Source organism: Lissotriton helveticus, chromosome 2_1 (genome assembly GCF_964261635.1).
Source record: "Lissotriton helveticus chromosome 2_1, aLisHel1.1, whole genome shotgun sequence".
NCBI lineage: Eukaryota > Metazoa > Chordata > Amphibia > Caudata > Salamandridae > Lissotriton > Lissotriton helveticus.
The window spans coordinates 491,320,146-491,464,324 of record NC_136059.1 but is presented as its reverse complement, the minus strand read 5'-3'; the positions used below and the strand labels follow the sequence as shown (position 1 = coordinate 491,464,324).

General features: G+C 44.7%; 1 protein-coding gene across 1 annotated transcript; it reads left to right on the top strand.

Annotated features, from left to right (window-relative positions):
* Positions 1-40,875: 40,875 nt before the first annotated feature.
* Positions 40,876-120,098, top strand: LRRC70 (leucine rich repeat containing 70). Its single transcript, XM_078675140.1, has 4 exons — positions 40,876-41,013; positions 77,642-77,706; positions 107,751-107,837; positions 118,052-120,098. Exon 4 carries the CDS (start codon positions 118,069-118,071, stop codon positions 119,959-119,961), a length of 1,893 nt encoding a protein of 630 aa, XP_078531266.1. The 5' UTR covers positions 40,876-41,013; positions 77,642-77,706; positions 107,751-107,837; positions 118,052-118,068; the 3' UTR covers positions 119,962-120,098.
* The last annotated feature ends 24,081 nt before the right edge of the window (positions 120,099-144,179 follow it).

Sequence of the window (144,179 nt, the reverse complement as noted above, 5' to 3'; positions counted from 1 at the left end):
TTCTAAGCTGGCAAAGAAATTGTCTACTACTGTAGGTGAAAGTTGGATTACCTCGTTAAGCAGATCAATTGTACACAGATGAGAAGCAACGCCGTCAGCGTCAGTCGCACGTATCTCACCGTCAGCTGGTTGTGCCGGTGAGAACCATGAATGCCGTCATCAGGATTGGTAGCCGCTGGGGACAACACAATGCATGACCTGTTACCGAACCAAGCAAAGTATCAACATCCGTTGGCAGTGCTGATGGAAGTGTTAGACAGATGTCTAGCAAGCATTCTTCTCCACATGGCAGGCATCGTAGAACAGGTAAGATGCAATCTTGCCAGATTGGTCGGAATGATAGGAACCACGTGGTATTCAGGTCTCTTAGACGAGCCAGGCCCAGGATCTGTATCATGCGCTCCCGACACTTCATTGCCAGGCCAGTGTTCTCGATGGTAATCTGGGTGTCGTCGCTGACCGGACTTACCATATGGGAGCTGAAGGAACAAGAATAATATTCCTGCTAGGAGTCCCAAAATGAGAGGCAGGCCGCCACAGAGTGCACAAAGTTTGGAAAAATGCAGAGGACTGCTTCAAAAGGTGCTAACAGTCCTGAAAACACTGTCTTAAATACATGTTCAATACCACTGGTATCAGACATGTTTAAGATACGACCTAACATTTCTGCGAACTGTATTGGACAGTTTGTGGATAAAAGGGCATGTATCTCTGCAGAGGACCTTGCAACTTGCAGTTCATACGTCTCTTTGGACGAGGTCAGTGGCACAGTTTTTTGTAAAAGAATGGCTTTCATTCTGCTGAAAGTATCAATTTGAATAGAAGAGATGTTCAGTGAAGGCCAAAACAGCGACTCCCTGTCTGTCTTAGCTTTAGGAAACAATACTTGCATACAACAAGTGACACTGACTGACACAGTTATGAGGTAGGCTATTCCTGACATCATTCCACAACAGCTGTGATCATTCAACATTATATAGCACCCTTTGGAAAGCTGCCTAAAATTTGGATCTATCACTGCTGCCGGAGAACCTTGCAGGTGGTAGGATAAGTTGAAAAAGAACCTTCACAGGCCAGTGTAAATTAATATCCTGGCATAAGAGTGTACTGCGTTTTTACAGTGTGTACCACTAAGAAATACTGCTTTACCTCCACTCCAACATCTGTGTGTGTATGTAAATTCCCAGGTTGACTTTATGTATTCCTTACCCAACCTTTCATACACGTCCGCTGGTATATGTTTCGAACAATATGAAAAGTGGAGAATCGTGACAGGTAGAGTGATTGTCCCATGTATTATCCATTCTGTTGGAGGCTTTTCTGAAACAGTTAATGGCAATCTTTCCAGTTTTTCAATGCTCAGCACCGTATAGTCTGCTCCTCCTTTGCTGCCTTTCCTTGCTTTTGCCAAGCTCCTCACCTGCCGCCTTGCTGTTGCTGTGAAGGGGGACTCGTTGCACCGCGTCCTTGCCAAACTCGCCACTCTCGTGGACCGCAGACTGCCGGGGCACTACGTCCCCCAGGAGGCAGCGCGGTCTCGTGGAAAGAGCCGCGAGAGGATCACCTGCAGCACTTAAAAGTAGCCGGGAGTCCCCGCGGCGTAGGACGCGCGCGGGCTCGCCCGGACAAAGCCCGGGCCAAGGGCGGGCCCATCCCGCGCCCGTCAACATCCGGAAGAGGCTGGGCTGGGCCACCACCCTAATATTTTCATCTAGGACACGAAGTAAGCTGATTGACTATCTTTTGATATTGGAAATAAGGGGGGCACCTTAAGGAATAAGGCGCTCCATATTTTATCCTCCAGGACAGTTCTGAAGGAATGCCTCTTCTCGCAATTTAAAATGGTTCGCAGGATCGAATGAGTTGGCCCCTCCCCCAATTGTCAAGAGGAGATTGCGTAGTTATAACCTTTAGGGCCCCACATCTGGTACGCACCATTATAGAGAGGGGGCGGAATGGGCCAATTACCCCACACAATATAAATATTCTACCTTTAGGATATTTCTATCGACCCTTAGTACCTGCACTGAATTCAGGTTTCAAACGTGTTCCAGAGAGATACTGGGATATAAGGCAGCCTAGTCACTACTTATCCACTTATAATCTTTTTGAGGTCTTCAGTGGCCTGGAGGAAAATGACTGACTTAACCCTGTGCCACGGAATGGAATGGAAGTGGCGGTTCACAGAGTCTGGATGACAAGAAGGTCAAATTTACCCATGACCCTGGTAATGAGCTTTTATATAGTAATCATGACAGTGGTAATGACTTAGGTCAACTTGCACACGTTACCATGGTTCCAACTGAGGATGTAAACTCTCTTTTACCTCTTTCTCTTGCTGACGAGCATCAGGTCTGTCGAATCGTATCCTGGAACACTGCTAGTATTTCTTCCAAAATAAATGTACAATTATGGTGGGACTTTGTCCGACATTATGAAGTCTTCTGTTTCTAAGAGACCTGGATTAAGGAAGCTATTTATTTAAATGGGTACAGGACTTACCACATTCCTGCTGTTGAATGCCGGAGCGGCAGAGCAAAGGGTGATCTGTGCGTGTATATATTGAATATACTAAGCTTGAAATTGATTAATGAGCTTGCTAGTGATTCTTACCATCAATCGCTCGTCTTAGATTTTGATCCAACATTTTCTATAGCTCTGGTTAATTTCTATAATAATATTCCCTCAGGCTTACAGTGCACCATACTCAAGAATATGCATAAATCACTGACTCTGCTAAGCAAAAGTAAAATGAAAGATATCATGTTATTTCTGGTGGGGGGGTTTAATTGTATGCTGTGTGTTAATGCAGGATCTAATCTTTGTGGGGCTTTATGTGAAGATGGTGCATGTTCCCTACACTTTAACCACTCTGTTTTAGATATTGAGTTATACCAATTTGACAAATCGGAAAGGTCAGATTAGAGGTTTCTGGTACATTTAATATGTTTTTTCCCCCTCCTCTAGACCTAAAATTATTTTGGGGGTACCTTAGTCCAATAACAGAGATTGACTATTAGAGAATGTATCCATTGCCAGTACTAATTTTTACTCTCTATGGTGGGCAATGATAAACCAGACAGAGATGATTAAACAAATTATCGCTAAATTTTTTACAGATATAGAGACATGCCTTAACGAAGACACCACTCCTGCGGTATTATAAGTGTCTTTCCAGAAGATAACTAAGATAATTAGGGAATGTCTTAGTAGACAACATAAGAGCAAGAGGGCACAGAGGGGGTGATTTGATTCAAAGTGTACTAAATTACACTTGTTGTTAAAAAAAGAACTTCATAGGAAACCAAGGATCGCCTCAGAAGTTAAGAGAGCCATACAAGCCTATAATCAAGTGCTGAAGGAGAGGAAAAATATATTAAGGGACGAGGCCTGGGAGGCCCTTCAATTAGCCTCAGTAATCAACGACAGTGCAGGCTTCTGGAAGGTAATCAGAACACCCTTTTTATCCAATGATACTAGCCCTACTATTGAGTCAGCTATCCCGGAAAACCGGTGGATAGAGTATTTTACCCAGGTGTATGGAGGAGTAGAAGCACCAGTAGGGATTCAAGTTTTAAGTGATTCTCCCCATTCTTTGTCCTTAGCTTTTACCCTGGAGGAAGTTGAGAGGGCTCTACATGCTAGTCAGGGAAAGGCTCCTGGACCAGACGGGGTCCCCATTGATCTGTTTAAATCAATTATATCTTTATGGGGGCCTCTTCTTGTGCAGGTCCTCAATGTGAGTTGTAATTCTGGACTGCTACCGACCTGGGTGGAGTCTGTAATCGTTCCTATCTTCAAAAAAGGGTTGTTACAGACCTATTTCCTTATTGGATTTCATCACGAAGGTTGCAGGTCGGGTTGTATTAGAGCGTTTACTCGACTGAGCCAAAGATAATTCGATCCTATCTGACCTGCAATATGGATTCAGAGCGGGACGAGGGACAGTAGAACAGGGTCTGAATCTCTCCTTATTGGTGGGCACATACACGAGGGCCAAGAAAGGGAATCTCTTTTTGGCTTTCGTGAACTTCACAGCCGCGTTTGACTGTGTGGTCCACTTGAAATTATAGAAATTGTTGGGAGATCTGAGGGTTGATGTAAATATTATTTATCTTCTTAAAAGTTGTTATTCTGAAGCCAAGGCACGCGTACGTTACGGTGTAAAGGGCGAGTGTACAGCGGCATTCCCGATTAAGAGTGGAGTCAGTAAGCATGGGCGTAAAATCCGCTCCGATCGCGGATTTTTCGGATTTTCGGCAAATTCGCAATCCGCAAACTCTCGCGAATTTGTCGAAAATCCGTGAATCCGCTCGCGGCGGATTTTTTGCTTGGTTGCCGCGCGCGGCGTGGTGCACGGCGTTCACTTTCCGTCATTTAGCGTTTGCCGAGTTGTTTTTCTTTGCGAGTGACGCGCCATTTTAGATCTTGCTGCGTGTTCCCGCGGGAGTTTAGCGCCCGCGAATACGTACTCGCGGCTTGCCACCTTGCACAGCACACCTCGCGAGAGTTCGCAATTGCGAACACGTAGTTGCGGCGGAAAGGAACAATCTCGCACTTGCGAAATAGAGATTTTGCAATTTCGCACAAGAAAATCACCAGCAAACAGGATAAACCTTCAGAAAATTATGATTTTTATCAGAATCACTCCTCAGGTTGACATTTGCATGGCCTTTTTTTTGCAAGGAGTCCATTTTGGGGGGGGGGGGAGGAAGTGCCCCACAGTCTCCAACTTCCTGTTCCTGTCCAGCAGGCTCCTCCCAGTGCTTTGTCCATCTCCTGGTCACTTTCATTTGGATCTGGAGCTGGAAGGATTACTTTTTGTGGGTGCTGCTGGATATTTGGATTTGAGGCCTTTTTGACTGTCTTTGGATCACTTTTGGATTAGAAATCAACTTTCACAAGTAAGTTTGTTTGGGGCATTACAGTTGCTGCAAGTAAAATTTTGGAACTTTTTCAGAACATTAAATAAATTATATTGTGGGTAGCCACAGTATCCAGTAGGACCAGGGTTGGTTAGGGGTGCATGATACAAATGTTATGTTGAATTTAAACACCATTGAGGCCATGGATGGGCTGGGATTGTGCTGATTTTTGTCCTTTTTTTGGGCCTGCTGGTGGGGCCCTTTGCCCAGGGGTGGTGAGTGTTGCATGGGCCTAGTCTTTCTGTGGGGTGTCTTCTTGAATTTAAACATAATTGAGGCCATGGATGGGCTGGGATTGTGCTGATTTTATTGTTTTTTGTCATTTTTGGGGGGGTGCTGGTGTGGCCTTTTGCCCAGGGGTGGTGGTGCATGGACTGAGTGTGCCTGTGGTGTGGTCTCACTCTCTTTAATGTAAACATCATGGATGGCATTGGATTGTGGTGATTTCTGGCTGTTTTTCAGTTTTTTGGGGGTGTACTGTTGATGTGGACTGGCCATGTGGGTGGTGGTGGTGGACATCTTGAGTGCTGGCTGGTACAGGCAACATGTGCTTGGGGTGTAAGGGAGGGGCCATTTTGAGGAGAGGCAGTGTCTGAGGCCTGCACTTATTTTGCCTACTTTTCATCCATTATGCCCAGGGGTAGTGAGTGTTGCATGGGCCTAGTGTTTCTGAGGGGTGTCTTCTTGAATTTAAACACCATTGAGGCCATGGATGGGCTGGGATTGTGCTGATTTTATTGTTTTTTGTCGTTTTTTTGGGCCTGCTGGTGGGGCCCTTTGGCCAGGGGTGGTGAGTGTTGCATGGGCCTAGTCTTTCTGTGGGGTGTCTTCTTGAATTTAAACATAATTGAGGCCATGGATGGGCTGGGATTGTGCTGATTTTATTGTTTTTTGTCGTTTTTGGGGGGGTGCTGGTGTGGCCTTTTGCCCAGGGGTGGTGGTGCATGGACTGAGTGTGCCTGTGGTGTGGTCTCACTCTCTTTAATGTAAACATCATGGATGGCATTGGATTGTGGTGATTTCTGGCTGTTTTTCTGTTTTTTGGGGGTGTACTGTTGATGTGGACTGGCCATGTGGGTGGTGGTGGTGGCCATCTTGAGTGCTGGCTGGTACAGGCAACATGTGCTTGGGGTGTAAGGGAGGGGCCATTTTGAGGAGAGGCAGTGTCTGAGGCCTGCACTTATTTTGCCTACTTTTCATCCATTATGCCCAGGGGTAGTGAGTGTTGCATGGGCCTAGTGTTTCTGAGGGGTGTCTTCTTGAATTTAAACACCATTGAGGCCATGGATGGGCTGGGATTGTGCTGATTTTATTGTTTTTTGTCGTTTTTTTGGGCCTGCTGGTGGGGCCCTTTGCCCAGGGGTGGTGAGTGTTGCATGGGCCTAGTCTTTCTGTGGGGTGTCTTCTTGAATTTAAACATAATTGAGGCCATGGATGGGCTGGGATTGTGCTGATTTTATTGTTTTTTGTCGTTTTTGGGGGGGTGCTGGTGTGGCCTTTTGCCCAGGGGAGGTGGTGCTTGGACTGAGTGTGCCTGTGGTGTGGTCTCACTCTCTTTAATGTAAACATCATGGATGGCATTGGATTGTGGTGATTTCTGGCTGTTTTTCTGTTTTTTGGGGGTGTACTGTTGATGTGGACTGGCCATGTGGGTGGTGGTGGTGGCCATCTTGAGTGCTGGCTGGTACAGGCAACATGTGCTTGGGGTGTAAGGGAGGGGCCATTTTGAGGAGAGGCAGTGTCTGAGGCCTGCACTTATTTTGCCTACTTTTCATCCATTATGCCCAGGGGTAGTGACTGAGTGTTGCATACTTGCATGTCCCACTCCCTAGTCTTTCTGTGGGGTGTCTTCAATGTAAACATCATGGATGGCATGGGATTGTGCTCATTTTTCTGTGCTTTGTCGATTTTTTGGGGTGTATAACTGAACTGATGTTCCTCTGTCTTCCATTGCTTTTAGGTGCACAAAAAGACTCAAGAGAACCACCAGTGCCAGGAAGAAGTCCTGCAGCGGTGTGTGTGTGCAGCATAACGTCACGCGACGTCACGTCTGGACACAGAACCCTCTGCAACTCGTGCAACTGCTGCCGTGCTGACCTGCTCTGAAGAAGATGGCCCCCAAAAAAGTAACCCGTAGCTCCTCTAGCAAGAAAGGTGCCAGTAAGGAGCAGAAGAAGCAAGTTACCAAGGACACTGGTGTGCTGCCCGCCCCTTTTTTTGGGAGTAAAAAAAAAAGTATGCCTGCAGCAGCAGCAGCGGGATCTGCTGGGGACCAAGCTGGCAGCAGCACCCCCGCTCCATTGGGCTCAGTGCCACCACCACCACCACGCCAACTTAAGTCCAAGCCCTTGAGTGGTGCAGAGGCAGCCAGTATAGTTGTTCAATCACCATCGACCAGTGATGTTGGCTCATCGCAAGAAAGCAGCAGCAATGTCCCTCAATCAACACAGGTTGTTGTAGCTCATCTGACGAGTGTTGAACAACCACAGCCGCAACAACAATCACATGTGCAAGTACAAGCCCAAGTACATGTGGAAGGAGAGGCAGCGCAAGGAGATGCGCAAGCAGAGGTGCATGGAGGGTCACAACAAGTGCCCACAATAGTTGTTCCTCCCGAAGTAGGGGCACATCAGGAAATCGACAATCAAGGCGAGGTATCATTTGAGGAAGCCACTCCTCCTGATGATCCTTCATTGTCTTCCACACCCCTAGCAAGGAAGAGATCAAGGGTGGTGTCTACATCTTCTTCAAGCACACCTCCTTCTGATGATACGGATCAAACTTGGGAACCAGCACCACAGCCGTCTGAGAGTGAGGCACACCATGATCCGACAAAGGTAGTTAAGCGTAAAAGGAAGCTCGTCCAAAGTCTCAGAGTTATGGAGTGTGATGAGTCTCAACAAGAAGTGGCGGATACTGCTGCTGATGAAGACTCTGCCAACGACGCCCCAGTCATCATAAAGGTCACTGCAGCCCCAGCGGGCATGCAGCAAACAGACATTTTGACCCTAGCCCGAAGAGCTGCCGAGTGTGATGATGATGATAATGTTGTCGATGAGGAGGCAGTGGAAACACCACAATCATTGGAGTTAAGTAGTACACCAACTCGTCCCGCTTCCATATTTCTTTCTGGCAAGAAGAGACCTCCGTCAACCTCGACCTTAATTAGTGGCGGTGAAAGTGCAAAACGTACAAAAGTTGGGCAATCCAGATCCTCCACTTCATCTGGCATTAGCTTCATGACCACCACCACCAGTATCGCCGCCTCCTCCATGTCCCACAGACACTTCAAGTCCCCAGTTTGGGACTTCTTTACTGTTTGTCCAAAAAATCCAAAGTTTGCCATTTGTACCATTTGTAAGCAAGCAGTTAGTCGTGGTAAGCCAGGTACCAACTATGGTACCGGAGGCCAGAGAGGTCATCTTAGGAGACAGCACACTGTCAAATGGTTTGCGCACCTAGATGCGATCAAGAAAGGCCAAATTCAAGGAAACGTTGATGTTTCATCTGATGATGACGAGCAGGAAGAAGACGTGTCAAACACTTCCCTTACACCCAGTACCCCTGTCAGCAGCACACCCAATGTGAGGCACACTAAGAGTGTTGGAGCGAGTGAGACACCAACGCACAAAAGTTCACCAGCGAGCAAAATTGGGTCAACGAAGTCATTATCAGCCCGTAAATGCTTGGTCCAGGGCAACATTAGAACAATGCTTACTTCAGACGTGCCATATGAACGCAACCACCCACTGACGCGTCTGTATAACACTAAGCTGGCTAAAATGCTAGCTGTGGACCTTCTACCTTTTTCTTTTGTAGAAGCGGTAGGTTTTCTTGAATTAGTGGCAACGCTCTGCCCTAAATGGAAGGTTCCGAGCCGGTTCTATTTTGCCAGAGTTGCGGTTCCAGCACTACATGAAGATGTGCTGGAGGCGATTGGGGCAGCTTTGCAGAAGAGTGCTGTTCACACAATACATCTGACAACAGACATGTGGACCAGTGGCGCAGGTGCTGATTACATGTGCATCACTGCACACTGGGTCTCTTTTTCAGGTGTTATAGCAAAGCTAGACGCAGGTGTTGACCCGGACAAAGTTTTCAAAGCTGCTCGGAAACATGCAACACTAGCCATGTTTGGCTTGGAGAAAAGTCACACAGCAGAAAACCTTTTGGAAGAGTTTAACAAAAAGGTGTTGAAAATGCTATCCCCCCTAAAACTCAAGATTGGTTATGTTTCCACGGATAATGGCGCCAATGTAGTTAAGGCCATGTTGAAGGGTGACCATGTTAGAGTGCCGTGTTTGGCGCACTGTATCAACCTGGTAGTTCAAAAATTCTTGATGGATAAACAGAGTACAGCGTTCGAGGTAATGGCCACCTGCCGCAAAATGTGCAACCATTTCAGCCATTCTTTTAAGGCCCGGAAGCATCTGCGGAGACTGCTATTTATACGTGGAATGCCAGTGAAAGCACTCATCCAGGAGGTGGCAACATGTTGGAACTCAACCTTCTACATGCTTGAGCGTCTGTATGAGCAGTATACGGTACTCGATCACTATTTCTTCACAGAGGGTACATCTCAGAAGGAGGACCTGCGGATGAGTGCGGCGCAATGGGACATAGTTAAAAGCCTGACAGACATGCTTCGTCCTTTTGAGTTCTTCACGCGTGCAGTCAGCCAGGAGGACTGTAATTTGGGAAAAGCTATCCCATTGTTGTGCATGCTGGAGCACCAACTGATGGCGGTGTCTTCTGAGTTTGAAAAAGATGAAAAAAAAAAGACCATTTTATTTTGTCTGAGAAATTATTAGAGCGCCTACGTGGTGATGAACGTCTTGAAAAGATCAAGTCAGATCAGCATTACATTTGTGCTACTATTCTGGATCCACGCTACAAAAAGGCGCTGGCAGGCGAAGCATTCTTTCCTTTTGCTGATGCAGATGTTCAAAAGTACAAACATTGGTTAGCCTGGTCAGCCAAGAGGTATGAAAAAGAACGGCAGGTTATTGAAGGAGAAGCCAGTACATCAGCATCAGCATCAGCAGGCCATCCCCAGTCACAAGAATCCACTTCTGCACCTGTGGCTGGGGCACAAGTGACCTCTCAGCCGTTAAAGACACCGGCAACTGGATCATCTGCACCACACACAACAAAAACAGTGGCTGTTGTAGAGGATTGGCTAAGTTTGCTTGGGTATGGTTCTCGAAAAAATGTCACAGCCACAGCAAAAAGTAAGCAAAGTGGAGGAACCGTTGATGACCTTGAGTCGATGGTGCAGGACTATCTGAATGACTCAACAGAGGTCTTTCTTAATGATGAGCCATTGCAGTATTGGCATGGCAAAAAACAATTGTGGCCACAGCTCTTCAACCTGGCTATAAACTATTTGTCTTGCCCACTCGCAAGTGTGTCTTCTGAACGTGTTTTCAGTGCTGCTGGTGGCATTGTAACTCCCAAACGGAGCCGCCTCTCGCCCAAAAATGTGGAGCGGCTGACAATGATCAAGATGAATCAGCACCTCATACCACCAGATTACAAAGTACGAGAAAGCACGCCGCATGAAGACGAGGAGGACGGCAACGTAGATGAGGGGATTTGTTCTCTGTTCGGTGGCACTGACCTCATCCAGCCTGAATTCGCAGAGTATGATGACGAAATCTTGTTCTTATTCCCTGACACCGAGCCCTGAAAATGAGACAATCAATCAAGAACTTTCTTTTTCGTCCTTTTCACTTTTATTCCTGTGTGCTTTGTGTCTCTCTTTCTTTGTTTTGCACAGTTAATTTAATTCAAACTTTAATCACCTAATCCCAAAAACAAGACCATCATCAGAACTGTCTTCACTTGTTTGCTTATTGATTTGAAGGTGCCGCAGTCTACATTCCTCAGGTTCACAAGTTCTGAAGAACATGCTCCTCTATCCTCCTCCTCCAGACTGCGATTTCCCTCCAAGCAGAGTGCTGGATTACGCCCAATGAAGAAAGACTCAGCACTTGTGGGGGTGTTGTACTTCTTTGCGGGTGAGTTGACGGATTTGGGCCCATTGCTGTGAAGCTCTAATAATGGACAAAAGTGTTTTGTACCAAATATGAGGTGGAAATTTCTTGCCGTTTTTTCTGACTTGCTTGCCTTTGAGGTGCTCTTTGGCGGGGTTCCGGGTGTTTGTGGGTAATTTTTGGTGTCTGTCGAAGCACTGCTGCGAGCCTGCGACAGTCTAATCTTGATTGCATTTGCTTTTCAGGAAATCCGTGGTGGAAAACAGGAGTTATGATGATTGATGATGATGACCTAGCTGAACAGCGCCGCATTTGGACCGAAGGCCGAGAGATATTGTAAGTATGAGATTTAGCTTTTTCGCTGTTTGGGGGTGTTGTCGGGTGTTTTTTTGCGGGTGGGTTGGCGGGTCTTGCCTGGGGCATTCCTGGGAAGGTCTAATACCGGATAGAAGTGTTTTGGACAAAATCCATAAGGAACAGCCTTTTTTTTTGCTATTTCTTCTGACATCTTGCTCAATGTAGCGTTTTGGGGGGCTTCCTGCTGTTCGTGGGTGGGTTGCGGCCGGGGTCTCTGTCGAAGCACTGCTGCGACAGTCTAATCTTGATTGCATTTGCTTTTCAGGAAATCCGTGGTGGAAAACAGGAGTTATGATGATTGATGATGATGATGACCTAGCTGCACAGCGCCGCGTTTGGACCGAAGGCCGAGAGACATTGTAAGTATGAGATTTAGCTTTTTCGCTGTTTGGGGGTGTTGTCGGGTGTTTTTTTGCGGGTGGGTTGGCGGGTCTTGCCTGGGGCATTCCTGGGAAGGTCTAATACCGGATAGAAGTTTGTTGGACAAAATCCATAAGGAAACACCAGTTTTGGCACTTTTTGTAAGTTAGGGTTCGTTAGGGTTAGCCCTAGCAGCAGGATTGCATGTGTTTCGGGGGGTTCTATTGCAACGCAGTTCTGTTGTTGTAGAGCACTGTTGGAGCGATGCTGGCTATGGAAACTTTTGCTTGCTTGCAAGTGGTTTGAATACAATCCACGGTCTGTATTTGGGCCTACTGTTACTTTCAAAGTACGTTTTGTAACCATTTTTCTGCTAGGCATCGTTTTTGGAGATCTGATTGGGGTTCTTCTACATTTTTGCGACTGGCTTTAGTAAGGGTCTTGGTGGGAGCATTGCTGGGAAGGTCAAATTTTGTTCTAAAACACAGTTTACAGTACACCTACCTTGAGGGGAAAGATCCGCTATAATATTTTGGCCATACTTATTGATCCTTAAAAAGGTGACTCAGACAGAGCACGCAATTTCAAAAATATTGTACTGTCTATTAGGGAAATCAAAGTGTCACTTTTTGAACCACACAGCGTACATACCTTTTATTTATTTATCAGTGGTATTGTAATAGCACTTCCTGTTTTCCGTTCAATAATTACAGGCCGGGTTTCAGTCAACATCCGCCAGGCAGGCAGTGGACAGGGTGTCTTCTGTCAGTGGTCACCAGCCACATTGATGGACGAAGCGTCAGCTGGAATGGAGGAGTGCCGCCAATAAGAGGAATTGTTTGCTGCATGCAACTTACTTACCAAATTCAACAGGACAACTCCAACAACATACGCAATACAGATACAGTATCCATTGTTGTCTTTTATTCTATGAGTGTGACTGCATGTGCTTACCTTTAGTTTGTAACCAAAGATTGTCTGTATCTTCAATTATTGTTTGTCCATGCTCTGCTTTTTTTTTCTTCTCTCAACAAAACCTACCCAAAAAGAAACCCCCATTCCCATCCATTTTACAAACCCTAACCCTCTTCCCCCGGGCTGTGTTGTTTTGCTTGATGTCTGACTAAAATGACATCAATAATTCCACACACTTGCTGGGGAGGATAAGGTCATAGCAACAGGCTGGTGAAGGAATACGAGGATATCTTCTAGACTTACTCAGCTTCAGTACTATATCTTCTAGTAGTAGTAGCCAATGTCAAATAAATTCAACGCAAGTACTAGTTATACTTGCAAGCAAATACTTTACCATTTGTTAGGCTACATTATGGCACTGTTCTAGTGTACTGTCACCTGCTATTTTCTCGATCGTACCGTAACCGTTGTAATGCTACAGTAAGGAGGACAAACAAGGTTTCGTTTTTTTTTTCCATAGGCATGCAACTGCCACTGTGTCACACCACTAGTACCACCGCAATGAGGAAATGTCACCCGCCCAGGATTGACAACGTTAATCCCCATTTCACCTGGAGCCAGCCCTGGGCCTAGCACTAATTTCTAACACAAATTACAGGTAAGATAAGCGTTTGGTGGGAGGTAGTATAATGGAGTATTATTTCGGAGTAGACAAGAGATTGACGGTTGTACTACTAAAGTCCTACGACTGTTCAGGAAAACAAAGTTACTGTTACACCCCCGCCCCCCACCCACCAGACTGAAAAGCAGTAAAAAACAGGTATGGTCAGATAAAGTTTAAAAATATATTTATTTAGCCCTAACAAAATAATCTCCCTCACCCACCCTAACCCCAACGATTGTCTTTGAAACGTCCCAAAACGATCCCAACTCCCAAATCCCACCCCCCAAAAGTCTATAAAAAAAGGGCAAGGGACACTCCACTACTGGAGGGTGCTGGTGCTGGTGCATGATGCGGCATGGGCATCATACTCCTTGCGGAGGGTGGCAAGCTCGGAGCGGAGGCCCTTAACCAAGTTCTTATACTTCAGGACCTCCTGCTCCAGGTTGGACATGCGGACTCGTAGGCGGCGTTGGCGTTCCTTGCAGCTACTGTGGGGGGCAGCTGGTATTTCGGTTGCTTGGCGGTGGCGGTCGTCTTTCTTAGCCCGGCTCGGTCCCGCTGGCTTAGTCACGGAGGAGGATGCAGTGGTCACAGTCGAGGATGTCGTTGTTGCCCCGCTCGACTGCGTGTCCTCCTCCTCCTCCAGGGCCACCAGCCGCCGATATTCGGCGACAGTGGCCTCCAGCCTCCGTTGCCGGGCCAATCTAGCCTGCTCCCTCCGTGTTGTTGATTTGGAAGGAGCAACTATATGAAGAAAGAAAGACATAGTCTGTAACCAATGCTCCTTATTAATAACACAAAGTGATTGAGCCGAAAGTTGGGTCACAGAGTACAAGTAGCAAATTGAAAGCACAGTACATAACTATTGAGGACAGTATCTATGTAACCTCCCACTTCTGCATCCTTGCACTAACATTAGTGGTAGTTTAATGAACAAATTCTACGACCACTATGGACTTCCATTACAGTCGACTATGACAGTACACCAGTCTTATTCTTCTCTCTTGTTTAGGGAAATTGGTACGTTATCTTATGCAAGCCGGCAGAATGACATGGACAGCACAGTGAACTTGCACCCGAGAAAAAAAGTTGCACACCATGATGAGTGAGACAGACTTGCGTTACTGTACCGGTACAGTACATGCAGGTGGTGAAGCTATTACTTTTCTATTACGGGTGGCACTGAGAATACTCTGTTACAAGGGCTACTGCTTAATTAATTTACCTTTCACCCTACAGTGCAAATGAGTACTAGACAAGGAAAATGAAGAAGCTAACTAATTTGATTATCTATCACTTCACATGGGACGTATTTGATGACATATGAGATGACTTTAGGTGCTTTGCTTAATATTGAGTGAACAGTGATACACCCACACATGAATGACGTACTACAAGTAAACTAAAGTTATTAAGAGAGGTACGGAGTGTCCACCGTAATAACCAGATATATGCTGTGATTGCAAACGCAATACAAAGTACTGCTACTATTCATGGTAGTATTGGACACATTTACAATTTCTTTTCCTTGCCTTCCCTGCACTGGAACGGACGTGCGGGTGCGGTGGTACATGCTCTTCAAGGTAACACTTACTTCACCTGGCGACCATCTACTCTCTCTAGATACACATGTGCTATCTAAGAGTCAGAGAATACCATGCTCCAGGCATCCATTCAGTCAAAGTATACGCACACATACAGTTTCTGTTTCACCCACCCAGGCTGCTGTCCTTCCACCCATCCTTGCTTCATCATTGACCCAGCCATGCACCATACCATATTCTTTCCTTCCCAGCCACCTCGGGGGCCAAGCAAACACATATCGTTCTTCTTTGCCAGCCATCATACAAGTTCGCGTCCCACTTACTTACACCCTTCTTTCGCTTTTCGTTCATCCCATCCATCACGTTCGTCTAAGAACTTATTGGGATTCTTATCACCAAAAACTTCACAGCTAAGTCGAAGTACATTTCGAGGAGGCTACTACCTGGTTGATTTGTAATTGTAATACACCCGTGCAGAAAGCACACTATGCAGTCTTCAATCTCAATAAGTAAGGAATATATAGCTTACCTGTTTCCGCCACCACCGTTTGAACCCCCACAGGACCGTCCGCCGGCTCTTGCACCGCCTCCTCCCCAGAGTCCTCCGAGTCCTCGCCCAACACAGCCACCTCCGCGCTGGCCCCGTCACCAGATGTTACACCTACAAAGTACATTTAAGAATGTTAGAATACACCACTCACTACTATATAATATTTGGTCTAGGAGAAATGTTAAAAAAACTGAATACAATTAATAATTTGTGACTGTCTACTCCATAGTAAAAATTTCCCATTTTCCAGGGAAGGCTGTTGTCTTGCTGCACTTTTATGCACAACTGATGAATGCTTGCTTTTGATTTTTAACACGCACCACTTATTCTCCTAACAGACAGAAGCTTGACTCCTAAGAACACGACCAGGATCAAGTTCAAACCAGGTGAGAGCTCGGCTCGACCACAAGAAATGTGTCCAATTAATCGTCAGCACTAACCACTTTTCCGTTTTCAGTTAAATAGTTTTATGACAAAGTAGATTTTAATAAATGTGTTTACTTTTAATAAAGCTTTTAAACTTAAATAGACTCTGTGGTTTTTGTTCCTCCAGACTAGAGGGGATGAGCTAAAGGTTTTGGAATTTTTGCAAGCATGAGTGCCTCTGACACTTCTTGACTGTGCTGTGACTCCGTACTCTCTCTTGTCCTGCGTACGATAATCTAGAGATCATTGGGGATCTATAATCGGTGACTTCGGGAGCTGAATGACTCTGCCACACTATCTAGTCAGTAAGGAGACAGTGCATAGAGGTATTGCTGAATAGAATGGGAGTCCAATGGAATTGCCAAATGTCCAATCTTAGTTAGCTACACAGACAGACTAATAAGAATAGTCTAGTAATACCACAGGGAGTCATATTCGAGGCAGGATAAGAATTTATATCCAGTCTACAAGAAGATCAAAGACGATTTAGAAAAAATCGAATGAGGAACGCTAGGAAAAAATAGGTACTGTTTATTAAAATGTAAACTTACTGGGGCCAGCAAAGGAGCCCTCGCCTGCCCGATCCTGGCCTGCATCCTCAGCACCCTCCTCCTGTGTCCTCTTGCCCTTGGGGGGAGCTGATGTACAACATGAAAGAAAGAAAAACCAGAAAACATGGATGAGATTTTTCAACCAAATCAAACATTTCAAAAGAACAATAACAAAATATTTTGGAAAAATAGCAAATAGATAGACAACTATTCCACGGGATCTATCTCATGTGGTATACTACGTTATTCGTATTGCCTGATTTGCGGAACGTTGACTTAGAAAGTTCCTATGTAACTCAATAAACAGACTACTAAAGAGGTTTGCCTAGGCCTGGCACTGCAGGCAGCAGTGCGCAGCACGCGAAGTGACCGACAAAGTCCATCCTGCTTGCAGATCAGTGAATACTCAAACTATCAATCCACCCGCCACCACCGCCACTATTTCTTCTTATAGCCATGTGTCTAAAGGAAGGACTGGACTTCAGTCTGTTGGGGCTTATTTAGAAGTCCCTTGCGGAAGTTGCGGCTCATTTTCCTCCATTGTTGCGTGCCTTTTGTGACGCAGCGGCAGAACAAAAGACTCGCCATGGTGTTGGTGCGGCGTATATATTAAAAAAAAAACACATATGGGCATATGGGCGATGCATCTCGTTGTAAAGCCCTGCGCCATCAGGGGGCGTTCCGGCGCAAGGGAGGACGTACCTGCGCAGGAACGAATCCTAAAAGTGGCTGAGGGAAATCTACAAGATGTCAATCAGTCACTTTTAGGACAATGATGCATGACTCAAACCCTGGGCGCTTGAAGCCGACGTACGGCTTGATGCAGCATTGGGGAGATAGGGTACCCCAGAGCATTGCTGGAGCTGCGCCATCGTTGGCACGCAACTCCAGCAATGCGCTGCCTTTACGGCACAGATGCGTAAGGCTTCTGTGACGTTTTGGGCCAATGGGTGGTGGTGGCATGGCACACAATTACTGCCGCATCCCTGCTACTTTGCAGGGATGCGCCGGTAATTGAAAATATGACCCTTACTGTCTAGCATTACGCAGTTCTTATCTTTACACTACACTCATACATAATTTCTCAGGCCAATGAAATGCTTCTGAACACAACATACAAAACAAAGAAGCATAGTAGCAAGCAAGGCTACTGAGAAGGAGAGCAGTGCACCTGAAATGCATAGAAGATTTTGAAATATAATTTACCTCAATGTAATCGGCAGCATTATTGCTCTTGGTAAAGAACAAAGATTTGCAAATAACAGAGCAGGATAAAACAGAGTAGTAAATGTACTACTACTACTACTCACCAAGCCCGGGGACCTCTACGACGAGCGCGTCCAGCAAGTCCCGCTCCCGGTCCATGACATCGGTCCAGCGGTGGGTGGCCTGGTTATATGTGCGCCGGACCCCAGAGATCTTGTACATGGCCCGGCACACCTTCTCCCACCGCTTGCGACGCTCCCGGATGCCATAGCCAGTCGCGATCTTGCCGCCTCCCAGGATCGTCTTGGGGAGGCGGCGCTGGACGTGGAAGATCAGTGCCGCCACTTCCTCCGCGCTGAAGATCTCCCGCGGGACCACTTGCTCCCCCCTTAAACGCCCGCACGGGAGCCGGGCACGGGGTGCGGGACCCTTCCCCTTCTCAGGGTGCTTCCCGGCTCCCTTTACCATGGTCTGGGCAGAAATAGAGTTAAATGATAAACAAGAAATAGAATAGTGAAGAAGAAAAGAAAAGAGTTTAAAAAAGTAGTTTAAAAGTAACTAAAAGCTGCAGAAAACACAAAAATATAGAGCTAGAAAAATAGAGGGATAGATAATAAGTAAAATTAGATCAAAAAAACTTCAAACAAGCAAAGGATGGCAGAGATTGAGAGAGGATAGAGAAAGCATGCCCAGAACCATAGCAATGAATGAGAAACAAGATGGCCGCGCCCGTTCACGACCGCGTGGGTAAGTTCGCGCAAGATTTTCCTTGCGAGTACGCGCGAAATTGTACTAGCGAGCAGCACACTTTGCGAGATTACACATAGCGGCCGGAAACGGAATACGTCACGCAAACAAGATGGCCGCGCCCGTGTACGACCGATAGGGTAACTTGGCAAACATATAGCTAGAAGCGCCTCGCGAACACGCGCAAGATCACGCGAACATACACGTCGCAAAAAAAACAATTTTGTATTCGCACGTATTCGCGGCTTCCGAAATCGATCTCGCACGGATTCGCGCCCCAAAAAACGCGCGAAATTGCAGAAAAAAACGATTTTAGCTAAACTGAAAGCAATGAGCAGGTGCAAAAGTTCAAACTTAACATTAGTAACATTCAAGGTAGTGCTTCCTGATGGGCCCCTCCAGAGTTTGCAACTATTCTATGACCCTGCTATGACCCAAACAGCAGGCTCATAGAATAGCTACAAGTAGACCATAAAGGTCCTGTGAAAAAAAAATTTCTCTGCAACAAAAAGCAAAATACAGATAAGGAAGGAAGCAGGTGCCAGCCAGACTGGAACTTTCAAAATTACTGACACATTAATGAAACACAAATTAATTGATGGCAGTTGAAGAAGGGCAGGTGTGCTTGCTTTTTTCAACCACCATAATCTACAGTGATAAATAAACCTAATGGGTGGCAGTGAGGATGTACCAGAGGGTGGCATGGGTGTCCCAAAGGGTGGCAGTGGTGAAACAGAGGGTGCTGTGAACCTGTGATGATAAACCAGATGTAGAAACAACATAGTCGCGGCCGTTGCGAGCCGAAAAGTAAGTTCGCAATTGCGAACTTGTCCCAAAATCGGCGCGAACGCGCGCAAACACAAAAAACGGGAAAACCTGCAAATCCGCTAGAGTTCGCGGATCTTCGCGGATTGCGAATCCGTAAATCCGCAAGTTCGCGTACGCGAGATCCGCTAGATCCGCCCATGCGCAGGGTTGTGTCCTGGCCCCTTTTCTTTTTAATTTGTATATAAACGGGCTTGAGGAAGCCCTTAGTAAAGATAATCAGGATTTCCCTCAGATAAATGGCCGCCCAATGACAGCCCTATTATATGCCGATGACGCTGTTTTAATGTCATGTACTCAGGTGGGATTGCAACGAGTCGTGGACAGCTTTACCCTTTTTATGAAAGACTTGGGATTAAGGGTTAATTCCACCAAAACCTTTATTATGCGCTGTGGCACTGGTTTTAGGATCAATAAAGATATTTTTATTGAAGGTAAAAGGATTGAGGCTACTAATAAATTCTCCTACCTTGGTATCCTTTTTTCCCAGAACGATTCCTGGGTACAAGCAGTGGCTGCTAAAAAATTAGCCCTCTTACGTTCTACATCTGCACTCATTATCTTCACCAGGAAGCTTGGCAAGCGACCACCAGAAGAACTAATCAAAGTATATAAGGGTAAATGTGTTTCTGCGGCACTTTATGGGAGTGGAATATGGGGGTTTGCTGATCTTTCCACCCTACAGATTGTTGAACACTCCTTTCTAAAATACATTTTAGCCGTACCGAAAAGTACTTCAGGATGTATCTGCCATGCTGAACTGGGTATTCAGTTCATCTCCGACTCAATTAAGATAGAGCCTGTGCTATTATGGCACAGGCTGTGGACGAAACTCCAAACTAAACTAAATAGAGATATCCTCTTAGATATACTGAAATTGGAAGGAGCCATGAAGATTCCTTGCCTGAGATATGTCCATAACTTTTTTAAAGATTTGGGCCAGTTGCATTATTACACAAATCCTTCTCCTTTTGAAGTAGTATCCAGAAAGGACTTGAGAAGAGAGTGTTTTATGCTGATTGATACCAAGCGAAGGATGGTAGAGATTTTAAACCCCTCTGTCCTCCATCACCAATTAGTTTTAACAACTTTTAATATTCAACCCTACTTGTCTTTCGTCCCAGGAGCTGTCGATAGATTCTTATTAACCCAGAGTTATTTGTTTATCTGTAAGGTTAAATACAGAAAACAATGACGTGGTGTTGATTAGATGCCATGGCACATATCCAGAACGAAGATTTTGCAATGTTCAGCCTAAAAGCATTATAGAACGAAATTGCGACTGTCCATGCAGTAGCATGAGCAAGTCCTGTTCCATTATGTCAATGGCAGAGGATACACTGCTGTCCAAAGAATAAATTCTGGATGACAGAGTCGTTAACCCATTGTCAACTACAGATAGAGCTTTCTCTAAATTAATTCGATCAATTTCTCGTATTCGTTCTGCAGTTTCTGCTACTGTCGCTTTCCAAGCTTCATTATGAATGGCATATATACCTACGTACATGAAACGTTTATAACGTTGTTTTGCAGGACCTTGTAAGAAGTCCCTTAAATCAATGCCATCTTTAAGCAAAGATAAGTGTTGTTTAACCTCTGTCAGTGTAGATTTTTGTAGCCACTCAAGGCACAGTTTTTCTACACTGTATGTTGTTACTATCCCTGGATGTTGTCTCTGGACATATCTTGGATCTGGCCTAGTTACTGTAAACCTTTGTGTCTTGTTCAGGAATCTATTTTGACAGTTATTCGTGTCTGTGGGCCAGATTAACCATTTTTTCCAATCAGGATCAGTTCTGTTTTTTAGTTAAATTGTTTTTACGTCGACCCCTCCCTCTGAAGTGTTTTGACTATCAGTTGTAGTTGTAGGTATGGACAGCTTGTTTAAATCTTTTATCTTGGCCAGGCCAAGGCAGGATGTCTGTTGCACAGTGTCATTCAAAAACATTATTTGTTCAGGGATATTGCAGGCTCAAAATAAAGCTTCTATTCCCTGCACCTGCCAGTCTTTTGTGCCCCAGACAGTTTTTGTCTCAATGTTGTTTTTCCAACAGTCAAAGCCTAAAGTAGAAAACTGAGCATAAAAGGCTGCAGAATACATTTGCTTCGCGTTCGTCAACATACGTTCATTCCTGTCTTATTAACATTTCTAATGTAAAATGTTTTTGGATTTGTGGTATTGAAACCTGAAAAGTATGGAAATTGTTCATAAAATGTTTTTGAGCTACCCTTTGGTGGTGTTGGACAATGTTCCCATTGTTTGAAAGTATAAACATTTCTAGGGCTTGCAGATTTGTGCAAGTAATGATGACCATAATGATTATTACAATACATTTGTGCATAATCTGATGAACCTTCTAAGTATTCATGTTTTGTAAAATTTAACAGACATCTCTAAATCTGACATCAAATTATTAACAGTCTCAAAGTCCCAATCATCAGAAAACGTGCTATGTGAAACAAAGTCACTCAAGGAAACCTTAAATTAATGTGGAATCTTCAACGACTTCGAACACTGCCCCAGGACAGTATACAAGAAAAGTTTATACGCGATCAAGTACATTGCCCCTGAAGAAGGGCGCAGTCCCGAAATGCATAGGGATGTATATTTCAGAATAAGAATAATGTACATGAAGGAAATGTAATTCGTGCAAAGAAAGAAAGATATGAATACATCGGAAACATTGTGAAGCAACAATGGAATTGATACAATTAAAGATGAACATTTGAATTAGAAGAAGATAAAATGAGTTTTTGTATTATCCTTATGTTCACAAGTGGAATTAAATTTGTAAACTATTGTGAGACTACGTCTCCTAAGGAGTGCCAGTCGGGAACAGTGTTATTAAGTTAACATTGCATCTCCGCTATAATCAGTTCTGTCCCATGCTATACCACCAGGTATAAGAACGGCTGTGATGTTCACTGATGCCAAGTCTCTTTGTTCACGGTGAGATGGTTTGTGTGGCTTCAGGAGAAAGTTGATGTTCTTACTTGCTGTGTGGGTTTTACTATATCTTCCATTTATCAGCAATCCCAAACTTAATACAAGGATTAGCCAAAGTAGGAGAAAAAGCATGCCTAGTCCAATCCAGAGTTCAACCCATGGTGAAATAAGATAAGTCTTTTCAAGTTGCTGAAAAAGTTCTGTTACTTGGTCTTTAAAAGTTGTATTTGCTGGCGTTGTTTTGGGTTCACTGGGATCCTCATAAAACGTATCAAAGTTGATGAAATAGCCCGAGGCAGTTCTGTCAATTGTTGGTATTGCATCAGGATTATTTGAAATCGCTGGAGCTACTTGATCCCTTGTCATAGTAGTATAGTCAAATGCTATATCACTGTAGACAGGAGTGTCTTGACAAACTGTTATTTGGGTTTCAAGAGACACACGTTCCATGGCTTTAGTGCATAGTCCTTCTTTTCGCACTGCAGATTCCTCAAAGGTGATGAGTCTCTCAGTTTGAACCTCTTGGATAGTAGCAAGATTTGGTTGTCTGCTACATCTTTGGAGTCCACTGGGCCTACTACTTATTATCGGCCAAATGATGTGGTTTTACCAGGTAGATGGACACGAACCGGTTCTCCTTTCTTCCAGCAAAGGGCGGCAGTAACACTGTTCTTGATCCATGGATTGCTAGCACTGGTACTGGTTTTCTGTAAGAAGGCCCAAATTCCTTCATGTCTGTGATCTTTTCTCTGTCTAGATCCCCAATCTTTGGAATCCAGACAGGCCTTGCTGGGTTGTTTTTCTTCAGTGGTCATTGGCTTCTGCAATGTGTTGCTTAGACTTCTTCTTGTTTCAATTAAGTCGTGCAATACAGCCGAACGGTCTTTGATATCAAAGGGTTTTTGTTCTACCACTGAAGTGTGACGATCGAGGTCCTAGATAAGTATTCTAGTACCAAAAAGGATTTCATATGGAGTGATTCCACCCAGAGAATTTCTTGGCAGATTGTTTAAACTACGTTGTACACTTATTAGATGTTTGACCCACCCGTCACCCGGGCCTAATACCCTAGCTGTTATAGATGGCTTTATGTCCCGGTTTTTTCTTTCCACTACAGAATTTCCCTCAGGATGGAATGTACTTGAAAACCGCAATGAATTGTCCAGATTGGCCATGGCCTCTTTGTAAGCTTGAGAGCTACACACAGGACCCTGGTTAGAATCTAGCGTGCTGATTGCGTATGTGCCGATAAAGATTCGCAAATCTTTTATAAATGTTTGAGCGTCAGCCGAGCGCTGAGGCCACATCCAAATGAATTTGGAGCATGAATCCACTGTGACCATGATATATTTATAGTTGCCATCCCTTTGTAAGGGACCACAGTGGTCCAGGTAAACACATGCTAATGGTTTATCTGAAATTAGAAGGGGCGTCTGCGCCGGCAGATTTAACATTCTAAAACATATTTTCCGGTCTGTTCCCTCTTGCGCTGCCACCACTATCTTTGCTTTAATAATGACACTGTGGCGGAAACACCTGTGTATGCAGTGGCAAGCCCTTCATGTGCTTCTAAGATTAGTCCTAATCTATGTTCCATGTTTGGAATTACTCTATCCCCCACTCCAGGAATTCGAGCAAAAGGAACATTATTTGCATCAGTTATATATGAGTACTTGAGTGGAAAGCCTTTTGGCAACGTTTTACCGCTGTCTTTATTGGAAGCGACGACAGCCTGCATTATTTCGCTGTCTATTTTTGTTTTACAATGAGTGACTGCAGCTACGGAAGCCTTTTGCACAGCTGCCTTTGCGGGTTCATCAGCTAATGAATTTCCTACAACGTGAACACCATCACTCTGATGACTCAGTGTATGGATCATGTGAGTCTTTTGTAGTTCTTTCTGTAATTGAACTACTTGTTCCCATAGCAACTTATGTTTGATTGTGCCACCTTTTGCGTGTTTGAAACTGTTTTCAACCCAGTTCTGCAAGTATTCATTGTAAGATTGAACGCAGTAATATGAATCCCACACTATGAGTGCGGGGAATTCGCGATCGGTATTTTCAAGCGCCATCTTGAATGCCTGTCGTTCAGCTGGCTGAGCTGTACAGTGTCCGAGAGATTGAGTTTTTATGACCATAGGTCGGAATTTACCATCGCGCTAGTGACCTTTAACAATTGCGCACGCAGCACTGTAATCTTGTTTACCCCCAATTGCGGGATGAGCTAATCCATCTGTATAAATTATACATTCATACTGTTCTAGAGGCAGAATCTCAGTGGACATTCTTGTTCATATTGTAGAAATTCTTGTGTTTTCAAGTATGGGTCAAAAACGTATTCAACGTCTGTTGCAGCAAGAGAGTTAACCCATTGTATCCATCTTGGATATAAAGCCTTTGTATTCGGAATCCTTGCTTTTGTCACTGCTTCTAGAGCAGGTACAGGTGTACCGACCATTATGTGTTTACCCTGTGCGAGAGCTCTCTCTTTTGCTACCGCAGTTTGAACCGCTGTCAGAATTGTTTCTGTTGAAGGGAATTTCATTTCAGCTTGTGTGTACAAGTGTGACTTGTAAGCAATTGGTACTTTTTCTCCTTCATTAAAGGTTAAGTACGTGAATCCGCATCATCCTGGGATTATTCTGATTACAAGGTTTCATAGGTTTACGCGTGTCTGTAAATGTGTTGTTGCTAACATATCTGTTTGCACTGAACGCAAAATTTCTGTGTGTTTTTGAGTCCAAATATTTGTTTTGAAATCAGGTTTGATTAATTCGTAGAGTGGTTTAACCCTTTCTGCTTAGTTTAGAATGTATGTTCTTCCAAAATTCAGGAAACCTAGAATTGACTGTACGTTTTTCAGCCTTTTCAGGGTTGGCGCATCGCACACTTTTCTAAAAAGTTTGCTGCCAGGCTTTTTGCCTTCACTTGAAAGTTTGTATCCTAAGAATAGGACGTTGGGATGGGCAATGCTCGCTTTTTTTTTATTGAATTTATACCCTTCAGAGGTGAAGCCAAGTATAATGGTATTCACTCTGTTCAAGTGCCTGTCCAAGTCATCATCTGTTAGATAGATGTCATCGACATAAGATAATGCCTCATCCTCATACATTTGTAGTAACTCTGTTACTCTGGCTGAAAATAACCCTGGACTATTCTTGAATCCCTGGGGTAGATGACAGAAGTGATGCTGTGTCCCCATAATTGAGAAAGCGGTCAAGTACCTGCTTTCAGGTGCAATGTTTTGACAGAAGAAACCGTTAGAAATATCTAAAGTGGTTTTATATTTTTTATGCACGATGTTATTCATCAGTGCTGCACTGTGTGCATTTTGTACTGCAAACGTTTTGCAACAAGAGTTTAAATGTCTGTAGTCCAAAACTAGACGATATGTATTGTCTGGTTTGGAAACAGGAACCAAAGGATTGTTCATTGATGAGGTGCATGTTTCAATCACCTCTTGGTATTCAAGTTGATCTAAGATCTCCCTGACCTGTTTTTTAGCTTCTTGCTTAGCTGGATACTGCCTCTGTGCAGTTGGTTGTGATTTTAACTGGATTTTGTGGTTAGGAGAATCCTCAGCCCATCCTACATGATTTTTATATAAGGCTGGAGCCTGGGCTACAGCCCATTTTCTGGCATAGGTGTACGTTAAGTGAATTGGAATATGATTGGAGAAGGCTGGCATAATGATGTCTTCGCCATGTAGGCACTCCTTGAGAAATTTTGGTGGCCAGTCTTTTTCAGCTACAAGAATGTCATACCCCTTAGAGAGCTTCTTCCAAATGAGTGCTATTATTTTCCTAGTTATGTCTCCCTCCATCCGGAGCGTTACTTCATATAACTTATGGGGTACACTAACCCTGGTAATGGCAGTTTCAACTTGAATGTACTCATTCAAGTCCACTGTCTCCAGATGATCCTTCAGGATCTTGCGAGCTATGGTACCTTCTGCTGCGCTGTCCAGCATTGTCTGGGCCCACTCCCTGTTTTGAGTTGTGTCCTCAAGATCCTCGGCATGCCTGATTTTTTGACCTGCTGCCTGCTTTTTGGTGAATTGCTTTTTATTATTTTTTGGAAAGTGTTGATCATCTTTGGACTTCACACGTTCTTCCTTGTGTTCTGACTGTTTTTTCTGTTATTCTGGCCAGTTCATACGGTGGCTCAGTTACATCAAGTTCTTTTAATTTTTGGCGGATCACCACGGATGCTGCTTCACCTTTAATATTAGCTAATATTATAGCTGAGAAGTGTTTGAAATCTTTAAGTAATTTCATACCCAGATTGAAAGCAGGCTCTACCCCGTATTCATTTTTAATTTGTTTCAGGACGTCTGGTATTACTGCCATAGACGGAACACCATGTGTTTTTGTGTAGATTTCAGCAAAGACTGTACCCCAAGTGTCACAGTCCTCCAGGTGTGGTGTGATCCCCATTGGTAAGCAGATTGATAGAATCCTATGTTTCTCATGAGGTGTACTATCTGGAAATACTGCCTCTATTTGAGTGATTTTCTGAGCTATCCAGAATGGAATTTGTTCCCTTTTTGCGGGAAATTTACCAATGACTGATTGTATAGTCTGTGGTGTAATTTTATTTGTGTTCCCCTGGTGAGGGGTGTGTTGTGGAATCCTGATATGAGGTTGGACTGTTGGAGTCCACATGACATATTGAAGCAATTGTTGGTCTATTTTTATTAATTGTCTTTGTTGAACTAATAGTTCCGGACCCGACATTTCTTCAATGGCAGGATGTGGTGTATAGCTGGCTAGTACCGGCCATGTTGCTCCTCGTCTACCTAGTGGACAGAGCTGGTAATGTGATTTTGATGTTGTAGGGCGCCTTTAAACCAGAGTGCAAGCTCTTGGTATGTTAATTGGATTTCAATATCCTCGAAAGGAGTGTATTCCCCTGGAGGTTCCTCTACTTTGTAGAAGTGGAACACATGTGTTAATGGATTTGCTTCTGGGAAGATATTTCATGAATAGAATACCTCTGTCTGCCGATATTCGTGTGCGACTATGACAAAAATTACCCTACCTCCTCTCGATGATAGGCCATTTGTTATAAGCTTTATAGTGATGGTTTTCCTTAAATTTTCCGGGACGATAATAGCATCCGCGTCGTCTTCATTAAACCCTGTAACGTCAAAGCCTGGTCGGGCTGCAGCTGCTGCAGCTCCACCGGTTGCATTGTTGTTTCTTGTAGGTCTACCGTTCTCGGTGTCGCTATCTGACATTTTGTTGACTGAAAGTTTTGCAGAGCAAGTTTCAAGTAAACAAAGATAAGGTGCACAATATTTTGGAACACTGTATCCTTTGACGTTGAATAAACCAAAAACTAATACATAGGATTTTCATCCTACTCAGTTATGGCGGATATTTTATCCCTTAACCCACTCCAGACGTCCATTGGAGTATTTTACGGGAAAATGGGATCTCTGTGAAAAGCACGACTGAGTTACTCTAGTATCTAGCGTAAAATTAGTGCCTTACCAAACGTTGGGTGCCATGTAGTGTAGTTCCTATATTCCCAATAGGCTCTGCGCATTGGAATATTATATCCTATAGATGTGACATAGGACTGAGGTCGACTAGGTCTCTATCGAATATATTAGACTCAATTCAAGTTAATTGTGAGTGCCAGCTAGCTCAGAGGTCACTAGAAACTTTCTCGAATACCCAAGAAGGGATTAGTTTCTGACAACTGCATAAACATGACAACTTTGTTTCCCCAAGATAAAACGCATCTTCAGAGTCATGGAAACAATAGATAGATATTTTACTCAGTCAATCGTGCATGCTTCATTTTACCCAAAATGCCAAGGAAGTCAAGGCCCCTCGGAAGTGATCCAAACAGCACCAGGATGCATACAAAAGGAGTCCAGCCGGCCCACCTTAAAAAAATACCATATTGACATCTCTATCTAGGCAGGGGCGATGGAAACAAATGTAACATAGTTCAAGCCCGAATACACTTCTAAAGAAAGGCACGACATTCTGAACCGAGGCAATACACTGCGGCTATTATCTCACATAACCTCATTGGCAGACATAACGACAACAGACCTGGAGTCAATAGAATTAATTAATTGCGGGGACTTTAAGGCAGGCGAAAAAACAAGAGCAACATGGACCTCTGCGACAATAGCACATAAAATACTTAAAGAAAGTGACATTCTAAAGTTTTGGGGGATAACAATCGCCTCGTACTTTAAGCCAGGATATCCAGAACTGTTAATTCCAGAACCCCTGAGGGCCCCTGAGACAGCCGCTGGCAGACTAAGTACATCAGTGCTGAGAGGAGCCATGGGGTACTGCAAAGGCGACAAGAGGCACCAACTTGAGGAATCAAGAAGCCGCAATGACCTCTTCACACCGCAAGCTCAGGAAGAAGACACAAGATGGTTCGCGAGAACCATAAATAATACAAGAGACTGACAAGATGTACGCCCACTGAACAAAGCAAACACACTTGGGACAGTACGCATCTGTTTCTGGAATGTGAACGGGCTCGCTAACAAATTAGTAGACTTGGATTTTGTCACCTATGTCAGCGCCTTCGATATAGTGGCACTACAAGAAACGTGGGTGACTGACCCGCCTCACCTGCAAGGATTTTTGCGCTTCTTCGTAAATGCCATCAGGGGAGCAAAATATGGCCCTCTACAAGGAGGCTTGGTCACATACGTCTCCAATTTGGTCGTCCACTCTGCTTGTATCTTCGGCTCCCTTTTACAGTCAACTCTAGCAGTCACTATCTCCTTCTCATCACCATCATCAAATAAAAGGGATTGTAATATCATGTTGCTAAATGTGTACATTCAACCAAAAAATAAAATAAAATTAATTAAGGAAGTGTGCAACTTTGTGGAAACATGTATAAGTGAAGGACCCACAACTGACCTTGTCTTAACTGGAGACTTAAACCACAATTTAATGGGAACCTCTGTGGACGAAGAAGTGCTTGTGCAAAACGCAATCTGGAACATCCAGCAGTAAGGAAAACCTTACGTGTGCAAACAAACCAAAATAAGACAAATGACCGTGGAGGTTTTGGAACATCTTAATCTAAGGGCATTAAACAGCAGATGACCGAAAGACAACCCCCCCATCACGAGATACAGCTCTGCAAAAGCAAGCTCGATTCTGGACTATTCTGGACTATTCTTTTGTCTCCTTTGGTCTTTTCAAACAAATTGCATTGTTCGAGCTGGTTAACAAAGGAGACAGTGATCACCGACTCCAAGCAATAGAACTGAGAACAGTCACTCCAACATTTGAGTGCTGCCGGGAGCCCCAAGGATCAATTGTTACCATCAACTTAAGAAGAATCAAATTCAAGATAGCCGCAGGAAGCGAGATGCTGGAAACTGCAAAAAAATACTATGCTGCGAGGGTCGGTGAGGGTGAAGTGGAGAAATGGAGAAATTTCCTATTAGCAATGGAGGCTCTTGGGATGTATGACATTTTACCACGCATGCTGTTACAACACAGCTTTTGCAACGCATGCCGTTACAACGCATAGCGCTTTGGGGTGCTGGATAGTGAATAGTTTAATTTACTATTCCAACTCCAGGAGCCGTGGATAGTGGGGAAGGTGTTGGATAGTAAATTAAATCTATTCCCTATCCTAGAGCGCCCCCCAGTGCAATGCGTTGTAATGGTTTTCGTTGTAAAACCTGCGTTGTAATAGCACTGCGTTGTAAAAGTTTTGTTGTAAAGGATGTTTCCCGGCTCTTGCGACTAAGATCAAACCACCAAACCTCCAAAGATTCAGCGGGACTAAAGCGGGACTAAATCAATATCTTTTAGCGCTAAGCAAGAAATTAAGCTTGAAAAAAAAGGATTTAACAACTATTGAGACACCTGCGACACAAGCCCAGCGATGAACCACACTTACAAGAATTACGGAAACAGAGGGCAGTCCCCAAAAAATTGAAAAGGGATGCGAATAGAGCCATGGAGGAGGATTTATGGCCTAAAGTGCATGACAATGTCAAGCATAACAATAGCTCCGGATTCTGGGGTAATATAAATCAGTTCATCTACCATAATCATGATGGTGTCTTCACAAACATCACAGAAGAAGCCTGGGTAAAATATCTTGGGTCTCACTTTCAACAAGGCACTGCATGTAGCGAGAAGCCAAAGCCTGTCAAATTGAACCCAATATTCAAACGACATTCAAGGACTGGGTCAAAATCAATCAGGGTCAGATCAACCAAATAATGGCCATCGAACGATTTAAATCGACGCTATCAAAAGACAGATAGGAAAGGGGAGAAGAGAAGGTGCACCTGGTCCAAATGGAATTCCACCAGTACTTTACAAACAGGAGGCAACCTTCCAGGCAGAAGCACTGGACCCACTTTTCAGAGAAATCAGATCGCTGAACATCCTGCCCTGCCTCATGGAGAGGATCAATCATCTCCCCTATCCATAAATCTGGTGACAAGCTGGAACCTCAAAATTATCGTTTAATAGCTCTACTAGACAATGAAGCAAAATATTTTGCTGGCTTGTTATTGGAGGACCTTCAGGCTTGGGTGAAAGAAAAATCTGCAATACCTCTCCAACAAACTGGCTTCACAAAATCAGTAGGGACAACAACCAACATATTAAGCATAGCAATGCTCATGGACAAGGCAGCAGCAACATGATTGTCACTTTACCTCTGCTTTATTGATTACAAGGCCACTTTTGATCATGTTAACTGCATCAGACTTTGGTCTAGACTTCCTCAGCCCCTACTCAACCTGATCATAAACCTGCATACGGACACGTGGCTACAGGTGAAGTTGGGTAATGGAGCCTTCCTATCAAAACGCATTACCACGGATAAAGGCCTGAAACAAGGCTGTGTTTTGGCACCCACTCTCTTTAATCTGTAAACAGCCGTTTTAATACCACTGCTAAACGGCTGTAACTCACATGCCCCGAAATTAGGAGACACGGCACTTCCCTGTCTTCTCTATGCAGACGATATAGTCCTGATCAGCAAAACAAAAGTAGGGTTACAACATCTCTTAAATACAATGCGGGACTATTCACAAGCAAATGATTTAACCATCCACCCAGACAAAACAAGAACAATGGTAATCGGGAACAAAAGGCGACAAACTGCAGCCTGGTTTTGGGGACAGACTGGAATAGAAGGCACAACAGAGTACATATACCTCGGCGTGAAACTGGATTCCGATGGTAACTTCTTGGCACAGAAGAACAATATAAGGCAAAAAGGTTTAATAATAGCAACTTCCCTAAAAACCTTAAATTTTAATTATCTGGACCATCAATCCTGCCACTCACAGAGGTGGTTCGTGCAAAACTCCTACCAAGAATCACCTATGGTAACGAGGTACAGAAAGGCAAGGACACAGAAATACTTGATGCCACTGTTACAACTGCATACTGGGTCGTTTTTGGGCTGCCAAAATACACTTCACCTGCACAAATTGGACTTGAGTTTGGCGTCTTGAAACAAACAATCACCAGACAAGGGGCCTTCGTCACTGCATTGGATAAAGTGCAAAAAACTCCTCCGGGAACGTTAAACGAACAGCTGTGGAAAGAACTACAAACGCACACTTCACTGCCAGCTGCAAAATATCTTCACAGCAGCTTAGAAAAATTAGGGGTAAATCCACTTTGGTAAACACCGACAACCACTGCATTCTTTAAAAAAATAGTGTGGAAGATGGTAAAACTACTGTCATGGCTGGAGGATAAGGCCGCACTTTCACAGAGAGCCCATGGATGGATGACTTTGAATACATACACAAAACTGGGTGCTCAAGCCTATTTTAATCTGGGTTACGACAAAAATACAAAAATTGCATTCATGAAATATAGATAGAGACTGCTCCCCTGCACCTAGCATTTTCCACCTTGGCTACCGAATAAAGCAGGCTCTGTGTGCCGATTATGTGGAATCAGGAAGATCTGCTGCATTTATTATGCTCCTGTAAAGAACTCCTCAAAGAACGAAAGAAACTGTTAAAAGACTGTTTAATCAACGAAGAATATGAACAAGGAGGCAAGCCCTGTTGGCATGCTTCGCACCTAGCGATCCACAATTGAACTGCAGAGCAGTAAAGTTTCTGAGACTGTGCGGAAGCAAAATGCCAGAATTGGAAATATCAAGAAGCCAGCCAGAAAAAGCATAATACAATGCGCAAGGCAGCTTTTGAAGACATTATTAACCTATAAACCAGGAGACAAAAAGTTGCAGGTATCATGCTGCATTAGTTGCTCAAAACTAGCAAGTTTATTAACATGGTTTTAAAGACACAAGCATTATGAAAGAACAAGTTTTATGCATGTAGATGACAGACCTTTTAATGAATATATATATATATGTTTTGTATTGCTACGGTTTTAATTAACTATGCAAATAAAATTTACTTACTTACACAGTGGTCGGGGAGTGACCTTCACACTGCTCACGCAGCCGCCATCTTGCCCATCCGATTATTATTCAACTTCTACATGAGCACCAGTTACAATGCCGAGCAATGCACATGTCCCTTCTACATAATGCTACTTATGACAGAGCAATAACACCAGTGGCACTTTTCGAAGCAGCTCTTGACAAGTGGTTTGACTCACTGTTACCTTTCGAAGCCCTGAAGCGAAGATGAAAGTACCATCAATCGCCTCAGTTAAGCAGCCAATTGCTGGTCAATCAAATGCACAGACTGTTAAATATGAACACGGTCTATATCAGGGGTCTATCAATTATTGTGTAGTGACAGCTACTTGGGATTTGTGAAAATCATTGTGAGCTACTAAAGGCTAAGCAACCCGAATATTGTTACCAGAGACCCCCACTCCCAGCTTCATTGACTTAAACTTAATGTCCATAAACCCAAATACTATAGTTCGTATAAAATACGTTGATGAAGGGGAACTATGACAAGGATGTAATCCATGTCTTTTAGAGTGTGGCCTTTGGGGATGTATGAACATGTGTGCGTATGAATGGGATATATGTGTGTAGCTGACTGAGAGCCTGTGCAGTATGTACTTGTGGCACAGGACATACCTTTCACCATATATGGCACTGTTACATGTTTAACGAAAACATACAACCATTTTTTAAGTGAGAGGAATTTAAAGTGCAGGAAAATGATCTGCAAAATTGTTTAGAGTATGGAACATTTTTCTTCACTTTGAATTTCTCCCACTTAAAATAATGTTTGTATTTTTCAGTTATAGATATAGCAACATGTCTACCAGCCACTTGGAGCAAGATGCATGCTGCATGTGAAGGTGACACTTTGAAATGAACTGTAGACACTGTGTTATATTTATAACAGAGGAAATACAGCCATTTGTTTAAATGGGAAGAATGTAAAGTGAAGGAATATGCTTCATAAAACATTAAGATGTGATTGGCTTAATTGAAGGTGGAAAAACATTGATTTAATGTTTCATTGAATGATATTTTTCTTTACATTAAATGTCTCCCATTTAAAGAAGTACTGTTGTTTTCAGTTATAAATATGGCACAGTATGTACTGGCCACTGAAAGCAAGAAGCCTGCTGTTTGTAAATACAAAACTTTGAATTGGGGGGAAATTAAAGTGAAGAATTAACTTAATCATTAAGGTAATTTTTCATTTTCATTTTCTCCCTTTTAAAAGCATTCAGAAAGGTCAATTTTCAGAAACTTCATTTTTTTCTCACACTCTAATTTTGTATTGACAATGATTTTTAATTAAGAGTTAAATACCTCAGTGCTTCAGTTCATCGCCACTGTGCCCCAGCCTGTGTGTAAAATCTGGCTGAGGACTGCTCACTATCAGGCCCTACTGTCTGCAGCCGGATGGTAATAATGTAAAGTAAATACAGCCTTTCCTTCTTTAACTTTAAAAGGCAAATGTGACCCTGTGCTTATTTAAAATTTTCTGATAAGATTTAGTATAAAGGACAACCACTTGACCACTTGTCAGCAGAGGTCTTTCTTCCAGATTATTGCTGGATGAGTTCCAAAAAAGTTGTACTCCTTTGCAGGAGCAGCGCCAAAAGTTATAGAAAAACGGGTTCACATCTATGATTGATTCACTGCCAATAGATGCTAGTGCATTGACCACTACGATATGGTGATTTCTTTTCAAACAAGGTGTAATTTGGTAATATCTAATTGGACTGACTTTAGGCAATGATGTAACATGTCCAATGGTTAAGGGAATACTATTTACTCAAATTATCAACAGATTAGTGAATGTACAACAATGTAAATAAAGTATTAGCCTATGATGCTCTAACCTATCTATACAGTTCTCTTACAAGTTGAAAACATCGAATAAAGACTTCCCTCTTTCACAACTGACAATCAACAAATACACCAAGGAAAAGTAACATGCAGGACACAGACAAGTCAACTATGTACATTGTAGGTAACAGTAAATAGACGTTGTGTTACAACAAGAATCAAAAAACGATAATTGTGGAACAAGAAAAATAATTTCTTTCAACAACCGTAGCTAATATCTGTGGCAAGATTTCAGAACTTTGGACATAGTGTGGGTACCTCTTTGTGTTTTCCTTTTTCTTAATTCAGGGAAGTCTTTTCAAATTTACCCCTGATTCCAGAACAAAACAAAGCTCTTTTGCTTCTTCTGACACTTTCATCACGTGGAATACATTCTAGTAGTATTTTAGGTCTAAGAATACTTGTCTGGTTAAAAAAAAAACTGAGTTATCTTCTTTTCATTGACATCAAAGGCATTTTGTACTTCTAGTAAAAGTAAGATGGGTTGCTGCAAAATATTTTAAATACTTTCAATGGTGAAAGATGCATTGTTCCCTTTTCTTTCCCTTTAGTCTCCTCCAAGAGACCAAACGCTTCTTTTCTCCTGGAGTTCAGTTTGAACTTCCAGCTGGCCTCTGCATAAGTGAGCTACCTCTGTGTCTTGTTCCTAACCCACGTCTTGCCTCCTTTCGCTCTCATCTCTTTTCCTTCGCATCTGTGCTTCTCTCTCCTCTCTTTCTCCAGTGTCCCCTTTCTTCTTATTCTGGTCAATTCGCCCTCTGAGTTGGAGTTGCATCCTTCCTCCCCACTCCTCCCCGACTCCTTCATCCTTTTGCAGTGCTTTCCACCCACCCATTGTTTGATCTGGAACTCTTGTCCTCTGTTGGGAAACTGCTGGTCTTTCAATTTGCCTCTTTCTCTTCTGTTGAAACCTAGATGCCTGTATACAGTGTTTGGTGTGGGTGCAACACAGTCATCAGTGGGAGGATCCTATGAAGCATCACTACAGCTACCTGTAATCAGTTCATGCCATGGATAGCTTCAATGTCCTTTTTCTTCTACAACAAATATATGGACACAAGTGAAGATTATAGCACCTATCATGTCATTCTTATACTACACCAAAGTGTTTCCCAAATAGGAAACTCAGTACTTTAAAAGTCAAGTATTATATAATCATTTAGCATGCTATGAATCCACTAATGTGTGCCGTGCCTCAGTCTTCGATTTAGCATGGTGAGATCGGTGAAATGGCATGGATGCCAAGGTTAAAGTGGCACCAGGAAAGATAAGAGCAGCCTTCGGAGATCTTAAGGTGCACTGCATTTTTCAGGGGATCTTAACAACAGCACACAAACTCTGGTGATTAATGCACTTGATCGAGAGATCTGTGATTTGTCTCGTGATACGTTTGACTCCGGTTATAGTAGCATAGAGGGTTATTGTTCCTGCTGCATCATAACTGCAAGCTATAGGTTTAGAACCTTTTTGATTTTTTCTCACACTTTGGTCATTCTAAGTTTGCTAAGAAAGCATTCTCTTGTGTAGCAATACATTTTTTAGTATAAACAACCCTGGCCACTGTGTTATGTTTTATATCCTGAGTTTGTGGGGCAGATTTACTGACACTTTCAACTGGATTTGCAATACATATGGTGGTGTTTTCGGATTTACTTCCAATGAAAATCCTGGATCTGTGTTGGAAGGTAGCCCTCAGGAAAGTGAAGTAGTACTACTCTCCACGTTGTGTCCAGGGAACATATCATCGGTGGTGTAAGGATGTTCCCAGATATCCACCCATGGATTATGATGCTAATACTTATGTACTATCATTGGTAGAAAAGTATTTGCATAAAAAATTAGACCTCCTCAAAACATAACTGTTGAGCATATTTACACAGGTGTGAAACCGTGTGCTCAGATTTAAGGACTCGTGAAGTTTTGAACTTGTTCAGTTGAAATCTCAGTGAGCATAGCAACTGTGATTACTATGCTGTGTTGAAAGAAAGTCTAGTAATTCTGTCTATCCACTTCTCTAGATGCAGCTATTCTGAACATATACAGCTAGATTCATGAAGCCAAATTGCGATCGCAATAGCTGCGATTTAGCAATTGCGATCGCAATTTGATTAAAAGGAATTCATGATAGTGAAAATACCAAAAAAGCGAAATCTCTAAAGAAAAATTGCGAATTCGCAAATAAATTCGCAGAATCCTTGAAGAAGGCCATTTGCGATTCTGAAATTGCGAGAAACCATGGATTCTGCGAATTCATTTGTGAACTCGCAAAATAATCGCAATCGCTATTCATGGATATTCGCTAAATGCGAAAAACCTGAAAATCGCAATTTGCGACGCGCAATTTAAGGAGAACCCAAACCAGGTGGTACCAGTAAGGAAAAAAAAAATTCAAAAAAACGTTAACAAACTACCAACAGGTGCAGGCCTGACCAAACACACTTAAGGACATGCAGCTGGAGCATGAGGACTCTCACAATGCCAGGACTCTACATGGTGGTCAGGCGGCGAAGGCTACAGCGAGCAGCACGGAACAGAAGTAGGATCCAGGAGCGGATATTCCGCCAGCGGGTCACCCTTCTGGGACAAACCAGGAAGCAAATTTACGCCAAGTACCGCCTGAATGAGGCAATAATCATCAAGCTGATCCGTGACCTAGACCCCCTGATGCAGCACCCAACAAGGAGGACCAATGCCGTGCCCACACATGTCCAGGTATTGTGCAGCCTGCACCTTCTGGCCTCCGGAAGCTTCCAGGGGATAGTCGCTGTTGCAGGGAAGATATCCCAGCCCACCATGTCACGCTGCCTAAGGAGTTTCCTGGATGCAATGCTGACCCGGCTACACCACTACATCTCATTCCCCACCAGCCAACAGGACTTGAATGACACCAAGCTACAATTTTACAACGTAGCACAATTTCCACATATCATAGGATGCATTGACTGTACCCAAATCCACATCTGCCCACCAGCACAAACGGAATACATGTATTGCAACCGCAAGTGCTACCACTCTCTCAATATCCAGATGGTGTGCAATGCCAAGACAATCATCATGGACATAGTGGCACAGTACCCGGGGAGCACACATGACTCCTTCATATTCCGGCACAGCGGCATTCATACACGACTGGCCAGGGGAGACTTGGTGAAGGACACCTACTAGGTAAGTACACATGACCCCCAATAGTACACTGTCATAATGTAGCTGCGCAGAACAGGCACTCACCCCCTGCTCCTATCATACAGATGACAGCGGCTACGCTCTCCGTGAGTACCTCCTCACCCCATACCTTAACCCTGCAACACCACAGCAACGGCGTTACAATGCTGCACACATACGCACAAGAAATTGCATTGAGAGGACATTTGGCCTTTTGAAGAGCAGATTCCGCATACTGCACAAGACTGGTGGGGACATAAAATACGAGCCAGAGGTCTGCTGCCGCATCGTGGCCGTGTGTGCAATCCTCCACAACATTGCTACCAAGCGCAGGATACCTGTAGACATCTCTGGCAGTGAGTCTGAAGGGGACAACTGACCACCTGCACATGTGCATCACGCACGCAGGGAGAATCCTGCAGAAGGACACAGGCGCCGTAACCAAATTTGCATTAACTATTTCTAGTGCACCCACTCACCACACCCATTACTTCACTCATGCATGACAATAGTAATAATGACATGAGTCAGATTAAGTTAGACAGAATGTATGTTATTGTTACAGCACAATAAAGTGGAGATTTCCCAAACTGTTACATGATTGACATATTTTGTCATATGTACCATGTCCTTGAGGAGGGCATGCTTGTAGCAGCAGCATGGCTCCTCATGGTAATGTTCAATTGTTCAATGCCGCCTCCGGGCAGATGCTCCCAACCTCCTTTCAACATCCTCCTCCTGATTCGGCCGTGAGGCAGCAGAGGACCTGCTGCTGCGGCGGGGTGCTACCACCGGTGGCACGGACTGGCTACTATGGCTGGAAGTAGCCTCACTGCTGTCGTCGCCCCCCCCCCCCCCCCCGCCTGGCCATGGCCAGTTGCCTGCATGGCCTGTACTGCTGTTGTCACCTGCTCCAGAGCTCTTGCGATGTCCTGACAGCACTGGACCATTTGGACCTGCCAAGGAGCGTCGCGAGAGCTGGGAGGTCGCGTTGCCAATAATGTAATTGGACCGCATGTATGCTGACAGGCGGGTCAGCAGCTGCCTGTGTCTGCGCCGGTAGAGGTTCCGCTGGCTGTACATGGCCTGGGTGTTGGCCTCCATAGCAACTGTCATCCTCTCCATGCTGTCAGATATCTGACCAACATTCCTGGCGGTCTTGTTTAATTGGAGGTGTATAGCCGCAAGATGACGGGCTTGGGTTTGATGAACATGGAGCATACGGCGCTCAATAGAGAGCCCACCTGGTCGCACGTTTGCTCCCCTGCCAGCGCAGGATGTGTTATTGCGCTGCTCCCTCACCAGTCCGCTTGACTGGGTCCTCACAGCCGCAGGGCGGTGGGTTTGTCGGCGTGATGCTGCTGGTGTTGTCAGCACCACTGGTGGTTGAGTGACGCGCTGTGGTACTGCTGCGCCTGTTGGCGCAGAGGTGGCACTGTCCACAGGGGCGGGTGGTGGAATGACCGCTGGTGCGGCAGCTTGCCCTGATGGTCCTAGCTGTGGTGATAGATTTAAGTCTCCCTCAGTGTCCTCTGGGATATCCTCAATTTGCAGGGCATCGCTGTCTGAACTGGGGACTTCTGCGCCACCTGTGATGTAAAGTGGATGTTGATTAGTTACATGTTTCTTCCACATTTGATCTTCCTACATGCATGCAGGCTACCATTCCCTGACTCACTGTTGGATAGACTCTCACTAAACAGGTCTGGCTTAATGGGGCTAGATGGTAATTGTGGCCAGACTACATCTCCCACATTGCAATAGCGCTTTTGTGGTGTGCTTTGGCTGCATGACTGGGGTTTGACATGGGATGATCTGGAGTCATGGACATTGTTAGGGGACAGGGGGCCGCAGTCGCATGGCACTTACCTTGTGTATCTTGTGTGGGTCGGGAGGAGTCCAGCTGGATCACCCCCACGCATGCCTGCGGATTAATGGTGTCCTCGACTCGGTCCTCGAGTGGTGTGTTTGGTGGGACAGTGGGTTCCCCTCCACCTGTCGCAGCACACTCCCCCAGCCTCTCTGCAATCTTCTCCTTTGCCCGTCCTCTGAGATCGTACCAACGTTTCTTGATCTCATCAACAGTGCGCTGGGTCACCCTCACAGAGTTAACTTTTGCGTGGATGCGCTCCCATATCCACCTCTTATCGGCTTCAGGCACCCTTCGGGAGTCTTTACCAAAGAGCCGATTATGGTCCTTGCAGACTCCCTGGATCAAATATTCGAGCTCTCGCTCGGAAAATGTAATTTTCCGTTTTCTTCCAGTGGAAGTTTCTCCTGCAGCTTCCTGTGACATGCTGGGCACTTGGGTGTCTCCTGGTTTTAACCTGTAGGCACTCTGGAGGGGAGCTCTGGCAATGCTGATTCCACTTCAGGCTCTCACTGCTGAATGAGGGTGGAACCTGCCTACTTCCTGGTTGTGATGTCATCACTGTGCTCAGAATGCGACTTCCCGTTTTTGCGATCTCACAATTAGCGAGATCGCAATTTGCGATTTCGGTAATTGCGAAATCGCAATTTCAACACGGGTATCGGCCGATTCTGCGAATTTTTACCGATTTTTTGGAACTCGCAATCGGCGATTGCGGCCGATTGCAAATCGCTTTTTTTCTCGCATATTATCATGAATGCCATTCTGCGATTTCTAAATTGCGATTCGCTATTTCTCGCAATTTAGAAATCGCAGAATTTGACATTGACGAATCTGGCTGATAATGTCTACCAGTGTGGGAGACATGTGACCCCTAGACCTTGTGCCACTCATTGTTTTATGTAACATTTCCAACACATTGATTTACACATTCATTCATTGTCTCTGTATAATATGTGTGTGTGATGGAAAGAACTCTACCACCCTACATTGGTATGAGGGGAGCTATAAAAGAATTTTAAAGAATGGTGAGCCAAGAAGAGATGATGAGCACCATTGGAGGGAGATAGTGAAGAAATCTGGAAACAAGAATGTCACCAGGGCCTGGGGAGGTGGCAACAAAGATTATTGCACTGGAGCCACCAACGTTAAAGGCGGCCCTGCGGTGTCTCAAGGTATGACGCACACTGTTTAAATTCAAGTACACTTCGAAACAATTGACATTCTACCTCATTGCGCTATGAATTTAGCAGTATGCAAATATTTCATCACACCATAATCCCAAATTGAAGCAATTAAATACTACATGAAGGACGTTATGATTGAAGAATGCTACTGTTCCTTCTCTGGAGATGAAGTTATCTTTAGAACAATGGTGTGGCAGCAAGGATGAAATGGCTTCCTGTTCAGCAGTTTCCTGTATCCATAGTAACCTCTCCCCCCTGTTAGTTTGCTGAATCCAAAAGGAAACTGCATTTCCCGTACTTAGCTGTCATTCTTATGCTCTGATTTAAGGACTAGTGAAGTTTTGAACTTTTTCAGTTGAAATCTCATGGTCAGCGTTCATAAACAACAGAAAGGAGAATGAACCATGAAAATGCTGGGTTAGCTGCCTGTTTTGGGAGGTTAAGATCTAGTGAACATAATGCCGTGTCTGTGCCTGGAGGACGGGCATTTCTTCATTAAGGTCAGTATGGATGTTCGAGCATATATTATGGAAGGTAGATGCATATTTTAAAAAAAAAATACAAATATGTTTTAAACTCGTAACTGTTGGATATTTGTGTACTTAAATGCCTGATGCTTTTCGGTTGAAAATATGACATTTTAACCACAAAGCTTCTTTTCTTTTAGCTTGCTGTGTTTAATGACGTCTATCTTTACATGCTGCTAATAGTGGTGCTTGATTTGTGTTAGTTTAATTGAAAGTATCAATTGTACAAAGCGAAAAATGGAAAGACCAGCAATTTATTTCTCGCGGATTTACATCATCTGCTTCCATTTCTACCGAAAATGTAATTTTACTTCATGAATATCGAAAGTTCATCTCCTAAAGAAGTCTTGAATCTCTCTGAAAGTCCGAATGTTTGCATATCGAAAAAACTCGTATTATTCACAGAAGAGTTAAGAAATGGGACATTGTGTAAAGAAATCTAGCAGAAAAAGCCCAAACAAGGTTACCCTTTAAAACGCATAGCTCCTCTCTGGTTCAGACGGACTGAGAAAATATATGGTACCTAACTGAACAATATAGGCTCTTTTATGTACTGTTTAGTCCAGCTACTTGTGTTTTTATTAATATTTTGCATCATTATGGATTTGGAAAATGCATTTTTTTTAAACCTAAATATTCTCGCCACAACGTTTTATGATTGGGACTTTTACAAGGAAGGGTTCTTAATAGTCGTTTTCTACTTGTATCTGCCGGACGAGGGATTAACCTAGTAACGTGGGTTTCACGCAAAATCCAAAATTTTGGCGCTTGAGCACACATGCTCTTTGCAGTGGCTGAAAATAGAACAAACCCATTTGCGCAAATCCTAAAGCCTCTGTGATAGGAAAAGGTGCACAAATGTTTTGCTTCAGTTCCCGTTACAGGAGGTTTTTTTCCAGCAATGCATTTTCAAACCATGGCCCACAAGTACTGTTTACAAATTCTTTAAATTGAGTAATAAAGGCTTCACCCAAAGGAACCCTATACTTTGATTAACCCCTTACAGCAGATTTATTTTGAATTATTTTTCCTACCAACGTGGAAATGTATTTTCTAGTTCTTGTTATGTAAACACAGCAAACACAGTGAGTTCCATAATATTTTGGCCAGGAGATTTCAATCTGAGGTCTCTTAGTTTGTCAATCACATTTGTTTCCACTCCCCAGTCTTTCAGTGACAAAGCCGGTACTAAGTTTACCTTTTTACTACTATATACTATGTTGTATATTAACATTAAATATTAGTTATTTCATTTAACTGTAGGTCGGGGGCCAAGTGATATGGCTAATTGTTTGCTATCTCCTTTTAAAAGTTCTTGCTATGAATTGTTTATCGTGATCTCGTAACATCGTAGCTGCCCATGATTTGACTGGTATGTTGTGTGGTATTTATCCTCATCTCCTTCACAAGTAAATAACATTAACCATTGTAGCTGTACAGCAAGGTCGGACCTATCAGTTGTGTCAATGCTTGTTTTCTATACTAATGCAAACTTTGTGTGACCCCGCCCTTTTCTATTATAAGCCTTCGGATCCCAGGCTGTGCTGTGACGCACGATGCTGCCTTCAGAATATGCAGCGGTATTCTAAGGGAACGCTTTGGTTTAGTGTGCTTTGTCTGTGGTCGGAATGACTAGCGGAGAACGGTGCACGATTATTTCTCTTCACCAATACAGATCTTCCCCTTGCCTAAATGGATGCCAGGGGCTGCCTAGGTAATGGTACATTTCTGCTCTCTGATGCCTACAAGAAGGCACGGATGAGGAGGAGGGTCACGCCACTACTCTGGTGAGCCAGGTGACCTCTCGGGGCCTTTTGTGGCCATAAATGTTAAGCAATCGATGTCAAGGGGGCAGAAGTGAAACTCACAACTACGCAGCTGCCATCTTCCTGCTAGTTACGTGGGAATTCTGGCAGGGAATTATGAGCGAAATAGACTCAAAGCACTTGCAGCAGGTTCGTGGCAATTCAGGGGCAGGAAAATGGGAAAGTAGGCACTTGCAAAACCACTGCAGCCCTAGGATTATTCTCTGCCCTCTTAAGGGCCACATAATCAACCACTTTAAAATCAGGGCCAAATTATTTTTCCCCCTAACAAGTCATCCAATACACAATATAAAATCAGTAGACGAAACAGGAGATAAATTAGTATCACGTCTCAGTTTTGGCACACATGCATATGAAGTTATATATTCTGGGAAACGGGGAGGCGGGCGGTGCTATATTGCTATTCAAATTTGATGGAAATAGTCTATTTCATATTTGATTTTACATGGGACATTGTGCTCAGAGCTTTAAGTGGGATGGAAAGTTGGAGTCTGTGAAAAGGGAGCAGCCTTCGAAGCATATCTACGGATCCTTTTCTAAGGGTGTGGCCCATGTAATTAAGGGATTGCCCAAAACTTGTAAACTAATATGCTCTACCTCATACAGCATGCCACCCGACTAGTAGGTGAGATTTCTGTTATTTCATCCGGACACCAGACATGCGCCTAAAACAAACCAGATCTGTTTATTTTGCCAATGCTGGTTATCAGTATCAGATATATATGAATGATGGTGTTGTAGAAAATTAGAATTTAGAATATTTTTTTGAACATCTCAGGCAGTGATTTTAACATTACTGTAGTCTGTGAACTGCAACTTGATCTTCAGTGTCACAATCACTCCTGCTCTCCCCTTCCCACCACTTTCAACTGCAGGCTCTGTAAGACACTTAGGGCCTCATTAGAATTCTGGACCGCCCGCCATAAGGGCGGGGGTCCTGTTGGGGGAATTAGGATGTGCCCGCCAAAGTGGCGGGCACATCCTTCATTTTTAGCATTGTGGCGGGCGGTGCATTCTGCACCGCCCGCCACAATGCTAAAAATGCATTTATGTATTTGCATATACAAAGCGGCAGGCACCGTACGGTGCCTGCCGCTTTATACATGCAAATGCAGGGGAGTACCATAGGTACCCCCCTGTGCACCCGCACCTCGGCCTTCACCAGGGGGGCCCGCAGGGGCCCCCCAAAGCAAAGACCGCCTGCCTTTCCGTGGCGGCATCGCCACCGCGGAAAGGCACCTATTTGCACGCATCATAATATGGCTGGCGGTGTCCATTGGACACCGCCACCATATTATGCCCTTTCCGCCGCGGTCGCAAGGCTACCGGGGTGGAAAAGCGGCGGACGGTCTTTCCGTCCGCCACGGTCCCCCCGCCATACTAATATGGCGGGGGGATTTTGGGAAACAGTGTCGGGCGGATTGCCTCCGCCAGGCCGGCGGTGGCTACCGCCAGCCTGGCAGGGGCAATCCGCCCGACATCGTAATGACCCCCTTACACTCTTTTTCCATATTTCCTGGCATCACTTTGAGTTCACCTCACATCACAATTGTATCCCCCCACACACATCCACAGTAAGCACTTCATCTTCCTTTACTTTCGCTGTGTCAGTATTTCAACAGCTTTGTACCTCCTTCACACAATTTTGCCTATACTCACAATTACATGGCATAAATGTCACAATTGCTCTGTGCGCTCAGCGGAGGGGCCAATGATTGGATGAACCTGTATTCTGAACACCATTATTACCTACTGAAAGGTACTGGGAGAATTTCACACTGCCTTCAGCCTCAACTTCAGAGATCTCAAATATTGCCTATTATAAATACCCACCTTCAACCTGTGCTTGCACGGGCACCTACAGATGACCCTGCTCATGGGACACACGACATTCATATGCCACATGAAACAATTGCATTAAAACATCATCCTGAAAAAAAGAGATTATTCTTTGAAATGAACTAAATAAAATGAAAAGAAACAAAAACTTTTGATGCACTCATATTTATTTATTGAAAATATTGATATAGCTCAAAACTCATCCCCTAGGGGATATCATGGCGCTGTACAACTCCCTAACGTTCCTCCGAAAGAAGCTCAAGAGATATCATGTACAGTAAAGCACAAATTTGAACATAACCAGGTTTTCAGTTTTTTTCTAAACCATAAGTGGTTCTCCATAAGGCGGAGTTTCAGGGGTAACAGATTCCACTGGGCTGCAGCCTGATGCGAGAAGGAGCGACCTCCTGGTCTAGGTCTCTTTATTCAAATTGCTTTTGCTAAAGCCAGATTGCGCAATCTCAGGTTGCGGAGTGGTTGATAAAGTTCTACTCTGGCCTGTAAAATTTCAGGACTGGTGTTATATAAGACCTTATGTGCATAGCAGGGAAGTTTAAAACCAGCGCTGTTCTGCATTTGTTTCCAATGTAGAGAGGTCAAACATGTCGAAGCAGATCCAAATCTGTCCATATTTGAAATTAACCTGGCAGCAGCATTTTGAATCACCTGCAATCTCCGTAGTCCAGGAGGCAAGTAAGCAATGCCTGAATAATCGTTTTCCACGAAATTATTGGGAGCCACGTTAACATCCTTTTCAGCAATTTGAGGATTCTTAAACATTTCCTCCAGGTAACTTTGACATATTCCTTCAGGGACAGGGAGTCATCCTCAATGATTTCAAGATTCTTTGCTGATTTCGGTGAGGTGGGCATATCCTCCAGAGATTCTGGCCACCAAGAAGCATCTCAAATCCAAATCTAATCGCTGCAACAAAGAAGCATAGAACCCTATCAAGGAAAACCACCTCTAAAAGGAAAGGCAGACAGACCGAGATCTCGTCAGAAACTGGGAAAAATAAAGAGGAAAGAGCAAATAATCTATTTAATCCAAGAATACCAGCCGAGGACATAAAGAGTCAGGGTTTTGAAAGGAAATGAAGGACATGGTCCCAGTTATGTAACTTGGCATCTTGCTTTTTGAAATTTAGGAACTAAAACATTTCTGTTGGAGGCTGATCTTAAGTGAATGGTCGACATATACTAATGAACAGAAGACATGATGGCAGTGATCCTTTGCCATTAAGGGTTAGGTACACTATACTGAGTGTCTTAAAGATCACTCGCTTCCTAATTGGCAGCAGGTGAAGGTTGTGAAGGCCTTCCTTCACTGAAAGAACTTTTGGTGTCTTAAGAATAAGACATGCAGCCACATTTTGCACAAGGATGTGATCTGCGCGATTACCGCTGATTTGCAAAGTTCCTCAGGAATAAAAAGGAAAATCTTCTTGAGGCAGCAGATAATGAGAAAGCAACAGCTCATGGTGTGGTTTATATGTAAGTTGGAATTAACAGAGGTATCTAGTAAGACTCCAAGATTAACTGAATTAGTGGGTTATGGATGCGCCTATGATAACTCCGGCAACCATTAGCTCTGAGCAGACAGAATGCTGGGCTCCAAAGACCAGACCTTTAGTCTTCCCAGCATTAAGCTAAAGGAGATCATCCTTCATCCAGCAGCTCACATCAGTCATAGAGAGTTTTAATGTCTTTTCCCTTTCAGAAAGATTACCAGTGACATACAGAATAATGTGTGTCTCACAGGTGCATGACAAAACCTGGAAACCAAAAAGTCTCACCAAGGCAGCCAAAGGCGAGACATGCAGGTTCAAAAGTGTGGGACTAAGCGTGGAGCCCTACAGCATTCCACATGAGAGACTGAAGGCTTTGGCTCTAAACTGACCCCAGCAAACAATCTGATGTCTTCCGACCAGAAAACAGTGAAGCTATTTCAGTGCCTTGTCACTCACCCCTACTTGATGTAGCTGCTGCACCATGCATAAGGGTGAGAGAGTATCAAAAGTTGCAGACAGATCCAATAGGACTAGGTCGGCAGTCTCTCCCTGGTCCACCTGCATTCTAATCATGTCGGTGGCAGCGTTGAGAGCTGACTCTGAACTGTGACCAACCACTTCTGAAGCCATTTAAAGAAGGGTTCAGAAGGCCATGGTCAGTAATGAATTTAACTAATACTTTGTTCAAATCTTTCTTGAGTATTTTTAAAGGGGTGGGAAGAAGAGAAATTGGGTGTTAATTCTTCAAGTCATCTGGGTCTACATTCTGCATTTTTAGAAAGTATGATGATATGAGCTTCCTTCCAACACTCAAGAAAGATGCCTGATCTCAGCATGTACTTACAGGAACTCCGCTACATGATCAGGGACCAATCGCAGAATTTTTGGAGGGCACTGGTCATTGGTAGAACCCAATTTAATACTTATTAGGATATCTTTGACCTGAAGTGCGGAGACTGACAGAAAATACAACAGCTGTGGTGCACCTGCAGAGATATCTTGAACAAGACATTTCTCCTCATATGTCTCAAACAAATTAAATTCAGAATAAATGTTGAAAATTCTGTCCCTGAAAAACGTTGCAAAGTTGTCATAAAATGCTTGTGAAGTATCGGTCTGTTGTTTAATGGGGGGGGAGGGCTTTAATAAGCTCTTGGCCACTCTAAAAAGCTCCTTAGTAGAGTTCTTGAGTAGACTAATTTAAACATGTATAGAAGGTGGATTTGGCCTTTTAAATAGCTTCCTTGTATGTGGCAAGTAGGGATTTGTGCTTGTCTTTGGGGAATACATTGTGAAAACTTATGAAATGAAAACAGGAGCTACATCACTAAAAGGGATTACCTTAATGTTTTTAAAAAGTAATTGCTGTGATATCATTGTTGTGAAATCGCTGAGAGTTTTCCTTATAAAAGATATCAATATAATGGCTGATAGGGGTCTTTTTCAAAGTCAGTTTGTATTTACTGCCTAGTTTGATATCCAGAGGGAACCTGCCCACTTTATGCCCTAGTTCTCCTTCTCTGAAGGCCTAAGAAGAATATTTGCATTCACATCAATTTATGTTGTGTGAAGGAAAGGTTGCTCTCTTCTATTAATTCTGAGCTTCACTGGGTGCAGAGCCAGGGCTCTTTGGGGTGAAATAGATAGGTTCTGTTGAAGAACCTCAGAATGTTAGAATTCCGCACTAGGATTAAGAGTTCTGGGAACATTCTAATAGCGGGAGTTGATGTGCTGTGCTTGGTGATGGATGAGGCAAATGAAAGCACATACTAGACTGAACCAACTTGGGTCTGTGTTTGCATTTAAATGTATTCAACACCACATAGTTTGGCAACGAGGACGTGATACAAACTCCGATATTCACCTCAACATCAGTAAAGGCTACACTCACCACGTTGGAGATGTCGTATGGGTGAAGAGAGAACAGGCCTGGGAGTTGATGTGCGACACTGAGGGTCACAACTGAATGACAGCGGTGGAGTTTGTTGTTGATCTGGTGTGGTTTTGCGCTGTGAGTAAGGGCTGGCGTCTGTTGGAATGCATCTGCATTTCTGGATTGCCGTTGGAAGTCAGTGCACCCCATCGACTAAAGAAAGAGAACAGGGTGTTTAAAAACATGCCCTACCCTCTAAAGAAAAAAAGCCTGTTTGCATGCATAAAGATGTCCAGTGAACATCTTGTCTCTTCAATACAACACGTTCTTGACATTCCCCCAGACTTTGGAGACACTGGATATAGTCTTAAATGTAATTTTTTTTAAATAACTATCATTTACATGGCGCCAGAGGCACCCTTCACATCCCTCCCCTAGAATAAGTTCTTGTGGAGTGGGTATATGACGGCCATTTGGGTTTTTAGATATAAGTGTCGTGCTATATCTTAATACAATGGCCCAGTAATATACCTTAAAGTTGGGCATTGCCAATCCTCCTCTTTCTTTTGGTAGTGTAATCCATCTGAGTGCCCTACGAGGTCTCTGATACCCCCATATGAACCATGAGAACATGGAGTCTATAAACTTAAATAATTGGGGAGAAAAATCTAAACATATTGCCTGAAAAAAATATAAGAATCTCGGAAAAAAAAGCATTTTAACTATGTTGCATCTGCCACCTATAGTTAGATGTAGGTTATTTAATCGAACCAGTTCTCTCTTGGAGCAATGAATAAATGGTTCCAAGTAGTCATTTACTATATTCTCAATTCTGGCATTTATACTGACCCCCAGGTATATGGCTTTATCCGTTATTCTAATGTCCCTCGTCTTAATTTTATCATTAAGCACAACCTGTGTTTTGCTGGAATTTAACTTATACCCGGAGACAGTACCAAAGTTTGGGCTTCATTTTCAATCAATCTTATGGCACTGATGGGATCACAAGTAACAATAGCTATGTCATCAGCAAATGCTAGAGTTTTGGTGTCATGATTGCGTACTCGAATAGGGGGAATTAGTGCATTATTTTCTAGTCTTCGTATAAATGTATCGATATAGATTGAAAATAAAAGAGGCGAACAGGGGCAGCCCTGCCTTGTCCCCCTGGTGATGACAGATCCTTCGGACAAAACCCTGTTAATCAATACGCTGGCACTTGGGTTAACATACAATTTTTGATCAGCATTTATGAATCTCTCGTTGATACCACAGTTTGACATAGCGGCCCAAAGAAATCTCCAGGAGACCCTATTGAACGCTTTCTCAGCGTCTAGCAGAATAAGCGCGATAGGGTACTCTGTTGTCCCCATGTAATCAAAGAGAGAGCAAACTCTTTGTACATGATCAATTGTAGATCTTCCAGGAATAAAACCATATTGACGGTTTGAGACGATTTTATGTATCATTGGCGCCAGTCGTGCGGCTAACAGTTTTGAGTATATTTTCGAATCCCCATTAATCAACGTGATAGTTCGAAATTATCCCATTATTTTTCTTTGGGAAAACAACTATTTTGGCGGATGACCATGACAAGGGTGGATTCCCCCCCTGGAAGATATATGAGAATAGTTCTAACATGAAAGCCCTGAGTTGGGGTGCGAATTTAACATAGAACTCCGTTGGGATCCCATCCATCCTTGCTGCTTTCCCACTGGTTAGAGAATTCATAGAGAGTAGGATTTCCCCCCATTGAGGGTGACTATCTAGTGTGTCCTGATCGCCAGTTTCCAACCGATCTGTGGTAACTGGATCAAAATACATCTCAGGATCCATCTGCTCATTTTCTGCTTCATGATATAGTTTTTGATAAAATCTCTGAAATGAAGCTCTTATATCAGAAGGCTCAGATCTCAAACCTAGTTCTGGGTCCCTGATTTCTTTTACTAGATTGATTGATGTTCTTCCCGAGTCCGTACTGCTAGCTGGTGTCCCACTTGTTCACTCAATTCATAGGTTTTCTCTCTACGGATATTAGCTTTGGCAACCGCTTTTTCAATTAGTATCTCCGAAATATAATTTTTTGCAATTGCTACGCTACTCACTTCCTTATCTGTTACCCTTCCCGCCTGCACCGCTTTAATCAGATCTTCCTCAGCTCTACGCAGGTTTTGTTCTAATATTGCCATCTTTTGTTTCCCTTCTTTATTAGACCTTAAGGAAAATTGCATTGTTTCACCTCTAACACCAGCCTTCAGGGTATCCCAAACCATGCCCATTGCAGTGGAGCCTAAATTATCCGCCAAAAAGGCCGGAATACAAGTTCTCATGTGCTGGCAATATCTCTCATTCTTTAATAGTGCTCTCTCAAATGTCCATATCTTTGTAATGGATTTATCTGTATCACATGTTAAGCTTAATTCTAGTGGATTGTGGTCCGATAGAACTCTTGGTAGTTTTTCTATTAAACAGGTAGATTTTAAAGTGTTAGAAATAAGCATATAATCTAACCTCACATGTCGGGAGTGTGGGTGAGAATAATATGTAAAGCCAGGATCCCCGGGGTGTTTTAGTGTCCATCCATCAATCAGCCCATGTAACACACAAAGATCTTTTAGTGCCTGAAAAACTTTCTGTTTCCTGCCCTGAAATTTAAAATCTGGGCCTGTGGACCATTCTCCTGGTAGATGTATGTTCAAGTCCCCGCATACAATCAGAGGTAGAGGCCAATGTACTAATTTGTTAGAGACATTAGTCAATACATCTGGGTCATCACTAACACTACCATAAAAAGTACACAGCATCATCTTACTTTCCCTGTTATTATAACAGCATTCAGTGATCGCGAATCGTCCGAATTTATCTGCTACTGATTAAGTGAATTGTACCCCCCTCCTCTTGCCAATATGGCGACACCCCTAGTTCGAACCCCCTGTGTTGAGGCTGAGATGAGTCGATATCCAAGTGACTTGAGCAGATATTGTTGTGACCCCTCTATATGCGTCTCCTGGACATATATAATATTCGCCCCTGTCAGCTGGAGTCCCACAGCTACTTTCTGTCTTTTTTTATATCATATAGACCACATATATTGATTGAGAGTATTTTTAGGTTAGCCATACTGGTATTTGCTAATCAACGATTGAATTCTGTAATATCTTCTAAACCATAGTGTTGCCCAATGACTTCTCTTTCCGTATTTATACTGCTCTATACCTTTTGAATACACCCAGTAGATATCCAGGACCCTGGTCTCCCCCACCCTCGGACACACCCCACCCTCACCTTTTTTTAAGCTGCCAGGCTCAATCCTGAGCCTGTGTGATGACGTCTGACCAACCTCACCCACTCTCCACACACCCTCCTCTCCCTGCATCCATATACCAGTATCCCTGTCTGGCCCTGGAATATTACATCATCAATATCAATATCATACCTCTTGATACACAATCGACACCGAGAGGCGAGGAGGAAAAATAACAACAAGGAATAAACAAAGAAAAGTTCTGAGCTACAATTTAAATTACTGTAATAATAAACCATTTAGTCCAATTTATCAGCAAGTGACAGGAGCATCAGCATTATCCGCTTCCCCCTGCAGCCCCTGCTTTCCCAGCAGTGATTTCCTTCACAGTCTGCTCTGCTTGTATTTCTGAGGTAAAGAACATTGTTTTGCCCTGCGATATCACTTTCAGTTTAGCAGGATTTTGTAGAAAAGCAGTGGCCCCAGCTTTCTGAAAAGGTGTAATCAGCTGCCGCAGTCGCCATCGTCTTTCCACCGTGGCATTTGCAAAATCCGGTTTGGCAAAAAATGAAAAATTTCCCCAATTACGTTTTTTATTTGGCCTTGCAAGGTCATAAACTGCTTGTCTTAATAAGAAGTTGCCAAAGAAAATCAGGATGACTCTAGGAAAGGATTGGTCTACGCAAGGGTGTATAGGGAGTGAAAAAGGGAATCTTTGCACACGTTGAATTTCTTTGTCCCAATCCCAGTGTGTTCGTTCGGGAAATGCATTTCTGAAAGGTTGATGGTAAATGCCCGGATATCACTCCCCTCGCTATTCTCTGGACTACCAAGGATCCTCAGATTGTTCCGGTCTTGGCGATTTTCTGCCTCTTCCAGCTTCCACATGATGACGGTCACAACGCTTCCTTGTGTGGTCACCTGAGTTTTCAAGGTATCCACTGTATTCTCCAGTATTTCCGTATGACTTTCAACCATGCTCATTCTTTCTGCTATATCCGTGCATGTTTTCCCAATTTTGCGCACTGATCCCTGAAGTTTTTTCGCTGCTGCTCGAGCAAGCCAATTCTCTGATTTGACTTCACTCTGAAATGAGTTTAGGGATTGTAAAATCATCGCCAGCGTGGGTTCGGTCTGTCCTGGATTTTTATGACCATCACTCTTTTCCTGGGATCTTTTATCACCCGGTAAGTGCATCCTGCCCCCCTGTCAGGGCAAGTGGTTGAGTGTCTGAGTAATCCCATCTGAGTTCATGTTCATCCTCATCCTCAGTATCCACTTTCTGTTTAGTCTTTCGCCCCTCTGAACTCCTACTCGATTTTCTGGGCTTTCTTTGGCTACCTTGTTGGCTACCATTACTCGTTCAAGAGTCGTCGCATCCCTCATCACTGCTTCCACTGGGTATATGCATACCTTCTGAGTCCCCCGACTCCTCATTAAAGAAAAGAAGTTCTCAGTGGGATCTGGGGACATGTAGCCCAGTTCTATAGTATCTGTGGGGATATCCTGAGTTCCATCTTCCTGCTGATCGATAACCGTGCAGTCATTTGTCTCATTTTCCTTGTTCTGTAATGCATTTCCAGTCCTATTATCTGCACTTAGAACCGTGATCTCAGTACTTTACCCCCAGGATTTCTGGGTTTCATTACTGTCTATTTTATCCATATTTTTGTTGCTTTCCTCCTTATTTTTAGGCGTGCTCTCATGGATCCCCTTCTGTTGTTGTACAGGGTCCCCCACACATATTGAGTCTTTATTTAGCTCTTTGTTTGTTTTACTAGCAAAGAGGCTTGTAATCGCAGTTTGTTTTTTATCTTTTATAGTGGAGGGGCCACTGGCTGGGTTCACTGAGGTAATCTGAATAAAAATACGGATCTACCAGAGATCTTCCACGACACCTGTATGAAGAGATGGATTGAGGCAGGGGCGCGACAGCTTGGGTGCTTTTTTACGGCAAACAGACTTAAGACCTTTGAAGAGCTGCGCTCCGATTTTGATATTACCCACAGGGACTTTTTTAAATTCTTGCAGCTGAGAGATTTCTTATTAAAGAAAGGAGGAGGCCGGATCAAATTCCAAATTGGCCAAGCTATAGAAAATCTCTGTAAAGAATCTACCCCTAAAATTGGGGAAATATATGAAATACTGACGGCATCACTTCCAGATGACATGGATAAACACGTGGTAGTTTGGCAGACCAAACAATGGGTATCTCCCCAAATACCCCCTTATGCATATGAATTTTCGCGCACTTGTTTGATGTCCATAAAACTAGAGGTGCAATTCTATAAAACCTTCTTCTCACTATACTACACCCCATATAAAATAGCAAAATGGGGGACGGGGAAAGCAACTACATGCCCACGCTGTGCATTACCCGAGGCAGATATTATCCATATGTTTGCCTCATGTAATGTACTAACAAATCTACTTGTTGAAATCTCTGGTTTTTTATCTGACATATTCCAAATCAGGGTAAATATTACAACTGAAGAGGTTCTGTTGGGCACAGCAAACAATGCTCGACCAAAACATTTACATGGGTTGATTTTTGTGGCAATAGCTGTTTGTTGTTTGTGTATAGCATCATCATGGCTGGATCCGTTGCCACCGTCATTTTTGAAATGGACGGCTAGATTACTTGCGAGATATAGCTTTGAGGTTGCTATATATAAAAACAAAGGCCATAATACACGAAGAAGGGGTATGAAAATGTGGGAACCTCTGTTAAACTGGATTCAAGATCACTGATTGGATTTATCATTAAGTATGGGCGAAATTTGCGAATTTGTGTTCCGCGAATTCGCGCAAAATCGAATTCGCAATCCACAAAATCCACGAATTCGTGCGAATTTGTGGATTTTTGTTTTTTGCGTATTCGCGGGGTTTTTTGCGTGTTCGTGGGGTATTTTGCGTGTTCGCCGGGCTTTTTGCGTGTTCGCGGGCCGCTTGCATTGCGAAGTTACCCATGCGGTCGTGTATGGGCACAGCACCCTCTGGTTCACCACTGCCACCCTCTGGTTCATCACTGCCACCCTCTGGTTCACCACTGCCACCCTCTGGTTCATCCCTGCCACCCTCTGGTTCACCCCTGCCACCCTCTGGTTCAGCACTGCCACTCTCTGGTTCACCCCTGCCACCTTCTGGTTCAGCACTGTCAACCTCTGGTTCACCACTGCCACCCTCAGGTTCACGACTGCCACCCTCTGGTACATCACAGCACCTCTGGTTCACCACTGCCACCCTCTGGTTAACCACTGTCACCCTCTGGTTCAGCACTGTCACCCTCTGGTTCACCACTGCCACCTTATGGTTCACCCCTGCCACCCTCTGGTTCACCACTGCCACCCTCTGGTTCATCACAGCACCCTCTGGTTCACCCCTTCCACCCTCTGGTACAGCACTGTCACCCTCTGGTTCACCAATGCCACCCTCTGGTTCACCACTGCCACCCTCTGGTTCATCACAGCACCCTCTGGTTCACCCCTTCCACCCTCTGGTACAGCACTGTCACCCTCTGGTTCACCAATGCCACCCTCTGGTTCACCACTGCCACCCTCTGGTTCATCACAGCACCTCTGGTTCACCCCTGCCACCCTCTGGTTCACCACTACCACCCTCTGGTTAACCACTGTCACCCTCTGGTTCAGCACTACCACCCTCTGGTTCACCACTGCCACCCTCTGGTTCACCACTGCCACCCTCTGGTTAACCACTGCCACCCTCTGGTTCATCACAGCACCCTCTGGTTCACCCCTGCCACCCTCTGGTACAGCACTGTCACCCTCTGGTTCACCACTGCCACCCTCTGGTTCACAACTGCCACCCTCTGGTTCATCACAGCACCTCTGGTTCACCACTGCCACCCTCTGGTTAACCACTGTCACCCTCTGGTTCAGCACTGCCACCCTCTGGTTCACAACTGCCACTCTCTGGTTCACCACTCCCACCCTCTGGTTCACCCATGCCACCCTCTGGTTCACCACTGCCACCCTCTGGTTCACTCCTGCCACCATCTGTTTCATCACTGCCACCCTCTGGTTCACCCCTGCCACCCTCTGGTTCAGCACTGCCACCCTCTGGTTCAGCACTGTCACCCTCTGGTTCACCCCTGCCACCCTCTGGTTCATCACTGTCACCCTCTGGTTCATCACTGCCACTCTCTAGTTCACCACTGCCACCCTCTACCGAGACGTTTTGTGATGCAACGGCAGCACAAAAGATGCGCCATGGTGCTGGTTATTAACAACGTGACGCATCTCTCAGATGCGTCACGTTGTAAAGCCCTTCGCCATCAGGAGGCGTTCAGGCGCAGGGGAGGGCGTTCCTGCGCTGGAACGCCTCCTAAAAGTGGCTGAGTGAAATCTACAAGAATTCACTCAGTCACTTTTAGGCCAATGCTGCTTCAAAACCCTGCTCCTGCTTGAAGCAGGCGCAAGGGTTGATGCACCATTGGGGAGATAGGGCCCCCCAGAGCATTGCTGGAGCTGCGTTGCAAGCGCGACGCAGCTCCAGCAATGCGCTGCTTTTACGGCACAGATGCGTGACGCATCTGTGCCATTTTTGCCACCTGGTGCGCCGCATTGTAAATGCGGCGCACCATGGGTGGCGGAGTTGCGGCGCACAATAACTGCCGCATCCCTGGGGATGCGCTAGTTATTGTAAATCTGCCCCTATACATTTAGCCACGAGGGAGCACTTACTGATTAGACAGTAGAAAGTACTCCAGTTGAGTAGAGGTATTGCACAAAAAGGTGGCATCTTCGTGGACAAACACGAAGGGCGGGATTCATTCTGACCCCTGTTAGACTCGTTTTTTGTGCCCTTCTGCCCTCTGTTAGACTCGTTTTTCCCTTGTTTTTGTGCCCTTCTGCCCTCTGTTAGACTCGTTTTCCCTTGTTTTTCTGCCCTTCGGCCCCCCAGTTAGACTCGTTTTTTGTGCCCTTCTGCCCTCTGTTAGACTCATTTTTCCCTTGTTTTTCTGCCCTTCTGCCTTCTGTTAGACTCGCTTTTTGTGCTCTTCTGCCCTTTGTTAGACTCACTTTTTGTGCCCTTCTGCCCTCTGTTAGACTCGTTTTTGTGCCTTTCTGCCCCGTTAGACTAATTTTTTGTGCCCTTCTGCCCTCTGTTAGATTCGTTTTTCCCTTGTTGTTCTGCCCTTCTGTCCTCTGTTAGACTGGTTTTTTGTGCCCTTCTGCCCTCTGTTAGACTAGTTTTTCCCTTGTTTTTCTGCCCTTCTGCCCTTTGTAAGACTGCTTTTTGTGCCTTTCTGCCCTCTGCATCACCACATCATCACTCAGCGCTACCCCAGCATCACTCAGCACCACCACATTATCACTCAGCACCACCACATTATCACTCAACACCACCACAGCACCACTCAGCGCCACCACAGCATCACTCAGCGCCACCACAGCATCACTCAGCGCCACCACATTATCACTCAGCACCACCACAGCACCACTCAGCACCACCACAGCATCACTCAGCACCACCACAGCACCAATCAGCACCACCACAGCACCACTCAGCACCACCCCAGCATCACTCAGCACCATCCCAGTATCACTCAGCACCACCACAGCACCACTCAGCATCACCACAGCACCACCACAGCACCACTCAGCGCCACCACAGCATCAATCTGCGTAACCATTCAACAACAACTGGTTCAAATATGTTCTCTCAATGTTTCAAACTTTATTACAAATGTCACAAAAAGATGTTAATATTTCACTTCTGTTCTTGGATTTTCGTCACAATAAAATACACTGAACATAATCTTCACAAAAGTTATTTTCAAAAGTTTAAGCTATTGCCATTATAAATTAAAATCACTTTTATTTAAGTATTAATTATTTGAAAAGATTAAAAGCCATTGTAATTTGTAATATCAATACAGCTAAGTCACGAAAATACAAAACATGTTGCATTACAAATGCTATAAGTGTCACATTTGCGAAAGTTATAACTATTGACATTGTAAATGACAAAGCTATTAATTTAGCTATTTTCAAAACCAACACATAAATAAAAAAAATTGTCATTTACAAGACCAATAGCTCAAACTTTCCTAATGCGAGACCTATTGCATTGCAAATGCTTGTTTTTATATCTGTCAGAGCTTCCTGTTGAGGTTTAATTTTCGTGACAGGCGCCTCATTGCCTACTTGTAACTATTCTCTGACCCTGCTTTAAGGGTCAGAACAGGGTCAGAGAATAGTTGCAAGTAGGCAACGAGGCGCCAGGAAGCTCTTACAGGCTTACAGCAGCAGGTGCCCAAGTTGAAGTTAATTTCTTTGTAACCCTTTTGTAAAAGGTTACAAAAAATTTGCCTCACCTTTTGCACCTGCTGCTGTAACCCTGTAAGTGCTTGGCTGAAAATTCGTCCCGCTGATTCGCGGATTTTACAGCGATTTCGCGAGATTCACGGATCGCAAAATCGCGGAAAATACGTAAATTCCGCGAGTGGAACTAATTTTCAGCCCATGCTTATTTATCATATTCTGTATTATTGCTCTATTTTTTGCTTCTCTTTTGTCTTTTCTTTTTTTTTGTTTTATAACTGATGAGATGTTTAAAGTATTAAGATATGCCGTTCTTTTTTTCTTACTTTTTCTGTAGTATTGTGCCAAAATGTATGATTACATGCTTTATACCAATGATTGTAACGGATTCGGGGTCCTGGTCTCAAGGGGGCAGGGGGGATGTGTTTAACTTGTGAAAAAAAATGAATAAAAATATTTTAAAAAATAACATACAAAGAGCTCTGTTGCCTCTTTCAAACAACCATGATGTGTACGTGATGATACACAGCGTCCATCCTAGGTGTTTGGAAGGTCAATATTACATTTTCAATGCTAAAATATTGGCACAAGCAGCGTATTTTTTTAATTGGTGCCAGTTTTCTTTGTCTTCAGTGATAGGCACACCATGGGATTGCTGTAGTAAATAGAGTAAGCGCTTTGTGCCTATTTGATTTGATGATTAGCACACCACATTGTTGAAGTGCCTGTCTCAGTTGGTGATTGGCACACCTTGTCAAAAGTGCCTACCACAATTGGTATTTGGCACACCTTATTATTAGTTTCTAGCATATTCTTGTTGTAGTGTCAGTTAATAGCGTTAAATACCAGTGATGAACTCATTCAACAAGCTGTCATACAATGAGCATATTTAGAAGTGAGCTGCTAAAATTTTTATATATATATAGAATACAAATCCTGTGGTGGAGCAACTTGTGGCAACACAGCAAGCAGGTACAGACCACTCGAGCGCGTCTTCAAGGTGATAAAGTGCTTTATGTCTCCGTAACTGGCAGCATGACGCGTTTCGACTGGGGAAACCCGAACTTGATCACAATCATATATATATATCTATCTCCTGCTCCTGTTGCACCCAAAGACGAGAGTCACTCAGCGAGCGGGTGCTGTACTGCAGTGGTGCCCGGCAAACACATAAACGCTTCTCAATCCTTTTAACTCGCAAAAAAGGAAGACAGCACTCACGGGACTTCAACTCAACGGTGATTTAATCTTTCTTCGTCAGTGTCAACAAACAATGCGCAACACCATTTTAAAGTATCATACAGTTCATAACGGAAACAAACAATGGCTGGCCTGAACGCCGCATGGCGCGCGCAATCTTGGAAGTATATACTTTCCAAAACTTCTCTCATCAAATATGCCACAGTTGATAACAAGACTCATTTCAGCATTGAAATCAGAACTGATATTTGATTTTACAAATTCTACATTTCATTTCAACTGTGGTGATATTGTATTAATTTCGCCGTGGATCGTCAATTGCAACCTCTGTCATGAGGTTGCTCGCCCAACCATTGTACCATATTAAATACAGCCGTGTATCGGCCTTATCACAAGGTAAATTTACTTCAGAAAAACAAATTGAATCAATTCAACAGACAATCATACCACCATGAACTTATCATTTATGAGATTTGCAGAAGCTTAGCTATCCAAGTGTACTGCCAATTCTTCCCCACTATTTAGTCCATTTGTGGACTTGGTTTGTAGATCCACAATATACCGGGACTCTAGCCTCCTCGATTTTAATACTCTGTCACCTCCTCTTAAGTGTACACAGTCTACACAAAAATACTGCAGCAGGTCCCTGTTGCTTGTGTGTTTGATTGAAAAATGGCGTGCCACAGGATAATTAAAATCCTTTTTCACAATGGCACACATGTGTTCCAATATCCTCAGTTTCACACAATTAATGGTGCTCCCTATGAATCTAAGTCCAAAGGGGCTCTTGAGACAGTAGATCGCATGTGTTGTTTGGCAGGTCATGAATTTATTGATGTTTTTGCCTTCCTTCATGCCCTTCACTTCATAGGATAGTACCCTCCTGCTGAAGGCACACGCCTTGCACCTTCCGCAGGGGTAGAATCCTTTCATTTCTTGCAATGTTCCCTGTCTTGCTGAGATGGTATCCAAGTGGCTGTGTACTAGGCTATCTTTCAATGAGCGAGCCTTTCTGAAGGTGATCAAGGGGGCAGCTGGAATATAGGCATCGATGATAGTATCAGTTTTCAACACATGCCAATTTTTTTGCATTATGTTCCTCAATGTGTCAGCATCATGAGAAAAGGTAGTTATCAGCCGAAACCTACCATTTTCTCATCTTTGTTTCTTTTGTTTCAGTAAATCCTCTCTAGATAACAGTTCTACTCTTTTAAGGGTGCTCTCTTAGAGGCCTAGATTATATCTCCTTGCTGTAAATCATTTGAGGCTATCTCTGGCTGCCAAATCAAAGTCACACTTTCTAGAGCAATTCCACTTTAATCTAAGGAATTCCCAGTAGGGGATGCTGTTTTTCAGTATTGCAGATAACTGCTTGATGCATGTACCGTGCTATTTCCAGCAGTTAGTTTCCTGAATAAGGCAGTAGTGACTTTTCCATCCTGAATCTCAATTCTCAGGTCCAAATAGCTTGCTGCCACCAAGCTAATCTCGCCTGTGAATCGTAGATTGACTTTGTTGTTGTTTAGATGTGCCAGATACTCCTCTGACTGACTTACTGAACATCTCCACACCAAAAAAAGGTTGTTGATGTACCTATACCAGGACACTATATTGGTGGTCCAGTTATCATTGGTGCAGCCCCAGGCCACCTGCTCCTCCCACCAGCCAACGAATAAATTTGCACAGCTGGGGGCGAAGCAGGTGCCCATAGCTTTGCCCAAGAGCTGCCTATAAAGGTCTCCCTGAAAGAGAAAGATGTTATTAAACTGGTAGAATTCAATTAACTCTAGCAGCATGCTGTTATGTGTTGCAAATTTCAAAGGACGTTTCTGTAAAAAATATTTCACTGCTTGTATGCCTTGCCGGTGATCAATGCAGGTGTATAGGCTTGTAATGTCTAATACTATTAGACAATAAGAGGGCTGCCATTCTAGCGCCCTTATGTGACCAATGAAATCCGTAGTGTCCTTGATATATGATTTCAAACCAAGAACTGCCTCAAACAAAAAGTGATCCGGAAACCTGGAGAGATTTTCAGTCAAGCTGGCCATTGAAGAAACGATTGGTCGCCCAGGTGGTTTGTCTTTATCTTTGTGCAACTTAGGCAGGTGATAAAAAGTGGGTTTGTTGAATGCTCTCCTGATATCTTTCTGTTGTCGTCAACTCATAGCAATCCCGATTCCTCAATTGTCGCAGTGCTTCTTCCACATACTGCTCCCGAGATAATAGAACAATAGAACATGACAGAGGTTCCAATTGCTGATCCACGGCGTGATTATTACAACATCACCACAGTTGAAATTAAATGAAGAATTTGTAAAATCAAATATCGGTTCTGATTTCAATGCTGAAATGAATCTCGTTATCAACTGTGGCATATTTGATGAGAGAAGTTTTGGAAAGTATATACTTCCAAGATGGTGCATGCCATGCGGCGTTCAGGCCAGCCATTGTTTGTTTCCATTATGAAATGTATGATACTTTAAAATGGCGTAGCGCAGCACATTGTTTGTTGACACTGATGAAGGCATTGCTTCCGAAACACTTCTGTCTACAGAAAGATTAAATCACCACTGAGTTGAAGTCCTGTGAGTCCTGTCTTCCTTTTTTGCGAGTTAAAAAGATTGAGAAGCGTTTATGTATATATATATATATATATATATATATATATATATATATATATACATATATATATATATATATATATATATATATATAGATAGATTTAGATTGAATATTGAGATAACATTTTGTCAATAAAAGTTTAATTATAATAATTACTTCTCTTGGAGAGTGAGCCAACATGTAGGATGTAACTCATCCTCCTTTCTACTTATGTAGTCCTGGCAAACCAACCATCACATGGCGGAATTGGAAGAAAATCTTTGCAACTTATGCTAGGTTGTGTGACACTAATTTAAGTTCAAAGTGCAGATATTCTCTATTATTGCACCGTCTAGGTTTTGAGGGGCAGGAGGTACTCGAACATTTGCTCGAGCTAAGCACTGCCGACCGGAGATTGTTGAATTCATATGAAGTTTATATTCTGAAACAAGATTGGCATTATCATCCACGAGCGAGCACAATCATGGAAAGATATTATTTGGGTTGTGGGAACAAAAGAAAGATGAGTCTGTGGAAGAATTTGTGACTAATATTAGGAAAATGACATTAAATTGTAAATTTGGAGGAGCAACTGAAAAAAGAATAAGGGATCACTTTGTATTGAAATGTGCACATGACTAAATAAGAGGAGCGTTGTGGTTGAAGAATGAACCAACTTTCAAATATGTGATTTCCAAACAAGTTGAGCACATGGTCAAGTGTGTTGATGAGTTAAGCAGTGCAAAAAATAGAATGAAGGAAAGTCACTCAAAGGTTGAAGAAATAGTTAGTCAAGTCAAAACCAAAAATACAAGTGTTGTAGAAAATTAATAAGCCTACATGTTTTAGAAGGTAGAAATGTAAAAGAATTTAAAGGTACATGCTTTAGGAGTGGTAAAACAGGTCACAAAACCATTGCAACCAACTGTCTTGCATTGAAAGCTATCTGTAATATGTGTGGTAAGAAGGGTCGTTTCTCCAAATGATGTAATGATAAAGAAAGAGGTGTGTCAAGCAATAAAAGAGATTGTATTACAGGTGGATGGTGTAGGAACTGGACATCCATAAGATAAAGTGAGAATTGAAGGGGTTGAAAAAGAGATGACATTTGAGTCATGTTACATCTCACAATGAGTGTAAGACCACATTTACACATATTTCAAGGATAAGGAAACATTTTACATAATGGACATTTCCTAGGTGGGTTATGGTGGGGTGTCTATAAAATGTTTGGGTAGTTTACAGTTTGCTTCGAACTTGGAGGGAGAATGGTGACTGGGAAGGTGTATGTTGCAAAAAGTGGAGATGCTTTACTGGCGTGACCACATAAATGTTTGTTGAGAGTGATGTTAAATCCTAATGCAGTCCCTCAAGTACAAGTGCAAGAAATAGATGAAACCATAGGTACATTTGAAGAGGACTTTAAGGATGTTTTCTGGGATGAGTTGGGTTGTCCTAAAAAGGTCAAACATCACATAAAGTTGAAGTGTGAAGTGAAACCTGTGGTAGCCAAAGTGAGAATACCTTTGAATGAACAAGAAGGGGTACAGAAAGAAAAATAAAATTTCATTGATTTGAAACTTGTTGAACCAGTTGAGGCAAGTGAATGGTTGGCTCCCAATTTGCTGTCTAAAAAAAGCTAATGGAGAGATTTGTGTGTGCTTAGATCTGCAAGCACTCAATATGGACGTTGTTTCAGATAAGTACCATCTTCCCAATATTGATGAAATCATCATTTCCACATTAGCAGTTGCTAAGTTGTTCACAACTTTGGATTTAGCATCTGCCTATCATCAAATGGAGCTAGACAAGTCTTTACAAGAATTGACTGCATTTATCACATCTGTAGGAACCATTTTTGCATATGCCTTTTGCTTTGGCCCTCTGCAGCCTCTGTGTTTCAAAGAATCATGTCAACAATGCTTAAGGGAGTTATGGGAGTAAGATATCCTCAAGATGATCTATTGATTTTTGGGCGTACAAAGGAGGAGCGTCTCCCAAGTGTGTGTATTTCTAGAGAAGTTGAGGAAAGCAGGCTTGACACCGGAAAAGGACAAATGCGATTGTTGTGTACAAGAAGTCAATTATCTGGGACATCATATTTCAGGACAGGGTGTGTTTCCAAGAAAGGAGTTGGTTGAAGCCATTTTAAAGTGACAGGAAGCTTGTAATAAAGAAGAATTCATTTTATTTCTAGGTATGGTGGAATACTACTGTAAATTAATTCTGGGTTATGCAGATAAAACAGAACATTTAAGACGGCAATAAGGTCAAATGTAAATTTTTTGTGGGATACTGACTGTCATAAAGAGATCATCTCTGTAAAGGAAGACCTAAGAAATACCCCCTGTTTGCAAGCATTTGTACCATATGAAGAGACTTACATAAAAATAATAATAGATGAAATGAAAAAGAAATGTATAAAGCGCAAAAACATTCACCTAAGGGTGTCAAGGCGCTAGCTCATCAGATTGAAGACAACAAACAGATTTCACCACATCAGAGATTAAAAAGCCACATTTTTATTGCCTTTCTGAAGGCCAAAAGATGAGTTTCTCCTTTTAGCCTTAGTGGAAGTGAGTTCCAGAGTTGTATCATACCAACCAGGAAGCTTCTTCCACTTTAGGAACACTTTTTAAACCTGGGAACTACCAGGTTATGAGCAATCTGCAACTTACATTTCTTCCGAAGGCTGATAAAAAGGCCACTACAATAGTCGACCTTCAGTAAAACAAGAGCCGACACCAGTAATTATGCCAGCGTAAAAGGGATTGAGCTGAATTAATTTAAAATAGGAATGGGATTTAGCATTTAATTGCTTGTGCATCTCATGCTTAAAAGGATCTGAGTTCAATTACTCAGTAATTGAGAAAGAAGGTCTGGCCATTTATTGGGCGTTGATAAAATACAGGAATTTGCTTTGGGACATGAAAATTAAAGTGCTTTCAGATCACATATCTTTGAAAGAAGTATCTCCTTACAAGAATAGATGTCACTGTTGACTCTATTTCTGGGGTGGTTATTAGATTTACAGATTGTTTATCTTGCTTGGTGAGTGTTGATAAAATTGAGCAGAATGCAGAAACGTTCTTGGATGATGAGGTGAACATATGTGAGGTCACTTCAGGTGCTGTAGAAGAAGGAGAGTGAGTTAGCCATGGAATAGGTAATTTCTAATGCAATTGAAATTACTTAAACTGGGAGAGGTTAACAATTGAAGAAACCCTGGTCCATGATTACAGATGAACTCTCAGTGGTGAATAGAATTCTCTCTGTTGGAACAAAACTCTCACCACTGGTTGTTGTGCAAGGGAGATTATTTAACTTGGTCCATGATGGAAGTATGGCTATTGTGAAAACTAAAGAAAGATTGACGTTACAATATTAGTGACCAGGAATGGATACCAAAGTAGAAAGATTGTAGAGATTGTGTGGATTGCCGAATGAGTGACAAGTTTAAGGGCTGACATGTCCCTGTCCTTTTATATGCGGATGATGCTGGTTCAATGTCTCAAACACCAATTGGCAGCTGGGGGTTGTGCACTAATCAGTCTAGAATGTGTGTTATGCCATGTGGGCAGAAGCGAGTAAAATCTTGCCGCTTTGTACTTCAGTGTACTTCCCTGGGCTTAGCCTACGAATTCCCCTATTTGGGTTTCATTTTGTATTCACCTGGGTCCTGGGTACCTTGTTTGAAACAAAGGTGCATGAAGAATTATAACTTTGCAGGTTATTCTATTTATCCTGGTGTCTAAGATAGGCAGCAAGTCAGTAACGGTCATAGTTGAGATCTATGCCAGGAAATTTGACCCAACCCTCACCTATGGTGCTTGTCTCTAGAGGAATTAAGCAACGACGGCATCCAAGCTGAGGAAAACAGGATTTGCGTGACCCCTGGGTCACTTAGCTTCACCATTTATGAAGAAATGGGCCTAGCGTTTGTGGAGGATGGCCTCAAGTTGGCTTCTCTGATGTTATGGTGCTCTAATTGGTGAAACCAGGATAGAGACATAATTCTGAACTTCCTTGGTTGTGACACGGGCCTTTGCATCCCATGGATAATATATGTGAGATACATGTGTCCTAAGGTGGCCAGACAAGGTATTTTTATCCCACCTGACCACCTCACAGTAAGGGACAAACAATATCTCAAAGAGGCTTTTAAGGAACTTCTGGTCAGGGGAAATGGAGTCCTGTAAACTGCAGAAACCCGCAAACATAGAGCATTCATATACAAAGAGCCCTGGGCATGGCCCCATATTTGAGGATGGTACCAATTGACAGGGATAGAGCTCTTCTCACAGGTTCAGGCTGGGTCTGATCAGGTGTCAACTTTCTTTCCCTTTGGCCAGTTTAACTCAAAGGAAACCCCGATATGTCCCTGCAACGAGCAATCTCTACAAACTATTGCCTATTTTAGTTTTTTTTTTTTTTTATCATGGTTGTGCTAGGATATATGCATTTTCCCTGTTAAGAGGTACCTTAATCTCCCAACACATCCCGGCTCTTCGATACATACAGTCTCTCCTAAATCTCAAGGTTTGTTTTGGAGATGCTACATTCCTTAAATATGCATTACAACATAGGTGATCCTTGATGTTTTAGCCTAACTCATGCTTTGCTTTTTGTACCACTGCCCCTTGTTTTGTTTTATCTTATAAATGGACATGTGTTTTCAGTATTCTGAACACATTTTATATTTATGATCTCTTAACCTTCATATGTTTTGTTGTGTTATTGGGGCATTTTAGGTTCATTTCTGCCCCCAATGATGCAATGTTTTTAACTTGATGATATTTTATTGTATATCTATGATAATTCTTAGCTTTTATGGCTGAAAATGAAGCTGATAATGAATGAGGGACAAAGTATTAAAAAATAAACAAAAGCCCATTGTAGGTGGAGAAACTGCCATTGACATAGTAGGACCATTGCATGGTGAAATTCACACTCCATTTCTTATAATGGTGTTAGATTTAATTTCAAGGTGGATGGAAGCAATTTGTGTTAGAGTTATCTCGACTATAGTGTAATTAAACTCTTAGAAGAGATATTCAAGAGGGAAAGTTATCCAAATTTCATTTTATCTAACAACAGTCCTCAATTTAGTCCTCGTGAAATGCAGAAGTATTGAAGAGATAGTGGACTTTTTACAGAAAGGAAGTTCTGTTTATCACCCAGAAAATAATGGTGCTATATTGTTAATAAAACGTTATAACAAAACACAAAGTTTTTTTTTTTTAATTCTTTTTATTATTGTAATTAACACCATACACTGGCCATTGAGGCCACACGATAGGGTTGCAAAGGCGTACAGTGGGTCACAAAAGGAACAACACATTACATTGAAATCATATCAGTGGGACTACAATCCATCAGGGCATTTAAACATCCACCTCATGCGTCGATCTTCGAGGCTGGGGGGTTCACATAAAAGGCCCCTGTATTCGTTCCATTGGGTCCATATCTCCCCACCATTTCTTGGGGCATCCACGTGCAACATACACAGTTTGTTCCTGTAGCATACACCAGTCCATGTCACGTTTCCAGTCCGCAAGTCGCGGATGCGTGACTGCCCCCCAGAGTCTTGCTATGTTGCGCTTAGCTACCATCTGGCAGAGTGTCACCCAGAGCCTGCCTCTGGCTGATAGGTCCGTCGGCTCCCATATGTTCAAGATACATCTTTTAACCTCAGGGCGTAACTCAACTCCCCAAACGTCCTGCATGCAACGCGTCACTTTCACCCAATAGGCCTGTAATAAGCGGACATTCCCACAACATGTGAAAGAAGGAGCCAACCATTCCGCGCCCCCTCCTACAACTGTCATCTTCACTCCTGCCCATCCCTTTCAGTCTAGTGATGGAAATGTAAACTCTGTGTAAGATTTTTAGTTCTATGAGCCGCAGCCTAGACGAAAGAGCTGCCTCCTTAAGGGAGGCCAGCGCACTCCTCCACTCCTCCTCATCAATTACTAAACCATCAGCCTCCCACCTTTCTTTGAGCCCTAGGAGCAGGTCAGGGAGGTTATTTATCAACTTCTTGTACAGGAGTGAGAGTGCATGTTCCTGTATGGGGCCATCCAAAATCCTATCTTCCACGCGGGAAGCTTGAGGGGGGCAGCATACCCTGAGGGATATTCTTCTGCAGTGAATGGTGGACCTGGAGGTATCTGAAGTACTCGGTGTCTGTGAGCTCATAAGTAGTTTGTAGGGATTGAAAGGACTTGACCCCGCTGGAGTCCCAGAGATCCCAGACCCTAGAAATGCCAATGAGGTCCCAGTTACGGAACCCCTTTGTACAACCCAGAAGGCCATGTCGTTCTGACACCCAAAGCAGGGTGGCCAAGGTGAGCACGTTGTGCCAGCCCATCTTCTACTGGACTATGTGCCATATCTGCACAGAGTGGAGGGTCGGCCCCGTGAGCGCGAACATAGGCCGCAAGTAAAGGGCTGCTTCATAGTTCCCTCCCTGGAGAAGCCACCTATCCATGCCATACCCTGGGTCGTTGCCGTCACAATAAGTCCCTTGATTGATAGCGGAAAGGTGTGCCGCCCAGTAATACCTGTGGATGTCAGGTAGGGCAATCCCTCCATCGTACCACCCCAGAGTCAATTTCTGCAGAGCTATTCAAGGTGCCCCAGACCACAGGAGGTCCCTCTGCGCCGCCTCATCAGCCGTGAAGTACGACGAGGGAACTAAATCGGGGTAATTTTGGAGGGCGTAAAGGAACCGGGGCAGCGCCATCATTTTAAACGGCCCAGAAGGGAGACCGGGAGCTTCTGCTATGCGACGGAGTCTCGTTTGAGTCTCTGGAGTGGCGGGAGTAAATTCCTGTCATACATGGCGGCTCTACCCTTTGACACAAAAATGCCCAAATACGTAAAGACCTCGGTGACCACTTTCATTGGACAGTCCCGTGGAAGTATAGGAATGCAGCCGTGGATGACATAGAGGAGAGATTTGCTCCAGTTGATACTATACCCGGCGTTCTTACCGAAGTTGGTGAAGATATCCAGAGCTACGATCAGTGATTGCCGGGGCCGCGAGAGATAAAGAAGGATGCCGTCGGCGTATAAGGAAATCCTGTCCTCCCATCCATCAGCCCACCGGAGCCCCTTCAGGGAGACGTCCTGTCTAATCCAGGTGGCCAGCGGCTCAAGGGAGAGGGCAAATAAAAGAGGTGAGAGCGGACACCCCTGGTGTGTCCCTCTTCCCAGGGTGAATGCCTTTGAGACCTTATTATTGACGACCACCTGGGCAAGCGGTTCTGTATAGAGGAGGCGCACCCACGAGATAAAGCCAGGGCCAAAGCCCAGCTTACGGAGAACCGCCATCATGTATGGCCATTCAAGAGTATCGAAAGCCATTGTGGCATCGAATGACACCACCACAGCGTCTTCACTGATCGTATGGCATCTCCCCAGCACCCTGTTCAGTCGACGGAGATTAAGTGCCGTATTGCGGTGGGGCATGAACCCTGATAGGTCCGGATGTACCAAAGTGGTGAGGACCGGCTGGAGCCTATAGGCCAAAACTTTCGCCAATATCTTAGGCTCTGCGTTTAGCAGGGAGATTGGCCGACCGATAGGAGGCACACATCCCCCCTTGGCTTCCCTTCCTTAAGGATTGCTACTATAGTTGCTAGTCTTTGGTCACGGGGTAGCATCCCTTTGGACCTGCTCTCTTCGAACATACGCTTAAGGTAAGGGCTGACTCCGTCCGGCTTGAGCTTGTATAGCTCAATCAGAAGGCCATTCGGGGCCAAGTGCCTTACCGGGATGGAGCTCTCCTATTGCTCGCTCCACTTCTGCCATGGTGAGTGGCGCCTCAAGGAGGTCACGCTCCGCCTCAGACAGGGCCGGCATACACAAGTCCACCAACAGTGCGACCGAGACTTACTCTGGGCGGTCAGACCCACTGCTGTAGACTGCCCGGAAATGGCGTGCAAATTCAGTAACTATGTATGTCTTGTGGTTCGGTGACGTCCGCCGTTTGAATCTCCGCCACCACCCTATTTGCCTGTTGCTTTTTATCAAGCCACGCCAGAAGTTTACCCGCCTTGTCTCCCTGGTCGTAGATGTTGCCCATCTAGTGGCCACCATCTTCTTCGCTGCCTCAGTGACCGTCGCCTGGTATTCCACGTTTTTCAGACAGACAGTGGCGCGCCGCGGGTGTATTCTCTGTATGTGCTGTCTCCTCCAACGTCCCCAGGTCAGCCTCCATGGCAACCAGCTGTGTCCCTCTCTCCTTCCACCGACCCGCGATCGCCGGCAGGGCCTCCCCTCTGAGGACCGTCTTAAAGGCCTCCCATAAAGTAATCGCTGAGTCCACAGATCCATCGTTGTTATCAAAATACCGGGCGATGGAGAGGGTCAGTGCCTCATGGAGGTCCTCATTACGGAGGTGCCAAGCATGGATAGGCGCGATGCACCCCACTCTCCGATTTCCAACGGTAATGTGAACCAGCACCAGTGAGTGTTCTCAAATACCTCGCGCTAGGTGTATTGCCGTGCGTACGATCGTGTCTGGGTGCAGTGGAATGAGAATGTGATCAAGGCGGGAGAAAGAGTGGTGGGGCCCCGAATAGAAAGTGTACTGTGTGTCAGTAGGGTGCGCCAGGCACCAGACGTCTGTGAGGCCAAATGTCTCCAGGAAGTCTCCCAACGATCTCTGTCCCCGGGGTGTCTCCCTGGGCGGATGTCTAACCAGCATCCCCGAAACCACTGCGTTAAAGTCCCCACCTACGAAAAATTGACCCTCCGGGAGGGATAGGAGGAGTTTACCGAGGTCCGTGTACGCCTGTGACTGAAGGCCCGGCGGGACATAAATGGAAAGCAGAGTAAGCCTGCAACCCTCCCATTTACCTGAGACTGTGGCAAATCGGCCCTGTGGGTCCGTGGTTGTGTGATCTGGAAGGAAAGGGAATGTGCGTCGGAGAAGTACCCCCACTCCCCGGGACCCCGTGGTGAAGCCCGAATGGAGTGACAAAGTGTACCCATACCTATTTAAGGCTTGACAAGTGTTGCCTAACATCTCTTGTAGCATAACAACATCAGGAAGGTGACGCTTAATGAACTGCAATACCATGGTGCGTTTGAGTTTTCCCCCCAGCCCATTAACGTTCCAGCTCAGTATCTTGAGACTTTTGTCCCACCTCTTAGCCATATCCACGTTTCACAGTTGGCTCAGACCCCCGGACCCCTGCACGCCATGCAACCTCCACAAAATACCTCACGTGCAACCAATCAAACAATTCCCCCCCTCCCAGACCTCCCACAACTCCTCCTCCCCTGGCCTACGACCCCCCCTGCCCTCCCCCTACAACCCCTCCCTCCTCCCCCCCGCTCTCAAAGAGCCCCACAACTCCCTTCCTTCCCAGCCCCATCAGACTCATACTCCCCCCTTTGAAACAGAACCTCCCCACCCTGCTCCCTGCTCTGTAGGTTTCAAACTACCCACTGCCCCAATAGGCAGAGCGCCTTTCACCCAACCCTGGAGTGAGGGAACCCCCCCCCGAGGAAACTCTGTTAGATAGAACGTGGGCCGGCCCCAACTCCAGCCGCCGTACCTGTGCTGCCCCCAGGCTAGGAGTCCCTTGTTACCGTGGAGCGCCCAAAAATGAGTCACATAGTCTCGGAATCACTGGGCGGATGGTCCTACCACCCCACACTGGTAGCACAGAAATATAAACAACACACATGCATTACACGTTACAGTTCAGCAGGGCATGGTCCCTCATTAAGTCCTCATCGTGCAGCTGTGTCTCGGAGAGAGTCCCAGCAGGGACAAGTCGATCTAGAACGCCATGACCGTTGGCTCCGCTCCTCTCCCTCCGACCTCTCCGCAGCAGACCCAGGGGAAGGGGCCATGGTCTCCCTCCATTTGTTACGATTCTGCCCCGTCTGTGCTGCCGGCGCCGCCCTATCAAGCCACTCCTGGACCAACGCCGGTGAAGTGAAGAACATGGACTTGCCTCCCACAATGATCTTTAACTTCGCAGGGAAGAACATCATATACTTGATGCCCCGGTCCCGGAGCGCCGCCTTTACTCCCAGGAAGGAGCGCCGTTCTTGCTGGACCTGCACCGTGAAGTCAGGAAAGAATCGGATGGTGGCCCCCTCGTATTGCAGGTCGCCCTGTTGTCTCGCCACCTGAAGGATGGCATCGCGTTCCCTAAAGTTCAATATTTTGGCGATTATCGTTCTAGGCGGAGCCCCCGGCTTGGGTTTAGGGACCGAAGCACGGTGTGCTCGTTCAATTGTAAAGATCTTGGAGTGTCTTTTTGGCTTCAGGTGGTGGAGGATTAGGTCCTCCAGAAACAGCTCCACACTTTGCCGCTCCGTTCCCTCTGGCACACCTACCACGCGGATGTTACTCCTTCAGGCCCTCCCTTCCTGGTCTTCAAGCCGCAGGGCCATTTGGCGGTGCTGGTGGACAAGCTCGTTGATCCGGCCTTCGAGACGTTTTTCCGAGGTCTGTAACGCTTTGATGTCCGTCGCGTTAGTTTTGGACCCCTCCGTGGTCTTGCCCAGGTCTGTGCGGAGTAGATTCACCTCAATGGAGATCTTATCCATTTTTGTCTCGAGGTTAGTGCCTAGCGTCTGGATCGGGGCCATTATGTAAGTTAGGGATAGCTCCGCTTGGTCCGTCGTGTCTCTTGCTGTCACTCCGGACTGTACCTGACCCAGCGGCACCACATATTTATCAAGTTTGTTAGTCTGGGTGGATGCTCCCCCCTTGGGTCGCATGGCGAACAGCGGCGCTCCCGCCGCCAAACCTCCGGGCCGCCGGCTTGTGGGATGTAGGCTGTGGTTTTCTGCTCGTTCCTCACCCCTAGGTCGGGTCAGTGTGTCCACTCCGCGTGGCGGGCCCACTCAGCCACAGCAAGTCTATGTGTTTGCCACACCCCTAGGCCTCAGCCCGCCAACAGCAGCAAAGGGTGTCTCCACCCTGTCACCAACCGGCCCGGCCCACCAAAGCCGGTAAGAAGACCACAACGTCTCCTCTCCCAGGGGTGGGTCCCCAGGGGCACCAGCGCACTCCGCCGCGCCCTGGTGTCAGTAGCGCCTCTGCCAACTCCACGACCTTTCCGGGCTCTTACGTCTCCTTTAGCGCCACCACCTCCGGGCCCGGGGCCCACCACGTCCAGCCCACTTCTTAGGGTCTCGCCCCTCTGGGGAGCTTCAGCGGGACCAGGCCAACGGCGTCCCGCTCCGCCACTCCGGTCACTCCGCCACCACCCCCGGCCATGCCGCCAGATACTGCTCCCTGGGCCCCCCATCTGTGTCAGGGGTGTGTGCGTGGCCGAATGTCGCCACTCGCTGTCTCCCACCTTTAGGCCCTGCTCTCACCCGTAGCCGTCAATAGGTGCCAGCCAGATCTCAGGCGGCGCCCCCGGGGTCTCGCGCGCCCCCCCTCCGGATCGCTCCTCACAGGCCCACCAGGCTGCCGGTAGCGGCGCGGTCCGGCGCCAAGTCAGTGGCCCGCCCGCAGGAGAGCCGACCTCACTCCGACCCAGCAGTCGGTGGTAGGCCGCAAGCTGGGGCCTCTATTTCGGCCACTCCCGGCCCCAGGGCTCCAGGCCGCGTCCCCGGGCCCACCGCGGTATAGGAGAAAGCCGCGATCCGCCCCGCGGGTCCTCAAACTCTGCTCCAAGCGCGGATCGGTATCGCCACACCACAGGGAGCCGGGGCGCCGTTGGGAAAGCGCCCTGGCCAGGATTAGCTGACGGATTTCAAGGGGACAGCAGCGGTCCCGACGGAGCTCGGGTCCTAGGCGGCCATCTTCATCGGCGCCTGGCCACGCCCCCCCAACAAAACACAAAGTTAAGGCCAACTAACAATTTAAATTGGAGTATAGTCCTGCAAGACAGAATTACAGCCTATCGCATGTCTCCTCATGCCACTACTGTGAAAACACCTCTTGAACTTTTCAAAGGCAGATCTGAAAATTCCAAGATATGTCCAGCTTGAATGGCAACAGGGTAAAGGTTTAAAATACAAGGGAGTTGGTAAATGGTGTGAAGAACTAAGACAAGAGTAAAGGGAACAACATTTTGCTAAAACGAAATGTGTAGCATACAACCAAGTTGCCATAGGCGGTGTAGAAAAGAGAATGGCACCCGTGGGATGACAACCATGGTCAAAGTACTCTGCAGAGAGAAAAGTGGTGAAGTTGTTTAGAAATGCCATGAAGACGGAAGATGGAAGGGTTTGGAATAAAAGTCGAGCTGTGGTAATCCGGCCTCAAAGAGACTCTGCTGAAGATTAGCACAGTTGTGAGTGCAATCACAATTTAGATCAGGGCATTTCTGAGAGCCATGGAAAGTCACATCATAGTACCATAAGGGAAAGAAGTGTGAGAGCATGTAAAATGCCAATGTTCACTAAGGATTATATATCTAATATATTATTTTGTGTATTGTTGTGGGATAGCATAGCCGTGATGTTAATTTTGAAGTTAGTTTGATAAAGGGAAGGAGTGTGGGATGACAGATTATATATGCAATGAGTAATTTTACGTAATGTTTGGAATGGCATGGATGTGATGTTAATTTTATAGTTTGTTTTATAAAGGGGACAGGAGTGTGGGATGACAGATTATATATGATATATGCAATGTATGATTTTATGTAATGTTGTGTGATAGCATAGGTGTGCTGTTAATGTTCTAGTTTTTTTATAAAGGGACGAGAACTGTGGGATGACATAGATTGTCACTCCGCACTAATTATAAGAGTTCTGGGAACATTCTAATAATGACAGTTTATGTGCTGTGCTTGGTGATGGATGAGGCAAATAAAAGCACATACTAGACTTAACCGACCTGGGCTGTGTTTGCATGTAAATGTGGTAAATACCACATATAAAAAATAAAAAAATATCACATCTATCCCGTTAGTCCCTGACAACATGGATCTGCAGGAGGCACCCGGGGTGGCCTGAGCAGAAGATAAAAAAATATGTTATGTTATGTGGATTTGCATTGCGAAGCTTATCACCCGGAATGGTATCTAGGGGCTGTTGCAGGTGTATTGAAACCGACCAGAGGGTGTAGTGAGTCACAAAAAACTGAGTGTGCACTACCTAATGAAGGCTGTGACTGGGGAAAGGAGGGGTTATGTCCCTGGTGTCAGAAGGTTGAAAGAACAGCTAGGAGGATAGCTCCTTTAAGGAGCAAAGGCTATCACACACCCCAGAGGGTTTCATGCTTTACCATCAGGCAGCTCCATGTTGGGGCGGGCATTGCAATGCCACACGGGCCCCTTGCCTGAGGTCTTCTCTTTTTGCCGATGGGTGAGGGGGCAAAAAAACTAATGTGATTAGAGATGGGAAAGTGCAAGTGAGAAACAAAAATAATAATGTGAGTAGAGATGGAAAAGTGCAAGTGAGAAACAAAAATAGCTATAGGCAACCCACTAGATATCATTTATTGACTGTGTTTCTATGCGATAATAAAAACAAGGACTGTAAAGTCGCGGCTGGAGAGGGGAAAGGTTATAACCTCTTGAGCTCAAAATAGGGTGTGTGTAGAGAATTGGGTCAACATGTTTCGTGCCTGTTTAAAGTCCTATGGATTTCGGCATTTAGTCAGGATCAAGGGATCCTCTGACAGGGACGGATTGAATGTGTGTTTGTGTATGTGAAGTGACGTACCCTGGAAGCTGGACTCATGGTGTAGTCCAGTACAAAGGAAGAACAAGGTACCTTCTGGATACACCTGGGGAGAGAGAGAGAGTAAAACTGACACCCAGGCAGACAGAGTTCCAATTCCGGGTCTGTAGTGTCAGATTGTTGCCGGACAAAAAAAGGGAAAAGACATGTTAAATCAACAGTCAAGAGGACACAAACGAACATAGATTACTTCACACACTGCATATCAAAAAAAGCTATTTAATGTTCCTAGTATGATTCTTAAACCATCCTTGATTGCAGTAGTCAAATAGCCATGTACTTCAAAATAGAAACAACAATTATGGTGTAGTGAGTCAGCATTGGAGAGTTAGTTGAAGAGACAGGTCTTCAGTGTCTTGAAAATGTCAAAAAGCGAGGAGGAGGCACGGATGTATAGAGGGAGATAATTCCAGGTTTTGGTTGCAATTGCAATGTGGGAGAATACCAGACCTCCCATTCAGCTTTTGCTGATATGGGGTGCTAGCAAGTGACAGTGAGGCTGAGTGCAAGTGTCTGGTGGGTTGGTCGAAGTGAAGGCAGTTGTTAAGGTATGTTGGTCCTGTGTTGTGCAGTGTCTTGTATGCATGCGGGAGGAGTTTGAATTGGCATTGTTTATGTAAAGGGAGCCACTGGAGCTTTCTGAGATGTGATGTGATGCAGGGGCTTTGTGGGAGCTCGAAGATGAGTCTTGCTGTGGTATTCTGGATGGTCTGGAGCTGTTGTAGGTGGTGGTTGAAGATTCCAGAGTAGAGTGATTTGGCATTCTCTAATCTGCTTCTGATGAGTGCTTTGTGACAGTACGTCTGGTGTTCTGGTGTATCAATTTGAAGATCTTGCGAAGCATGCAGAGTATATGGAAGCAGCAGGAGCTGACTGCATTGACCTGTGCTGTCATGTTGAGTTTGTCATTGAGGATGATTCCCAGGTTTCTTTCATGGTTGGTTGATGTGGGTCTGAGATCTGAAGGCCACAAGGGTGAAGTCCCAGGGGAATTCCTGTTCCCAAAGATCAACACTTTCGTCTCGTTGGAGTTGAGTTTCAGGCAATCAGCTTTCATTCACTAGGCTACATTGATGCAGTTGGCGAAGTTGGGGTGGTGAACCTGTCGGACAGTGATAGAATAAATGGGGTTTAATTGGCATAGGAAATTATGAAGATGCTTTTGCTCTGGTGATGTCGGTGATCGGTATCATGTATATGTTGAACAGGGTTGGGCGGAGGGATGAACTTTTGGGGACTCTGAAGAGCAGGTTCTTGGGTTTCAATGTGTAGGGCAGGAGTCTGACTCTCTGTGTTCCTCCTGGGAGAAAAGAGCATTTCCAGTTGAGGGCCACTCCTTGGATGCCTTTGTTGTTCAGCCTTCTGAGGGGTTTGAATTGCGGTACTCTACTAAACACATGGCTGTGAAGAGTGCTTTTTCCATGCTGTGGTTTCTCTGAAAACCTAATTCGGTGTGGTCAAGTTGGTTTAGAAGTTCGATTTGGTTGATGAGTCGTTTGTTGATTGCCTTCTCTATCACTTTGGCTGTGTAAGGGAACAGGGAGATGGATCATAATTTGCTCAGTTGGCTGGGGTCAACCCATGGTTATTAGAGGAAGGTGTTGACTGCTGTGTTTTTTCAGTCTTCGGGGAAGGTGGTTGATTTGATGGAAGAGTTGAAGATTCAGGTGAGGAACTTGCTGATCTGTGGTCTTCCTATGTTGTAGGTGTGAAGGAGGCAAGAGTTTGTTGGGGCACCCGAGTGGACAGTTTTCATGATAGCTGTGATCTCTTTCTCGGTGAAGTGTTTTCCCGCTGTTTTGGTGGGTGTGTTGGTTGCTGGTGGGCACGTTGGCAATGAGATCCTTAGGTTTGGGTTGTGTCAGATACTGAAAATATTGAACAGAGAGTGACTAACCTGTGATAATCGTCCAGCAGGATTGATGCACAATGCTTGTCTTTCCACTCCCTCTGATGTTCAACCAAGTGAATAGTTTCAGCACTAATTCTGGAGGAATATCAAGGGGTATGGGGGAATGGGACAAAATAGGAAAAGAGCCAGCCACCTACTGTATGACAGATTCCTTGTATCACCCTACTGGCTCTTCTGTCATCTGCCCTCAGAGTGTGAGTACCTGAACAACAAGGGAAAATAATAAATTTTTTCAGCAAAAAAAAACTTTATAGTGTATGATTTGCAGTCTCAATCATTTGCATTGTCTCTTTCAATTTAGACTCAGCATACCTGTTAATTCACACGAGAATCCTTTAAAACGTTAGCTCTTTCTCTTCTAGTTGTTTTGTCAATAGAGTTAAATTAGTCTTTGGATTTGGCATACACGGCGTGGTTTCCTTAATGTCTCTCTCAGGTTAGTGCAGATTACGCGATTCGTCAAATAATAAGTATCTTGTAAAGATTGAAGTGTCTTTCATTTTTGACCACCAAGTTCTTATACAGGTGCTCAATATGATTCCTTTGTCTCAAATTCCTAACTTGCATGCAAGCATGAAGAAGGTAAACATCAAATGTACTTAGCCTTCTTTTGTTTCTTTTATCTCTTGCAGATCATCAAGAAGTTTCTCCAGGAAGCTCAAGGTTCAGAGAGGAAGACAATTTCCTCGGTGCACAGGTGAGCTGGGTAAGCAAAGGACAAACATGGTTGACATCTTTAATGGAACTCTGATTGCCTGGCAAAGGGGGTGGTCCAAAGGAATGGAATTTATATCCTCTTAAAATAAAAGATGGCTGCCACCATCACATGGCTGTTTCAGAACCTTCCAGCTTGTTTCAGAAGGATTGCGATGTGCTGTCCATGTTTATTTCCTGACCTGTTCCAGAACCTTCTGGTTTGTTCCTAAATCTAATAGCTTGTTCCAGAACCTTCTAGATTTTTCCAGATACAATGCAATGTGCTTTCAAAGTCTATTTCTAAGCAAATAGTTGACAACCTTGTTTCCTTTTACCAACAGTCTTAAATTATGTTTGTTCATTTCAGTTCTATTAGATTTCAACACTTTTGACTCCCTCCTTCCCTCAAAGCCTTGGGAATCATCTTTTTGCATTTCCATGAATGTACCCAAAATGACAAACCCCCTGGGATGTACTCAGAAAAACCTGACTCTGTAAACTGGATGGACATGATAGGTACCCGCCTTAAAAAAACTCCATCTCGGAAGGTGACCTTGCTTGATGGGAGTCTGCCTGTGGAAGCTGCAAAGTAATCGTGGTGCATGGAGATAACTAGCTGGTTCCCAAGACCTTTCCTCGAGACCCTGCCCTTTCCAGTCAATTAAATAGTAGACTTGACCTCGTATTTTCTTACAATCGAGTTTATGTTTGATTTCATATTGAACTTCACCACCTACTTCAATGGTGTCATGTGCCCGACTTTGGCCTGGCAGAAAATAGTGCCAACTTACATTACATGGTTCTTTCCTAAAGTTGCTTTCCCTTTGTCACATTGACTTTTGACACACATTTGCATCTGTTACTTGTGTTAGTTTTTAAGAAACACCATCCTGGCAGACACAAAAAGAACTTCATGAGAACACTATCACACTGCCATGACATTATGTGCAAAGTCTTCATGTGTGTGATACAAATGTGTTTGTTATTACGTCCATATGGCGATGCAGCTCTCTGTGAATTATAAAAATTTGGCAGCCTGATCACAATCACAGCACGAGGCAAGGATGACCTTTCCCAAATATATCCTTTTGTTTCCAAATACAAAGAGACGCTTCTGCTAACTTCAATGGTCACTGCATGCTAATGCGTTCACCTGGCAGCTGATTGACATATCTATGAGAGGTGTCCAGTTTGTTACTAAGACAAAGTCCTACATTCTTACCAACCAGGTAAAGGGGTTAGATCCTCCAGAAAGGGGATTCTTGGCAGATCATACGCTCAAACTCTAGACACATAGGTCAGGGTTTCCATGATAGGAGTACGTTAGGTTGTTATAATACTGTAGATGTATGTATATATAAGGTGTCTCAACAAGATGGTGGAACTCGTTTTATTCACATTTTTGACACTCATTATAACTTCCGTCTGCTTCCTTCTATTAATCATTGTAGCATATATTCACTGTATAAGAACCACTGTGGTGCAATAAATATTGAAAAACCTCCCTTCGTGTATTCCTCATCTATTTCTCTGAGGGAGAGAGAGCACGAGTGACTGAGCAAAACAGTTTAGGTCTGTCACCAAGGTTCCTGAGGGAACAGGGTTGTCATGTACAGTAGTTGCCAGAACTGGTTGCTCCATGTTTAGATTTATGGGGGCTAACGGTGGCTCTGTGAGCTAGCTGGGCCAAGGAACAATACATCCTGCAGTGGTGCATTGATTCAGTCAGACACCAACCTAAGTTTATGTCATCTGCAAACACGCAGTTTGTACTGTTTAGTGGAAACTACACATCAATGGGAGAAGGGGTAGATTCTAGATGCGTTTCTGGATGGCAGAGTTTGAATAATGAAACATGGAACAGCCACTGGTTTAATTATCTTTGTGATGGGCCATGGCCCTATGAATTATGTTTTTGTTTTTTTATTGCCTATTAATGTCAAATGTTTGCTGGATAACCAACCTCTGTTACCAATTTGATACTGAGGATCTTAGGAACACTTTTTATCAGCATAACACTTACTCCTATGTTGTGCTAACACATAGTGTTTTTTAGCAGACTTTAAAATGGACTGTAGGTTCATGTGATTTACCTGCACTGATGATGATGATGGGGTGACTGGAGATAGTTGACCATTCAAAAGGAAGGATGTTGAGTTGATAACTAAGAGTGTACAGAGCTCACAGAGTTTCACTCCGTGGAATTCTGTGGAGTGACTTAGAAACTCTATGAAATTCCACAGAGATACAAGAGCGGGTGGAGTATTGCTGCGATGCCCTCCCAAAGCTGGAAAAGAAGATCTTTCAGTCTTCTTGCGGTGCAGCCCTAGCACTGCGGCTTGTCTTCATGTTTGAATGTTTACCCAACTCACACTCCTGCCCCCCCAATCCACCTCATTTGATTCTGCCTTGACAGCTAGGTAATTCTCTTGATATTATTGGTGGTTTATGAGAGACTACGCGGTCTGTCACTCTCTGCTCAAGTGTGTGACTGCTACAGGCTGAGCATAGGGGAGACGAGGTTCTTCTCTGGCTGCAGTCCGTATGTGACAGCTTCTCTCACATGCAGCAAAGACTAGAATGACAACCCATATTAGAAAGGGTAAAGAAGGCAATCAATGTGGTTTGCTGGGCAACATGGAGAGAATGCTTCAAGAGACGACTTTGAATTTGCACATGGGTTAGTCCACAGTTTTCATTCTCAGGGTAAACAAGTTGTTCCTGACGCCATATCTATACTGGTATGCGCTCAAGAAAACTTTAAATTAAACTACCAACTGATTTCAAAGCAGTTTCAACCTGGATGCATGGGAGATAATAAAATATGCTTCAATCGGTTTGCAAGGGTGACATTTTACACCAGAGCTGTGTGTCTTTAGACTGAACTGCTGAGGCTCGTATATCTGTCGCTAAGAAGCCTTTAGTAGGGGTGCCTTACATTTCACACACTATCTGCTGACACGGATACGGAGAGCAGACTCTGGGAGGGAAGGGCACAGCGGGGTAATCTGTAGATGGCATGTGAGCACAGTGTGTCAGGCGGCAGGTGTTGAGTGCTGTTTGTGCTTTGCTCAGACTGTGAGTACTGTGCTTTTGTGAGAGCTGTGCTGTGCAGACTCTGCGCTCTCAGCAGAGTGCATATGTCAGATCTGAGCACACCTTGTGTCAAGGGCCAGGTTGTATGCACTGTGTACAGGTCATGCTAAGTTATCTGAGTGCAGTGTCAGAATCAAGACATGCCTATAAAATAATAAAGTTTGCAATAGATATTCTGTAGTTTCACTCACCCCCACAATGCAACTCCAAATGCAACCACAAGGCATTCTGAGGTTGCCCGCTATTGTAATTTCTCATTACAATGACTGGAATGAAAGTTCAAAATTATGCATTTCTTGATCTGGTTCTCTGCAGCCGTGAGTGCTGCAGTGAGCGCGCAGGTAAACTCCACTCTGCCAGCGGATGGCAGAGCTTTTTTTGCAAAATTGGGAAAAACTCTGTGAATTCCGCCAGTGTATCAAAGTAGCAAAGTTCACTGCCCACCACTAATGATAACCTTTTGCGCAATAGAAAGGGAAATAGGCAAATAGCCCAAGGTAGCTTGTTCTAAATTATTATTTACAAATTTGGCCATCCACTAATGGCTGCTCCAATCTTCAGTATGAGTGATTGCTAAACACCTAAGATACTGTTTTAATGTTTTATTTAAGCGTTCTATTTCACGATAAGTGAGCATCTATTTCCACCACTGAACATAACTGTTGTCAAAAATGTGAAGTGAATTGAGTACCCTGATTATTTATGATCACATTACAAATGCCGTGTAATTGGATACTATTTTGTGAGAAAATGTATGATATTTCAATAGCAGTAGATAATTTAGTCAAAGCTATGAAATACAACATCTTGGTTAGGTGATCAACCACTACTAGAGTGACTGTGTTTTCTTCACTGCCAGGCATTTCTATGATAAAATCCTAGTATGCCATGGGCTAGGTGGAATGGGGCATAGCAAAGCTGCAAATTATTGTGCTCGGCCTTACCTTGAGCACAAACTGCACAAGTTGTGATATGTGTCTTAATAACTGAATTTGTTGGCCACCAAAAATATTGTTGAGCAGTAGCTAAAGGTTTCTGAATTCCACAATGCCTCTTTTTATCAGAATCATGTACCAGGTTAAAACTTGACATTGCAAAGCATGATTTGGGGCATTGAGGTTACCTTTATGATATAATTGCCCATCACTCTCTTTTCAGACCGGGTCCACTTTTAACCACGTCTCCTTATCAATAATACATATTCACTCTTTTAGTTTGGTTAATAAATCATGAGTGTTGTCTATGCTTAACCTTATTACAAACTATTCCCGGCTTTTGGAGAATAAAGGGAGGTTCATATAAATTGGATCTTCTCTGCGGTCTATTGAGTGACATGAGACCTTGAAAGAAAATCCGCCTTCCCGTTCTGAGGATCTGGACTGTATTTTCAACGTCTGAGAACAATAAAGACTATCAAAGTTGCTGAAGAGTAAGTGCCCTAGCTGATTAAAAAAATTGTAAATTCTAGTGGTCAGAATAATTTTCAATGGTATGTCTGCCAACCATTAGATAATGGTGCCATTCTTGGAATTCCTGTTTTATTGCCAACAATGTAATTCCTTCGGGGTAAAGTTTTGAGAATAATAGGCCACCGGAGAAAACTGACCGGTATTCTGGTGCCTCTGTGGGAGAACCCCACCCATTGCGTCAGATGAAGCATCTACTTCAAGTATGACTGAGAGAACAACAACAGATGCCTCAAAATAGGGACTTGAATGAATTGTTGTTTCAGGGTTTCAAATGCATTTTCTGATTCTCCTTTCCAAATAAATGTAGCTACTTTTCTCAAGAGGTGAGTGATGGGTTGAACAATGGCTGAAAGGTTGTTATTGAAATGCCTGTAAAATTGGCAAATCCTAGAAAGCTTGGAAGAGCTTTTACATTTAATGAAGATTTCAATTGCGTTACAGCAGACACTTTTTTCTCGTCAATTCTTATGCCTTCAGGTTTATGATATACCATAAGAACTCAATTTCTGAGATGTGAAACTGGCCATTTTCAAGTTTTGTAACAGTTGATATTCCCTTAATCAACTCAGGATGGGTTTCACATGACCAATATGTTCCTGAATGGCATCTGAGTAAAATAAAATGTTGCTAATATAGATGATACAAAATATGTCTAAGTATCCTGACAGTACATCATCCATGAAATATTGTAAGGCTTCCGGGACATTTAAGAGTCTGGAGGGCATGACCTGAAACTCAAACAGGCCAAATTTAGTCATGAATGCGGTCTTCCATTCACCATACTGTCCGACTCTAACAAGATGGTAAGGCACCGATAGCCTACTTGGTAAAAATTGTTGCCCCTTTTTAACTGATTCAGCAAAACTGGTATTAGAGGTAGAGGATACCTACTTTTCATTGCCACCCGATTTATTGCACGATAGTCTATACACAAGTGTAACTCCCCTCCCTTCTTGGGCACAAAGAAGAAAGGAGAGGACTCTGGTGACTATGAGGGCTGGAAAAGTCCTGTTGCTAAATTCTCATCTATGTATTTTCACAAATGTTGGGCCTCTGGCTCAATCAGAACATAGATCCTGCTGCAAGGACCATTTGTGACAGGGATTAGATTTATCCAGTAATCATACTCCCAATGTGGGGGAAACTGACTGGCTTTTTGCTTATCAAACACTTCCTGATAGTCTTTATACCACTCTGGAAGAGTATTAATACAATAAATCTGAGATTTAGCACTTCTATAAGTTAGGTATTTGCCTGGGTTCTCTTGATTTGGATCTTGAAAAGGAAACTCTTTTACATAAAGTTTCTTGCAAAAATCTGAATTCTGGGGTACTGACCGTATTGCCCACTGAACTGGGGGATTGTGGAATATTAGCCAAGGTACTCCCAATTTGAGTCTAAAATGATGGTGTGTCAATTAGATTAAATCTAACGTGTTCAAAATTATCCTCACCAATTTTCATAACAACTAGGTACATATGGTAGCGAACTGGTCCACATGTCTAACGGTTTCGTCCACCACTTTCACTGGCTCTGATATGTCTTTCCTGTTACAAGGAATCACAAACTCACTGGTAAATAACATTTCTGATTGATTAAATTCCCACAAGCCCCAGAATCTAACAAAGCAGACATCTCTAGTTCCTGATCACATGTTATCTACCTTGGATGATAATGCTCAAAGGAGCTACATAGCTTTGCTGGGAATTGGCCAATACCACAGAGGTCTCAGTAAAGACCTCTCGCAGATAAGTAACTTCAATATTTTTGAGAGAATTAGTTTTCCGAATCTTCCTTGATATCGGAACCAGTTAGCATCACAATAACAATCCTTTATCAAATGCCCTACGTTCCCACAGTACATACACACTTTTAGTCTTCTTCCCTTTTCTTTCCCTTCTGTGGTCAAAGGACCTCATAGTCCATAAATTTGCATTTGCTTTACACTATTTGAGCTTTTTCTCTATTCTCCTAAGCTAGGTTTGTTCGGTTGTCTCACAATCACCATAGAGTCTGCTCGAGGACTATCTTTTTTTCGTTCTCACAGTCTGCAATCATGTATTACAGTTAACTCTATCAACTCCTCACAATTTTCGGGAAGATTCATAACTTGAGTCAACACATCTTACAATTCACTCCTTAGTCCTTAATTTAAAAGGGAAGCTGTCTTCCTCACTGTCCACTCGGGTACAGCTACCAATCCGTTAAAGGTTGTAGTAGGTTAAAAGATCTTGCAACCCTTGCTTTAGTGTGATAAGCTCTATGTCTAGGAGAGAATATAGGTTTTCCTATCAAATAGTCTTTTAATTTCTTCACAGAAGTTAGTAAAATTATATAAGGAAAAATACAGAATAGGGTCATCTCTTTTAATTATGAGAGTTGACCAATTAGCGGCATTTCCTCCAGGTAGAAAAACACAAAAGGTGTTGGTGTGTTCATCAGGGAACGTCATTTTATTACACAAAAAGTTATGCTTATATTGATTAATAAAAATTTCTTTGCATCCTCATAAAAATGTTTTGGAGGGCTGATGAAACTACAGGTGGTTGAGGAACATGAATAGAACTGGTAGTTGTCTGTGCAGCAGAGGGAAAAGTAGGTTAAGATGGTACACCTGGAATTCCACCGCTCGAAGGAGAAGTAGTTGTGTGATTAGACAATGTTCTAGAATCAACCAAGGGAGGAAGCAGAGTTAAAGTTTTTAGCGGTATTCCAGCTCTCAGACTTCCTGTTTCAGTTTAACTCTGATGTGACTAACATGCCACTTCTCTGTGGTTGTCCCCTTCTCCTTTCCTAAATCCTGACTTTCAGCCCTAGAGGCTTATACTTCTTGTTGCAAACAGGTTATGGTTTCCAAAATAGTCATTAAACCTCAGTTGGTGTTCATCATTCCATCTGGGAAGATCATCTTGGGATAGGCAATCTGTCAGATACATATAAACAAACAGCGTGGGTGGATCTGCTTCTGAGAGAAGTGGAGGGAGGCCAATTTTCTCGTGATTAGATATACAGAGGTGCCTGAAAACCATTAGGTTTTTTAAAAGACCCCTCACCCACCAACCTAGTGGGTGGCATGCTTCATCATTGTAGCTGAGTGCCTCCCGGTTGTGCTGCAAGGCCTGATCACAGCGGAGCTGGTGATGTGCAATATGTGAGGGAAGTGGTGCAAGTTAAAATGATCTCTGGGGATCCTTGTCAAATGTAGCAGCCCAGGATAAGGTTAAAAATAAAAGATAAGGCAACATTGGAGAAAAAGCTCCTTGTTGTCACAATGGTAGGTCTACATGTATCAGCCCCTTTAAAAATGTGAAGGTGAAGACCTAGACAATTAGTGCTCATGTGTGAACTACGTCAGATTCAGCGTTAGAATCTGTGTGCTAGGGTTGCTTTCAGAGTGAAGCTGTTTTTGTTTGTAGGCTGAAGTGCATGTGTTCCATGAAGGGGGTGTGTGAGACTGTGATTGTGGTGCATTTAATATTGTCTTTGTAGATAATTGTTCTCCCCCTGGCTTGTGAAGACAGTCTTGACTTAAAATGTTGTAGTCTGTAGAGATGATAATGGTGATGTCCGGAGCAAATGTTGGGGGTAACCTGGTTTCTGCAAGGAAGAGGAGGTCTAGCATGCAGTTGCTGAGGAGATCCCAGATTTTAATGGCATGTTTGCTTAGCAACGTTTGTTGAGGAGAATGCACAGAAATGTTTGCTGAGATCCTGGTGTGGCATGTTGTGTGGTAATAGTCTGGGTGGGGGGTTCAGGTGTGGGAGTGTAGGTGGAGCATGCAGGTATGTTGTTGCAAGTAAAGCAGCAGGGGAAGCAATAGAAAGGTCCTACCATGCTGTATGGTGCAGTGCAGCAGGTTTTTTAGCATCCCCATTTCAGTGAATGGAGGGTAGCTTCTGTGTAGCCGCGGTGGCTAATCAGACCAGGGGTTGTGGTGCTGGGTGTGGTCAAGGCTCAGATGGGAGCAGAAGGGCTTGTCTTTGGCATGCTGGTGGCACGCTCACTGTGTGTGGTGTGCATCAGCAACTGCCATTAAGTAGATTCTGGGAGGAAGGAGGAGCACAAGACGGTGGCGGGGCTAGAAAGAGCAGGAAGAAGATGTGGGAAGACCCAAGAAGGCACCAGAATCAGGAAAAGAGTGGGTGGTGAATGGGGTAAAAAAGTGCAGCAGGGCCTGGGGATCTGATGGGGACTGAAGAAACAAGCCAGGAGTGATAACAAAAGAGAAGCAGTACAAAAAGAAACAGAGGCTCAAGCTGAAAATGAAAAAAGGTGCACAAATGGGGAAGGGCCCAAAGAAAGGCACAAGAGCGTGGGGCAGGGGAGGAAAAGAAAAGGACGGAAGGCTGAAAAACACTTCAAAGGCGAGAAGAGAAAGGTTCAAAAAGAAAAAAGAGAGCAGAAAGCACAAAGAGTTGAGAAAAAGGGGAGAGCAAATATAGTATGAAAATGCCATAAAAAGAGAGCAAAAAAGCAAAAAAAATGTGTGAGGAACCGGCCAAGAGGTAAAAAAGAGAGGAAAAAGAGAGAAAGAGGCTCTGACATGAGAGGGTACAAGAGATAGAGTGAGAGGAGAGAAAGTGTGAGAGAGAGGAGAGGAGACTGCTTGAGGAGGGGGGCAGGAACCTTGAGTAGTATGGCTGGGTCCAAAAGGACCTAGACAGGTCAGAGGATCAGTCCCAGATAAATGGTAGGTGAGCTGGTCCTAGGCACCTGTACAATGTGGACATGCAGCGGCTGGCATTCAGTAGGTCCTGAGAGGGGGTAGAGTGTGAGGGGGTGCTGAGCGAGACCAGAAGGGGCGGGAAGAAGAAACTAGAAGTAGGAAGGCACAGGAAACAGGTAAGGATAAGGCGAAGGCAGAAGGGGGAAAACGCATCTTACAGTGTGGGGGGCTGAGGAGGCCTGAAGGAGCAAGCAGGGTGAGAGAAGAAGAGAGAGGCAGGACACAAGGAAAAAGAAGCAGGACAAAAGGAAAAAGAGGCTGACAGTGGAGAATTAAAGAAAGGCACATGAGGGAGAAAAGGCCCAAAGAGAGGCAAAAGAGTGAAGGGAGGGAGGAGGAAAAGGAAGTAGCAGATGGCTGAAAGGCATTCGGAAGGCGAGAAGAGAGAAGCACAAAAATGAAAAATAGAGTTGGAAGCACAAAGAGGTGCAAAAAATGGGGTGAAGAACTAAAGTATAAAACATCAAGAAAAGGTGATCAGAGAGCAAGAAAAAGCATGAATGCATAAAAAGAGGTACAGAAGAGAGTCAAAAGAGAGAGCATGCAAAATCAAGAACAGATAAGGGAGAGAGAGTGAGAGGAGAGCAAGAGGGACAAAGAGAGAAAGCTGCAGGAGAAGCGAGGCAGGGGCATTGAGACGCAAGGCGAGGTATGAAAGGGCCAAGACTGGTCTGAGGACCAGTCCCAGATAAGTGGTATGCAAGCTGCGTCTAGGATCCTTGTCAATGGGGGTTGCACAGAGGGCACCACTTAGTATGTCCTGGTAGGGGGGAGTTCTGTGAGAGGGCAGTGGGCAGGACTAAAATAGGTGGAAAGAAAACACAGGATGAAGAAAGAAAAGGTAGGAAGCAGCTGAGTAGAGGAGGAGGGGGAAATATGTGGGAGGAGGTGGTGGGCTGAGGGCGCCTGAAGGGGCAGGCTGAGCAAGAGAAAGAAGAGAAGCAGCATAAAAGGAAATGAAGGCTGAAAGCAGAAAATTGAGAAAAAGCTTCACAAGGAGGCAAAGACCCAAATAGAGGCACAAGAGTGGGGGGTGGGAGGAGGAAAAGAAAAGAGCAGAAGGCTGAAAGGCGTTTTGGGAGGTAAGAAGACAGAGGCACTAAAACAAAAAAAAGCACAAAGAGTTGAGAATGAGGGAGAGGCAATCAAGTATGAATATTCTAGAAAAAGTGGACAGAGAATGTGAATTAGTCTAATGAAGAAGGTCTACGGCACAAAAAGAAGCATAAAAGAGAGGCAAAAGAGAGAAAGAGGTCCTGAAGCTGGAGGGCATGAAAAGTCAAAAACATGCATGAGAGAGTGAGAGGAGAGTGATAGAAAGGATAGAGGAGGCTGAAAGAGGAGGATGAGGTGGGAGTCGTGAGGCTCAAGGCTGGGTCTGCAAGGGCTTAGACTGGTTGGAGGACCAGTACCAGGTAAGTGGTAGGGGAGCTGGGCTTAGGCACCAAAAATAACATTTCACAGATCCCTTCAGGGTGGCCAACTTATAGAGACCGGGCACGTATGCAACCGGGCCTTTCTCCTGTTCCCAATCATTTCAGCCTCCCACCTGGGTGGTTGTCAAACCTCAGCCAACTCACAAAGAGCAATTGTATTTGGGAGGTAGCTAGGCAACTACTCTACCAGAACCAATATCCTGAAAAATATTCTAAGTTTGCTTAAAGGCCCTCCCCTTTGTGAAAATGTATCACTCATGCCCCTCCAGTTAGCAATGCAACAGGCTTGACAACGGGAACTGAGCTACAATGCCCCCTAAACAATGTGCAGCCAATAGTGACCCCATCTTCACAAAAGCAGAGATATGTCTTCCACATGTCTGCCTAGGAACACCTGCGGCCCATTCACACCAACATGAGCACACAAAAAGGACAGGAGCTTAAAAACATGCTCACTAAATCAGTGGCAAAGAAACACAACCCACACAAAGACCAGGGAAATGACCTAGGGTACCTGTGACACTTCCCCACAGAGACTCTTGCAGGGAACCTCAGAGGTACTGCTTACTCAGTCCTTCATGGAATGCCATTTGGTCAAACTCAGGAATGATTTTGCAGCACTATGGTAGAATGTCTCAAAAGACCTGAAAGAGACGAAACTGAAAATGGGGGGGCTAGGTCGACGGATCTCCACTCTAGAAGACTCTATAGATTCCAGAGAAGTAGGACTATAATCTTTTAGAATAGAGGGGATAATTTTACATGAGCAAAATATTGACTTCCAATGCAATCTCAAACATCTCAAAAAAGCATCAAATAGGTCTAACATCAGGATTAGAGGGACTCTCAAGACAAAGTGTAGTGGGGACATTTGAAGCTTCACCAAAAGGCTTTTTACATACATACAGCCAGACTTCTCCAAAGTGGATGTCCAACTAGATAGGATGCCATAGATGGGCCGACCTTGAGGTACCCTGGGATAAAACTCAAGACATCCTGACTTGCATCCATCACTTCAGACAGAAAGAAGGCATTATCACAGCAGCCAATTCCAAGGACCTGGTCTCTTTTGAGAGTACAAGTGTGTGGTTGTACCAAGATTTATTGCCCATTAATAAGCAAGAACGCTCTGATGAGCAACCACCTTCTTGACGTAGAAAGAAGTAAATTGCTGATTGGGTTACCACTTTCGTCTAATTTTCTCAAAGAACGGTGACAATCACACTATTCGTATCACCTTTGAAACTCAGCAACTACTTGGCCTGCCTGAAATTACCAGACAGGCTTCCACTACTTCATCTCTATGGCCTGTTGGGGATGTTCTTGGCAGCCACTTATGGAAAAGGACTGTAATTCCCCTATAAAAGGTCTTTCTCATCAGGAAGAAATTGAACATGAAAGGAGAGTGATTATTGACAGACTTCAGGCAGAAAAGACATAAGATGGGGAAGGAGTTCTTGCATAGTCAAGGTGGAGATCCTTGTAATGCCTGAAACACTGTGTCCAATAGCGACCTTTCTCTCAGACTGATATTAGATGGTCAGGAGATGCATACTAGTTAAAATATCACTTTCTCATGTCAGCAATAGAGGGAAGAACAAATGATGGACCAGTACATGAGAGGTACACCTAAGGATCCACTGGGCTACTCTGTTAGCCCTTCCCTCATTGTTGGTTTTCCGGTAGAACCATTTGTTTTTCATTTTGGTTTTTGTTCTAGGCACACCCCAGAACAAATTCTGACATTTCAGTAGATTACACACTCAATATTAACTAATGTCAGCTGGGACTCGTCAGATCACTATGACAAGCATAGCAGACACTTAAGTTCAGGGACACTCATTACTAAAATATTACGTATAATGTTAGAGGCCTTAACACCCTCACCAAGCACATCACACATCTTACTGTGCTCAAAGACTCCAACTGCGACTTATTTATCTTACAGGAACCCATATTTTAAGCATGACTGCCTTAGGTCCAGATGGCTTTCAAGATAGTACCTCTCCTCTAGCCAAACTTAAAGGGAAACTATTAAACTCAATCATTGAACTGGCTGGGAGGCTCCTTGCTGTATGGATAGCCTTAAATAACCACACACTCACATTAGGGACAATTTCATCAAAGAAGACCTTTACCTCGTCGCAAGCAATGCAGATCAGGAAATTTCGGGTGTCCTAAACTTTGTTTTACACCTTACACTGGAAAATTGGTGCAGCAGGTAGACCAGGCAGGAGCTCTATCTAAGGGTGGGAGGGGGTAGTTGAAGGCCCTTGGCATGGCAGACATATGACGCACCCTGAACCCCAACAATGAGACTACACCTTTTTTTATACAGCCCGCCAACCATAAGCCAGACTTGATTATTTCTTGGGAATGATGCATTCCTTGGCCAAGACAAACTAAAATTTAATGTGTCACTAAAAGACATCTTTTCACACTGCTCAGACCACAGCTGGACGTTGAAAAAATCATCAGATGTGATCTCCCACAAACCACCATATGACAGATGATCCAAAACATTCTGCAGCTTAATGATAACATGGAAATTCACAATTCTATCATATGAGACACTATGAGGGAAGTGCCATGCGGTATACTGATCCCCCTGGCAGTAAAGCTCTCAACAAAGAGAGAAAGAATAAGAAAGCAGAACTTGAAGGGAGGGTGAGAGATTTTCCAGCCATCCACAAACCATCTGGGCCATGTAAGGTCTAGCAGCAACTGTCGCTGGACAGATGAAAGCTCAATGCACTAGACATGAATAAAGCAGAGTGTGCACTAATACAGCAAAAGATATACTACATGTGGGGGCAAAGCTGGAAAACTACTCACCTGTAAATTGCGAGCCAAAACACATAAATGAAACCGTGATTAAATTACCAAAATCAATGGCAAACTATCTAACACGGATAAGGATATAGTTCAAACTTTCAGCCATTTTTATGCAACCCCTTGCTCTGCCGATTCACTATTTGAATCAAGCATATACAGTCCTATTTATCTTCCATCCCACCGCCGTCCCAAACTCAGTAAACAACCTGAAACTTTATACACAGATCTCACCATAGATTAACATATTTCAGAAATAGTTAAATAACAATAAATCTCCTGACCAGGAGATCTACACATCCGATTTTAATAAGAACTTCTATCCTCTCATTGCACCAATTTTGACCTGCCTGTGTAACACCTTTGTATCAACAGGCTCCCTCACTTACATACTGAAAGAAAAGGTCATTACTGTGATACCCAAGCCAGATTAAGGCCCCAGACACTGCTGATGCTACTGACCCATATCCCCACTAAACTTTCATACCAAGGTAGTTCCAGGCATGCTGTCACACCTGCTTAACCCATAAATGCAGTTGCTGGTGGACCTTGATCAAACCAGTTTCATCCTAGAGAAAAGGTGCAGCCACAAAATCAAACAAATAGTTTACATTCTTGTCAGAATCATTTGAAGTTCAGTAGGAGCACAAAGCAGGGTTGCTCATTTCCCCGCTCCTCTTTGCCCACTACATGGAGCCCTGGCCAAAGTCATGCGATACAACCTCCTTATCACAGTGCTAAACATCAGCATCCACAAGCACACACTGGCCATGCTGATGATGTACTGGTGCAATGTCACATCATATGAGTTCCATCCCCTGCCTTCTGAGTAAACCTGAAGTGATAGGATGGGTATCTGAATTCAAAATAAATACGTGTAAATCACAGATGCTGCTGGAGATGCCCAGGAGTATGTTTGCAGGGAAATGCCTGCGGTCCGGGAAGTTTATGGCAATGACACTTGTCCTTTGCACTACTAAGCAAATGATCACTGCCCTATGGTGAACCGAGGCTCCCCCAGATGCCTAGCTAAGAAGATTATGGGAGTTCCTAGTATAAAAAAACCTTCATCATCCCTAAAGTGCAAAAAGGCATGATTTGAGAAGCCAAAACAACAGTCCCTTGCACACGTCGACAGCATACATTATGTATCATTGACAGTAATAAAAAAACACCCGTTCTTCCGTTGAAACAGTCAATTTCAATTTCCAGTCTTTATTTCGATTTTGAACAATTCATAAAAGACATCACCATAAAAATGCATGACAATGTTAAAAGCAACAATATTCAAAATCAAATGGCAATGTTAAAAACGTGATAAAACAGTTAAAACCATTAAAACAGAATACATGGTTTAAAATAGAAAGGGAGTTCATGACATTACAGCAACTTTCCTAGGGAGGGGATAGAGCGGGCTTTCAAATACATGGGCTATTGGGAGAGTTTCATGGTATTGGCTCATCCAAAATACTTTGCCACAGCTACCACTATTGCTTGTTCCGTATCTGTCTTAAGAACCCTCAAGGCTGCCATGGCTACCTTGAACCCCAGGTTTTTACAGATGGGGCTCAACCACCTTAGTCTTGGGTTTCTATAGGACGGGCATACGAAAATGAAGTGAGGAGTTGTTTCCAACACTTCAGGGCAAAACGGGCAGTCACCTCCGCAACCCCGTTCCCAACTGGCCGTAAAAAACCCCAGTGGTAGGGAACTCACCCTGAACAGATGGTATAATTTTCTTTCCAGGGTGTTTGTGATTAAGTCCCAATACGGCTTGAGAGTCTGGGTCATTTTAAGCTCTAGGAATCGTGATGTTAAGAAGTTATTTCTCTGGGACAGGCACCGCTGTTCTATGTAGTTCCAATAGGCTTCTTTTAAAAACTTCTTCAACGTAAAGACCGCAGAAGAAAGGGATTCCCATAGGGATCTCATGCCCATGGCTACTAGGGATAGTTTGAACTCTTTAAACCACGGAATCTGGTGAGAAGTGGTCATGGACTTAACTTCGCTCAGGGCCTGTGCAGAATGGGTCAACTCTGGAGTCGTCCAGAGTCGAAGCCAGTAGGCTATTGGGCGAAATTGAGCCTGATCCTTAAAATTCCTGCTGCCTGTGTCGAGGTACAAGGGGGTCAGGGGTGTAGATTTGGGGAGCCCCAAGAGTGCTCTGAGAAAGATATTGTGCACCACAGCTAAGGGTGATAAGTCACTAAAGCCCCATAATTCTGCCCCATAAAGAATTGAAGCACCCACCCTATTGTTGTATATTTGAAGTGCGGGTGCAATGGGCTTGGATTTAGATTGCTTGTGCTCTCTAAGCAGGACACCCACCAATTGTGAATGCTTCAAGTTCATTACGTGGATATGGGGTTTCCAGGAAAGGTTCTTCCTTATTGTTAAACCAAGGTATGAGAAGGTATCTATATGCTCTTGAGGGGCCTGGTCTAGACTAATCCTCCCCCTAACGGCTTTGCTTTTGTTGAAGACCATGAATTCGGTTTTAGATACGTTAATAACCAAATCCTGGTCTCAACAAAAAGCTTCAAAGCAATTTAGGGCATCTTGCAGTCCACTTTGAGTTCTCGACAACAGTAGAGTGTCGTCTGCAAACATCAAGAGGGGGATATGCAGCCCTGCAATTCTTGGTGCATCTGTGGGTTGCTTATCAAAATACTGAGTTACTATGTTGATAAACAAAGAGAATAGTGTGGGGGTCAGGACACACCCCTGCCTGACTCCTGATACAACATTGAACTTGCTTGTAACATTGCCCTGATTCCCCCATCGTACCTGGGCGTAATTGGCATGGTGGAGCCTAACAATGATGTTCAATAATGTTGGTGAAAGACCCAGCAGCCGAAGAGCCTGCCACAGTTTGGCACGAGGGACCAAGTCGAAGGCTGTTTTTAGGTCGATGAAGGCAGCATAGAGGGACCCTCCTGCCAGGGTAACAACCTTCGAAAGCTGGCCTGCAGGGGTGTCAGGATGGTATTGTCCTCAATCCAAGATTGAAGTCTGCCCAGGACCAGCCTTGCCACTACTTTCTGGATACTGTCGATCAGGCTGATGGGCCTATAGTTGTTTGGGAGGGAGTGATCCCATTTTTTAAATATTGAGTTTATCTCCGCTCCTGCCCATGTTTTTGGGGGAGGTGCTCCGCTAGACACAACGTTGGCCAAGAACAGTATGTAGGATGCCCAAGTATCAGGATCCGAGGTGAAAAGGTCTGGCGGGACACAGTCAGGACCCGGCGCTTTCCCACGTGGGATGCATTTCAAAACGTATAAAATTTCAATTTTTGTCAGTGAAACACTGGACTCGATGGTCAGTTCTGATAGAACAGTAGAGTCAGGCCTCTAAATTGGCTTTCGAAGTAGGAGACCCATACCTCGGGGGGAACATTGTTCTCAGGGACAGCAGGGATATTACCCTTGCCCCATTTTAGATTATGCCAGAATTTTGACTTGTCCCTAGCTGTACTTGCTTCTAGAAGGTCCAGCCAGTAATGGTCCTCCCAGGCAGCTCGAGCTAGCTGTTGGTGCTCTCTATATAGGCGTCGGGCCAGTCTAATGGCTGGTCCGTCGCGTGACTTAATGGCTTCAGCCAGGATCTTATAAGCCTTCCAGACATAACTTTGGGGCATATTATCAAGGGGGGCGATAGGCACTTTTCGCTAGTTTAGCGGCCGTTTTCGGCCGCTAAGCGGCGAAAATTCTATTGCCCTATTATCAAGCTGTCACTAACAGCAGTTAGTGACAGTTTGTAGGCGATGGCGAGCAGTTTGGGGCCCGCTTTGCATGTCAGCGATATTTATCGCTAATGACATGCAAAGTGGGCGTACCCAACCTGTTAGCGACTGAAAGCAGTCGATAACGTCGCTATCGCCTATTCACAAGGCTGGCGTAGCGATGGAAATATTCCCGCTATCGCCAAAAACTAACGCCTGCTCTGACCAGTTCTTAGCCATTTTATCCAATGGGAGTTGGATAACATAGCTAAGAGAATTTCATCGCTATTGCAAGAATATCGCTATATTCTAAGTGATATTCTCGCATTACGCCGCTATCGCTGGATATTTCAGCGCAATGGAGAAAAGCATTGCTAATTGCATGTTTTCCCCGCTAAAATATCCGGCGATGGCCAGCGATAAAAAAAAAGGCGCTAAGCGCATTTAGCGATAAATTTCGCTAGTTGTTGGTAATATGCCCCTTTATTCTTTAATTCCACAAAAGATTCAGTGCGGTTTGTCTTCAACTCTGGTAGCCCTCGTAATATGACAACATAGGGGGAGGCCTCCGGGGGCAAGTTGATACAAGGTAATTTACAGTTGCTCTCCTTTGAGGTAATCCCTCTAGAAGAGCCCATAGGCTGGGACTCAGGAAGGGGCTGCATGGGGTTTAATCCCTGGGGAGTAGTGATTGTCGGCGCAGTGTTCACCACCACTGAGCCAGAGAGGGTTCTAGGGGGAAACACTAGTTGTTTGGTCATACTGGGGATTTGGTGACAGGGCTGGACCGGTCAACGACACTGATTGTACTGGAGGTAGTGGGTTGGTTTGGATTTGGGGATGATTTGCGAGTGTAATCTCAGTTCACGGGTTTTTTACAGTAGATGGATGGTGCAGGGTGCTATCCTTAATCCCCCCCTCATTTTCGAAAGGGTAACTACTTTGTCTAGCCGACTCAAGATGGTTTTCATCTGTGAGTTAATGAGTTGGTCAAAGTGTGATTGCATGTCTGAAATTAATTGGGACGCCCATCTAAGTGGTGCCTCCTGTCGCAATTCCCGCTCTATATCTTCCCCTGATTCCTGACAGTTGTCATTGTTCTTTACCAGCTGGTTTTTGCCTTGCTTTGCCCCCTTACGTTTGGTTTTCCTCAATGGAATCCCCCTTGTAACCTTAGTAGATGTCTTCCCCTTAACTGAGGTTGAAAGCAAAACATCTATATTGGGCTGCTGTCCGCAGGGGATCTCCTGTGCCTGCTAAACTGGGGAGTCACTAGGGAAGTTAGTTATGGTGTGGACCTCTGTCTCTTGTGGGGTAGGAGAGGAGTCAATTTGCGGGGTAAGTGATAAGCGCCTTTTGGCGCGCCCAATTTCACATGACACTGCACCAATAGCTTTTTGCAGCATCTTATCTATTGCTGTGGGTTGAATGGACAGGGGGGAAGAGATGCCCTTTTTCTTAGCCTTGAGTCGAGGGCGGGGGGGGGGGTAGTTTTGCCAGTTTTAGAGGACCTAGTACGCACTGTGTTGACCATCCTCATGGGGCATGGGGTGGTGGCAAGGTGTTGGGCTCGACCAAGCCGTAGTTACAAACTGGGTTAATATACAATAATTGATTATTATTCAAAACTTCCCAGATCGATTTAGTGGGCAATCACCCAATTATACCCAACTACCCAAGCATATTCAAATGCAAATACAATAAAAGTACCCGTGTCCTTAGGTGTTTTGCCCAGTCCAGTCACTCACAGCCACGGATAGGCACAGACAGGCCCGCCCTTTGTCCCGGGCTTCATCCCGGCTCCGTCCCGCCGCAGGAAGGGTGGAGTGACTTTTTAACGAGATTTCAGTGCGTCTCCTTAACTTGCACCAGGTGCTGAGGCGGCGAGGCACCCTGGGGGCTGAAGTCCAAGCCCGGGTGTTAGCGTTGCGGTATTCGTCGTTTTGGGGAACTGGCCACCTTCGTCCTCACGTCCTTTCCCCACCTATTTCACTCCTCGTCACGCAGTTAAATAGGAACACAGTTCAGCTCAATGCAGCCTCCCAAAGCACAGGACAGGAAACAGCGTTTTTAAACGAGTTGTCAGGGCGTCTCCCTAACTCGCACCAGGTGCTGAGGCGGTGATGCACCCTGGGGGCTGAAGTCCAAACCCGGGTGTTAGCGTTGCGGTACTCGTTGTTTTGGGGAACTGGCCACCTTCATTCTCACGTCCTCTCCCCTCCTCTTTCACTCCTCGTCACGCAGTTAAATAGGAACACAGTTCAGCTCAATGCAGCCTCCCAAAGCACAGGACAGGAAACAGCGTTTTTAAACGAGTTGTCAGGGCGTCTCCCTAACTCGCACCAGGTGCTGAGGCGGTGATGCACCCTGGGGGCTGAAGTCCAAACCCGGGTGTTAGCGTTGCGGTACTCGTTGTTTTGGGGAACTGGCCACCTTCATTCTCACGTCCTCTCCCCTCCTCTTTCACTCCTCGTCACGCAGTTAAAAAGGAACACATTTCAGCTCAATGCAGCCCCCCAGTCACTTCATTTTAATCTTGAGATCCTTAGCCTCTTAAACTGAAGTGACTGTTTCAGTGGAGGAACAAGTGTTTTTATTATTGTCAATGATACATAATATATACTGTGAGTGTGTGCAAGGGACTGTTGTTTTGGTTTATCAGTGGTTATCCACACATTGGGGAGGAGGGTGGCTCTCCACACCCTTGTGCACCGCAATCATAATTGTGTACTGGTATATACTCACTGCATAGTTCCCAGGAGCGAAATGACCCTACACAATCCACCGACCAAGAAGTCCAAATGATTTGAGAAGCCATAGGTCCCTGTAGCACCATTTTAGCCCAGGAAATCAGGAAGCTCACTTGCCCAAATACCCGATGGTACTATGTCTTACACAAGACCTCCTAAAAAAATGGGAGACTTCACACACCCAACCTATACTTACACCTACTTCGGCATAAACACAATTGGCCTACAAACTGAACACACCTCAAATGTAATACATTTGAGCACAAAATACAATGTTGTATTATATGATATTCTAGAAAAACAGGCAAAAGGTGAGAGATTTTTAAAATTCAACGCAATGGTTATGATGCCATTATGCTTTTTAGTTTGCTTATTTTGCACTGCCCTGCTCTGCACCCCATGACTGGTGGTTGTGATTGCATGCATGTGTATAAAATCAAATAAAAGATTTATAACAGTAAGATTTCTGGAGATTTTGGCCTTTTTTGGAACAGTCGGACATGAAGTGTCAGATTTAACAGTTTCTTTCAGATACCACCTGCTGTAGAGAACTTTTAATTCCTTACCAGCAGAGATAAATGATTGCCCTTCTGATAATTCTAAAAGCACTTTCTTTATCTTTCCACTTTCAAGTCCATTATGCTCCACTAGGCAAGATCCCCCTAATGGAGGCCTGAGGAAAACCTGGCTGGTTCCTCAGTCTGTTACATATTACTTTTGATTCTTTAGCTGGCTTTGCCTCTGGACTCCTTGGGCTGGCTGGGATTTCGACAGAGGCAAGTGCAGCAGCAGGGAAGGCCAACAGAGCTTCAGCAGGGACCTTCAAACTTGAGAAATTGTCCCATGCCTCCGCATTACAGAGTCACACAGCAGTAAATTTCATGCAGGACAATCCCCGATAGAAAGATGTACAAGAAGCTGAATAGAAACAAAGCTTATGTGTTGAATCCTATAGTTGGCCAAGTATCATTGTTAAATCACTCAGTGTATTCAACAAATTAACCATACTCACACATGCTGACCTATGATTCACAGATCTTCATGGACAATTCTCCAGGTATTAACCCTTTCAAGACACCTAAAAACCTTTTCTAAATGCAACAAACCAAGCTAAACCTACTTTCAATAAAGTCTGACTATTATTGCAAGTCTTTTGTAATTCTGTTCAGCAATTTGTTTTTTTGCATTGGGAGCAGAGATTCCTGGGGATGAGTACCTTTTGACACACTCCACTTTTTGCCCTCCTCCCAAAGGATCTCCATGAGACTTGCCATGCCAATTTTGCACACCAGTTACCGACAGACATATAAGAGCCAGTGCCAACGGCCCCTCAGGCCTCTAGAGCCAAAGACTCTGTCCTGACATGTCCACAATGTATCATGAACAATTTAGTGGTTACGTAATATTGCTTAACATAATGTCCTGCTTGCTCTGTTAACTAACCTGTAATTTTCATTGCTCTGAGCCACAGCCTCCTTTGTCATGGTACTGACCATGTGAGGTCTATTTCTTCTAGAGGCATGATGTGGCATTTCTACTGAATATCAATTTGAATTTGTGATTTGCATTTGGAAGGGGCGTGTTTTGGATGACCATTTTAAATACTGAATCAGTATAGTATGTATTGCTGTTTAGTGACAGAATGCCGATTGTAAATCAGTAATACTTTACCACCAGTTTAAAACTAGTAGTAACTCATTTACGAAAGGGAAGGGGTCCCCTGGGGACCCCTTTCGCTTTGAGAATGTTAAAACAAATATTTTGTCAGAGCAGGCAGTGGTCTTAAGGACCACTAACTACTCCTAAATAAAATTAAATTTAAAAGTTTACTTATTTCTTTTTAAATGTACACCATTTTCCTTTAAGGAATAAGGGCTGAATTTAAAAAAAGGTTTTCTGTATCAAAAAGCAATCATAGACATGGTGATGGGCTGACCTCAGCAGGCCACTATCCCTGTGATGGCTGTGATTCATAATGGTACCTGCAAACACAACAATGATGGACAGAATGTGGATCAATGTCACACATTCACCCCAGTCCAAAGATCTGGGCCCAAATTCATCGTTTTTCCACTCCACACCACCCTGGGTTAGACAATGGCGATATGCAAATCAGCGCTGACCCTGTGCCCCATGGGAACAGTCCAGTCCGAACTACAAAAGCCATGTCCTTCCCAGAACGGAAACAAGCATCCGAGGACCGGCCCGGTTTCGAGGTAACACCTCTCATCAGCCCGGCTAGCTTGATTCCAGTGGTGTGGAGTGCCTGGGACTCACGTCTGAGCATCCCCAGTACACTTAGAGCGGTACCTGCAAACACAACAATGATGGACAGAATGTGGATCAATGTCACACATTCACCCCAGTCCAAAGATCTGGGCCCAAATCCATCGTTTTTCCACTCCACACCACCCTGGGTTAGACAATGGCGATATGCAAATCAGCGCTGACCCTGTGCCCCATGGGAACAGTCCAGTCCGAACTACAAAAGCCATGTCCTTCCCAGAACGGAAACAAGCATCCGAGGACCGGCCCGGTTTCGAGGTAACACCTCTCATCAGCCCGGCTAGCTTGATTCCAGTGGTGTGGAGTGCCTGGGACTCACGTCTGAGCATCCCCAGTACACTTAGAGCGGTACCTGCAAACACAACAATGATGGACAGAATGTGGATCAATGTCACACATTCACCCCAGTCCAAAGATCTGGGCCCAAATCCATCGTTTTTCCACTCCACACCACCCTGGGTTAGACAATGGCGATATGCAAATCAGCGCTGACCCTGTGCCCCATGGGAACAGTCCAGTCCGAACTACAAAAGCCATGTCCTTCCCAGAACGGAAACAAGCATCCGAGGACCGGCCCGGTTTCGAGGTAAAACCTCTCATCAGCCCGGCTAGCTTGATTCCTGTGGTGTGGAGTGCCTGGGACTCACGTCTGAGCCTCCCCAGTACACTTAGAGCGGTACCTGCAAACACAACAATGATAGACAGAATGTGGATCAATGTCACACATTCACCCCAGTCCAAAGATCTGGGCCCAAATCCATCATTTTTCCACTCCACACCACCCTGGGTTAGACAATGGCGATATGCAAATCAGCGCTGACCCTGTGCCCCATGGGAACAGTCCAGTCCGAACTACAAAAGCCATGTCCTTCCCAGAACGGAAACAAGCATCCGATCTGTCCATCACTGTTGTGTTTGCAATTACCGCTCTAAGTGTACTGGGGATGCTCAGACGTGAGTCCCAGGCACTCCACACCACTGGAGTCAAGCTAGCCGGGCTGATGAGAGGTGTTACCTCGAAACCGGGCCGGTCCTCGGATGCTTGATTCCGTTCTGGGAAGGACATGGCTTTTGTAGTTCGGACTGGACTGTTCCCATGGGGCACAGGGTCAGCGCTGATTTGCATATCGCCATTGTCTAACCCAGGGTGGTGTGGAGTGGAAAAACGATGGATTTGGGCCCAGATCTTTGGACTGGGGTGAATGTGTGACATTGATCCACATTCTGTCCATCACTGTTGTGTTTGCAATTACCGCTCTACGTGTACTGGGGATGCTCAGACGTGAGTCCCAGGCACTCCACACCACTGGAGTCAAGCTAGCCGGGCTGATGAGAGGTGTTACCTCGAAACCGGGCCGGTCCTCGGATGCTTGATTCCGTTCTGGGAAGGACATGGCTTTTGTAGTTCGGACTGGACTGTTCCCATGGGGCACAGGGTCAGCGCTGATTTGCATATCGCCATTGTCTAACCCAGGGTGGTGTGGAGTGGAAAAACAATGGATTTGGGCCCAGATCTTTGGACTGGGGTGAATGTGTGACATTGATCCACATTCTGTCCATCACTGTTGTGTTTGCAATTACCGCTCTAAGTGTACTGGGGATGCTCAGACGTGAGTCCCAGGCACTCCACACCACTGGAGTCAAGCTAGCCGGGCTGATGAGAGGTGTTACCTCAAAACCGGGCCGGTCCTCGGATGCTTGATTCCGTTCTGGGAAGGACATGGCTTTTGTAGTTCGGACTGGACTGTTCCCATGGGGCACATGGTCAGCGCTGATTTGCATATCGCCATTGTCTAACCCAGGGTGGTGTGGAGTGGAAAAACGATGGATTTGGGCCCAGATCTTTGGACTGGGGTGAATGTGTGACATTGATCCACATTCTGTCCATCACTGTTGTGTTTGCAATTACCGCTCTAAGTGTACTGGGGATGCTCAGACGTGAGTCCCAGGCACTCCACACCACTGGAGTCAAGCTAGCCGGGCTGATGAGATGTGTTACCTCGAAACCGGGCCGGTCCTCGGATGCTTGATTCCGTTCTGGGAAGGACATGGCTTTTGTAGTTCGGACTGGACTGTTCCCATGGGGCACAGGGTCAGCGCTGATTTGCATATCGCCATTGTCTAACCCAGGGTGGTGTGGAGTGGAAAAACGATGGATTTGGGCCCAGATCTTTGGACTGGGGTGAATGTGTGACATTGATCCACATTCTGTCCATCACTGTTGTGTTTGCAATTACCGCTCTAAGTGTACTGGGGATGCTCAGACGTGAGTCCCAGGCACTCCACACCACTGGAGTCAAGCTAGCCGGGCTGATGAGAGGTGTTACCTCGAAACCGGGCCGGTCCTCGGATGCTTGATTCCGTTCTGGGAAGGACATGGCTTTTGTAGTTCGGACTGGACTGTTCCCATGGGGCACAGGGTCAGCGCTGATTTGCATATCGCCATTGTCTAACCCAGGGTGGTGTGGAGTGGAAAAACGATGGATTTGGGCCCAGATCTTTGGACTGGGGTGAATGTGTGACATTGATCCACATTCTGTCCATCACTGTTGTGTTTGCAATTACCGCTCTAAGTGTACTGGGGATGCTCAGACGTGAGTCCCAGGCACTCCACACCACTGGAGTCAAGCTAGCCGGGCTGATGAGAGGTGTTACCTCGAAACCGGGCCGGTCCTCGGATGCTTGATTCCGTTCTGGGAAGGACATGGCTTTTGTAGTTCGGACTGGACTGTTCCCATGGGGCACAGGGTCAGCGCTGATTTGCATATCGCCATTGTCTAACCCAGGGTGGTGTGGAGTGGAAAAACGATGGATTTGGGCCCAGATCTTTGGACTGGGGTGAATGTGTGACATTGATCCACATTCTGTCCATCACTGTTGTGTTTGTGATTCATAATGGGTCACCAATTTTGACCTTCCTCATTTATATTCATGTGGTAGGTTGATTTGCGACTGATCCAGCGCTCCTATTGAAAAACTGTCTCAAAACGCTACCTATCACCTCAATACTCACCATTAATCATGTAACACTTATAAAGGCCCATAACACCAATGAGACAATATCTGAGCGACTGAATCATGTGGTCTGATTAATAAACTCAACTTACATATTATTTGCACTATTATCTGTTTTCACCATGGTTTAAAACATCTATTTTTATTAATCTGGCCACTAAAGGCGATTGGATCAACTGATGGTAACTAGATCATGAATAAACAAGACCAGCTTGTCATTTCAAATCTAATTTTATTGTCTTTATTTTTCTTAAGAAAGAAGCATTTACTTTTTAGAATCTTTATTTTATAAGCAAATAAGAAAGCAGCATTTTAGTATGGAAATGAATTAATAAACGGACACTTTCAAAGCAAGCTCAAAAACATGAAATATTAGCGGAATAATAGTCCCCATTCCCTAAATCTCATTCCCTAAATCTAGTTCGCTGTCTAATTCTCACTTCACCTCGAAAGGAAAAATCTTTTAAAGTCTGCTGTCCTTACGTGCGCCAAAAGTCCAACAGCATGTCACGTCAATCAGGAATCGGAAAGAAGAGAGTTTTTTCTCCGCTCCAAGTGTCAGGATTTATACCTTTCTTTCTAGCTAAACTTTCTACATTTTACATTTTTCTGAGAGCTTCCGAGATTTTCATTGGCTGTCCTGTGTCAGTCAACGATAAAACATTAGATCATGTCTGTTACTTGACCAAGCCCAGGCTTTTACATAAGCCCTATTATCTCTCATTACCACGTCTTCCAACTTCCTCAGAAAGATACTTTTTCCACAAGTTTCAAACATTTACTTCCTAGCCTTGGCAGACATAACAAGTTCCTGTCCTTGAACCTTTCTCCGAGTGCACGTTCAACTCAGCTGAAGAACTGCTTTTCCAAATTATGTGATGATTGTGAAGTGAAAGTCTACACAGCTACGCATGTGCAAGGCATCACTCTGGACAAGTTTTCATCTGCAACTCTGTCTGCCATATTTTTCTGAATCACTTCTAGGCCTCACTTCGGAAACTATTATTAAACAAACACAAGACATCAATTAATTAAAGAATTGAAACCCATTCTGTTACCCACCCCCTTTACTAATTAATCCTGCTAATTATGTTACCTAGCTGAAGCACACATATGCAGCATTATATTTACCATTCCTTTAGGAACTACAGGAACTCTTTTATGCATTTTGTCACAGAAAAGACATAACATAAGCACACAAAATAAGCACATGCCATTAGTTAAACAGCCGCATTTAATACTGACAAAGACAATAGACAAGGTTAGTTTATTATTTCTTCTTTGCGTTCGCAACATGAGGCACATTAGTTTATCCCACGTATAATGATGCAAGAATTTCTTAAGCTATGTTGATTAGTAATTTCACCACAAGCATATTATTTCAATTATAATTATGGGAGATTAACTTCGCAAGTTTGAACAAAATTTTGTTCTGCACCTTGATCCATCACGACCAACTGGGAATTGCTATTTCAAAGAAGTTACTTTCCTTACATCAGGAGTTGAGATTTCCTAATTGTGATATGGTAAGAACTGCAATTAATTAATCTCAATTCTAGATTTTTGTGCCTCTTGTACCCTAGGTGTATTTATTAAACACTTAATTTTTTTTCTTCTGAAATAGGATTGATAAAAATTGGCTGTATGTTGGACAAGGCCAATCTCAAGCTGAAAAGGAATGAGGATGTAAGATAAGGAGTTAATGGTGTTAGATTTATCTTCCAGCACCTCACTCAGTGTTAAGCTTTCAGCCACCTCAAGCTGGCACAGCGAGAGCCAAAAGTCCTGTAAAAAATCTTTTACAAATCGTTGATCAGTGAAGTTAAGTTCTGATTGTTGTTGTTGAAGCTTGATTTACCTTCTCTTCGACATTACTATGGTCCGTGATTACTTCACACTAAGGGGCCCATTAGGATGTCTGGCGGATTGCCCCCGCCAGGCTGGCGGTAGCCACCGCCAGCCTGGCGGGGGAAATCCGCCCGACATCCTTCCCTGAATTCCCCACCGCCATATTAGTATGGCGGGGGGACCACTGCGGAAGAAAACACTGCCCGCCACTTTTCCGCCCGGTCGCCTTGCGGCCGGGGCGGAAAATGTTGAATATGGTGGTGGTGTCTCTGAGACACCGGCAGCCATATTACAATGGCAAGAGTGCAATGCCTTTCCGTGGCGAAAGGCAGGCGGTCTTCACTCTGGGGGCCCCCTGCGGGCCCCCAGAGTGAAGGTGAGTGGGGGGTGCACACGGGGGGTAGCTGTGGTACCCCCCTTCATTTTCATTTCCAAAGCGGCAGGCGCCGCGCGGTGCCTGCCGCTTTGGAAATGAAAATGCTGTGATGTATTATCAGCATTGTGGCAGGCGGTGCAGAGAGCACCGCCCGCCACAATGCTGAGAATACAGGATGTGCCCGCCACTGTGGCGGGCACATCCTAATGGCACCCCCGGGCCCCCGCCCTTAAGGCGGGCGGTCCCATTTTCCGATAGGGTGGCGGGCAGGCAAAGCCCGCCCGCCCGCCGTCCTAATGGACCCCTAAGGGTCCGATTCTGATCCCGTCTGTAAAGCCCTCTAACCGGCTCGGATCCGGAGGACTTTCTGGACGAAACGTGCTCCGGGCATCCGAGCGAGTGAGTATGATACGTCCTTAAGCATATGGAATCGGTACGCTCTGACTTAGATTGAAGTCAATAGGAGCCTGCGTACAGACTCGTACACAGGCTCCCATTGCAGAAAATGTGTGGTGGGGGAATAGTGTACATCCTGTGGCGGTTACCCATGGTACCCGACACACTGTGTGTGCATGCTTGGATCGGGGGGACCCATGGGCACCCCCTGTAACCAATTCAGAGGGCCCCGGGTGAAGGGGGCCTGCTACGGCCCTAGAAGTACGCTTCCTGGAGCTTTTATGAGTCAGAAGCTCCAACTCAATCCGGCTGATCGACGCGTGCATTGTACGTGGTAGCTGAGAAAGCTTATCCATTGCACTGCACGCGTCGACCATGTTGTGGTCGTCTGGAAGGCTTCGCTTACCTGTACGAGTCACTCGGAGCGCTCACACGTACAGCGGTACAAGTCGTTCGGAAACCGGGGCTATGAATCGGACGCGCTTGCTACGGATCCCATTCGGAGCCCTTTCAAGCGAGATCGGAATTGGGCCCTAAGTATGTTTGTAAACATTCTTAGCTTTCACGCTGTGAGCAACAATACTTTTTTTAGAGGGTGCTAGCTGTTTTTTTTGCTAGTTTGTTGAACATTTATTCCGAAGAATAACCTTCAAAGGACTTGCTTTTATTGTAGAATGAGTAAATGTTTATTAATATCAATGAATTGACAGGAAAAACAATAAAAACGAAATGAAGCAGTTAATTTTAGCAAACAAGACATTTTTTTCTTAAGTTGTCTCATTTAAAGAGATGGTCCTGGCAACAGAAAATATAACCATGTTATTCAAGAGGCCACTAACTATCGCTACCAGATACTTTTGGGAGAGAATTCAGTCCCTGAGAGCAATAACAAATCATGTTAGTCATGAGACTCATAATTACATTGATAGGGGAATTAGAAACTCCTGTTGGGGTCAGTCCATACCTCACTCATGTGAGATTTCATAGCTGCAGTGCTAACATCTTGACCCAGATACCATACAAAACTTTTGCATGAAAATTTCATTTCACCACTCTCATAAACTTGGTAAACCCATTTATCAAAATGAAATGCTATCTACATGTAAGAAACATGATTCCACAGCAGATCCCAGTTCTTAAGATCTATCCCACAAAAGGCTGTAGCAAATACGTCCTACCTGCATATTTAAAAAAACGACAGCAACAAGTATCATAAGCTGGACATTTGAGAACATATTCTCCAAATCTTCACGTTGTTATTAGGTGAGAATTCCAATGCTGTTTTTAATTCCTCCTCGTTAAAAAGATACTATCTTAAATGAGAAAATTACGGGGTATATTACCAACAACTAGCGATATTTATGGCTAAATAAGCTCAGCGACAATTTTTCTATCGCCGTGCATCGCCGGATTTTATCGCAGAGATAGCGTGCTATTAGCAATGTTTATCTCAATGCGATAAAATATCCCACGATAAAGGCTTATTGCGTGAATATCGCTGGAAATCCATCGATATTCAGGCATTAACGCCAATAGGGTCTTAACCTGAATATCCAACTCCCATTGGATACACAGGTTAAGAAGTGGTCTGAGCAGGCGTTAGTTTTCAGCGATATTCGTGCTTAGCGCACATTTTTTAATCGCTACGCCTGCGTTGAAAATAGGCGATAGAGATGTTAGCGACTGCTTTCAGTCGCTAACAGGTTGGGTATGTCCACTTTGCATGTCATTAGGGATAAATATTGCTGACATGCAAAGCGGGCCCCAAACCGCTCCCTATCGCCTACAAACTGTCGCTAACTGCTGTTAGCGACAGCTTGCTAATAGGGCGATTAAATTGTTGCCGCTTCTCGGCCGAAAAGGGCCGCAAAAGCGGTGATAATTTCATATCGCCCGCCTTGCTAATATTCCCCCACATTTTTAGCCAGAACAGCAATATGGTATGTCTGACTTAAGGAATGTGAGTGCGCTATAGGGTTTCTGTGTTTTATGCCTTCCATGTTGCTAGACTCGTCGGCACTAAAAATAAATTTTGCTTGTAGAATAACCTAATTGTTCAACTGAAACTCCCAATTCCTACATTTCTCCTAGATCCTAAAAAGATGTAAGTGGTAGACGGAAAATTGCTCCGAATAATTTACACTGGCTTTGGTCTAAACAATAGAAGATGATCTTTGGGTAAGCTTTCAAGCCATATTTTAAAAATAAAAAATGTTTATATATAACATCAAATAATGGCGCTGCAACACGTAAATGAGCAAATCTGCTTCGGGTATCACGATTTTCCTGTGTACCCACAGGAAGACTCGCATAAAATGTTACTCCTCAATATTTCTATTCATGTGACTATAAAATCTGCTTCGCCTGCAGCCACCAAGAGAAGGAGTTCTTGTGGCTTTTCATATTAAAGACAAGAATGTTAGATTTTATGTGATTGATTGCAACCAATTCTTTAAGCAATGTTCCTCTAGTGCATGCAAAGTGCGCTGTGCCTCAATATGCGTTCAATCTAGAACAGTCTCATGAGTATATTGTTTGATGTCTAAAGACGCATCTCCTAATTTTGGTGGCCAGACTCTCAGAGGGATGGTACCATGGCCAATGTTGCCATCATAAAGGTTAAAATTCAGAGGGATAAGGACACTCCCTGCTTTAGTTCTTTAGTCATGTTGATTTTCTTGGTGTGGGCCACATTGGCCCACGGTTTAACCTGAATCCAGATTTAGGAACTGAATTTGCACCCAGTAGCAGACTGTGGATATGCCAATTTGTGATTTTTCTCCTGTGACAGACACAGTCTTTGGTATTGAAGGGGATTTAAAGTCAATGAAAAAGGATATACATTTTTGGGTTCATCATTGCATTGATAGATTAGCATCACCAATGCTACTATGTTGTCAGTTGTGCAACAGGAAGTCTGGAAGCCAGTTTCAAATCACAGGTAATATTTCCCATTTCTTGCCCTATATTGTAATTATGCAGTGATAGTGAGACACACCCTGTATCCTTCATGTAAAAAACATGCAATGAGACTATAATTAGCAAGATCATTCCTTAAACCTTTTTTGTGAATTAAAGAGATAATTGAATTTTTACAGCAATCAATTGAGGTGGAATAATAACATTGCTTTAACAATACAGACATTTGCATATAAAGACCATTCTTATCTATAGTGCAGCTGGAAGCCCATTTGGCCCAGGACCAGATAACCTGGACCCAGATGAGCCAATTTACATGATCTTGGGCTCATTTCACTCCTGGTCCTGCACCGTAGCCACCTGGAGCATTTTGTCCAGGCCTCCTGGTCTCTGAAAGGGCCTATAAGTACAACTCTTGCCCACTCTGGACCTCAATGTGGTCTGGGGGCAGCATTACAGGTCATGGAGAGACTCACTTAACCTGGAGTCAACTGCATGCAAAGTTCTTAGTCCATTAGGGTATCATAGGGCTTGTCCTTCCCGCTGACCCTGGTGGTGCCACCTTTGCAGTCCAGGGTCTTGCTCTCCTTCATGTTCTGGGGATTCCACTTTTATGTACGGTCCAGCCCGTGGATGGAGGATGCCCTTTTGTCTCACCCTAAAACTGTTTGGTTTTTTTTGCATGTTTTTTGCAGTTGTATGTATCACAAACTATACCCAAAATATTGGAGCTCTTTTCATGAACACTGGTTACATTACACAAGGCCACATTCAGTAAGTGATTTTCCCAGAATCACAGGATGTTAAGTCAACGCTAAGACTAAACTTGGTCTCCCAGTTTCGAAGTCAGCGGCTCTAACCACAACCTCTGGTCAGTTCTCTTCTCTTCCCTAGGTTTAGGTCCAGTATGCCTAGTGAGACAAAAGGCTGTTGTCATGCCTCTATGTGTGTGCTGGGGAAGGTGCCTTTGAGTGTAATCAGGGCAAGGCACGGCTCTTCTCAAGCATCCTGTCAGGATGACCCACTCAGCTCCAAGTCCAAACCCAGTTCTTTTTGTGCACTTCCTGGTTCCGATACGCATTTCCCATTTGGAGAGCCATCACCAGCCAAGGCAGCTGAAAACTCTCATAAACATTAGGCAGGAAAATGCCAACTTTCTAAAAATTTTATTTCTAAAATAGTTAAGTAAAAACTGATATTACCATTAAAGAGGATTTTAAAATACAAATGAATGAAAGAATAGTTGTTCTAACTGGTACCAATCCACATTTAGCATTTACTAAATGTAACAATGTCGTCCAAGGATACCTTACGGCAGCAGCCACCCTTGCTATTGTGAAAATGATTTCTGGGGAAATTCACTGAAAGGACATGCTCAACATTTAAAGTCCACATGGTCTATATATTGATGACTTATTTATATTTAAAAGGAATATTTAGGCCTATAAAAAGTGGTATTTTGACAGGTTGCACTTGCAGTTTTTAACTGCCACAGGTGGGTCACCTGTGTGCATCTACTAGTCTGCACCCAACTGTAGTCTCTCAAATGCAGCCTGAACCCGAGCACACGTGAATGTACACATGTTCAAGTGTAACTAACCCAGTGCCCCTTACCTTAGCTGCATTGCAGTGGCCTTACCTTAAAAGGTGAACACTGGAGGTAAATATATGCAATCCCATTTACCATGAAATTACTGGGAGTGAGACTCCGGTAAGGGACCCATTCACAAAATAGGTCAAAAAAGTGGGTTATACAAAGAAAAAAATGCTGGTACTAAGTGGTCACCAAATGTGGCCACCGATTAAGTACCCCATATAATGGAAGAACTTGTACAAAAATGCAAAATGTAATCCCTTGTAAATCTGTGCTTTCGGTCTCCTGTTTCTCTTCTTGTTTGTTGAAATAGATAGTCTGCTGGATTTGTTGTGGCTTGACAATATTTCAGTAAAACTCACTCACTGCAAGCTGCTGGTTTCCTTTTTGCTTACATTAACTGGTACTCCAGCTGTTTTGCCATTATTAGATAAATATTAAGCAGATAAAGAGAGTTAAACACAACATGAGCTCATACAGCTAATATTCCTATAATCGGCTAACTCAAACTTCAGGCTACTTGTTTTTTGACTAAAAACGTTACCCCTGCAGAGAGTTTATTCTACAATTCAGATTACTTAAAGTATTTTCAGAAACATAACACATTTGTAAATCCTACACTACACATGAACATATTTCATTAATAGAATTTTTGTATCATTATGGGAAGAGGGTTGGAAATTGTAATAGTTCCCTAAAAGTATTATGAAGATGTTTTCTGCATTCAAGTTGACTTATCTTTTAAAGAATAAAAAGACGTGGGATAAAAGGGAGTCATGCTGACGCGCAGCGGCTACGCGCAGTGGAGACGCCTGACTGACGCCGGAGTTACGCCAGAGTTCAGCCCGTCTGCGCCCGTCCGCGCTGAGGACGGGCTGGACCCTGGGGTTCCTCGTAGCTCCCACACTTTGCATTGGGGATATTCATCTTCGGAATTGCTGGCTCTTAGACCCCCAGTACTGCCGTGCCACCATCGGTTTTCTCCTGAGGGTTTGCGTCAGTTTCAGGTATGCCCTACCTGTAGAACCATTTTTAAATTGACAACACAGTCTTTAAGGAAACCTTTTCCTCCCCCTCCGCGACAGACGACTTTCCAACCTAGAAAGGCCTTCCTGATCAATGCGCGATCTCTTATTAAACACAATGTAGCATTTCACGATTTTGTGAGTATGAGGCAACCAGATTAGGTTTTCGTGACCGAGACGTGGGCCTCTGAGTCCGCAGGTCATGATCTACTTCTGGCTATACCTGAAGGTTATATGCTTCATAGACAGGATAGAGTGCGGCGCAGAGGAGGAGGACTGGCAATCCTCTTCAAGGCGACACTCTTATGCACTGTGAAGTCCCTATCGGTTCCTTCGGATCCTTTTGAGGCTTTATATTTTTGCATTGTTTGTTCTCCTTCAGTCTCCTTTGCTGGAATTCTTGTCTATAGACCCCCAGGACCGAGAACCAATTTCTGCCCTGAACTCTTCAGAACCTTGGAGCCTTACTTTGCGAGATCTCATTTCACCATTCTTGGTGATTTAAATTTCCATCTAGATGATCTGGAATCTAAGGACACCTATACTCTGACTAACGCATTGGAAAATTGTGACTTCGTCCAAATGGTGCACTGCCAGACTCATAGGGCCGGTCACACCCTGGACGGGGTGTTTTCCAATGATCCGAGATTATCAATTGGCCTGCCCCTGCCGCTGGTATGGTCAGATCATCTAGCAGTACCACTGGATTTAGAATCTCCCCGGGCCGAGGTTAATCATGCTGCTACTAATAAATGTCTTAAAAGAAGCTTTAGAAACTTCACCAATGATGCTCTTGCTCCCTATATCCAAGCCACTAGTATTTCATCCGTGAGGGAGGCGGACGAGGCGGCACAAGAACTTGTCGACTCTATCACCAAGGCAGCTGAAGAGTTAGCCCCTACCTCTCTTAGATATGTGGCACGACAGAAACCTACAGCCCCTTGGTTTTCGGAGTCATTGAGGCTTCTTAGACAAAACTGTAGAAGGAAAGAGAGAGGATGGCGCAAATCTTGGGATGCTACAGAACGGGAAGTATACAAGTGCCAGCTGCGAGAATATAAAAGCAGAGTTATTAAGGAAATACAGGAATATTTCACCAGCCTGACTAGCTCTCTTACTTCATCTAAAGAGCTTTTCAAGATCGTGGACTCTCTCTGCTCTCTCCAGGCACCTGACCCCGTGGTAAGCTCACAAGAGTTATGCAACAACATCTCTGATTTCTTCTACAAAAAAATAGATTATATCTATCTTGCTCTACAATCCCAGAGGAATACCCTGAATGACAATGATTCCTCTGGAATTACGCATTGTGAATCTTGGGCTGGAGATCCTACCCATACCCTTACCCATTTTCCAGCGCTTTCCCTGGAGGGTCTTAATCGACTGCTAGATAGAACTAAATCAGCTTCTCCTTTGGACCCAATTCCTTTGAAAATACTTAAGGAATGTAAGGATATTGTTCAACCCCCTATGTTGGAAATAATGAATGGGGCTATGGAACAGGGCACCTTTCCTACGGTTTGGAAGAAGGCGATAGTAAAGCCTCTCCTTAAAAAGCCCTCTCTGGACCCTGGTCTTCTTAAGAATTTCAGACCAATTTCCCTTCTGCCCGCTCCAGCAAAGATGCTGGAAGCTCACATGAACTCTCATTTATCCATCTTTCTGGATTCTTCTGGGTTCTTGGATGGCTCCCAACATGGCTTTAGAAAATTCCACAGCACTGAGTCTGCTCTGGTCAAGGTGGTAGATAACATTCGCGGAAAAGTAGATCTTGGCCAAACTACCATTCTAGTGCTGTTGGACCTCACGGCGGCGTTTGATACCCTGTCTCCCTCTACTTTGACATCTCGGTTAAGGGAGGCAGGGATAACAGGGTCGGCTTTGAGTCTCCTGAACTCTTTCTTACATCAGAGAGAACAGCGAGTGATGCTCGGAGATTTCCTCTCCCCTGCTAAATCGTTGCAATGTGGGGTGCCACAGGGGTCGGCCTTGAGCCCGACCCTGTTTAATATCTACGTGGCCCCCCTTGCGAGATTAGTAAGATCACAGGGGATGGAGGTGGTGTCATATGCCGACGACACCCATATTATGGCGTCCCTGGCCCACTCTGTGAGTACATCCGCGTCCAACTTTAGGTCTTGCATGCAGCTTGTTGCGGAGTGGATGATCCTTAACTCCCTAAAGTTGAACGGTGACAAAACAGAGGTCCTGGTCTTTGGTAAGGACCAGGACGTGTGGTCGGGGGATGGTGGCCCTTATCTCTTGGCACCTGCCCCATTCCCGCCCAATCTGCCAGGAATCTCGGCGTCATCTTCGACACCTCACTCTCTATGGAGCTCCAGGTAAATAGGACAGTTGCCACCTGCTGGGGAGTTATTAAGACCCTTAAAAGAATCCTTCATTACCTTTCCCCCCAGGCACGCAGGCAGATCGTGATCGCTCTTGTTGGCTCCAGGTTTGACTATTGTAATTCACTCTATGCTGGGGCCAACAAGTGCCTTCTGCAACGCTTGCAGGTGGTGCAGAATGCTGCTGCGCGATTTGTGTTGGCCCTTCCATGGTTGTCATCTGCTACTACGGCAAGGAAGAGCCTTCATTGGCTCCCTATTCCTTTTAGGGTTTCTTTTAAACTCCTTTGCCTCACTTATAGTGCCCTTATGGCAGGCCCTTCTGATGCGCTTGGGTCTCTGATTACCCGCTATGTGCCTAGCAGATGTCTTCGCTCTCTAGAGCGGAATCAACTGGTAGTCCCTCATATTAGGAAGGTCAGATGGGGGAGTAGGGCATTCTCCATCTTGGCACCCCAATTATGGAACACACTTCCGTTGGAGATCAAATCTCAGCCCTCTTTGGATCTCTTTAGGAAAGCTCTTAAAACCTGGTGTTTCAGTAAAGCCTATCAGTAAGTACCTGTCACCTTGTTGACTCAGCTAGATATTGAGCTAGGCGCCTTGACGCCCACTGGGCTAAGTTGCGCAGTTATAATTTATATTTCATTCATTCATTCATTCAGAGGCCAAGCGAATGAACATTTTATGAACTGGCAATCAGTCACTGTCAGAAATTGTGTTGTTGGTTGACTGAGGTATGGCCCCTGGTCAAGCAGCAACCACAACTATTATCAGGGTGAGGCAAAAGCTAACCCTACATTAATCTGACCTCAAACCTCTGGTGGCTTGGCACAGAGCAGTTAGGCTTAACTTAGAGGCAACGCGTAAAGTATTTGTGCAACACTTCAAACAGTAAAAACAGAGAAAACACCACACAAAAAATATCCCAGACTTAGGGGCCTATTATGATTGCGGTTTTCCTGCATCCTCCGGGCCGGCGGAAGCCACCACCGGCCCGGAGGATGCGGGAAAACCGCCGCGGAGCCATGAAAGACCCACCACCATATTAGGACGGCTAATGGGTCTGGCATTCCGTCCACAGCTTTTCCGCCGCGGTCGCCTTCCGACCGCGTCGGAAAAGCTTTAACATGACTGGCGGTTGTCTATCAGACACCGCCAGCCATTTTAGGATGGTGTAAAAGGCATGCTTTTCCGCGGCGGCTTGTCCGACGTGGAAAAGCATACGGACATTCGGTGAAGGTGGGGTGGGGGGTGCACATGGGGGTACCTATGGTACCCCACTGCATTTGCGTGCACAAAGCAGCAGGCACCACGCGGTGCCTGCCGCTTTGTGCATGCAAATGCGATGCATGCATTTTAAAACCTTGCGGCGGGTGCAGCTAGAAGCTGCACCCGCCGCAATGTTAAAGATAGAGGATGTGACCGCCACCCTTGCGGTCACATCCTAATCTGCTCGGAGGGAACGCCGCAGCCCTTGTGGACGTTCCCTCCTGCTCAGGGGTCATAATCGGCCCCTAAGTTGGAAAAACAGAACTTTCTTCAATAAATAAAACAAGACCAAAATGACAAACTCCAATCAGTAGAACCGTAGACATGCAATTTAAAATAATTTAGTGAAAGTAGTGCTAAAAAGCATGAAGTGCCAAATGTGGATATCTGGTCATGCCGTACCAGGACACAGTCACAAGTTCATGCCAATGCGATGGAGTGTGGCTGGCTACAGGGGCCCAGTTGATCCCGCTGAACAAAGTACCTTAAATAATGCTTTGCACTGCAAAGCATTGTGAGGATCAGTGTTGATGATTCATTGTGCAGTGGAAAGTGAGACATCGGGTCTGAGATGTGGCGAAGCTGCAATGTGAGGACCTGCACTGCATTTGAGTATCCCTTTAATGGGGCTTGCACTGCAAAGTCAGGGCGATGCATCAGAAACAAGGAGCTGCGAGGCTGCGATGGGGAGTCTGGTGTTGCACTCGAGGCTGTCGTTGAAGAGGGATGCACAGGCCTGTGCCGATGATGCGTTGCGCAGTGGTTGTTCTACATAACATAATGTCTATTTGTGAAGCGCATGTTCACCGTGATGGGTACCTTGGCGCTTAATAACAGATGTTTATTGTTACCCAACTCAATGGTACTGGTTCAGAAGGCATTGCAGGCTGCGGGAGCAATGTAGGTTTTTGTGACGATCCAATCCATGCAGCAGCGGAGATATGTCAGTTCTGCTTGGGGTCGCACTGCACATCAGAGGAAATGCGTTGGTTTCACTGGATCCACAGGGGCTGGCAGATCGCCTTAACACCCACTTCCAAGGGTCCAGCACTGGGGCTGCACCACTGGGCATGGTGGACTCACAGCTGACAGAGACCAGTTGCAGGTACAAGATTGCTGGAAGCCTCTTGTGTCCCTGAGGCTTCAGATCAAGAGGTTAGCCAACTAGCCCTTGGAGTCACATTCTGGGTTCAATAGATGTAGGTCCAGTACTTCTCTCCCAGGCAAGAGGGCAGAAGGCATCATGTCAGCAGAGCATGGCAGTAGTCATTCGGAGCAGCAGTCCAGCAGAATGGCAGTCCTGTCAAGAGCACAGCAGCCCTTATTCCTGGCAGAGTATCCACAGGCCCAGAAGTGTACTGAAGAGTTGGTGTCTGAGATTCAGTAATTATACCCAGTTGTGTCTTTGAAGTGGGGAGAAGCCTTTAGAGCAATACCTTTGAAGTGCACAGGTGGGCTGCCATCCAGGCCCTGGCTCCAGCTAACTACAGGGGGTATACAGCCTTTTGTGTGGAGCTAGGACAGAGCATATGTAAGTGTCAGTGGGGATGGGCCCAGCTCCTCTTTAGGAAATGGCAATTTATGCAGGGTTACGCCAACCTTATTATCTTCTTTCTTCTCTGTTTTTGACTTTATTTTTTCTGGTTTTGGAACTCTGGACACTTTTTCACTCCTGATCAGTGTTAAAGTGCATGTTCTTTTGTGTCTAAAATGTAGTGGCATTTGGTTTCTCCATGATTGGCATATTTAATCTACTAATAAGTCCATATTACAGTGCACTACATGTGCAGAGGTTCTGGAAATCAAATGCTACTGGTGGGCTTGCAGCACAGATTGTGCCATCCAAACAAGTAGCCCTTCAAACTTGTTTCAGGCCTGCCATTGCAGATCCTGTGTGTGCAGTTTTAAACTGCTGTGTCGACCTGGCAAGTTGCCAGACCCAAACTTCTTTATTAAATGTAAGGCACCCCTAAGGTAGGCACTAGGTAGCCGCATGGTCTGGGTGCAGTGTATATAGAAGGTAAGAAATGTGCTGTTGAGTTGTACATGTCCTTGTAGTGATCAATTGCTAAATTTGTTTTTCACTACAGCAATGCCTATCTCTCCCATCGGTTAGCATTCGGACTGCCTTGTAACACTTTACAAGTGTAACTTCCAATTGGGAAAAGATAGAAAGAGTAAGTTTGATGTCTCTTGACTCACAATTTAAAAACACATCTTTCAGGGAAGTTGGTTTTGAAATTGCGGGTCTGAAAATGCAATTTTTAGAAAGTTGGCATTTTCACTCTTTAACCATTCTGTGCCTCTGCCTGTCCCTAGAATACACATCTGGGTTGGATGACAGGCGCTTTGTACATTCCTTCTAGACAGTCACACACAAAGGGAGCCGAGGTTTGCCCTGCATATCCTGACGTGCCATTACCAGGCTGGTGGGTCTTCCTGAGCTTGAGTGAGAGGGAGGTGCTGACAATTGCACCTGAATAGGGCTCTGCCTGTACCCACACAAAGAGCAGAATACCCACTGTAGCGTGTATGGAGCCAGGACCATGAAGGGCAGGATCTTGTGTACTAAAAAGACCTTTCTTTGAAGACTCCCTACTTCAAATGCCAAAAATGTGTATAAGTATTGGACCTCTGTCCCCATATACTCAGAACACTTCTGGACTAAGCACATTCTGCTAGGAAGAAGGGCTGTTGTGCTGCCAGAAGGGACTGCCACTGACTTTGATGTGTTGACCTACTGCTTGCTGCTTCTTGCCTGAGAGTGAGAGGACTGGACTTACTCTCTACGTCCAGCATCTAAAGGTTCTCCAAGGGCTTGTTTAGACTTGCCTCTTGATACTGAAGTCTCAGGGATATCAAATACTTCGCCTGCATGTTGCTTCCAGCTCCTTGGCTCCTTTGCTATGAGTCCTGCTCTGCCAAGTGGTGTTAAATCCAGTCCTGGATCCTTGGAAGTGAGTTTTTGGTGTTGCAACCCAAGAAACCAACACATAATTTCCCCTGGGTCGATTATAACAAAAAAGGTGTTAAATACCCTGAAACATTATGTTCATGAAACAAAAGTCACTGAGGTATAAAAAAAATGCTGATGCAGTTACTAAGAACTGAATAATTAAATATTTTTTCAAAACTAAATGTGCTTTCTTTTTAATAACAATAATGTATTTCATGTTCTGCTTTGAATATTTGGAATTTCATGCATTTGACTATTTGTATTGTATTTCCTAAAAGCCAGATCACAAGCAAACATGGATATCAAAGACAGAGTGATGGATGGACTTCTAGACTTGGTGTGCTGTGCCCGAAGGCTTCTTCCTTGTTTCTTGCTCTTGTTAATCCCAAAGGAAATATGTGGCTGCCCTTCAGTTTGCCAGCTCTGCACTGGAAAACAAGCCACCTGCCGTAGTGTGGGTCTGACCAATGTACCAAATACTTTCCCCATAAGCACAAAACTTTTATACCTGAGTGGAAATAATATATCTGCAGTAAATCTCAACGAATTTAGAAACCTTCAGCAACTTGCAATACTCTATATGGATAATGTTGGCCTTTGTGATGTGCATCCAAAGGCATTTTGTACTTTGAAGAGGCTATATTATTTACATCTGAATAATAACCACATTAAGTATTTGAACCCAGGGAGCTTTGATGGGCTTTACAACTTGAACTACCTTTATATGCAGTATAATCAAATTGCTGTCCTTCCTAGGAAACTGTTTTGTAACCTTGTTGCCGTCCGATACTTAAGTCTACAAGGAAATCATCTCACCGCTCTTGGCAGAAGAACCTTCTTTGGGATGACAAGTCTTCATACACTTAATTTAGCCAACAACAAGATTTCAAAGATATCCAACTCAGCATTTTACCGTCTTTTGAAACTTGAACAACTACACCTTGAATGCAACAACTTGACTCTTATCCCATCAAATACCTTTAAAAGTCTAAAAATCCTGAAACGGTTATTTTTGTCAAATAACGCTATTGAATCGATTCATCCCATGGCATTTAAAGGGTTGGACGGCCTTCAATATCTTTTCTTGGAGAAAGCAAAGATAAAACAAATCAGTAATAATGCCTTTGTTGGCTTAAATAATCTTAACCATTTAGTTTTGAGCAATAATGAGTTGGATATAATTTCTTCAAAGATGTTTAGATTTCTGCATCAGCTAAGGTACCTTCAGTTGGACAGGAATAAAATAGTTAGCATTGAAGAAAGTGTATTCGAAAATGTAGGAGCATTTCTAAAAGTACTGAATTTAGCACATAATAATCTCACAGGTCTGGAGCCTAGAGTGCTCCAACCACTAGTTTCTTTATCTTTGTTGCAGGCAAGTTATAATCCTTGGGGTTGTGACTGCAGTTTGCTCGGGCTTTACAGATGGCTCCGATCCTCTTCAATAACAGTTAACATTTATTGCCAAAATCCTCCAAATCTTTGTGGGAGACCATTAAGAAACATTAAACGGGCAGAGTTTGAGGATTGCAGTTCAGCAGCTTCTGAACCAAGTGGAGAGTTTGAATCCACCAGTGTGAATGCGACTACAGTGATGGCTTGGTTCGATATTCAGATGTACAAATCATCCAGCCACCAGCCTACAAAAGGGCACGTGATGCCAAACATCCCTATCACACTACAAACTCCAAAATCACTTGGAAATCATCAACTTTATGACAACTACAATGGCATCCAGTCAATGGAGACTATAACTGCAACACCAGTGCAAATCCCTGCACCGGTCGCTCCAGCTAACTTTACCGGTGCAGCAAAGAATACTTTCTCTCCAGAATATGCTCCGGTGTCTCTGAAGTCTGGGCAAGTTTGCCAAGAACAGTTTGATAAGCTAAATCAGGCGTTTGACATTTTGTTAGGGATTGTAGTTGTTGCTTGTGTTGTCATTATGGGTCTCAGCATTAAAATTGTCCAGTATCGGCAAAAACTAAAAAAGTTAGAAAATTCAGGGGATAATATATTAGAATACTATAGTTGCTATCACTCTGCTCGATATAATGTGTCCAGTCCCGTTCAGCTCACCCCGCAGAACTTGGTAAGAAATCGATGTTCAGACCAAATCAGGCTGATAAAACCAACACTGCCTGAAAGTCAGGCACAGGTTATACTCTTTGAACATTCAGTCCTGTGACTGTTTCAAAAGACCACACTGGCCATTGTATTTAATGCAGACACTGGATGAAACGCATGTTGTGTTATAAATGTAAATGCCGAAGTACTGATATATATTTCTAATTCGAAATTAACAATATTTAGTGATATTATGAGAGCTGTTTTGGGCACAGGCAGTTGAGGAGAGAAAAGCATACCTGTAGCTATGCACTCAAGAGTTTTAACACCTACTGTTTTACAACACAAGTTTCCTTTGATACAACTTTTAAGTATATGGCATCATGTTGAGAAAACCTAATGTGATTGTTCTGAGTTAGACACTTTTCTGCTGCAAGTTTATGGCATCCATAGACAGATAAAGTATGATAAGAGGGCTAAGGGGTTCATTTAAAGGAGGGCCTTACAAGGACAGCCCTGGTGAGGGGCACAATACTAGTAGGAATGGAATTGGGGGCTTCTCTAAAGGCATCCTTTCTAAGATTGACATGAGAACCATAGTGACACCAGAGAGAAAATGAAATTTCCACACAGACTAGGATACATCTCACTTTCAGAAGATGGATCTCACTTTGTAAATCAGTCTTTAGAAATGACATACATGGCCACTACTCTGCCATGCAGCATGGCATGGCGAACCTGGCACCACTGTTTTGATTCCGTGAAATGGCTCCCTCATTGGATGCAGAAGCTAAGTAAGGGAAGAACTCACACTCAACCCGGTGGTAGAGTCTAAATTAAATGAGTTGTCTCCACAGCCAGCCCAGGTAAATCTTACTCAGGCTCTAAATGAGATTTTAGATGCGAGCATACAAACACAGTAGAAGGAATGGTCATACTTAAAATGTAAGCTGTGTTCAATGCAATATTTTGATACATTTCTTTAGTGTCCATTGTGTGTCAAGCACAGCTGTTAACAGAGACATCCTCTGCAATATACAGATTAATATTTTTTAGTGCTAAATATGTATGAAATATTTGTGTACACAATAATAATGAATAATAAGACATATTAACACATTATTGCTGCTAATTAAGATATGTTTTGCTAATGATCACTTGCAGTGATGTAAAGACAGTTCTGTGTTCCTTTTGGAAAAGAAGGCAGGATTTGGAAGTAAGGATGGAGCAGTTGATTTATTTATTCGGAAATAAATATCAAATCAGCATGTCTTTCTATATATATTATAACTTTTGCATTTGGGACTGTTTGTAAATTTCGAAAATAATTCTAAGCACTGTAGCTGAAAGGTTATCCTAAGAGCATGTAGAGGTATAAATAAACTTATACATACAGGTAAAAAAGGGTGCTAGTGCTCTCCAGTCTCAAAAAGGGTCCAAGAAAGGACATAGAAAGTCAAATTATATCTATGTCTAGAAGGGGGCATGGGTAACCACCGAACATAACGGACCGAGCTTAGAAGAGCTCCGGAGCACCGGCGCCAAGATCCTGCTGCAGGATGTATGACACTACAACGTATGCTTTTACGACGCATGCTGTTACAACACAGTTTTTATAACGCATAGCGCTTTGGGGTGCTGGATAGTGAATAGTTTAATTTACTATTCCAACTCCAGTACCCGTGGATAGCAGGGAAGGTGTTGGATAGTAAATTAAATCTATTCCCTATCCTAGAGTGCCCCCCAGTGCAATGCGTTGTAATGGTTTTCGTTGTAAAACCTGCGTTGTAATAGCACTGCGTTGTAAAAGTTTCGTTGTAAAGGATGTTTCCCCCTGCTGCATTACCGAGTGCAGCGTCTCATCAACCCAGCGAGTCAAGCATATCCTGTGACACGATCAGGACATGCCTGCTTGTCGACTGTGAGGCTGAATTTGGCACTGGGGAGAGAGTAGACCAAAATACGACCCACGCGACGTATGTCTGCTGAGGAGCAAATGTGGCCTAGAATGGAGGACAATCGGGCAAGGCCCTCGACCCAAAGCTGGGGTCTCATCGGAAGTTGACCAGCGTGGGCGGCTGGTCAAAGAGAGCCCCGATAATGCCTGCACGCATGGCTAATCTAATCTCACCGGACTGCTGCAGCAGGCAGCCATTAACTACTCACTGGCAGGGACACCTCGAGGTTGCCTGCTGAGGTCGGAGAGGGACCAACACGGCGGGGCCTGCCGGTGCACGGCCTGGCCTGAATTGCATCCACCGGAGGCCTATTTACCCCCCCTACGTGAGCTTGTGCTCCCCTCAATGTGGTGAGATGATCGGACCTGCTGCTGACTGAATTGCACGGCACCGCAGGTGAGTGTGGGTGGGGGCACTGCATGCTCTTTCTTGAACCCTCCGCCTGGCCCACCCCATCAGCCAGGTTTAAAAGAACTGCGTGGCTGCTCCCTTGGCCTGGGTGAGTATGTGGGAGTGCTGATCTGTGCATGCTGAGCTGTGCAGGCCTGATTGATTTTCTAAACATTTACGCCCTCGCCTATGGACCCGGCTCCATTTAAGTACTACCCTGCAGGAGGGCAGAAGCTGCACAGGCCCTTGACACGGTTCTCAGGCAGGTCGCTCCCCATGCCGCACAGCACCACCTGTGTGCCCGTGTCCCACACGCTGCTGTTGCCGTGAGTTCGAGGCCCTGATCCACCCACAGGCTACCACTTGCGCCTCATCGCTGGTGGCCCAGTGGTGGGCTGTAGGTATTGGGGTACTCGTGCTGCCCCTGTTTCCTGGTTGCCATATTTTTAACTCTGCACTCTATCCATATTGCTTTCAGTTAGATTTTGCTTGTACTCTGTGTCTGTTTTCATTCCCTGTATTTCCTTGCTTGTTGTGCCTTGTTTTTTTCCCCGCCCGTTCTGATCTCCAGTTTCCTGGTGCTGCATCCCCTGCGTCCCCGCCCCCCACTCGCCCATTCTTTCAGCTCCCGCTTCCTAGCTGCTCCTCCCTTCCACCTCCTCTTATTATGGCTGCCGCTTTGCGGTGAGAAGAGCGACCCGTGACCCTGTTCTCAGGCAGGTCGCTCCCCATGCAGCACAGCACACCTCTGTGCCCGTGTCCCACTCATTGCTGCTGCTGTGAGTACGAGGCCCTCCTCCACCCGCAGGCTACCACCTGCACCTCATCCCTGGTGGCCCTGTGCTGGGCTGTAGGTATCGGGGTACCCTCACTGCCCCTGTTTCCTGTTTGCTATCTTTTTAACTCTGCACTCTGTCCTTATTGCTTTAAGTTAGATTTTGCTTGTATTCTGTGTCTGTTTTCATTCCCTGTATTTCCTTGCATTGTTGTGCCTTGTTTTTTTGACCGCCCGTTCTGATCTCCAGTTTCCCACCGATGCGTCCCTTGCGTCTCCACCCCCCCCGCTCACCCATTCGTCCAGCTCCCACTTTCCAGCTGCTCCTCCATCCCATCTCCCCTTCTTATGGCGGCCACTGCGTGGATGTGCGCAGAGGGTGCACCGTCTGCGCCTGTCCGTACCAGGACCGCGCCCAGCACCAGACCCCCCTGGCCCCCGCAAACGCCATAACACCCGACTCTGCTACGATGCCAGCACCCTCCACGCACTCAACGCCGGCCGATCCCACACCTGTGCCGGGCCACCCTGAAGCGGACCCACGGACCCTTCTCCTGCTGGAACTGCCGCTACACCAGCCTCCAAACCACCACCATGCCCACTGAGGTAGGTCGCAACAGCCTCTGATGCCCTCTTCTCAACACCCGCTCCGCCCGCAAACACGCCATTGAACTCTGGGACATACTCAGCTCCACCTCCCCAGACGTCGCCTTTCTGACAGACACCTGGATGAACCCCTCCTCGGCACCCGACATCACCCTAGCCATCCCTGACAGCTACAAGGTCACCCGCAGGAACCGCACCAACGGCATAGGAGGAGGAATCGCCATTGTCCACAGAAACACACTCAGAATCTCGACTAGCACCGACGACACATTTATCAACGCCGAACACCTGCACTTCCAGACCCACACCGACCCCAACACCACCCTCAGAGGAACACTCATCTACAGACCACCTGGTCCCAGGCTGCAGTTCAGCAACTCCATCGCCTACTTCATTAGCACGCACGCCCTTGCGTCCATGGACTAAATCCTCCTCAGAGACCTGAAGTTCCACCTCGAGAACACGAACAACAGCAACTCCACCACCCTGCTCGACGACCATTCCAACCTCGGACTCAAACAGCTTGCCACAACTCCCACCCACCCCGCCGGACACACGCTCGACCCCATCTACTCAGCCAACAACCATGTCACCTTCAGTCACACCACCGAACTCCACTGGACCGACCACCGCTGTGTCCACTTCACCTTCGAGAAACCTACCACACCCCACCGCATATAACGGGCCCCCCACCGCACTTAGAGCAAAGACACAGAAGACCAGCTAGTCACCGCCCTCATCCTAAACCCACCAACAGACACTACCGACACCGCCGCCCTCAACCTAAAGCAATGGATCGATGACTGCGCCAACACTCTCGCCCCGATCAAGAAACCCTTGAACAGCCGCACCATCAGAAAAGCCATCAGGTTAACCGCCGACCTCCAGGCATCCAAGCAGGCCTGCCGTAGGCTCGAGAAGAAGTGGCACCATGAACAAACACCAGACAGTAGCACAGCCTACAAGAGCGCCATCCGCAGACATCACCAACTCAACTGAACTGCCAAAAGAACCTCCATCAAACAGCGCTTTGACAACAACGCACACAACAGCAAAAAGCTCTTCAACATCGTGAAGGAACTCTCCAACCCCAACTCCAACGACATCCCGCCATCACAAGACCTCTGTGACTCCCTAGCCTCCTTCTTCCCCCGCAAGATCGCAGACATCCACGACAGCTTCAGCAACCAGGCCACCCCCCGACAGACACAGACACCTCAGATTCACCGCCCCCCAGCCTCATCAACATCGACCCCCTGCTGTCCTGGACCCACGTCAACGACGAAGACACCATCAAAATCATGAATACCATCCACTCCGGTTCACCATCCGACCCCTGCCCGCACCACATCTTCAACAAAGCAAGCTCCACCATCGTACCCCATCTCCACAAGATCATCAACAGCTCCTTTGAGACCGCCACCTTCCCGGAGAGCTGAAAGCATGCCGAGATCAACGCCCTACCAAAGAATCCCAAAGCTGACCCTAAGGATCTCAAGAACTTCTGGCCCATCTCCCTCCTCCCGTTCCTGCCGAAAGTCATCGGGAAAATCGCCAACAAGCCTCAACATCCTGGACCCGTCCGAAACCGGATTCCACAGCAACCACATCACCGAAACAGCCCTCATTGCCGCAACCGACAACATCAGGCCATGATGGACAACATAGAAGCCGGGGCACCCATCCTCCTGGATCTCTTGGCTCTCTTCGACACTGTCTGCCACCACACCTTCCACACACGTCTCCACAATGCAGGGATCCACGACAGAGCACTGGACTGGACCACCTCCTTCCTCACCGGCAGATCCCAGAGTGTCTGCCTCCCCCTTTCCGCTCTAAAGACACCAAGATCATCTGCGGCGTACCCCAAGGATCGTCCCTCAGCCCGACACTCTTCAACATTTACATGGCACCGCTCGCCAACATCTCCAGATCGCACAACCTCAACATCATCTCATACGCTGATGACACCCAGCTGATCCTCTCCCTCACCAAGGCCCCCACCACCGCCAAATCCAACCTCAACGAAGGAATGAAGGCCATTGCTGAATGTATGATGATCAGCCGCCTGAAACTGAACCTGGACAAGACAGAGGTCTTCATCATCGGATCCACCCCCTCCGCCTGGGACAACTCATGATGGCCGGTCGCACATAGAGCTGCACAGACGCACACTAACCACGCAGGCAACCTGGGAGTCATCCTGGATTGTCAATGACCCAGCAAGTGAACGCCATCTCCTCCTCCTGCTTTAACACCCTCCGCATGCTCCGCAAGATCTACAGATGGATCCCCACCGGTACCAGAAGGACAGGCACCCAGGCCCTCGTCAGTAGCAGACTGGACTACGGCAACGCTCTCTATGCAGGAACATCAGCCAAACTCCAGAAACGACTACAACGCAGACAGAACGCCTCACCACGCCTCATACTTGACATCTTCCGCCACAGCCACATCACAGCCCACTTGAAAGACCTACACTGGCTCCCCGTCAACAAGAGGTTCACCTTCAAGCTTCTCACCCATGCTCACAAAGCTCTCCACAACACCGGACCAGCATACCTCAAAAATGCCTCACCTTCTACACCCCAAACTGCCAATTCCGCTCCTCACCACTGTCCCCTGCATCTGTTCAGTGACCGCCAGCGGCAGATCATTCTCTCACCTCGCCGCAAAAACCTGGAACACCCTCCCCATCCACCTACGACAGACCCAGTACCTGCTGGCCTTCAGGAGACTCCTCAAGAATTGGCTGTTTGAGCAGTAGCAGCCCCCCCAAGCGCCTTGAGAGCCTCATGGGTGAGTTTTGCGCTCTACAAATGTATTTATTGATTGATTGACAGAAGAGATCTGACTGAGGCCAGGCAGGGCAGGGCTAGCAGCTCTGTGGGGGCACACTGCTGGACACCTGCAATAACACCTGGCGAGCAGCGCCCTGTGGACAGATGGGGGTTTACAATGAACACATCCTTACACTCGGAGATGTACTGTGCACGGGGAGGACCTGATAAGGAGGGAATCCGATCGGGGTGCTGACCCAGGCCCTAGTAGAGTGCATTAATGCACGGACCACAGTTTTAGAACTTGCTGGCGTATCTCTCTATTGCAGTATAAAGCACATGGGGAACACAGAGCTAAGCCCGAAGTTTGTACATATTCCTACTTATAAATGGGAGCAGTAGGGACTTGACTACACACTATATGCTACCCTCCAAGCCCCAAGAGACACTAGGCCACGCTGAGGAGCACTGAGCATTATAGCCTAAGAGGCAGTCTAGAGAACCGCGCTATCATAGCCGACCAGGAAAGGCGTAGCCCAAAAATAGGAAGGACCAGTAACTGTAACATCGGCTCCCCGCTGGCAGTAGGTCTTGAGGGGGCACCATCTGAGCAATATGGGACATCCAAAAGGGAAGCTGCTGGAGGCGACCATAGCTGATAGACAACATACAGAAGAACCTGACAATTCAGCATCTCAATCCTTGATTACCTGTGCACCGCCCATGAGTGAAGTGGCCCCTCTGGACAAGCTTGATCTCATACTACAGGAGGTTAGGGCGTCTTGAAAGGCCATAGAGCAACAGATTGGGACACTCACCACCGGCTTTTCACTACTCAAGCCTGATCACACCAAACTGGCAACCACAGTGAAGGCAAATAGCCAGGTGCTGGAAGAGATACCACCTCAACATAAGGAGCGCACGTCACAAATCCAAACATTACAAAGGCAAGTAAGCGGTCTACAAAACAGAATTGAGGACTCAGAAGGCAGAACCAGATGGAACAATGTGCGTGTTATCGTGCTTCCGGAACACAGTGAAGGCCCTAATGCCACCAGCTTTATGGAACAGTGGTTCCGCGAGTATATAGCTCCTTGTGGTTCGTCAAATTTCTTCAGCGTTGAGAGAGCTCATAGAATCCCCACTGGGAGACTGAAAGAGGGCAGTCCACCGAGGCTGCTTATAGCTAGAATTCTAAATGATAGGGATCATGATGTGTTGCTACAGAAAGCAGGTAAGAGACCAGCGATACATTTTGAAAACAGCCGGTTATCACTCTATCCTGATTACACCCTCATGGTCCAATGACCAAGATCCTCCTTTCAAACATTCAAAAAGAAGCTGCGGGCTCTAGACCTCAAATATGCGCTTTTATTTCCTGCCTAATTGAAAATCATTCATCAGCAAAATAATCCCTTTTTTGAAACCCCAGATGAAGTAGAGAAGTGGATCAAGGTCATGGACCCCTCCTCTCGATCAGGTGCTGCATCCCAAAGCCTACCAAGCAGCCCCAAGCAAACACAGGGACGGCGATCACGCCGTAAAGTAAAGACTGTCCACAAACCACGGGTTCTCGGACTTACACATGAACAAGCACGGCTAAGCAAGAACGAAGCCTTAGCAGCAGCACACATGTTCAGGGAAAGTGGCAACTGCACAGCCTCTGAATCCTCAGAGGGAAGTACTGTGCGCTCTGACTCTGTGAACAGTCTTACACTGTTCCCCACAGTGACACCCCAGACAGCAGATGATCTACTGGGCTAATGAGAGCCTAGAGAGGCTTTTCGGCCAGAGCACGAGGACAAAGTACAGTGGTAATGGCATATAATGTTGCACTCATGTATATTCCTCTTACATGTCTATAATGGTAATGCACTGGTACCAATATTAGCCCCGGGCTCTGCTGAGCAGAGCTCATATACACGGACAACGCGCCATGGTAGGCATAGGCGACGACCCCCTAGTTGTGTATGCACTATGTAAATGTAACAGCGTTCTCAAAGTTATGTTTTTAGTTTGGACCAGCATAGTTTATCGGCTAGACCTTCTATTTGTAGTTTAAAGAGTATTGGGGAGCACTTGCACACAACTGACGACACGTTCTAAACTGACGTCTTCACTGTTCGCTATAGACATACACACCGCTATCAATGCTATTGATCATGCATGCTCGGCTCCTATAACTTAATCACCTGAAATGTGCAGGGCCTAGGTTCGGTGCAGAAGTGCCATAGAGTACACGCACAACTGATTAGATGAAAGGTGCAAATAGTGTTCCTGCATGAATTACACCTCACAGAGACGGAAGCGGTGAAAATGCGTAAGAAATGGAAAGGGCAGCGGTATTCACTACTAATTACTCTGCCTTTCCTGAGGGTGTGGCAATCAGGTATGGGGTCCCGTTTGTCTAGCTAGAAAGACAAGTCGACACACAGGGCAGATAAATACTCTGCCATGGGACACTAGATGGTTCACTTATCGTACTGGGTTACCTAATTGCCCCAAACTTTGACCAAGATACATTTTTCATGGGATTAAATATGCTGCTAGCGGATTGGGAAGCATACCTGTGGATAATAAGGGGGGATTGCAACACGGTCATGGACAGAAGGCTTGATCAATCTTATCCCCCTCTCCACAGAGTGGGAAGCGTGAAGCAAGTGGAGGGCCTTTGCAGATGGATGGAAGGGTGGGCGCTAAGTGATGTGTGCAGACTGAAGAATCTAGTGAACAAGGAATACTCTTTCTTCTCCCCAGTCCATCAATTGCCCATGAGAATTTACAGATTTCTATGCTCTCTCACCAAAGCCATGCAAGTGATGCATACCACATACTTAGCAAAAACTTTCTCTGACCACAATCCCTTAGACATTTCGATAACCTTGGTCAGAATCCCCACTCTGGTTCCCACATGGAAACTCTGACCCCAACTACTAGAGGATACCGCATTCTGCTCCACCCCGGCCAACACTGTCACAAAGTACTTTCTAGAAAATGGCAATACTGCGCATTCAATCTAAGTCAAATGGGACGCTTTTAATTTAAAGCAGTCATACAGGGCGCTGCGATTAGCACTACAGTGGACGCAAGACAAGAGGTACATGAAAGCTTGATAGAGGTAGAGAACAAAATGAATGGGCTGGAACATGAGGCAGCGAGGGACCCTGCGAAACAGGGCCCCTTACAGGAGGCGCGCATCCAAAATGCCGAATTGCTAGAGATTGTACATCATATACTCAGTTAAAACACACAGACACGGACATATTGGGGACACTTCTAGCTGTGATACTAAGGGATGATCCACCGCATACTGTAATAAGTGACATTATCACAAAGGGGGGAGTTGTGGCACATATGCAGCAGGATATATCTGATGCCTTCTGTACATATTACACCACGCTCTACAGCAAACCACCACCATTAGACACTACGCTTATAGATGCTTTTTTACCGGACCTGCCGTATCCCCAGCTCACCACAGAGGCACAGGAAACCTTGGCAGGCCCCATTACGGGTGCTGAAATAAAAGCAGCTATAAAGGGGCTCCTGCGTAACAAAGCGCTGGGACTGGACGGTCTACCGGTGGAGTTCTTTGATACTTACTCTGAGGCCTTAATTCCACAACTCGAGGAACTGTACAACAGTTCCCTAGAACTGGGTCCCCTCCCCTCTACCACCAAATAAGCATTAGTAGTCTCACTTCCCAAATTGGGGAGGGCCATGACAGACATGACAAAAGTGTTGTTAAGAAATTGTATTGGGACTGGGTTCTGAAGGAGGAACTAGAGGGACATAGGTGGGGACCTTTGACCGATCAATTTCTTAACAATAAGTCTGCCAGGATGTTCGAACCATTTCTGGATTTTATCCAATCACCTGGCGACAGAACAGTTTTTCTAAAATTCAGATATGGAAGCCTACCATTAAATTAATTTACTGGAAAGTGGAGATCTTCCCTCCCCGACCATACCTCATGTCCATGTTGCCCTTGCCCCAAAGAGTCCTTAGCACATTTTTTATTTGCCTGTAGAGCCTATAGGGGTGCAAGAAGACGGTGGCTTAGGCCAATTTGTACGGAGCTTGGCTTCAGACAGCACCTTAACCCCCTGTGCAGTCTTACAACAGATGTATCATCATTGGCTCTGGTGTGTGGGGCCGCGAAATATTTGGGAAGAGCGTGGCAGATAAGATCTAAGCAGCTAAAGATGATTCCAAAGAGGGTGCTAAATGATATCTCTGGTTAACTGTGTCTGACTATGTTGCTATTCTATTGCTAATAGTTTTACTGGTTTACCCATTTTTATCTGTATATATCTTTTTAATGCACATAAATTCTGTATTCTGTTTTGTATAAATTTTAAGGGTTGTTGGTACTTGAAAATGGTTTTTACTTTTATGATAAATGTTTTTATCGAATAAAGTACTACAACAACATGACAGGGTACAACCCATTATCGCTTCTGGCGACAGAGTATAACATTTTAAGTAAGATACTAGCGAGCAGGCTCCTTCCCTATTTAAACACGCTCATACACATAGATCAATGTGGTTTTATCCCAGCATGCAGCACGTCCTTAAACATCAGATGACTGCATAACATAACAGCAACTACCCTTGAACAATGCGATAATACTGGTTGCATCTCCATTGATCTGCAGCAGGAGTTTGATACGCTCACATGGGAAGAAATGATTAAGGCTATTGAAAAGTTTTGTCTACCTCCTGAGTACCTCCAATGGATGCGCCTACTATACGAAGCCCCCTCTGCGAGAGTCTGTACAGTTGGACACATATCACAAGAGTACCCGTTATGCAGGGGCACGCGTCAGGGATGCCCCTTGTCCCCACTATTATTTGTGCTCGTCCTAGAACCACTGGTGCTCTGTCTGCGCCAGGGGACTACTCAACTGGGGATAACACTAGGCAAGTCAACACACCTGATATCAGCCTATGCAGACAACATAATCGTCTATGTGCAGGGCCTACTGGGAGAGCTAGACCTCATCTCCAGTATTTCTTTTAATGGTTTGAATGCATATCGGGCCTCGCAATTAATAAGACAAAAGCAACTAACTTCTTCTTTCGAGACCATGCCCACCCTGAGGAGATTGACTTTGGACAGCACTGGCTGCCAGTGGCAGACCACAAGTTCAAATATTTAGGCATACACATAGACCGGTCCCATGTGGACATGCTCGAGGGCAATCTTAACAGGGCGATCAGGGCGATACGATCTAAAGTCGCCTTCTGGACTATGCTGCCCCTCTCAGTAATGGGTAGGGTGTCCATGTAAAAAATGGTGGTCCTCCCCTGGCTTTTATATTAATTTCCAACCTGCCGATTACGGTACCTCCTGCTACCTTCCAGGTTCTGGACACTGCGCTTTGGACCTTATCTGGGGGGCTGGGCGAAGAAGGGTAAGCCTACAAAAACTGCAGCAAGAGACAGACAGAGGGGGGCTAGAGGTGCCTGATTTCCGAGCGTATTATTACGCGAGCCAGATACAGCGGCTGTCCTACTGGACTGCAGGCCGTAACCTACAAGAGATTGGATACACCTTGCAAGATGTTAGCAAGGAGACCCTGCACACGTTGTTATTGCCTAAGAGCAACTCCCCTGGGCGTGCCGCCTCTGTTGCGTGTAGCACTGATGTGCTGGAAGAGAGAGCTGCAATATACATCTAGTTGCTCTCTGTATGCAGGCAACCTCCTGCTTTTAGGGATCCCCTTACCTAGCGGGCTTCTTACAAGATGCAGGATTAGGGCATGGACCAACGAAGGAGTAGACAAGATAGGAGCGCTATTTAATAACGACATTTTAATTGACTATAAGAATTTTATACGGGACACCGAAGTGCCTAACCACTTATATATGTTACATGCATCAATACTACATGCATCGACCTACAAGCCAAATGGGCTGAGAACAAGGGACGGGAAATATCTGACAAAGAATGGGCTGATATCCGAAACAGAAATGCAAAATTCAAATACATACAATGTATGATGCTTCATTGGGCTTACTAGACTCCACACGCCACATCACTGCCCCCGATGCCAGCTATTGGAAGCAGACTTAGTCTATATGCTATGGGCTTGCCTGAGAGGGTTCTAGGGGAGGTCTGATGCAGCATAGGGAAAGCTACACACCTACACATTAAAGGATCAATAGTTGAGTGCCTGTTAGGTATCCGCAGACGCTTGGCCCCACAGAAAGTTCAGCTCAGATTTCTAGACCTTGCCCTCGTCCTAGCCAAACGGTCTATAACTATAAGATGGAAGTCAGCAAAACCCCCACTCATATACGCCTGGCATAGCGAAATGATGCATTGGGATGGGGGCCGAAGGTACTGCAATCCATAGAGAGGAGGCTCTGGCTGTGGAAAAACCAGATATCCATGGAGTGGGATGTGCTGTTAGAAGCCTTTAAAGGCATAGAACCTGACTCCATATCTAGTACCCCGAAAGAATAGCAGGCTGTAGCATAGCTGAAATACACAGAGATGCTGTCTATAAGAAAGGACACCTCTAGTAAAAGAGAGGGACCCAGCACTAAAGGGGTAGGGTACCAGACCGACAAATGTCAAGACAGGGATTCCCCTTTGGATAGACTTACATATCAAACACATTCACACTCATAGTATTAAATTCAAAGATGAACGAAGAGGAAATGTAAAAGTGACTTCAAAAACATGTACAATTTATTCAGACAAATATTAAAAATCAATATGCTCAAGCATAGGTACTATGTCAATCAATAAAAACACAAATATTCATATGCATATACACAATAAAAATACATATACAGAAATGGGAAACACAGATAAGGAAAAATGGTTCCTATTAAAACGAAAGTATACACTAGTCATATAGTAATCACACTCTAATACATGTGTCACTTTTGTGATCAGAGTAGTTACTGTTCTGGCTTAGAGTATTTTCGCTAAGTAAGCATCGTAACGTTTCAGTGGGCTAATGTTTAAACAGCCAACACCTTCTTAGGGAAAGTATTTGATTCCCAAATGAACATATAAAATCTACTGTGGGGTCTGAATAAACCTCCAAATTCCCGGATTTTCAGTGCAGTACCACTGGTTAACTATCTTTTTTGTTGGAGACCGATATCGCTATTTTGCTCATACTATGCGATAACTCATCAAGTACGGCGCATGTCTTGTTGTGGCATCATCACAAATCTTTTTCGTTGCCCATAGTATCACTATGTTGTTCCTACTACGCGATAACTCGTTGAGTATGGCAAGTGCTTTGTATAGCATCAGCACAAATCTTTAAAAAGCGGTTATGTCATTTCCAGTCTTAAGTCCCAATTTTTTAATAAACGTCACGGGTTACTTCGTGATCCCAACCACAATGAGGGCCAAACCGCCGGCAGTCTGCCTGGATCCGGATAACACGCAATCAGGGCATACGCCTCAACTCGTCAGGCGTATGCCCTGATTGCATGTTATCCGTATCCAGGCAGACTGCCGGCGGTTTGATATGTAAGTCTATCCAAAGGGGAATCCCTGTCTTGACATTTATAGTAAAGGACAACCAAGGCACACGAACAACATTGTTAAAAGCGTCATACCCGCTAGTTTAGAACGCAAAGTACCCACATTTGGGTAAATGTCTGCCAGGTTGTAGGTGGGAGGGGGGGGGGAGGTTAGTTTAAGGAGCTAATGTTCCCATTTACTCTCTTAATAATAATGTAACTGCAGAAAAGTATAACGTACGTGTATGACAAACGATATGTGCAACAATCCAGTTACCGATTGTATAATACATGTAACCAAATGCTATGTAACATCAATCTTGGATGTAAATATATTATACAATAATGATCTAAATGTATGTACTGGAAATAATCGGAAAATCAATAAAATATGTTTTAAAAAAATATTATGTCTAGAACACCCTCTTTCAGGCATTTTTCTGAGAAGTCTAGAAGAATGGCAAAATATGTCCTGCATATTCCCTCAGCATTGGTTACTATATTCAGTGAGCTATAGACAGACCATTTCAGAAACACTACTCTTAGAAACAACAAACTGGAAAATTAAATTATTAGGGACAGAGAAGTGAGATACCGCTGTGTTCTTTCACACTATTATTTAATGTTTATTTCATTTTCCTACATCAAGGTTAGCTGTTCTCCCACAAGATTGGATTGACTGCAGACTTAAGGGTCTATTACGATGTCTGCCCTCCATCACACCGGGAGATGAGACCGCCGCTATGTGTGCGGCAGTACCGCATATACAATTAGGATGCGCTCGCCACACTAGCAGGCACATCCCGCATTTTTTGCATTGCGGTGTGCGGTGCTGTCAGCAGCACCCGCTGCAATGCAAGAAAGGCATCTGTGCATTAGCATGCACAATGTGGAAGGCACCGCACGGTGCCTGCCACGTCGTGCATGCAAATGCAGGGGGATACCATAGGTACCCCCCATGTGTCCCCTCCACACCCCCAACATCCCAACTGCAAAAAATGCATGCCTTTCCGTGGCGGCATTACCGCCACGGAAAGGCTGGCTCCCGCAGCCATTGCTATATGGATGGCGGTGTCTAGCAGACACTGCCACCATATTCAACCCTTTTCCGCCTGGTCGACCGGGCGGAAAAGCAGCAGACAGTCTTCCCTTCCACCATGGTACCCCCCCCCCCCATCATAATATGCCGGGGGTAAATGGGAGGCGGACGGGATATTCTGTCCGGTGGATCACTACCACCATGAGAGCGGTGGCGATCCGCCTGACATTGTAATAGACCCCTAAGTGTCGATTTAATCATCAGGATAAACAAAGGAATGCTTGTCGTGGCAAGTGCCCTGAGTAAGTTCATACACAATATGATAGTTATACTACTTTGCTTTTATTAAAGAAGCAGGCAATGAATTTCACACTAATTGCTTAATGAGCAGTGTCTAGAATGGCTCCTCCCTGCTGCAATGAAGGGTGTAAAAAATAATACTACAACCTAGAAACTGTTTAAAGCTATAATTAAAAATTTTAATTTAACTTAGGTATTTCTGATAATGCAGCATTGTATGGAAAATGCACTTATATCTTGTTTAAAGAATGCTGATTATTATTAAACTTTCTAGATATTTTACTACCCAATGTAATACTCCCACAGGCAACATTTACAGATTTGTCTTGGTACATGAAGACATTAAAATCATCATGAAAGAAGAAACTGGGGATTTACCAGTCACGTTAAGTGGATTAAATGTTAATCATTCTGTTAGATGCTATATTTTTACACGTATAAATTTTTTACATTTTTCCCTTTGGGACATGTCTCATTGATCGTTACTGCTAACATTTGTTATTGTATTCAAATAACAAACCTTCAATTAAAGAGGTCTGAGATGTCTGGAATAACATTGAGGAAGCTCTGATGATGTCCATTTATTGTGAAAATGTGTTTAATGTTAACTATTGAGCTTTTATCGTTTATGTCAATCACTGTTAAACAAATATAAAAAATAACAGCTGCTTTAACAATAGATAAATAATTTGCTCTGACACATTTTCTGTGTAATCTAAACACAAACACATTTACTGTTGTTTGAATTGACTCTGTTACTAACAGAGTAATAAATGAAGATGCCAAACATTGATGCTTTCAACTAATAGAAAATAAACCTGAAAAGTTAAACACATATAACAATAAATGCAAAGTCATTATCTAAATTACATCCTTAGAACCACCTAATGGTGTTTTTTTCCACTTCAGAGACATCACATCACTTTAAAAAATGACATCTGCCAAGTCTAACTGATAAGCACAAAAGTTCCTATATACAAAATATGTCCATTTAACTCTCATTTTATAAAGTTGCATTTAGCTTGTTTAATAGAGAAAGCTGTAGGGCATGCCTAATTTTGTATTGAAAACACAAGATGAAAACCTAGTAAAATGAGAAGGGAATGGCATTTAGGGGTATCGATGAAATACCATACTAAGACAATATCTTGCACAAAGTTTTTTTGTATGCAGCTCTAAGGCCGTGCCTGGTGTGTTTCCCACTTAGTGAAAAAATACTTTTTCACATTTTTACTGGCATTCTAACAAAACATATTACTGACATCCATGTTTATCACGAATTGTCATCAACAATTTAACAAAATTTAGAACTCCCACTTACACAATACTACTCATTCATACACACTCTAAAAATGATTTCTGCAATGAATATCATCCTTTTCTGTAAAAATCCTAATTACTAAGATTTCCAACCAGTAAACTGAGTTAAAGCACATCGACACAGACACTCTGGTGGTTTAGAAAGACAATTAGCACCTTCAACAGGACACAAAATTAACATATTAGCAGATGGTAGAATAAAATGACTCTACTCTTTGTATGATATTTTTTTCATATTGGGTGTCCTTATAAATATGGCCAGTCCACTTAATCTCTTCAATAGTTGTAAATAATACTGCACTAACACTTCCCAATGTGTACTTTATTATCTGCATTCATAAAGAAAGAAAGAAAAGCTAACAATGTTGAGACATTGTTAGCCTTTCTTGGATCAATTTACAATTTTCTTTCTTGGAAGATATCCACCATATATATCTTTTCTTTACTGTTTCAAATATTGGCTGAAAGACCTTGTGATATATTATAGTAGAGGATGTGGCAGCGTAACGTGATATAGATAAAAAGATATTGTGTATAAGCAGAATCATGGAGTACCTCAAGAAGACAGCCTGCTACAAGCATCTCTGAAAAACGTTTGCAATAGAGATCAAGACACAGAGTGGATAGAGGTCACAGCTTGTTAGCTGATGTCACTATTAGCTAAGGTACTGGGCACACAGTTTGACCAAACACCAATGTCCTCAGGTCATGCTGAATGTGCGATCTGGAATGTGAATACTGTGCCCATTAGGTAGCAAACGCATGGGACAATGTATTTCATTCCCAGATCACAGAAATTCACTGAAAAGATAATTAAAGGAATTTCATGATTGACTGCTAAAATGACAAAATAATCAATATTGGTTAAAGAAACTGACATTTCCATTTAGATGGTTTCAGCTGAAGCCTTGTAAACAATTCATATTCATCATATATGCTAAGCAACATAACCATATCACCCCATACATCTCTCATGACACCGCCTGACAAAATGAATGAGATAACAAAGCATATAATCAATTATATCTTAAATGAGACTATCAGTAGCAGCATGGATGGCATCACTGACGGGACACATTATTGTGCTTTCCACATCTTCATACCTATTGCAGTGAAGGAGACTGCACCAGAACGATTCTTTAGTAAGTTTATTCATTCAACTATCTTCACAGGATTAGTGACAATACTTGTGCATCTGGGACAATGAAGAGCTACCACCTTTCAGTTTCTTCAAATGTTTCTTTTCAAAACACTTAGGCCCAAGTTCTGATATGTTACATCCTTAATTTTCTATCATGACATCTCCAACATTCCACACACTTGCATTCATTGCACATTCAGCATCGGAGCGCACACACCACAATACCATTGTTTAAAATGCGGTATTTGCGCCATTTTTTGTGAGGACATCAGCTAACTGTTATTGGCAGTGCTTCTTGATCTTGATAGAAATGTTTCTGACAAAAGCTAGTTGCTCTCAGCAGCATTTAATGATGTGATATTCAGAGTATTTCTGGGAGCACAGTTGTTCAATGTGATAGAGCGCCATGTTATTCTGAAAATTGTAGGTGTGCACCATAATCCCAAGTAGTCAGCACCCACATATTTGGAGGACCATGTTATTGTGTGATTTTATAATGTAGTACTAGGCCGGGGATCAGTGCAATATGTAGTTGTGTGCTTATATTGTTTAAAGAACTAATGTAGTGCCAGATTCGTGAATATGTCTTAAGTAAGGTAGAAAATATTGCTTTGCGTTTAAAATGTTGTATTAGATTTGAACGTGCCATATTAAAGCTGCACTTGTAGGTTGCCTATTACTAAAACGCGTGATGCTCTAACATGAGAAGGAATAATGTTTAGAAATGTAATTAAATATTGCTTTAGAATTGTTTAAATGTAATGCTTATGTTGTATTAGAAATGCATTTAAAGGAAAAAAGGCCTGAGACATGAAATTGCCAACAGAGGTCTAACTGTAGTTTTCTTAGCATAACTAGAAAGGCAGGGTTGAATGTTTCCTTGGGAAAAGGCTCCTGTTTGCAGTTGGATTTTGAAATGTAACTTAGAGCGTGTACATGATTGTTTCTCATGCATTTCTCTTGCAGGTGCAAAGCCATATAGCTTGTTAGGTAGAATAATCCATTGTTTTAGGAGTTAGGTTGGTAGGAGTGAGAACGAAGGAGAATACTGGTATGCGAAACTGCAACATTTGGCTGAGAAGGTGCCTGGGACCCAAGGACACAGCAACGGTTTTTGGAAGAAGAAGGATCTGTGCTGGAAAAGTACAAGGGGCTGCACCTGCCTGAAGAAGGTGTGCCATGGGCGTGCCTACTGTTTTGGGATTTTGTATTAGGGAAAGTACCCCGAGGGAGGAGAGTCAGTCGCAATTAGAGTTAGGGTTAGAGTCAGTTGGAGTCAGACTGGGTCTTGTCCAAGGCAGGCCAATTGGAAATGCAGTTAGACAGGGGTCTCAGTGGGAACTAGGAAGAAGAAATTAAGGAGCATCTTCGAACGAGCTCGGTAGCTTGGGCTACTTACCTGGAAAAAGTGAATGTGCTTCTTAGGTAGCCTTCACAGCTGACACCTTTTTCTCTTGCCTGGTAGATATGCTAAGTAGGGATGTCATTTTAGAGTTAGTGTAGGGATAGAATAATATTTTCTTTCCCTTTGGAGCAGATGCAGCCAATACTTCCAGTGGGAACTGTTATTGCTTGCCTAATGCTTCTTGAACTTACATTTCTCTTTATTCTGAGTCGTCTGAGACTCCTGCATAGGATTATGTTTGTATTAGTGCCAGTTTATTTCTTGAACCTCTTGCTGAGGTGCTTGTATGTTCAGTTATTTTTGGCTTAGTAATAAATCTTCAAACTTTATTTCGTAGTCAGTGGTCCTTTGGACTGAGATGTTTCTGGCCTTTGGGAGATTGTCATAAGTATGAAAAGAGAGAACTTCCCTTTACATGTTGACCACCACACCCTGAAATCACATTGCAGCAACTCACTACATAGACCACAACAGTGCCTGTAACCCTGAATATCTGCCATGACTGAGCCATGTTAAGGGCACACAGCACAACACCCTGTCCATGGTGAAACACAACTTGCTCTGCCCACACCTTGGGACATGATGTGGGCACACCACTTATTGCCACTGACAGACATTGAGGGAACAGGGGCGGACAGCACAGACACCTGTTAGGACATGACAGTCCACAATGGCAAGTAGCCCATGCCAAAAACCATGTTGTACTCTGGGGCACATTGTTGTCAGATGTGTGGGCCTCAACAATCAAGGTGCATGCAAATTACGCATGCATGAAGTCATACTCAGATAGTGGACACTGCTGTTCACCCCCAAATAGATTCCCCACACTATCCCAATGTTGAACGACCATGTAGATCCTAACACATCCGGCTATGGGACTGCACAGCAGGGAGCCAGTTTGGGCCAATGCATGACACGGTCACCCATCCCAGCAGCCAATCACATGACACAGCACAGCACCACCCCACAAACATCACATAGGCTACCACTTCCACAGGCCCTGTACACATGCATCTGCGCGCTGACAAAGTCAACCTCCCCAAATACTCACCCCTGCCTTGCTTCTGATGCTCCTTCTGATGTGCATCCAGCTCAGGAAGAGTCACTGCCAAGATTCTGCCCATCAGTGGTGTCATACTGCGCCGTGCCAAATGCCCAGTGCGTTTTAGCAGCCCCGAGGTCATACCTGCCACGTTCTTTGCCAGCCAGGTGATGTCGTCCCATCTCTTGTGGCAGTGGGTACGTCGTCGGTTAGAAACCCCCAGGGCTCGCACCTTTGCTGCCATGACCCTCCACACGGCCTTACGCTGGTGTACCTTGAGCTTCAGGCATGGGAGAAAAGAGTGGGAAATGATCAGTGACACAGTGTCATGTACCAACATCTATCAGTACAGTAGCAAGACACAGACTGATTACCGAATGTAATCTCTGTCCATCCGACCCTGGGGTACACCTCACATGGGCACTCTGCATGGGCCAAGCGGATGTGATTGCATGCACTTATGAGGGCATACAGGGTCCCTGATAATCTCACACACATGCAGGATGACTGCACTGAGACCCCTCTGTGGCTTGCACACATTTCCAGTCCTATGCATGTCTGGCCACTACATACATCACATGTCCACCTGTGTCTGTGTGCATGACTGGGCAGCATTCAATGAGCATGTCCAGTGAACGTATCTGTATGTCATGTGTGTGGCATCGGGATACATGGACTCACCAACAAAATATACATTAACACACGTATGGTGGTGTGCAATTATACAGGGCGGAGATGGTACATATTTAGATTTCAGTGTGAATGAACAAGAGTAAGGACACAGTAAGTGCAGTGATGTGATCTTGTCTTGGTGGGCGGGCACTGTGCAGAGCATCTGGGTTCACACTGAGTCCGACAACAGGGTTACACAGAGACAATAAGCCAAGCAATTACTGTCCTGGCACCTGCATGTACAACATCCTGTGGCTCTGTATGGCAGACAATGTAACACACTCCACTCAGTCAGACAACTGCAGGCAGAGAAAACTTTGACATTGGGACACACTCCTTTTCCCTGGAGACAGCATCTTTGTCAGTGTATGACACAACCCCACACCCTCAGGCATATACTGCATTAGTAATACTACATGTATGCCCCCCTGTCCTACACCCCCATTACGATGACTTACCATGACATTTGGGGCACCATACAGCCTTGGGTACTGTGCGAGCACCTCATCCCCCAGGACCTCCAGCTCCTCACTTGTGAATGGACTGGCACGGATCTTCTCTGTCCTTGCTATCCCTGTGGACATGAAACACCTGTGGTGGAATTGGGTGGTGAGGGGTCCCAGGCAGCAGGCTCTGGAGGCAGCAGCAGATGAGGGTCTCTGGCAGCAGGCTCTGGAGGCAGCAGCAGATGAAGGTCTCTGGCAGCAGGCTCTGGAGCCAGCAGGAGGTGAGGGTCCCAGGCCGCAGGTTCTGTGAGCAGTGGAAATGTGAGGTTCACTCCCACACATTTATAGCCCCCTGGGGTCGTTTCTAAGGTGCCAAGCTGCAACAATTGGTTGTCCAGGTCTGCCTCTTTTAAAAGCATCCAATGAACGCCTCCCCTGTGTAAGAGCACGCCTACCATGATCTTCAAAATTGCATAATGCCACCGCAATCATCTGTCCCATTGGCTGTAGGTAATGCTCCATGGCGGTGATGCACCGCAGGAGCCTGGGGTGCGCTAACGCGATGGTGCATCTTTTAAAAGCAACCAATGTCCGCCTCTGCAGTGGTGGAGCACGCCTACCGCGATCTTCAAAATAGCATCATGCCACCGCAATCATCGCTCCCATTGGCTGTAGGCAATGCTCCATGGCGGTGATGCACCGCAGGGGCCCGGGGTGCGCTACCGCGATGGTGCATCTTTCAAAGGCATCCAATGTCCGCCACCTCGGTGGCGGAGCACGCCTACCGCAATCTTCAAAATTGCATCATGCCACCGCAATCATCGCTCCCATTGGCTGTAGGCAATGCTCCATGGCGGTGATGCACCGCAGAGGCCCGGGGTGCGCTACCGCGATGTTGCATTGTTTCAAAAGCATGCAATGTCCGCCTCCGCAGTGGCGGAGCACGCCTACCGCAATCTTCAAAATTTCATCATGCCACCCAATCATCGCTCCCATTGGCTGTAGGCAATTCCCCATGGCAGTGACACACCACGGGGCCAGGCGGTAGCTACCGCAAGTAGGGTGGCGGAGCATGCCCACCGCAATCTTGCCATGTCTGCATGCCAATTACTATTGCTCTTGTGTGATGGGGGGGCTGGTGACACACCGCCGGGGCCAGGCGGTAGCTACTGCGAGTAGGGTGGCGGAGCATGCCCACCACCATCTTTCCATGTCTCCATGTCAATGACTACTGCATGTCTTTATGGCTAGCACTACCACACTCATGTAAGGGGTGGTGCTGGTGACACACCGCCGGGGCCAGGTGGTTGCTTCCTTGAGTTGGATGGCGGAGCATGCCCACCGACATTTGGGCATGTCTCTATGACTAGCACTACCGCACTCGTGTAAGGGGTGATGCTGGTGACACACCGCCGGGGCGAGGCGGTAGCGACCGCAATTTGTGGCACATACAATGTCAATGTCCATCAGGAACACTTCAACAGTGCACAGTGGCCACATGGTGAAGTGCACATCATCTAGCACACAATGTCAATGTTCCATTGGCTCCACAGGTGCTTACATGGGCCATGGTTGTGTATGTGTGACGTACATTGGTCTGTAGTCCCTAACATGTCACAAATGCATTGGATGGTTGGTGAGGTAAGACAGTGTTGTAGAGGACTCTACAATATGTACACATATGAATGTGTTGTGGGGCAGTGATGCCCTCGGCAAGGCTTGTCTCACTGTATGATGTTGTTACTTACTTGTGCTTATCTGTGTGCTCTTACACGCAATTGTCAATTCACCGCCAACTGTGATCATTGTGTTGTGGATGTGTGCCAAGTTTGAATGATGCATTGAGGTGTGACAGGTACAACAGGTGAGTATGAGACAATTGTGTTGATTTGTTGCACAATGGCTGGATGACACACTCCCAGGCGTGCACATGTGGAATGTGGCTTTGAAAATATGTACATTCACATTGACCTATGTGGTGTTTTACGCACTGGTGTATTGTAAATGGAGAGGTGTGGCTCAAACTTACACCCATGTAACATGGTTTGTCACACATCCCTTAAGTCAGTTTTTGTTCATTCTGTTTCATCCTGAACGTGTTATGCTGTGGCCATCTCATGATGGATAATTGGAAAAGTGGGGACCCCTACATGCTATTTCATTTGCTATTCGTAGGGAATGCATAAACAAGTTTAGATAAAGAAAATATATAGCAAGCCAGTTATAATTATACCGCCCTTATAACACACATATTCCTAGTGTTATGCGACCTTAAATGATTGTTAGCTGAGACAAAATGATATATCAAAGTTTAGAAACCATTTTATTTATATTTTTGTCTTTTCTTTTTATGTTATTCATACTTTTTATCTAATTTTTTGGGTAAAAGATATATATTATTCACATAAATTAACATTCAAATACATATATTACATATATTCCCATAACAGTGCAAAAAGAGGAAAAATAAAAATAACAATACAAAAAAGTGATATACGATATAATCCGTCGATGGAAGGTTAGAGGTAGGCAATGCGGTGGAATGGAACTACGCGCGTTTCGGCCAAAAGGCCTTCGTCAGGTGACCGTCATTCGTAAATTACAAACATGGTGATGTGCAACAGAAACCCAAACCAAAAAAATACATTAAATACATATATAAATATTGTGCAAAACATTTTTGTGATTTTTTATCATATATAAAATAACTCAAGGGTCAGTAAATTGTATTCCATGATATATGTAGCAGCAATGACCTTTTATCTTTCCATCATATTATGTTATCATATAGTGTGTCGCCTATTGTACAAATTAGATAATTTCCGTATTCAATTTTGGTGCACATTCATTTCATTATAGACACCAGTCTCTATTATATATCTGTTCAAATCGATATACACCACAAAAACTTTACTTAGTATCATTCATTATATAACACCTTTCATTTTCTAGCTTGAAAACCTATTCTTTA

Excerpts from the sequence above, each read along its gene's own strand:
- LRRC70 (XM_078675140.1), top strand. The coding sequence starts at position 118,069 with ATGGATATCAAAGACAGAGTGATGGATGGACTTCTAGACTTGGTGTGC.